Here is a 144,179-nt window from a genome sequence, read left to right as displayed (position 1 = left end):
GGCTGCTGATTAGGGAGAGATGTCTAGTGTAGTGTAGCCTGGCCAGCGCAGGGTGGGGAGGAGAAGGAGGAGGAGGAGGAGGTAAAAGGGGGAAATGGTGTTGGGATGCTTGAGGGGGGTTGTATATTATAGGTCTGGAGACGTGTGTGCATCTTAAAAAAGAATTTAGACAGCCTGATCGGGCCTAGCAGGCAGCCAAGGGACATTTTAGATTGGATGTTACATGTGTTGCAGATAAATGATTTTTTTCTTTCTCTAAAAAATACTACAATTTTAGTTCACCTGGCTGAATTAACATTTATAGTGCTATGCAAATGGTTTCAGTATGTTCTTAATTTGACAGTCATTAAACAAAACAAAACAAAAAAACATGTAAACGGTACCAAACTCGATATAGCAAACCACATCTTTTCATATTTTAAATTGTTGATGCTTATAGGTACAGCGTTATGAGATGAACTTTGGACTGATGACCGGTGTTTTGACGTGAGGGACAGAGGAGCTTTTAAAAGGGCCCTGCTTCAGAAGGACTAATGACTACTAGAGGATGCCTCAAACCTCCCCAGATCCATCAGAGAAACTAATTACCAGAGCCAATTAAAGAGAGAGAGAAGGAAAAAGAAGATGGCAACAGAGCAAAAGTAGATGGGGTAAAAACTCTACTGCCTCTTTCAGCTGCTAGCTTTTTATGTAATTATAGCTTATTTATTATGGGCAACATAAAACATTTTAGTAACAATGTTTTGGACTTAAAAAAAAGCCAGTAGACACTACGCACTAACTACAAGATATTAAGTTGAAACTGAAAAAATTAGAAAGTAACTTGGGGATTTGTTTGGGATGTTGCTGATAAAAAAAATAAAAATAAAATAAATAAATACTTTAAAGGGCCCATGTTACGCTATTTTCTGATCTGTTATAATGCTGTTTCCTCATCACAAACATCTCTGGAGTATTATTTTGTTTCATTCACACATGTTTAACACACAAATACTTCATATTTAGGCGTAGGTTTTTCTCTGAAAAAGAAAACACTCTTGTGAAGTTATGTGGTAATACAGGAAGTCCTCCACTGTGTTTTTAAACTCCGTACACCTTCACTAGAATCATTTGGATAATTTCAGCCCTGTAACTGTCAATCTCTTCTGAACAAAAGATTAAAAAGAGCTCTTAACTTGAAAACCACTACTATGTGACATCACAAGGTCAAACAGAGCATTCTGAGCTTTGGAAATGTAGACAGACTAATAATAAAGAGTAACTCAAACATGTGTGAATGAAACGACACAGCACTGAGTATGTTTTTGAGGAGAGAACAGCATTTTACATGGCTTAAAGCTCACAACAGTCAGTTTTGCCTAATTGAGTAAGTCTCAGTGTTTGTCAGAATTAGTCATCTCACCTAAAATGTCCTTTATTACTTGGGTCCTGTCCTCCTTTAGCTGAACTCTGGGGTACCTTATTAGGAGACTGTCCGCTCTTTGCCTCAGACTGTGGCAGAGGTGAAGACTCTCACATAATCATGAAGTGCAGATGCCATCACACTTATCACAAATTATACATGAGTTTTAGTGGTGGCCGTGCTGTAGACCACTGCAAGATCTTTAAAGTGGTCCACACTCCTCCACTTATTGTTAGAGAAAGGTGTGTGCTCTTAAGAACTCATTATGTATCTGTGGAGCAATAATGGCTACTCTTATGTTTTGTTACTCTTTTGTCACATCAAAATCAAAGTTTCTTAGATCTCCTGAAGTGTATTACTGGTGGCATACATAAACTGTTTCTTAGATTTATGAACATGCACTAACAGACATTACCTTGACCTTATGGAGCAGTAATGGGGAATAAAACTCGAAGTCAAGGGTGCTGCGGAGGGGTGTCTTTGCTTCACACATACCTCTTCTCCCACTGATTACACTGAGGGCAGGGAGTAGGAGCACTTAACAGTTTATTTTGGACATGTCCTCAGACAGACGCATTGATTATATTGATTGGTGGGGGGAGGAGGGGGGGGGGGGCTTTTCACATGGAATTTTGGAGTGAGATATTCCCACAAAAGTAAAGAATATTGAAAACAATTACACTTAATGAAACGTGTGTTGTAGGCTACATTCTAAATGTTATATACAGAGGCATTTGCTCACGACTTTGGACATTGCCATTGACCTACACAGGGCAGCTTTTTGCTTACAAAGCCCACTTGCAAATATCAGCACCCTGACCAGGTCTAGCCCTCGCAGTAGTCGGGCAGTGTCTGAGCGATGTCTCCCTAGGGTGCTGATATTTTATAGTTTATGTCCATCAGTACTACAGCCTGGGGCACAGGGTGACAGTAAGTGCTCTCAACACGGGTGACACTGATTCATGAGAGCTATGACACACCAGGGGGTCTGGGTCACAACCATCGGACATTTAAACACCTAAAGACCCAGATAGGCTGCTGTATATTGTAAGCTCTTTGTTATGTCATATTATACAGTATTTGTTCTCTGCCTTTGCTCATTTAGTACATCTTACTTCTACAGGAAGTCACTGGTGCATGTTGGTCATAACACACATGGCTGTACCATGATATGGCCATCTCATATGTGCTCGGCTAGATTGGCTTGTGGAAGGGGCTCCAATCTAACATGGCATTTCAATTTCTCATCCCCCTCATGGCTGTGCTGTGCACTGCTGCACCTCTTCTACATATATATAGGCAGGATGCCTGTGAACCTCAGCCTTCTGGATGCGCATACTAAGCAATCAATGTGTCACCTCTCCCTGACAATCGTATTTTTTCATATATGGGAGCCACACTCATTTTTTCTTGTCAGTAGAAGGTGATTTGCTGTATTGTGATTCAGTTCTAAAACTTGGTGACGGAGTGTATGATAAGTGGCTACCTCCCTTCTGTCTCCACTTCTCGTCTGTTGCATCCAAAAAATAAAGAGGGGAGCACACCAGCCCCCACCTTGTACCCCAATGCACCCCCACTGCCCTGTCCCTCTCCAGTAGCCATCATAGTAGACGTGAGGCCAGCTGCTAAATTAGATAAGCGGACTGTAGCGCAGGCCTGATTAATAAAAGATGCAGTGCTCCCTGGAGAGGGCCCAGTGAGGGCCGCTCCACAGACCCACAGACAATGGCGTGTGCTCCCACACAATGAACAGGAAACGCAGAGAAGCAACCAATCAGAGAAATATCACATTTAAAGCACAACTGGCACTCTCAGGCATTATGCATGCAACATGGTGGTCACATTAAAAGTGGAAATGTATTCATTTACGTGGGACCATATTTGGGCTGAAATAACTCCCACAGAGCTGCTTTTTTTTTTTTTTTAAAGTCCAGTTGTATTTACCTTTTTATTCAGCATACAAATATCAATACACAACAGTGTTTACATTTAGTTATTAAAAGAAAATATATTCTGAATATCAAATCTTTCTTTCTGTTATGTATCAGCATTGTTTACAAGTGTACAGATTTTAATGGAAGGGATAATTTATCTTAAAGCTAATTCCATTTTTGTTTAGTGTAATTTGTACATTTTGGAAATAATTGAGTTCCACATGAAAATGTGTTTACTCATTAATTGCTGGCCATCTGTGATTCATTTGGCCATAAAGCCTGCTCAAAGCCAATCATAATTCAAATCATGCGTATTTCCTTTGTAAATGTAAGGGTGTAGTCCTGAGAGTGTAACATAAAGCAGGTGTATGCAGTGGCTTTAGTCCCAGGCGGAGGTGTGTGTTGAGTGTGCATGAGCATCCACAGCCACATGACAACAGCCCTGTGCTGCATGTTGCTGCTGTGTGATTGCAGTGTGGATCATGAACACTGGAGCATCTATCTTTAAATAACCTCCACCCCCTGTCGCTGCCGAACAATAGCCCGACACTTCTAATTTTCTGCAAGATAATGGTAGTCATATTGAGATGAAAAAGGTCATGGGTTGGCTTGTAAGATTCTGATTGGTTCGGAGCATCACGCTGTCCTGCGAGATAAAATGGAAAGTGATATTTCATTTATAGCACCATCCTTCTCGATGGGCATAGCAATTTTAGATGATGGTTACATGAGCAGGCCTACTTGTGCCATGATTAGAGAGCATCTCGCACTTACCAGTTAAACAACAAAATGGCCACACTAACGTCTCACATCAGCATCCTTTATTTGCAGCCTTTATGTGATGAGAAGCATGTGCTGAATATGGCGCCATGTGCGGCGTGAATATTTAGTTATTCTTTTTATGCCTTTCACCACTGAAGATTGATGGCTTTTTGTTTATGCATATGTATAGGCTGTGCATATGCAGCTCTGACCTTCAGCTGTTCACATATGCATTGAGCTAGTCGCTGCTGTTAGTCTGTGCGCTACAATATTGGGAACACACAAAGAGTTTTCATTTTGTGTGTTGTGCACTTGGTTTTGTTACAAGTGTTAGTTGTATGTCTTAACACAGTAATTGTTTGCATATACATAAAACATTTTAACAAAACACTCTGCATCTTCAGATTGTTGGTCTTGGAAAATTTCTATGTGGGATGTTTTTGTCAATTGATGGAGACAGTACATGTATATCTAGATGTATAATATGTGTGTATAAACCCAAACAGAAGAAAGGAGCAGCAGCGTAGGCAGTGGGAGGGGCTAGATGTGGTTGAGGAGTCTGCCCTTTCAGGTCAGTGCGTGGTCATGTGACAGGCTGGCCAAGCCCCCTGAGCCCCATGACAAACAGCGCTGGCGGCCCGAGGTGTGTGTCAGGGGTGTTTTTCCACAAACTATTCTATAAAAGTGTAACTGGGCTGTATTTGCCCTTTCCTCCTGCTATGCGTTCAGCCAACAGGCCCCCAAAGATCTCTTAAAAAATGCTGATCCAGAGAGGGCTAGGCTAGGGCCCTTGTAATCCTTCTAGCTGTGCTCTGCTACAGTCAGCTGCTAGCCAGTGTTCCCCCTCTGCACATTCCTACACTGTCTCATCCCCATGCACGTGATGTGAGTGACAAAGTGCTGGGATGCAAAGGGGCTTGTTTGGGCCTCAAGCTAATTACTGCACATTAGAGCATGACTAAATAAATCTTAAGTGGTGCTAATTGGCTGGCATTGTAAACAATAACTGTGCGATTTGCCCAGGGGCACTTAGGGTAGCAAGGGGCTGGGGCACTGGGGACTGGGAGCTTTGGCAGGGTTCCAGCAGTAGGATCATAGCACCATCCGTCAGCATGCTGTGTCTTCATGTTTGAGTCACACCCCACTTGGCACTGCTGAGGGATTCACCATATGCCCCACACCCACTGCACCATCCTATTTCTGACATGTTCCCCGCAGCTCGTACCAGAGCAGAATAAGCTACACATGACAAGTACAATCACACTGGTGCCCGCTGTGGAGACGTCATACATCACTGCGTTAATAAACATGAATTAATAATGCTTCAATTAGACAGACTAGTTCTGACATTTGCTTATACAATACGCATGCAATTTTATTAGATGGTAAAATACAATGGAAATATAACTGTTAATCTCTAAAAAGCTACTTTTTAAATGCAATTTACTACAATAGAACTTTAACTCATGGGGTCACAAGCCAGTTTACTTGGTCCCAGAATTCAAATGGCCTGCCACTTTCAAGCTTAAAATGTGAATTAAGGGCAGCCATCACAAGTAAATTTCTACACTGAGATGAATAAAGTATCGGGGCCACAGCAGTTCAGTTGGAAGAGTGTTTGTCCACTGATTCGAAGGTTGGTGGGGCAAATCCAGCTCCCACAGATGAATGCTGTCTTTGTGTCCTTGGGCAAGACACTTGACCTCCCACACTCCCACACACAGTGTTTACATACATTGGTGTGTGAATGTGTGAATGAATGGGTGAGTGGTTCCTTGTTGTAAAGTGCTTTGAGTACCTTGAATGTAGAAAAATGTGACCATACTCTATTATGGTACTTCTTTTTTCGGCTTCAAAAAATTTTCAAATTTCTATATTCGAAAAGTTGTGTGTTTACAAATAATACTCACTGAAAAATGGGTACATTGATCCTTTTGGCTAAATATGAATTTTGTAAAAATACAGGTTTGCAAAGAGGGATGGAATAAATAGTTAGTAACCTAAATGAAAATATGTCCATAGACATTAGCTAAGGCTGCAAGCTATGTTGTGTCCCATAGTGCACTGACTGCCAAGTGGAAGTGTCTGTGTATTTAATGTCATGTTTGTTACTTTTGTAGGCTGCAGTAGACAGGCTGTGGTGACAGAGGGCTTTTGAAGAGCCTGCCTCCCAGACTCTCCGTGGCCCAAAGGTGTGTGTGCATGTGCATGCAGACGAGCCAACACAACACAGTGAACAGGGCCAAACACAAAGCGCTTCACTCTGCCAGTGCACTCACCAATGAGGAGAGGGACATGGACCAAACAAGTCTGGGGCTAACGCAACAAATTCACTTAACTTTCTAAACACTATTTGTCAAACATTATGTGACTGCATTTCCAACCAGTTCTTTTTCAGATTGGGAGAATGCTAATGCTCTTTTCCCTCCACAAAAAAAAAAAGCGAGGCTGTGCAATCGTATTTAATCTACGCTGTGCAATATTAAATAGTTGTTCATTTTTTGTTCAATATTAAACTCTCCTAATCAAATGTATGTTTTGGTATGTTTTTCTTTTTCCATCACCAAGTTGTTGAAAGTGGAAAGGAATGGTACAACATTTAATATTAAGTTTAAGAGAGAATCTTTCATATCATAACTGACATTAAGTTGTGACAACCCTCTGCTATTAAAAAGCAATGAAGCAATAATCAAACCTAATAAAAAATTAGAAATGAACCACATAGATAGCGTAAGCTGATCGTGTGCTAATCTAATTACTATTACTATCAATAAATCACAACACTGTGATACTTTATAAGTTATTAAATTTTTTTGAAAATCATCCTAAATTATTCTTTATTATTTAAAGGAAAACATTTGCCATTTTACAATTGAACTGATTTATTAATTGCAATAAATTCACTCAAATGTGTGTGTAACAGTGATTTGCATGTTCACCATCTGCCAGTGTTGGATGCTTGCGTCTCGACTGGCTCATTTGTACTGTCACTCTCCTGCAGTGTTTTACTACTTTCCCAGGGGACATGTGTGCTTTTGTTAGCTTTTCTGTGAACGCACACAGGCTAATTGGTTGATTAGTTCAGGTTGGCTGCTCTGTTAATTGAATTGTAATTTAGATTTGATGTCTCTAATGAAGATCCTAATTTACTGTTTGGCACCCATCCAAGGCTTTATTTTTGCGAGTGGGGAATCAAATAGGGAACCAGGAGATCACTTATGTGAGTCTGGCGTAGAATGTATATGAAACAGATCTGGTAGTATTAAAAATAGTGAAAATTTTCAACACAAAATGTAAAACATAACTTTTAATTCATAAGCGTAAATATGTTTTCCTTTGTTATTAAATGTGTACAATTTAACTTTTCTGGTGGAGAGTCCATTACCCGCTTGGGACTATGAAAACATTATTGCTTTGCTCTAAATACTTATGTCCATGGAGACAAGCAGGTCATGCCACCAGATTATGCTACCAGGCCAAGTTACAGGTCAGATCAGTGGAGAGGCTACTCACAGTAAGAATGCATGTTTTTCCAATATTTTTAAACACCTGTAACTTACTTACTAAGATAGAATAGAAGTTTACGGTCATATTGTGGAACATTCCTGGTAAACCACATCTTCAGAAGAGACCAGAAGTTTGCAGCTCCTGCACCAGAAAAGTCACATAACACACCTTTGACTCAGTAATAAAGCACTGTCATAAAACCCTAGAGACCAGTGATGCTCAATCTCCATCACAGTTCATTCTTGTCGAATGGACTAAATAAGGACAATCAGGAAGTGGGTCTTATCCAAGGTTAAACCATTGCTGTAAATATTTGTTTACTCAAAATTGTAAAAGACTCAGAAGTTTTATCAAAATAAGCCCAACTGCCTCTATCAGTCTATGTTAATTAGTGTACCACATGCCAATTAACCAAGAGCGGTGATCAGTCAGCAATGAGCAATGATCAGAATCCCTCATATGAGATGAGCACAAACAAAATAGTAAAACATTTTTTTGGGGAGGGCTTAGCCTCAATGTTTCATTGAGGTTATTACAGTGTAGAACAGATGGCAGTAATATTATACTAAAGAGGTCATAAGACATTTCTCCGAGGCTGCAAAAATTATGTGCACTGTAAATTATTTCTTTTTAGTGTGGCAATACCAATACTTTTCTGTATATAAGACTGAGCGTGAACTTCATGATAAAGGTATCTGTTGTCATGATGTCAGTCTCTTCTCTATATGCTGATGACCAGTTTCTTTGAATTCTGTATTCGGTGAGGCTTTGTTCCAAGTCAGGTTCAACATTTCAAGGTTTCCCTTGAAGGTGTTTTCTAAATAAGTATTGTATCCACATTGGAGTCCATCTTGGGGGGAAAAAAATCAATGAAAACTTGATTTCCTTTAACATGAGGGGGTGGTCCCATCTAACTCCACCTCCAGCAGCATGGAGCCTGACTTTGAACACTTATTGTTCTTAAATGAACATATATACTGAATCCATAAAATAAGAGGATTTATTCCATTGCAATCATCTTCCAACATTCCCAGAATCCATTCATGTGAACAAACTGCATTGTTTTGTAGGTAAACGTATCCATATCACAGTATGTCCTGAGTGTAGATTGAGGCATATTCCTGTTTGGATTCCTCTTCTTGAAAAATATGCATTTTTTGAAGGCCAAACTTTCCTCCAGATGACAGGGCTTTTCATGACAGGTGCATTGGTTAGTGGGTCTAAACAAAACACAAACAACAAATACAGAAAATAAGTTATGTAGTTTTGTATTTACTGCATTTCATTTTATTTCTTGCCTTACCTCTGAGTAGCCCCATGCAGTCTACAAACATGCCACAATGCACATGGATGCCACTTAGCATACTTGGCCTATTAGCTCAGGCAGAAGCAGCTTCAGTCGTGGGAATTCTTTTTGCTGCGTACATATTCAAACCGCTCCACTATTTGTCATTTAGCACACGTTTAAGTCGCTATCATTAACCTTCCTGCACCCTCCCACCCTTAATGAGAAAGCAATTACCACAGGCTGGTCCCTAGTCCCTGTGGCCTGGCAGCGCGTCCGAAGCCTTCCTACCTGCTTTTAGCCTTGGTCTGTGCTCAGATTCCTTCTCCTCCTTGTACCTCTTCTGCCTTTCACTGTGGCTGCAGACTCTCTCTCTTTCTCCATCCTTTGCAGTTTCTCTCGTTCGCTCCTCCCATTGCTAAGCTTCAGGCAGCTCAGGGTTTTAGACGAATCACTCTCACAATGGCTGATCAATACAGCTATTGATCCACTGGCAAAATGTTTATAAAATCATTCTGGGCAGCTGCGGTGCAGCGTAGAGGGAGGCGGGGTGACGAAAGGACCAGAATGCCACACCATTTGCCTACGAGTGAGCCTGCCCCATCCTGATTGGTGTGCCTTTTGCCCGTCTTGCCAGGAAGAAGGCTGGCACACTGTGTATTGTCATTGTTGCTCAATATGCTACAGCCCTCCCTGCTCTGCAGTGCAAACTTTTAAGACCACCAAGGAACAGCAGGCGGCTTCACCTCTCTGCTGCCTGCTGATGAATGCTTGGCCGAGAAATGAATTAGCATAAATTACTAACGGGAAGGCTCTCGGCCTAATGATCTCCAGTGGTTGATTTTCCTAGCTCTTATCTCCACAGTGTATCTTACCTTTCTGCACTCAGCCCTGCTCTTGCTGATCTTGAGGAACCTGCTCTGCAACGAATAGGGCATTTTAAAATGCACAACCAGACACCAGACTCAACGTGCTAAATACTGCACTGTATACATGTAGCTTGATACCACAAGCAAATACATAAAGGCTGGTATATGGATGAGCACCTACATGATGCACCTGGTCTTACTGTCACAGGAACTTCCCTCATTCCCAGTTCAATACTACTGTAAATACAGCATGTGTACAATTGTAGTTTGGGGAATTTCTGACAACATTTAGTCATCTTGTTCTTCAGTTGCAAAACTGTCAGATTGGCCAACTATAATACAATCCATGCAGACAACAGACACAAGTTCTGTGAGCTTCATGAGTGGGAGGAGTCTTTAGTGATGTTTCTGCACACAGAGCGGATAATGGCAATGTGGTGTAACTTTTTCCTGACTGACAACTGTTACTGAAGCAGATGAACATCTGTGAGCCATAAGGCTGTGCTGCCTCAGTGACCCAGAGGCCTTAGTCCTCTAGAGCTGGCACCAACCCACTGCATGCTCCTCTTTTTTTGTTTTGGACAATGACTTTGGCTTCAAAGTATTTTTTCTTTTTTTCTTTTTACTGATGTCTCAATTTCAGTAAAGCGCCCACAAACAACCACATGTTTTTGGATGAGACATTTGCAGAGAAAGCGTTAACCAGACAGAAGCTGAGTAGCAGTAATTTACTCTCACACTTTCAGAAGTGGCTGCAGCCCATTCATTACCAGAGCTTGTAGTAATGAAGTTAAATCCCTCATCATGTTGTGTCTGTGGTCTGTGAGCGGCGTGTGGCTGCTCACCCTTCTCTCTTCTCCAGATGTTCTTCCACGCCTGTCTCTTTTCTCTAGCATAAAACATGACAAGCCATATCCTCTCATACTCTTCTTTCTTCAACTTTTTTCTTTGTATTTTTGACTGAATATCTATTTTTCATATTTGTGCCTTTTTTTTTCTTCTTAGTACAGAGCACATTTTGGCACAGGCTTAGCTGTAAAGTGTGTATTTTGGGAAGACATTTTGTTCTCACTCTAATGTCATTCTGTCAACTTGCTATGTGGCAGTGTCAAGGCATCTACTAAATGAGGCATAGAAGAAAATGACCATTAAGGTCCCATGCTAATGTATACAGAACTATGCCAAAGTCCTATGGTGGAGTTTTACAAAAGGCTTTTACAGTGAAATATATATGAATGAAGAAGAAACTTCCAAGGCACTGATCTTATGTAAAAGAATAGCACCCACACTTGTATTGTAGTTCAGGGATAAATTCTCTTTGCATTCAGTCATTAGAGGTACTAAATCTGCCACATTTGTTCTTGTTGCTTAAGTTCATGACTTTGAATGAAAATACTCCTGGTTACATGACCTTTCCCAAGATAATAAAAATAATTTTCTGTAACTTATCAATGCGCTCTTAGTTAATATAATTTTTACCCTCAGTATAACTTTTGCTCAGTGTCATATGCTTCTGTCACCTATGATGGAACTTCTTTGACTGTGCCTGATGCTTTACAAATGGAAAGATTCAAAGAGATCCTGTATCTTTTTCTGTTATGCTTTGCCCTGCCTCTGTTGTAGTACAGCGTTACAGAGCACCAGTTAATGCCGCTACAGCTGGATTGGCCTCCTTTTCCTTGCTTGCTTTTTATTGATTTCAGGCAGACATAGAGACAGACAGAAAGAAAGGGCCTTTTCAGGAAGAAGTTAAATGGTCAAGTAGCGGGTGGAGGGTGGCTTTCACCACTTTATTGACGAGGTGGAAAAATGTCACTATTATAGAGGCCCTTGCAGCAGATAGCGAGCTGATTGGATGAGTGCCCCCAGGTCAGAGTGGAGCACGTTCCTTCTGCAGCCAAACGAGAGCAAATAAAAGGGCAGAGGAATCCGCTTGAACTGGAGGTGAGCCTGCACTCCACAGGCCTGGCTCTGGGCTACACTTCTCAGGGCGCCCGAGTCAGAGAGCGCTGGATTGGACTCAGGGCTGATCTCTGTAGCACTCCGTCGTCTCACTAAACTTTGGTTTGAAAGTGTAGATCTGAGTGATTATACTGCCTCAGGGACAGCTGCCGTGTCAAATAAAAACTGGATAGTCTGAAATCAGAAGGTAAGAAATATCACCACTGAGTAATGTCTTCTAACTTTTAGATCTATCTTTACATAAAATGAATGCCATTGCAAAGACTCTGTAAACCAGTGTTTGTATGTGTTCTGTGTTAATTGAAAGACCCCTTTCAATGCGTTTTTTCAACTAACTTCAATCCCCCCACCAATGCACTGTCTATGTGATTGGTTTCAAAGAGGCTCCCAGGCACAGATCAGCAGTCATGCTTCTGTCAGTTTTCCCTGGGTAGCTATAGTTGCACCTTTAGTCAATACATAATGACACAAATTATGTTGTTATGATCCAAAAGCCTTGATAATAGTTGGGATATTACAATATGGTCAAGGTATCCAACTGTTTTCTCAAATAAAAGGAAAAGCAAAATCCTACATCTTTTTCAGGCACTTCTTGCCAGTTTCAAAGTTCATCTTGGAGGCCCTCAGAGGCACCTCCTCTGCTGTTCATCCCTCTAATAATTAAACAGCATATCATTAGTTTGGCTCCTCCTTACCTCTCTAGACAGGACTATGGAAAGGTCAGCATGTCACAGAGACAGAGAGGTGCTTAATCAGAGGTGAAATGGTTTCGTTTCCAAATTGATTCCAGTTCAGATCAGACAAGAGTATCTTCTGTTAAGCCACTTAAAGACTGGAGCGGACGATGGCAGGCACTTTTAAGAGGGCTTTTATAACGAGACATTAACAAATAAAACCATTCTGGGGACATCTGGACCAGGGCCCAAAGACTATTGGCCTCTGAGAACAGTTTCTGTCTGTAGACCCATCTCCACTCTGTGTTTATGTCTCCTAATGGCCTCCCTGCATCACACATGCACTCACAATATATTCATGTAAACACTGAGGAACATTTTATCTATACAGATACATAAGAACAGCAACATTTCTATCTGAATATTGACATAAAAACTGAAATAAATATTGTGTCTTTTACCTCAAAATTAACCCAATTCTATTTAAAGAGTGTACCCTGAAGGCTTGTCCCTTCACACTCTTCTAAACGCTGTTTTTACAGAGCACTTGTCACAGCCACGTATACAGAAGATAGAAACATCTGAGCTGGCCCACACCCACACACACATGCACACTGAACATTCACCAACTCCCTTATGCTGAATGCATAATATATGTAATGAAATAATGTTTCCAGTGGGGATGGCTGTGGCTGGGGGATGGAGATGTGTAGTGAATATCAATGTGGCTCCCCTCAGACTCCCTGGTTCAATTGGTTCGATGGTGGGGGGTAAATGAACATGTGGGAGTGCAAGAAGCTTTATCCCTTTGCCCAAAGCTACTGTGAAGTTCACACACAGAGGAGGGGCTCACTGCCCACTCACTCATTAGGAACATTGGATTCACAGACAGTCATGTTGCATCACATCAAGTTCACCAGCTTCTATGTCCAACGTGGGCTAGGATCAAACTCAGGATCGAAGGAGACATTCTGGGACATCTGCTATGTTAGGTGCTCACCTGTGGTGTTTACCATCATGATGCATACAGTCATGTCATCTCTTTGCCACTAAAGACACTGTGAAGTTGAACTTTTCTTGGACAATGAGATGAAATGACTGGAGAGACAGATTCCCCCTGTGTCTCACCTCTCCTGACTCTTGACAGAGTGAGATGCTGTGTCTCTGTCAGCTGCTCTTTGATGTTTTAAACATTACCATCCATAATGTTTTCAGCATCAGAATTAATTGCTTTGCTTCTGTGTCCTGCTCTCTTCATCCTCAGCTGAAGTCTGCATAAATCAAGGCTAACTACCTTTGTGCTGAGATTTTAAGGTCAGGAATTTTAGGGTGAGACCAAACTTGTATGTGTCTAAGAAAATGTGTGTAAGTCCTATGCATTATAATGGAATAACCCTGTGTTAGATTGAACTCTCAAAGAATCTACTGTTTGTAGATTCCTACCCCATATCATACAGGCTTTACAAAATTATTCATTAGATGTGCTGTAAATATTAATAATTAAATGTTTCCTTTTTATTATGATATAACAGAAAATGAATAGCAAAATGTGTGAACTTGTGCCCACAAAACTTTCACCAAGTTTGCCCACAAAATTCCAATGAATTAGTTAGGTAATTTTACAAGAAAAATAGTAACTGTTGTGTATGAGATAGTTTTCATTGCATGATTCAGAAAGTTTTGAACAAGTTTGTGTGATAATGTCGGAGTGCTTTTCTAACCTCCAGATGTTGAGTTATCTGTAATTCCCAGCTGTGTCCGGAGAGGTGCAATGAGCTGGAAACTGTGTGTCCTGTTAAACTCATCAGACTCAGGGAAAAGTCATTAGTGCCTTCAGATTGTTCTCTGCTTAGCAACTTCATCCAAAATAACTACTAATCACTAATTTCTTTTCCTTTTCAAAACGAGTCACACTCTTATTGGAGCATCTCCTCTTGGGTGACAGCAGCTCTGAGCACTCTCGCTGGCCCCACAAGTGAAGACTGGGTGAGGAATGTGTGAAGCATCCAAGGAAACATGAATGACTCTTTTCCCACAAGTATGAAAAAACAGAGGCCAGGGCTATGGAATCTTTGTGACGCAAGAGCTGAGAGGGACGGACACTGCACGCTTGGGACTGTTGTTAAAATGGTGCGCCAGTCTCAACCTGATGAGCAAGCATTTGAATTTAAAAGTGCTTTGTGTAACATTTCTGGTAAGGGGGCGGGTCCTCTAACTCCATGTACCCAGGAAGATGTTACTACTTTTGCTGTAATTTTCCACAGAATGGCATTAAACCTATCTATTAAAATAAGCATGCAGATCAAGCCAGCAGGTCAAGATACAGATCTGATACAGATTCAACACAGAGTTCAACAGTTGAGCAAGAAAAACACCTGAATAAATGCAAGGTACAGAAGGTCATACTATGGAACATTTAGTTTTCTAAAGTTTCCCATGTGTATGGTATACGTAACACAAACAGTTTCAGAAATGGGGCAGTAGATTGATTTCAATCATAATCACAATTTTTACCCAGTGTTGTCCTGTTATTAAAAATGTTAAGTGTAGAGTAAGTTGCTGCCTTAAAAGCAACTTACTCTAGTTGCAGCTTTATAATATGCACTGAAGACAGAATAGTGAACTAAAACAGAGTCTTATTTCTTATTATTAAGTCTGTAGAGAAGTTTTCAGTGGTAGTCATCTGGACATTGTTTTTACGATCAAGACATTTTGACCCGTTTCAATAGAAAATGACTTCTGGATGGGAGTTGAAACGTCTTGATCGCAAAAACAATGTCCAGATGACCACAGCTGAAACCGTCTTTACTGTGAACCACTTCTGGATGAATGAGGGATTACACTGTCTCATAAAATAGGGAAGAATAGCACAGAAGAGGCCTCAAGAGTCCTTCGGAGAGACCTAGCTGATTACTACTCTGCCAATGCCTCTGTAATCCCTCATACATTATGCCACAAGGTTGAAAGAAATTCCCAAATACCAAAACAGAGCAAACTTCAATAAGCCTTTTCTTTTCTCTTCCTCATCTAATTACAGCTGGCCCATAATCGCTGTTATATTCATCATAGTGCTCAGTATTTATAGGCTCTGTTTTGATCATGGTAATAATGTCAGTGGTGAATCCCTGGAAGCCCAACAGGAGAGGCACACATCAGAGCATGGAGAGAGACAGCAGGAGAGATGGGGCCTTAGTTCTTGGATGCAGAAATTATTTTGATATTGAGAACTGCAACAACAAGGCAGCTTCCCTTTACATTTGAAAGTCTGTGCTGTACATTATTTTTGGTATCTTATTATTATCTTACTAATTGATTTTATAACATTATATTCATTTAATGTTTCCTTTATTTAGGGGGAAGCCTACAGCCCCCCTTGCATTTGCTCCCAGTGTATATTTAACACCCACATGTGAGGCCGGAGCCTGGGGAATGGAAAAGAAAACAAAACTGGCCTCTCTCCTGGCCCTTCTGAGCTGCCCTACTATAAATACCTCTGTGTGGTGCACCAGGCGCTGCACCAGTGGCATGGGAACCACTCTCCCTCTGAGGGTCTACCCGGGACACTTGAGTTCACTTTGGGAAGGTCTGGCCCTGGCTACAGCTTTGTGACCTAAATAGTGGATGGCTAGTAGTGTTTTGGATACATTTCTAAGAACGACCCATTTTCAGTAATGGGAAGCATTATAATGTATTTATATTTTGTATTTATAATGTAGTCCATGGATTTTAGGAAAAGTAACTATTACCACACAATGAGATTAACTCTACCTGAATAAAATTACTCGAAATTAGTATTCTACATGGGTATTTTTGGTACATGTATTTAGTTACTTCGATACACTGTCCCTGGTCGACATCACTACTGTGTCACACTAATTAATCAGGCACAGCCACTGAAGTGACTGTGAATATTTTTTCATCAGCGTATTGTAAACAAGTTACTGTATTGTCATTCAATTATTAAAAGCAGTAAAGAAAGTCTGAGCCTTATCAAAAGCCTCTCTTGTAGTCAGTTCTCATGTGGTCTTCACCTGCAGGTGATCCACAGAGAGAGTGAAAGCTCCATGTTGGAGTTTATGCAACACTGAGAGGTGTCAATAAACTGCACTGCTGCTTGTTATGACCAGCTAAATATAAAGAGAGAAGATATATATAAGATATATATATTTTTAGGGTGATTGGTTTACATTGCGTTTATGGTGGTTTGGTATACAAATATGGAGGAATCTGCTTTTCAAACATGAGAAAAAAACAGTTCCCCCTTTCTTGGCTGTGGCGAGGCGTTTGTTAGTTACTCCCCTAAAAATTGATTTAGACTTTTCAAAGGTTTGTTCTTCACAGTGCTGTCTCTGTTTCGATGCACGACAGGCTCGGCTCATATTTTCAGAGTTTGAGGTAATAGTTTTAACTGACAGACTAAACATCTCTCCCCCAACTGTTCCACTTCTACACAGTAAATAGTTTTATGTGCAATACAGAGGCACTCTCCCAGCTGTGACTGACATGCCATAATGATTCTTTCTGGAGGATTTGTGGGGCACTAGGGAATTGTTCAGCTTCAGCTTTGTTCAGATTTTATTAAAATAATTATTGAACTAATAGCTAATCAGGGTTTGCTGGTACCTATTTCAGTATCTCACAGAATAATACATTGAAGCATTTATTGCTGCATTTATTTATATATATATATATATATATATATATATATATATATATATATATTTATATATATTTATTTATATTTATTTATTTATTTATTTATTTATTTATTTATTTATTTATTTATTAAGAAGAAAAAAAAAAGTTAGTGTTTTAAAATAACTCACAGTGGCAGTGCTTAAAGCTCTGCCCCTAGACCTAAACTCAGACCAGCAGATGTTCGGCATGTTAGCAATGATATGGATCCACACTAAAAGAATTGCATTGCGCCTACTGTTGTTTTGCATAAGAAATGTACTTGTACATTGTTTATTGAATTTGTTGCTTTCTGGGGCACTGTTATAATGCCACTCAACTACACATGATTTGAGTTCTCTTGTATCTACAGATTCAATGTTTTGGTTTCTTCCTCCCACACTTCTCCTCACTCAATTTCTCTGTCTCTCTGCTCTCTCTCCATCCTGCAGGCTGCTTGTTATTTCTACCTACAAGGTCCTGTAATGAAGTTTGACATAAGCACAGGGATTAAATATGCGGTGGAGGGGAGAGAGAGAGAAAGGAGCTCTGTTACACACTCAAGGCCAGCACTAAAATGGAACCAGATTGTGACACTTGGAGGGGGAGAAGTTTGGGAGAAGTGCCGAGACTGAAGCGAAAGCAAGAACAGGAGGAGCTCTTGGACAGACAGATGAGGCCTGGGCCAGAAATGCGCAAAAAAAAAAAAAAGATCAATAATCATAAGAAAAATAAATGTTCTTTAAAAACGCCAGTATTGTAGTGAAAAGAAGAACAACATTCAAAGTAAAATATACTTAAATAATTTAGGGGGGCTAAATTAAAAGGCATACCATTTTGAGAAGCTATTCTGCATAAATAGTTAATTTCACTTTAGAATTAATCTGTAAACTAAAGATATTAAGTCACCACCATATATTTAACACTGCCAATATAGGCAAAAGGTTTCATATTGACATGTGTGCAATATTGTGATCTTAAATTGAACTACTGAATAAATACTGTTGGTGGAACTGCTCTAACAAGTAAAGCCAACCAGAGCAATTACCTCCCATTGACAGTTGCAAAGTAGAAGAAATGGTGTGGGTTATAATGAAGAAGGAGAGAGCATTGCTAATGCTATCACTCAATCACCAAATATATGGCTCAGATGAGCCCTTGGTGCACCAAGCGTGTCGATAGGATTTTCTTCTGTTCTGAACTCTGAGAGGTCTCACGTGGAACTTTGCATTCTTAAATAACTCCAGCAAAATGCTTTAATCTTAATGAGTCTGAACAGCAAATCTCTCATCTGCAGCCAAAAGGATTAGGAATGCATAAAAAAGAGTGCCGTTCCACTTTGATGAATTGTGTTTAGAAAATCCCTGGGCATGAAGTTCCCCAAATGAACAAAGCACAAGGCAAGAACGGACACTTTTAAACAACAGAACTTATCAAAAGGAAACACAACATGCATTTAAGAGAAAATACAAAAGCACACAAGATCCAACTTCTCGCTCAAATGATAAAAATGACAAACTCCTCTCTACAATCCACTTAGCTACTCTGGGAATCAGAGCAGCAGCTTTGCACAAATGACTTTTATTGTGTTTTACGGCTTCATCAGGAGTGTGTGTATTTATTCGGCGTGATGCATTTTGCTTTTGTTAGGGATAAGTAAATGAATTCATAATTTTTGCCTCTTGGTGGAAGCTTATGAAATGGGTGATGAAGACAGGGGTTGATGAACTGAAACAGATATGTGCTGAGAGGAGTCCAGGGCTCAGAGAAAAGCTGCTTCCAGCATTCTCTGCTGCACTGAGTGTAATTGGCTAAACATGCACAAGTTTTCCTCCAGCCTGAGCCTTGTGTTACTTAACTATGCCATTTCACAGAGCTGTTTGTTTGTATTTGATTAATACATTATTGATAATATGTTAATGTAATCTGAATCAAAGCAGCAGAGCATTTACTTGATTAATTATTGCTCTGTGGTGTAATTTCCCCAATCAGCCTCTCTGAGTGTTAGGGGTTAGAGCACAAGCCTCTGGCTAGTTCTGACTGCTCAGACTACAAAGAAGATCATTGCACTGGGACCTGCGTAGGGTTCCCCCCTACGACCCACCTCCTCCTCTCTCCTCCGAGTGCCCCAGGCCTCCACCAAACTACACCAGGCTAATTTTCACTCTCTTTATTTTACCTTTCGCACCAAATCATTGTTTGCTTTGCGTTTGTTTAAAGGACTCAAGACACAGGAATACAGAAGCAGAACAGTCCATTATAATGAGAAACAACATGATGTCTAGAAGTCTTTAAAATAATGGAAGGTGTTAACTGTGTGCAATAGTTTTAATGTACAATATTCTCTCTCTAGCTGACATGTCTCTGTAGCAGAGACATTCATGTCTGCTGTGCTCTGACTGATGCTAAATATTAGCATGCACTTGACCCATATTGATTAGCAGTAGGATGGATCCTGAGTCTAAACATCTGCTCACCACAGTGCGCCTGTGAATGACAGATAACATCTGGGAAGTCCAGCGCTATCACAAGAACAATGTTGCTATCTGGCCCGCCCCTGGATCCACTCCTCTCCCAGGCCTGTTCCCCTTGTCCTGCTCATAAGCACATCCCTCACATTGATTTCCCATTAACCCCTTCCAGACTGAGGAGCTGCCCACCCAGACATACACACACATAGATTGATTAACAACATAATGACATGAAAATGGCTGCAGGTCTGAGACCCCTGGGCCCAGCCCTCTTCTTTTATCATAATAGCACCTCTACTTGTCTGCTCTCTCCTCTCCTTGTCCCAACCTCTATCCATCCTGTGTGTCCACTCTGCTCTCAGTTACATGCCAGGATTCACATGCAATTGAGCCTGGCCCCTCATACTCAGGCCTACAGTACTCAATGTTCTCATCAGCTTTCACAAAGCTGTGATAGAACGTATGTGTGCATTTGCAGGTATGTAATGCTGTTGTCACAGAGCAGTCATGTTCATTTACAACATATTTCTATATGTAGTGCCATTACACACATACGCTTTATGCTAATATTTAACACATCCTTTCAAACTTATTAGCTGTGATGGCAGTTGTAGTTAAAAATATTTTCTGTATGGATGCCCATGTTACTGCACGTCGGTTTATACTCTCCTCTGTAGCGTACCTGCCTGTGTATTCAAATAGTTGCCTAAAAGGATGCATGGTATCTTTGTGCTGTGGACTTCCCCTGCAGCTTCAGAGGCACAGATAAAGGAAAAGTGTTTGTTGGTTGTGTTTGTGCATCGTATTGGAGACAGTTAGAAAAAAGGCCTTCCTTTTAGTGTGGCGTGCCTCCATCAGTCCCAGTCTCTGAAGTACAAAGAGCCCAGAGGAAGGAGCTTCACAGCTGTTTCTAAACTATAAGAACAGCAAAGGTCAACAAAGTAATATAGTGGATTTTTGTAATGCATTTTCATCTTTCTGTGTTCCATCGTGAGGCAGTAGACTGTGCCCTGCCTCAGTTGTATGGCTGCATTTAAATGAATAATGGAGAATATTGGTGAAAGCATAACCGCATTGTATTCTTTGATAAACTCTGGAAAATGCATGCTACAAGCTAAGAAAGGGCATGGTTAAGGGCACGATTGCCTTGCAAATCTACCATGGCAAAGTTTTGGTGGATGCAGTGGAGAAGAGGAGTGCTAATGGTGACATGTCGTAAGGAAGAGCAGTGGGGTTGGGAGCATGTTACAGTGTTATCTGTGGAGCAGAAGCCTTTGTTTACAAGGCAAAGAGGTATAGATTTCCTCTTGGTGTCAGTGCCTTTTTTTAGGGCTCCGAGAGAAGGGACAATAGCAAACTAATCCACTGCTGAGTCGGGATTAATATTCAAACTGCAAAATTAATTCACAGCCAGAAAGCAAATTCTGAATGTGTCAAAATGCTCAAACAAATAAAGAACAAAACGGCCCGGCTCTTTGACCAACAATCCTTCAGTCTCCACATTCAACTCTGATTTTTTCTGGTTTCTTCATCCTCTCCTCAGCATTCTGTTTGATTTGGAAATTAATCTTCATAATAATTTTCTATAGAGAAGTGAGAGCTGGGGGAAGCAGTGTGTTGTTTTTGGCTATTCTCCTCTCCAAGTATGGGATTGAAGAGCTGAATTTAAATATTTATTATTGAAAATAATAGAGATTATAATAATAAACCCCCTCAAACCCTTGGCTATAAGATTTAAGGATAGGAGTATCTCACATCAAAAAGGCCCTGAGAAGTCGACTACTAGTCTCATATCTGGAAAATACAAATGTTTTTTTGCTCAAAGCTTGCAAAAATGTAGTCAATTTTTGGTTGATTTGACTAAATATGCTTAAGAAAACACAAATCCTAGGTTATATCATTTGACTTGTGTCAGGAGTTGTTGTTGCAATTGTAAAAAGGTGACACTGTCTGTAAGACACAGGTGTACAACTCTAGTTCCAACATCATTTCACTTGATTGAAGAGGATGTTTGAAACATCCTGGTTTGCATTTGAAACAACTGACACCTTGCCATTTTGACAGATATTTATTTTCGTAAAGAAACATGAGATGTGAGGATTTGATAGACAGTGAGGCTAGTAATACTTTTGTTGAAATGAAACGCTGTGCTGGTGCTCTCCATTTGGGTTTTAGCTGACAGCATTACTGACCTGATTCAAAAGAAAAATGAATCATTTGCGATAGTGTGTGTTTGTTGTGGTAATAGTTAGGGCTGTGTGAAATGTCTTTAGTTGCCACTCAGTGTGCATGTACAGTGTGAAAATGCTACTATAAAGTAACAATTTAAAGAGGGGATATTTTGCTTCCAGGGGGTATTAACTGCTAACATATAACATAATTAGATTAGCCTTTAATCAAATTCAAAATACTATATTCAGTTTCATTTTTGACACTCTGAGTCCCTGCTACCATGCTCCCCACACTCATAACATTCCTCCAATTCCTGCAATTCCTCCAATGAAACTACTGCACATTACATCAGGTTTGTGAAGTTGTAGTGTATTGCTTTGGATCCTGCTTTTGTATATTGATGAACAATGTCCATGAAGGAATGAAGGAGCATGGGTTACATTGGCTTATGGGCTAAGCTTTGGACTGCTCGTACTGCTCACCATAAAGGGGGTTTGAATAATACCTGGGAGAGATTATTCAAACATGCAAGATGACATATAAAACCACTTCAGGCATGCTTTTGTTAACATTATAACATGGTAGAAAACTCTAAAAAGTCAATTTTGCATAATATCCCCTGTTTAAATGAATATATTTCATTTTGAGCTATTATTCAGTTTATATCCAGTCATGGGTGCATTTAGTGGAGCAGTAATCCCTCGCCACCAGGAGGTAGTGGCCTGTTGTATGGACGTCTCAAAGAGCATTGTCCTTTTAGAGATGGTTCAGAGGCTAAAGCCAGTGATAAAATCTGTTCTGAATCTCTGTAAACTTCATCTTTTATACATGGCTACATAATGTGAAAGGTCATTTTGTCTTAATCCTCAAATCTGTTGCACCCAGGCCCGTTGCCACATTTTTATGAAGTTAAAGGAATAATCGTAGAGTCCATTTTGAAGACCATCCTTATTATCTCCTCCAAGCTCCAATCAGAAGATATCATTATGAGTGGCCTATGAATGCGGAGCTAGAGTGATTATTTCGGCTTCCTAATCGCGTCCAATCAGATCCCTGAATCAGCTGGACGGTACTCCTGGTGTGAGCCTTTATTATGTCCAGTGATGAATCATCCAGGCTGGTCTTATCCCTCTTAGACACACAGAGCCATGTTGACCTTTTTACCCAGGGAAAATGGGAAACCTCACCTTCATCAGCACCACGCTCACCTAATTTCACTGCTGCTCACATAGAGCCTTATGCAGTCAAACATTGCTTTATGATATAGACAGAAGCCTATTCGTAGCTATCCACATGTACTCTACCTGCTGCAATGGATGGCTATTAACATTCAGTACAACTTCTCACCTCATATAACAGTTCAGTTAACTAAATGTTATTAGTCCTCAATAACAATAAATATATCTATTGTTCATTTAATTACGGCTAATTTTCATGCTCAGAAATTCATTGGAAAAGTGTAGGCTTGCCTCTACAGATCTGACCTGTACCTTGGCCTAGCAGTGTGACCTGCTTGTCTAGATAAATATGTTTAATGCCATACTGTGTAACATCCTAAGCATAGCCATAACATTGAATGAATTAGAGATGTGGACCTTCCACCAGAAAAAACTACATGGTGCACCTTAATTAAACACATAACAAAATAAATGACAATCAACAATCATTGCCCATGTGAATAGAGGGAAATTAGCAAGACATCTCTATTTAACAAATTTATGCTTCAAGAAATGCACATCCAAAATACATTGAGTGCATTTTTCAAAATAAACTCTTTTGACATACTTTATTCACAAATGATATTTTAAACTTTATAAATAGCGAATAGATCCAGTGGTAAAACTATATCTGAGGTGGTAGTAGTAGTTTTTTTTTTTTTTTTTTTTTTTACTAGCAGGCTTTCCTTTTTATGTAAGATTTGAATTCTTAGGCCTCTGCTTATTGCAACACCCTGGTTTCATCTAAGGCAGATCTATCTTGTTGTTTAAGTTCTACTATATTTCACACTTCTACACTCGAAAAGGTACAGTTTGTTCACAGTTGCACTGTGCAATTTTCCTCCATCTTTCTGTGAATTAATACAGGTCTAAAGGGTTATCCATTTAAATCCAAGAGAGTTATTAGGAATCCTTTGTTGGTGAGTGAAAGTGTGTCAGACACAGGCAGATGAAGGTGAAATATTCATTCCTTGACTGCAGATGATATTTGACTGTTATTGTTTGTTTTGTTTGGTATTCTGCTCCTCATTTGTGCAGTGCTACACTTTTGCGGGTAGGTCTAACAAACACACACATCAACTTTAACAAAGGTGGACCCTGTTGCTGTAGCTTTAATTAGACGGAAATTGTAAACAGGCGCATGCCTCTCTTTCACGGATTATCCATAGTTTATGAGTGAGTGTTTGAAGTTCTGAAGGGCTCTGAATCAGCACTGCTCGAATGCTGCACTTATAGGACATTGTTGTCTTCAATTATTTTCAGTTATATTCCTGTCTGTAAGAGGCAGCGGATCATCTATTATTTAAAGCTGCAATGGTTGCTGTTTATCTGGGATTTTGAAAAAACTATGTTATCTTTTCACATTTTTTTGATTAAGTGGAACAAAGTGTAATAAAAAGCAGTTTCAAATAGGTGTCTGTCTGTGCAGTGCAGAGTGCTCATCTGCCATTATTGTGATTTAATGTGAACGGTGCCAAGCAACTGCCGAGAGAGAAGATCTAAGGAGCGTCAGGACTCCTCTAGTATGTACATAAAGGCTTTACACACACGTGAACTCAGCCTGCGCATACAGCTGACAAATAATAACAATGCCTTTTATTCATATGTTCTAATACCGAATGGTATAAACAAATATTTCAATTTGAATAGTTATTCGTAAAGCAATTATGAATTATAACCCTAAGACTACACATATATTAAACTTCAAGTTTAGTATTCTCATACAATTTGCTTATTTATTTAATTTAAACATGTTTCAAGTTTTTATTTTATTTCTTTCAGTCATGTGTATAGATTAATTTACATCAAGATATTTATATTTTTAATGACAGTATTATGACAAATATTGCCTATTTTCTCCTAATTTGTTTTGCTGTAGATTACCCTGCAGTCACCCCAGTCTATTTATTTGTTTTAAAACAGAAATTACAACAAGCACAAAAATACAGACAATTAACAGTAATCAGTACATGTTAAGTGGCTGGCTTAGCTTTGAACAAGCTGTTTCATAACCCCCCCCCTTATATTTTGGAAGATGACCTTGATGGCTTATGGCACACCAGTCTGGCTGGCCACAGCCAGTGTCCAGCCTGTCTGACTGTCCTGTAATGAAGTTGTCAGTATTGCCTTTCTGTCACTCAGCTATTACTGAGAGAGATATGGAGCCATTAATAGAGGCTGAATGAACAAGTGCTTGCAGTACTTTACTGCATTCAGAATGTACTGGCCTATAAGCAATGTAAAACAAAAATATACACAAGTATAGGTGATTGTCTACCATTACAGCTTTGATCCTGTATCCATATGCCCTAACCTTAATGACTATCTAAAACAGTGTACTCATGTGTTGATAAGTGATCAGATTAGACAGACAGGGAAAGGTCAGGCTGCTTACACACATGCTTAAGTGGCAATGTTTCTCCCATGGCCTATTGGGCTCTGTGACACAGGTCAGAGAGGAGGAAATCCCCAAAGCCATCCAGCTGCTGCCATCAGAGACTCTTGGCATTCTTCTGTCTTCTAACTATTTAGTTGTCAGTGATTTGGTTAAGTGGAATTGACTTTTATCTGCGGTGTGCTGTGGGGCTGCCACTGGCAATTCAGAATCCCCTTTCCTCAGCTCTGTCTAAGCCTGGTGTCACATCCAGCACATTGCTATTGGCAGCTGAGCCAGTCCTAATCAATAGCCCGGTCAGGGATGGCCCGCGGCTCTGCTGTGGGTGGGCTATTGATCCGAACACTCACTCCCACAGGTCGCTCCCACAAACCTGTAAGTCGTGCCCTTTAAAGCACTGAGACAACAAATTAACAGCATCTGCTGCCACTGGTCCCCGCTACTGTACACATCATTTGAGGACTCATCTTAGATCACAAACATAAACAATCAATATGTACAATTATTTTGAATCTTTGAGAGCTGAAGAATTAAAACATGCAATTCTGGAGAACCTGAAACACTGTTTTCACATGTAAGACCTGTGGACAAAGAGCACAAGTTCAGTTATTTTTGTAGCAAATTTAAATGTTGCTCCCAGAGCTCCTAATCACCACCACAGTAAGAACTCTTGGGAACAATTAAACATGGGTTTAAACCACAGAGGTAAAAATAATCATGCGCAGTTTCCAAATAGAAGAGGCTTCAAAAGAGCGTTTGAGCTATCACAAACGCCTGCTGCTTGTGTGCGCCTCTTCTGAACCAAATTTCAGTCACGCTGGAATTATTGGAACATATGACAAGTGCATTTGTCTGTCTCCACCAGGCCCATGAGGAATTCAAAGTTCTTTCTTACACGTTTTAACTGGAATTGACAGCAAATAAATATGTATTGTCTAAGAGACTTTGTTGTCACATACGAGTGATCCTCTGCATAGCAGTCAATTAAATATGTCAATACAGGAATATGTCTTGTTCTGCTCACAAAGAATTAAGTTTTTCCTTCTGCATTTCCAGTAACAATGGAAACTATTCACAGCAAATGATTTGGTATTAAATGTAATTTTGAGTCATAAGAGGCTATACTTACTTACAAAAAAATAAAAAGGTGGATTAATTTTGCTGTCTCCAAACAGCTAATTATTTCTGAGATGTTGATGGAAGTCATTCTGCTTTGGTTTGTTTCCTTTGAGAGACATTCATTATGTTGTATTTTGGTTGGGATACTGAAATAGTAGCTTCTCTTTCATGATGAATAAAACTGTCACTCTTTAATGTCTTCCAAACTTGTTTCTAACCAGTTTATTTTTGTGCTTTCTTTCAGGTGATGGCTCTATGCTGACTGGCTCTCCTTGTGACCTGGGAGTCCCTTTATCCCAAACCATATAGCTTTGGAAATCCTGGAATTACCTGGAGTTCTAGGAAAATATCACCAAAACATTTCTGGTGCCCAGGCACCACATTAATAGCTTTATTCTACTTAATTATCTTCTGTGAATACAAAGACGTCAAAAGTCTGGACATTAGCAATAGCCACTGTTGTTCACCATGGCTTTGACCAACCTGCTGTGACCCAGAGGGCGTGACCTTTCAGCCTGAGGACTTCAAACACACAGTGTCAGAGAGGCTTCTGTGCCGTGGACTCAGCCCAAAACCCTATCATCAGGTAAGTTTGTGAAGTCTCCACTGCTCCTGCTGTCTGTGCCAAATGCTCTGTAATGCCATCCACACTTTGAACACAGATAGCTCAACCTGTGAGTTAGAGTAAAGATATATATGCTTCTTGAATTGGTACTTTTAAGATGTGCTCAGATGGTTCTTTTTCAGATTGACACTGACCTAAAGAACATAAACCACCTTTACACTTTGTATGTCTTCTCCTACCTTACCTTTTCTTTAATATGCACACACACACACACACACACACACACAAACACATAAACACACAAACACACACATACACACACATATATATGTAAGCACATGTTAAGTCCAGTAATCACATTATACATTTACAGCATAACCAGTTTATGATAAACATGTAGCTGTTTATGATTGCAACTGAGAGCATTTTCTCAGAGGTCTTGTTCAACTGCAAAAGAGTATGGTGTTTTATATGTAAAGGCTGGTTTTGTGCTCTTGTGCTGTTACCTGATAGACAGTAAAATAGATATTTTTGTATAGCAAATAATATATAACACAATACTAGCAAAAAAAGAATATTGGTGAAATCTGTAAAAAATGAAGGACTTCACAGATGTGAGATGTATTGATTTCATTGTGGATGTAATTAAGAGTGTGATCTGAAATCTGTGAGTTGAAGATGCCCTAGGTCAGCTGGTCTGCAATAGCACAGCAGTATGCAGTGGAGTGTGAAGAGGAGTGGGCAGGTCTGGCTGCACAGCTCCCCTCCCTGGCCTTCAGGGCTTTGACACTAGACCTTATTTTTCATGTGGGCGGCATTCTGGGCTGGTCCCTTTGTGCGCGCACCCCCCTGTTCTGAGAGAGACATGCATGATTTCATACATGAAAGATATATGTAATTGGACAGCGTGGCCTATGCAATACATTTACAATTCTAAACAGCCCAAACCCAGCACCCTCCTGAGGAAATGCATTTGTACATATAAAAACATAAGATCAGAAAGAGAGGAAGACAAAACGCAGGTTATCATTCTTGTTAGACATTATATTTCTCCTGTGAGTATTCTAGGTTCATAAACCATGCTAGGTGTAATATTCATAATTTTATGTATTCTGTGAGTGTATTTACCATCTGCATTTAAATGACTTAAATCTCTTTTGAGTCAAAATGAATCCAAACATCAAATAATAGTTAATACGATAATACATTTGTCTTTGTTGCAATCCCTAAAAATAACATTTCTGAAATAATTGTTAGCACTATACAATAGTATTTTCACCATTTGCCATGATCTTTCTCACCATCATCAACTGTGAACAGCTACACTTTACTGAAGCATGAGATGTACAAAATAAACTCACTGGCTAACATAAGAATAATGCTGCTGATCCAGTGTCCCTTTTCTCAACTGCCACAAATAGGAGATCACATCACTGTCATTTGACCAGTGGGAGCGTGTGACCTTTTACCATTCGAGGCCTATTTTTAATGTTGATATCTTTTTGAAACAGAGAAACACATTCTGGATGAAAGATTATATTTTTCCTGTAGTATTACATTGTGGTATAAATTGCTCTGTTCCTTACCTTAAACATACTGGGATTTGTGTGTGGACTTTACAGGCTATATTGTAACCCACATTCAGTGTTTCCTATAGGAGTCTATACCATTAACAAAATAAAAAGCAAAGAAAAATAGAAATCCACAAGCTTCCATTTGCCTCCATTATTGACTTCGTGTAGTGGCTAACCCCCTCTGTGTTTTCAGCCAGGGAAGTGCCCGAACTAAACAAAACTACTATTTGTGTTTGAGGGATAGTTCACAACAGGAATGAGGTCAGTGGACTGGTGCACACATGTGGAAATTCATAAGCCAAGGGGATCACAGCTGGAGTGGGCCATAAGGCTCAAAAGTGCAGGTACTGTGAATGCAGGTGTAATTTTAAGTGCCTATACACAATGCACCTGTGATAAGCATTTTAACACAGTGATGCATTTTGCATTTATGTAATAATTCTATATTCAGTACCATTTCTATTGCTTTTTTACATTTGTATTTAATTCTATGCTTTTACTGGTCACTGCTGAGAGCCTGATTCTTGAAGCTTACCTACTTGAGCTTGTGGCAGACAGAGAAGGAAAAAACACCTGAGCACATTGGGAAAAACACTTTGGGGGAGCGTCTATATTCTGCCATAGGATGCTTTGACCAAGTGAAATGATTTCATGTTCACTGCAGTTACGCAAACTGGTGGTGCATAGGCTAATCCAGAAAGGTAAAAAAACACTGGAATATCTGTCAAATCCCTGTTGCCTTGTTTTGCTTTACTTTGAGGAGAAATCAAGCTGCTCTCAATGACAAGAGGTGTAATATAAGGCCTGGAATCTGTCGTGTTTTAATCCGGAATTATTCACAATTTACACAATGGCTTTACCATGACCCCTTTTTATGCTTTGGTTTGTCTGAATAATCGTAGTCAAAGCTAGCCTCTCGGAGTAGAAGTGACGTTAAGGCATCCAGAGGCTATGACGCAGGACTTGGATTTGACCGCTGGCTTTACTCTTAGACGCGACTTCTGTGTCATTTCCACCTGTCATCTTTCATCTCGTCGCGTTCTTTAACACGCGTCTTCTTCACGTGGACAAATTTATCTTAACACTGACCTAAAGAACATAAACCACCTTTTAGCTTTGTTTCATATGTTGTGCAGGACTGACTGACATTGCTGAGAACCACATACGGTTTGGGTTGTTTTATAGCCGCTCGTGTTGCAGCTGTCTGGAGTGGACAGTTGTCTCTCATTTTGGAAACCAACGCGCGAAAAAATAAAATAAAAATAAAACCAGGCTTGAGCCGGATTCGGAGACAACCACTCCTAGGATTTTCCTGATATTTCCGTTAAAATTAGTGGGCCTATGTAAAGTAAAATAAGGCCTGCTTGAAATTATAGGCCTACTGTAGGCTAATTAATTAGATATAGGCCTAAACACTTTAATGTTTGACAATTCAAAGGACACGACAGATAGACAGGCCTACATATTTATATCTGTATCAATTTAAGTATTCAAATTTCATGAATCCAAGCTCTCCTCAATAAAAAAATAAAAATAAAATAAATATTGTAGGCCTATTTAATTAGTTGTGTTGTCGGACCATAATAAAGTGTGTAAATCTAATTATGCTTGTTTATGTCTATAATCTTTCTCTGTGTAACTTTATTTTTTATTTTTTTTACTTTAAGAGAATGTTTTCCACAATATAGCTCCATTGCATAATTTCTCTGCGTGTATAATAATAATAATAATAATAATAATTATTATTATTATTATTATTATCATTATTATTATTATTATTATTATTATTATTATAACAATTTTTTTGTTTGTGCCAAAAATTAAAATGTGTCACCTTAATCCTCGTGCCATTCTTTTAGTCTATAGCCTTAGTTCCCTGGAACATCTTTTTTTATTCACTTGTCTCCAAAAAGGGCACAGTATATTTTTTTCTGCTTTTTTCAAATTGAGAGGGTCCAGTACATCTTTCAATATGATTGCATACATACTGATGCTTGATGATGTTGTGTTAACACGTCTATTTCCTTTCGATCAAAGTCAAAAGTGATTCCTGAATAATGCATAGGATCATTAATAAAGTACTGATAGCAGCAGAGGACTGATATGCGTCTTGTTTCTCATGTAAATGGGCAAAACTGACCAGACAGACGCTGTGCTCCGTTTACACAAATCTCAACAGCAGTAGCCTCCTACAAAAATCAGGTCGAGCTGTAGCAGCCGACATGTGCAGCCGGCTGCTCCATCCGCTTACACCGTCCACTGCAGGCACCTTATGACGATGAACTGACACCACACACAAAAGAAAAAAGAGCCATTGGTCCATGCGAATATTCATTTACTATTACATTTAAAACAGGTTTTCATTTTTTATTATATTTAATTAAACAACTGTGTTAAAATAAAACCTAAAAAAAAAATAGTTAAGTCTACTATACAAAAGGCAAGACATGATACATAGGCTAAGCATTAACAGAGAGAATTTAATCTGAATTACAGTTTGGTTGCTTTACAGGAAGCAAGCCTCATATTCACCCCCTCTGGTTTACAGAAGACACCTGTATTTTACATGAGAATATATGCAAAAATAATAACAACAACAACAACATCAACAACAACAATAATAATAACAATAACAATAATAAATAATAAAACATATATATTTTTATTCTAGCAAATAGCATAGACAAATTTAAAAAGTAACAATAACTTGATAAATTATCGAAACAACGCCCACACTTTTTTTTTTTTTTTTTTTTTTAAACGTATACAGATTAAATTGTAACCGAGTGGCTCTCACCTTCTGTTGATCTAGACTATAAATAGTCGTTTCTTTATCGAAGAACTACCGTGGCATTTTATTTATTTGTTTGTTGGTTTATATCCATATTTATGTTCGTATTGACAGCGCAGATTCTAACCCCTAAAATGTTTGGCAGCTTGATTTACCCATATGTACGGTATGGAAGTAGGAATTAGAGTATTACGTTCAACACGAGGGTTTTTCATCTACGAATCACTATCTACAACGAGTCTTGCTTTGTGAGTGCGTATAGGTACAGAAGCGCGTGTGCAGCTCATCCGCAGGCGCTGGTCTCTATAAAGCGGAGCTGCGCTGCTTGATCCCTGTGGTCACAGCCTGAACATAAGAGGGCGCTCCCATTGCACCTGGCTGCGCTGCCCTATCCACCCGAGACGCACAGGGAGCCGGACATCAGACTTTCAAGAGCGCTTCTACAGCTGCATCGACTTTCATTTATCACGCGTTCTGTCCATACATACTGCCAATGAGGGGAAAAACGCATTCTGAAAGCGTTCAGAGGCTAAAACATTTGCACGGTGCTCGTCTGTACGTTCATATGTTAACACGTTAGTTTTTTATAAATATAGGTCAGCCATAAATTCCAACAAAAGCATCTATAGACTGGAAAAGCCATCCATCAATCCGATGACTCTACAGAAAAAAGTGAAATGCTTTTTAATTGCCACATGCTGTGGTAGGCTAAATGTTTGTATCTGGTGTAGTATTTATTTGGTGGCATCTCCAAAAGACAGTCAGATGCTTTTTCATGTGTGTATACCGTAGACAGATGACGTACAGCCTGCTCCTTGTTTGTCTTGGTGCCTACAGTGTTCTAAAATAATAAGTCCATGCTGACCATAGACTTTCATAAAGGGGAGTGAATTCTCTCAATTGTGACTATTATCTTTAAATGCCTACTCTCTAATTTTCTACATTACATCTCCATATTTCCTCTAATTCGGTACGTGCACGTGCCCCATGCGCGAACACGACGTGGTTCTGTAGAGTTTAAATACATTAAAATTATTTTTGTCAGTTAACGTGACAGTGGTATTAAATCTGTGGGAGCAGCGGTTAAAACGATTGTTGCGCTTTGCCCCGCGCCCCAGTTCACCATTTTGTTCTGTGCGGGTCTAGTGATGGTCAAGCGCTTTTATGTGCCCCACATCCACTGAGCATTTTGCATTTAAGCCACTCTGCCTTTCTTTGTCATATCCACGGGCTGTCATAGCCACAGGTTGTGTTGAATTTGCAATGCCACTCGTCGATGTATGCCTATTGAGAGTGGCACGTGGACAGTTATCCTTCCCACAGAGAGGCGCAATTGAATGGTGCTAACACAAAAGCCCGGACCCTGTCAGTTCCCCCTTTTTCCTTTTCAGAGATGCACGAGCCCTAAAAGCACACGGGCCTCCGTCTGACTGCTCCTCGTTTTATGTAGCTCTGCCATGCGCAATATGGTCACTGATGGAGCAATGTCAATCAGGCCTTTGCATAAATTTGTAAACTGAAGTTTGCATTGTTGGGCTCTAGGCGACTGACTCACTCAAAGCTGCCTCGTACCAAGCCTCAAATTACACCAAACTCTTTTATTATCTGCGAGCCCCTTTAACTCCTCTCATACGCGAATTTAAACCTATTCATTTTTACAATCTCTTCTTCCCGAGAGAACAGACACGTCGCAAATCCTCGAGATTCCCGCGGTCTGTGTCTCACTGTGGCTGAGAGTGAGTTGGTGCCATCTCCGTGTCTTGTAGTGATATCTGGAGCTACACACAACCGTTCTACAGTAGGCTATCTCCTTCTACCAGGTAACAGTGAGTGCTTTTGCCAACGGGTGACAAGTGCGGAGGAAACGCAATGTGAGAAATGTGGAGCATTAAAAAAAATAGCCTATATATATTTCATGAGCTGATTTAAAGGATCTATGCAATTTTATCTGTGGAAACTGTGTGTCCTATGGGCTTTCCGTAACCTCTCATAACCTTAGAGTCAAAGGCCTAAGAAAAAAATGAGAATTAAACATAGTCTGTTCTGGTCACCCTTCCCTCTCAACGCATCACTACCTCACTACAGATTTACATAGACTAAAACAATACCAGAAAAAGGTGTTCTCGGGAAATCCATTATGAGCATTCAGAAAGTTGGAACATCATATTTGGTCAAATAAAAATGCACGTAGCCACTAAACTTGACATTAAGTGGATCAGGACTTGTTGGAGATTCATGCGAAGAAAAAGTACACACATATACTGAGGGATTGTCCACCACTCTTCAGAGGATCAACAATAAAAAATTATCATAACAATGAGCAGCAAAAGTCCAAAGGGTTGATTTTTGCAGTTCAGGTTTTATTCCGAGGAAACAGGGATGAATGCAAGTTACAACGAGTAAGGAAAGACGAGATGCTCAGTGCGTAAAGAAGGAGCGAATGTCAGTAAATGTACTGTGGTATTGATCAGAGAGCGTTCGGAAATTCCTCATCACCAAATCTCAAGAAAAATCAGCTACTGGCCATCTGGCCTTCTGGCATAACATCAGTGTACACAGTAAACGTGATGCATTAAAGACTTGGAAAAATAAACAAACAATAAATGAATATAATAATAGAGAAACATGTTCTATTTTATTCCTCTTATATACAGTAGTGCTTTAGTCTAATCAAAAGTCAACTGCTCTGGAGCTGTGCACGTGTACTACGTTGGCATTTGTTTTATTATCACAACGCAAAAAACACATGCACACACTGTTACGCCCAAAGAGCTTACAACAAGTATCATTCAAACTGAACTCTATATAAGATTCTGAAACACCTGACAGAAATAAGATAAAGCTTCGCGCCAGTCCGGGTCAATAAAAACTTGTTAGGCAGCATTTGTGCTCAACTATCCACAAATGATGAATTTATGCCTGTATACAAATATATAATTAAAATCAAAATGTTAATGATTAAAAATACACCCCAATGGGTCTATAACAATTGTCAGTATGTGCGAGGTGAAATTTGAGATCTGTTCTACAAATTTCAGTTTCAGTACAAGATACAATAATACAGGATCCATGTGTCACAAAGCGTGTCTTCCTATTAGGCAAACTATATTAATATTTTTATAAGGATTTTTTTTAGCAGCAACATCAAATTATTCGAGATTTAAATAACTTCTAAATAAGAGTTATACCTATAAATGCAATAACACGTAACAGCCTATTATTACGTTTACATTACGCTGTTATTTTCCTAAACGTCACTAATCTTGCGCATTTTAAGTTCCGATAATGTCAGTGTAGTAACTAAATGTAGAGTAAAGTCATTGTAACACCAAGTGCGAATTCACGGTAAATGTAGTAAAGCTGCTCTTAACGCACCCGACGCGCATGTTTATGTGATATAATGAGGAATCACAAATACATTGTTCCTCTATCGGGCACTAGATGCGCCTTTACTCGACTGTGAACTTTGTAAGTTGTCTAAACTACATCCTTTCGCAGTTGTCTGTCTCGATTAAAACACGTAAAAAGAGCCAAAAGTGATAGGATAAAACAAAGCCCAGAGGTTCATGAGCCGGAAGCGCTAGATAATTGCGTCCGTGTTTTATTTAAAAAAGTTAATTCGATGTAAAAAGCTCGCAAAATGTTGCAAAACGCGGGGTAAAGCGGTGCATGCAGCCTCGGACTTTGCCAGCTATGCCGCTTGCGCCACTATTAACTTGGACTGTCTTCCGTCTAATCAAACTCTTACTTTCCGCTCGTCTTAATTCCATACTTTCAATTCCTGATCATTACTTTGGTGTTTTTCAGCTTGTATCTATCCATCCCTCCTCCTCTTCGTTCCCCTCCCTCCCTCTCTCTCTCGAGCTCTCTCCTTTGCTGAATCTTATTGATCCAGAAGGCGGCTAATTAGCCCTTCCCTTCGTGCCTGTGTAATGAAGCACATGCGCACTGAATTAATCACAGCCATTTTTTGCAGGAAACTAATTAGCAGGAATAAAGATCCAAAGAGTTTTTTCTTTTCAATCATCAGATCTCACTTTCACCTCTTCCTAGCTCCCTCTAACACAAGACTCACCGCCTGCTTTGCATCCAAATTATTTTTATATTGCCTTTAACAACTAATACTCCGTTTTTACACTCCGCAACAACAATGATCTTTCTTTTGCCACCCTAAGCGCAAACTGACCAAAAGGGGACTGCATTGATGGGATCTTTAGCCAAACCATCACTATACTGGATTAAAACGCAAGGATCACAAAGCGGCAGCAAGAAATTGTAAGTTTCAACTTTGTGTTTGTCTCTTTTACTGTGTTTCTCCGATCCTATTCTTTTCGCTGTGGACTTATCTCTCCTGTCGGTCCGACTTTTAGCTACGTATACCGGAGCTGTCGATTCTCACGTTATGAGAAAAGACTCCCAATTTCAAGTAGATTTCATGCAAGTAGTTAGCTTTTATTCACGATTGTTATGTTTTATCGTTACCTGTGTTTACATCAGCGATCGTCCTCCTCTTCGTGAATGGAAGATAAGAACTGGGCAAGAGACAGCGATCCGCTCCAAGCACTTGATCGTACAAAAACACGATTTCTGACAAATATGTGCATTTCTTTGCATCGTAAAGGCTGTAACGGGGGGTTATGGGTGTCAAGAAGCATGTTTAGGGCACAGAATCGGTAGAAAAAGACAGTGTTACGCGAGCGAAAGGCAACGGTAGCTCCGCGTAAGCGCAGCCCAGGAAAGGAGCTCCAAGTCCAGCCTATGGGTCCATGCGTGTCCGGTGAAGACGAGCACACCTCGCGGTCTGTTTTAAGACATTTTCTACAGGGCAAATCCAGTGGGGCTTTCTGAAGGGATTCTTGCTTCTTATTCTTCTTCTTGATAAACACATTTTGCTGTTGTCCGATTCTGCCGAGCTCGTGCAATCCCTCCGCCCTGTCTCAGTTCCTCCAGCTACACTTTCTCCTTTATCGTAATCTGTCCGGCTTTTGGCCATGTTTTATTTTTCCTCCCTCATACTTTTAGCTACTGTTTTAAGTCGATTCTCGCTCATTCCCAGTCGAAGTCACATGCAAATTGATCGACATGTGTATAGGCTATGTGTGTGTGGGACGTGCGCGCGGGGGCTTGTGTTTACGCGAGTGAGAGTGTGTTGTGCGAATGGAGCCCCCGGTCTCGTCCATGGCACGAGCGGACTAGAAGTGCACCGAGAGCGGACGTAGATAGTACGGTACGGTGTGCCTGTCATGCTGCAGACATAGGCTACTAGGCTGCTCCTAGGATCACTTTTCCTCTAATACCGGGCTGTCCTCTTTACTCCGGACTGCCCGGGAAACGAGCACCAAAATTGAAAACAAAACGTGAACCTCAGCTTACACTGTATGTATGTAGTTACGGTTTCAAAAATGACTGCGTTTAACTATTGGAGAGTTCACCCATTCCCTGATATCAAACTAGTTTAACACAATAAAGCTTTTACGCGTAAAGGCCTTAACAAATAAAGACTTCCTACAGATTCAATGGTATAGTATGAAAAGTCACCCCTATAAAAACAAAAAGCGATTTTGCTTTGTATGTCTTTAGTGCTAATCGTAAATAATTATATATAGCTTAAAAATAGCTTCTTTCAATAATGAAGAGAATCCCAAGTTAGTCCTATATTTTTCTCAGAATGGAATGGAGCGAGTTGGGATTTTGCTAGTAAAGCAAGAGCAAGGCTACGAGTAGGCGCCTACCGTTTAGGGGGACTCAAGGAGTGTGTGTGTGAGAAAGAGAGTGTGAGAGTGTGTGTGGGGTGGGGGGTATGGGTCAGACAGCAAGAAACCGGGGGAACAGGGGTCATGGAGTGAGCGCACAGATAAAAAGGAAAGCAGAGGAAAACCCCTTGCAAACAGCCCAGGGACGGTGGTAGAGAGGAGAGGCTGGTTGTTGTGTGTGTGTTTTGGGAGCAGCACAAAGCACTTGTGGTTGTCAGCATCTGCACAGATTAAGACTTTGGTTTTAGTTTGGAGTGTGAAGAAATAGGCCTGATGGCTATAAAAGCTCGCCCAGGCAGCGGGTCCAATAGGCATTCACGTTTTATTTAAAGACGAGAATTGTGGAGGAGAGGACTGATATGGGGGGTTGGTTTAGAGGGGTCAGATAGCCAAGGGCCATGAGAAGAGCAGGCAGGGGAAGAGGGCACACAAACAGAGCCTCATATAAATCAAGAAAAGGAGATTATTTGTCTATTATTGAACTCTAATAAATGCATTCACATAAGTCAATAGAGTTTGAGATTTTTTTTAGTTGAGATGTCGGCACAGTGAACAGGACAGGTACTGTTTATGCCTCCCCCATCTGACAGTAACACTCCCCTCTCTCCTCCTCTTCTTCTACTCTCTGTGTATGTGTATGTCTACGGTTACAAAACAAAGACGAGCACAATAGTTTATTGTCATCTCATGTGTCTCATTCCTCTGTGTCTTGTCTCATTGTCATATTTGTGTTTAATTATAACTGTTCCTGCCAAAGCTATAGGAATGTCTTTTGGATGTTATCCATTTGATTTCTCTGACATGGTGTTTGGTGAAGATAACAACAGCACTGTGTTCTTGTCTGTAAGGATGGAGAAGTTCTCTATAGGCTTCAAAAATAATTGGAAGGCCTGGTTTAATTTTGAACTTAGTAAGGTATATTCACTCTAAAACTTATATTATTTTTTTATTTTATTTCGGTAGGCCTGACCTTGAAATGATTCTATATATGGAAATTGTATCCATGAAAAATAATTAAATAGTGACAGACTTTATTATTTCTGTGACAGCCACCATGCCGTAATGGCTATTTAGAGTGTGGCAGCTGTTATAGTTATTTATAGATGACAAAAAAAATACATTTAGGGTTTGAACTATTATACATATGCTTTCACTGATAGGTAGATACTGTATGCTCCAATGAAAAATCCAGTTTTGTTTTTAACATTGCATTGCCATTTTGAACAACATCGGCGTGAAGATGGTCGAGTAGGAAAAGCATCATAGACTTGTTTGATCATATGGGGGTTACCACAACCAGAAAAGGAGATAGCGCCTCTGGCTGTCATAACCCCTTCTCCTTATAACTCTCTGCCTCTCCCTGGCTTGCTGTTTTATACAGTGTGTGTGTGTGTGTGCATGTGTGTGTGCTGCATCGCTCCCTCCCCACCTCTCCGATGATGGGCACTGGTGCAGTAGGGAACACTGCCATGTCCCTGGTCTGAGAGAGCCCTCTTTGGGTGAACACTGTTCTCATGCTAAATACACACAATACATTATTTTTTTAATATGAGCTAAATCAATAAATGTCACATAATAACAGCAGCATATGTTATTATTGTTATTAAACATTGTTGATAATATTATAAATGATTTAAATGAAAGGCTGTTTATTCCTTGTGTGTTCATTGAAGTGATTTTGCTGATGAGTTCATGAGGTCACACTGAACTGGTTCTTCCAGTTGCTCGGTGGTGCTGTGGTGGTGTGTGCGGGTGGTAGCTCAGCTTGGTGGAAGGCCAGGTTAGTGTGTGGAGGAACAGGCAGCACACATGACTTTCATGCTCAGGTCGGTGCAGTGTTCACAGATGCTGGAGTCAGTCCATAATCTTTACAACTCTTGTGCTCACAGTTCCTCTCCTCATCCTCAGAAGCAGTCCACGTCTCCATCAGTGTCTCCCTTTTATCTTTACAAGTAAACTTGACTGCCATTTCTGTGGTTTGTTCTCTCACTATGTGATACCATGTTAACAATTATGGTTAAGTCAGTGCTGGAGAGATTTATGAGATGAGTCTCGCACTGCATCCATGACAAAAGCATTCTTTATGAAATACATTGTTTACCTTTATGCATTTTTTTTTTAAATCAGTTTGTACATTTTGTGAGCTAAGATTGAGATAATTATTAGGAATATATTAATATACGTTTAACTGCTACTGAGTTTTATTTTGACAAAACACAATATACAAGTTGAATGCTGTTCCTCATAGTAAAAAGCAATATTGTGGTTACGATCAGGATATAATATTAGTTGTATGTCCTTGAGATGACGAACTATAACAAATGCTCAATATTTAGTATAGCAGAAAGGTGACAGCGCTGAAGACTGAACAAGGTGGTCTTTGAAATATTAGCGTATCGTAGAATACATAGGTGACCAGGCTGTGCGGGGTCATAACAGATGTAGTATGGTGGGTAGTGTATGGTTTTGGGCAGTGTCAGCCTGTTCACTACTCTGGGATTGGCTGAGCCATGATACTGCGTGTGTGCAGAGTACATACGTCCACACACACGTACACATGACAGGATGACAGTGACTACGCCGAGGGCTGCTAAATTAAACAGAGCTGAACCTCGGCTAAAGCCCACCCCTCTCTGGACCATGGAGGCCAGCATTCCACCCTCCTCACTGGTGCTTATCATCACAAAGGACAGAATGCATAAAACATGGAGGACGCTTAGACACAAGCGGGCCAGGTCGCCTTTCTCTCCCTGTGCACGCTGAGACCCGAACAATACGTGGGCCCCTCTGGCCTGTGACTCTGACGACACACATGCACACGTCTTTTTATCCTTCCTTACTTCTTTGTCATGCTCTTCCTCTTCCTCTATGTTACTGTGCTCTGTGGACTGATAACTGCCCTAGCATTGTTTATCTGTGTCTGTGAAATCCGTATTGTGTTACTCCAGTGGAAGTGTGCGGTGGCTGCTGCTGTGTGGAGTGTGAGGTTTCAATACTAACAGTACAGAAACAGCCCTGTGATATGTGCTTTACATGTGTAATTTTTGCAGCTTTTGACAATAGTGAATTTATAATCTAATTGTGTATTTTTATTACATTTACAGCATGCAATTTTGGACCAGATATTTTTACAGTGTACCAAATCAGTATACTTTGTCAAGTGTTTAGTCAAGTTTATTTTTTATGGACAATAGCTTTTTAAGGGACATTGCTTTACATAATTGTCCCTTGCAGTTTTTCCTAAAGTCCTTTAAAATGCTTGATTAGATTGCACAGTTGAGTGAAATTTAACATAAACACCCTCCATATATGTTCTATGTCATGCAAGTATTTTTTCACTATACTGTTACAATCTATTTGTTAATGTTTTATAATCAAAACAGAAATATCTGCCTACTTTTTCCTATCACCAATAATGCGGATGAGGAAAGTATAGTACGTGCATGTTCTGGACTCCAGTAGTTATTTTTCACTTAATCTCTGTGTATTCCACATCTTATCTTTTTATAGAAAGGAGAAAAGAACAGAGAGCATGTCCCTGCAAAAAAAAAAAAAAAAAAAAAAAAAGTGATTCATTTGCAAATGTGAGGTAGCTGGTGCTCCCACATTCTCGTTGCAAGAGTGGACAGAGAGGGGAGGCGCACATAACACAAGCGACAGTGTAGTTCAGAGAATAGTGAGAAAAAGATAAGGGGTAAACCAGTGCTTGTCAGGAAAAGGCCACTGCTCAATTTATTCATTTACACAAGTTACCACAGCTCTACTCACTCGTTACATGCCACAACATAGTGCTTCCTTCGCCTATGTTCTCATCAGGTGGGCCAGTGTTTTCCCTGTTCTTCCCTAGAGACGGCGCTGACAGTAGTGAAGGGGTTAAGAAGCAGGGATAGCCCTCTTTTGTCTCAGCGGCCCTCTGTGCCATTGTTGTGCTGGAATTGAGCTTGGTGCACCTCACTTGACCACAGCAAAGCAATAAAATGGCCTCTAAGTGCTAGAGCCTCCGTAGTCCTCTGATGTCAGCCCTCGCACAGCTTCTGCCCGTGCTGCTTTAGCTGGCTCTACACTGTCTTTGGACACAACAAAACACTACTAAAGTACACTCTTTTGTTTTTTTTTGTTTTTTTTTACATTTAAACATATTGTGCAGTAATTTATTGATAATTGTTCTGATGTTAACTATAATAAGAATATGTTGTTGGATAATAAGTTGTTGCTAATTTATTGTCTGATTTTTGAAACATTTATGTGTAGCTGTATTTAGTATAAAATGATGACAATATGCAGTCCTAAAAAAACTGAAAATCTGAAAATCATCACATTTGTATAAAAAATATTTTTTAAAATATAAAAAATTAATTTCCTGAAAATGTTGTAGTCCGAGCATTGCTTTGAATTTTAAATTAGCATATTATTCAGTCCTATGCTGTCTTTCAAATTATTCTCATATATGCTCATATATCAAATTTTCTTCACCATTATATTTTTCAGTAAAAAAATGACAATACATAGTGTTGGGGGATGGGGAAGCTGATGGCATAGATGATTGTTTATAGCTACTCCCACCTTTGCAGACATTGTAATTAAAAAAAAAGATATAGTGCATGTCCGTCTGTCTCCATCCCATCTTGTCAAATAAGCATCTAGCCTCCGCAGCGAGCATGTCTGTGGATTTATGAAAGCGCTCCCATTGGCTGAATTATAATTGGCACCGTCTTGAGTGTAAACCATTTTGGCCAGGTGTCATACAGACTACAATGCACCAGGCTGCAATTAAAGCTACATTTCCGATAACCACAATATTACTACATGATTCCAGAGGGCGGTTCTTCCTCCTTATATGACGTAAGCTCACCTTAGCGTAGCTCTTATAGTTCATCTAAAAAACAAACCTCGCTTTCCTCTCCGGGTTTCACTGTACCTAAAACAAACGCTCTTTCCTCATTTTCCCTGTGTTAAATGAACAAACATTTGGACCTCAGTGGCTCATAATAAATTTATTAGAGAGAGGCATACTCCCACACAGCGCCTCCAAAAAGCAGACATGTACTACAGATTGTGTGTTTAGCCTGGGGAGGTGAATAGCTATCCTTGCTGTCTGCTTAAATGTATACGTTTTCAGTTAGATAAATATATTCTGTTCAGCATAATTTCTGTAGCTGCCTCATATTTGTTTTAGTTTTTTAGTTTTTTTTAAATTAACCTCAGCATCCAGTATATATATATTTTTTACTACCCTTTAAGAATAAGCTTACCACGTGTTTTATTTACCATGCTTGCCGCTGTCTTATATTGCAGTATTTGGATATCGTATCCAGCAAATGTTGTGTTGTATTTTGCTGTGTCGTGGCAGAGGTCTGGTGGTGTCCGGGGGGGAGGGGCAGATCCCAGGGGAGTGACACCGGGCTAGACGGCCGTGACAGACCGGTGACCCTGGCTTTGTGACGTCAGCAGCCTCGTCTGGTCACCATGACATTCATTTTTTCCTGCCGTTTAATGAAAGAAGATGGGGGCACGCCTGGTTCATATTAGTTTATGGTGATCTGAATACAAATGCCCATATATGTTTTCTGTCTGTGTGTCTGGGATTGAAAACAGTGGTGGTGTAGAAGGTGGATGACAATACGGCATGCAATAATTTGGGTTCATGTGATGTCACTGTATTCTACAGAGCTTAGAATTTAAACTGATGTTGTAGGTAAGAAATCAGTCAACAATTTGCTATATACTGTCCAAATCATTAAAATGCTTTGACCTGGTTTACCATTAACATCTGTAATTACTGTTTCTCTCCACATGAAACAAAACATCGGTGGAGTTTTTGTTAGCATATTTTTTTCTTTCTATACTACAGGTGATTGTGATCGAACACCATCAAATTCTACAGCGTAAACACAAACTATTGTTATGCTGCAGAAATATGTTATTTCATGTGTAGTGTATCTAGGTCACACAATATGCCATTTCCACCATTGTTACTCAGGTAGTCACAAATAGCAGTGGCAGTTCTTGATGTTTGAAACAGTACAAAAAACTAACCTTGACCACATATTGGATGTCAACCTGATGTATATGCTTAAACTGTAATATGCTCTTCTTTATATTTGATTATTCTGGTTCTTGATACATTTTATATATTCACCTACAACTGGCATCCTCTGTCCAGTCTATCCTGCCTCAACATGTATGACATTTAGTAACCATAACAGGAGGTGGACTTTTTTTTTTGGAGCCAGGTGTCTTTCTCATGTTGGAGCATGCCCTAATGGGAAACAACAGGCCACAAGGCAGGTGAGAGACTTAATGTTAGGATATAGTTTCCAATCTACTGCCATATTTGAGACCTTTTTAAGAAAATATTGTAGACTGTGTTTCTTGGATTAGCACAGGAAGTATAGCTGGTATGGAGCGTTTCTGTTTCCTATCCAGCAGCACTAGGAGAAGGGGGGCCGGCCTCACACACTATAGACAGAGAGAGAGTATGTGGTTTTGGAGCAGAGCGAGGTGGTGCTGTGGTGGTCAGGGCAGAGGGGCTGTGAGAGATAGATACCATTCTCATCACTTCCTTCCCTTCTTTGCTAATCTGTCAAAACAGCAGAATGAGATGTACAATTGCCAACTGATTGTTTATATAGAACTTGAATGTGATACAGCTTTTTACTGCACTACTGCACAAATGGTAAATGCACTAGTACATGCCACTATAGGACCCTTATTCATAATTTGGCTAAACAAGGAGAGGGACACCTGTACTTTCTATCCTGTTCTATGTCAGGCTTGTGTGGTGCAAAGTCGAATGTACTTTCATATGACAAGCTGCATGGGGTGCTAACAGGAAGCCTGGCTGCTCTATTGCACAATTTGTAAGAAAAAAGAAGTGAGAAGTATTCTGGTGTGAGTCGGTGTAATGCATGCCAGCCTGCCTGTTGTGGGCACAGCTCAGGCAGAGGGAGGGGCACACACACATAAGTGGACCCCTGAGACCTCCTGGAGGGGTAGAGGTGTGGCCAACGTCTGTTTTGGGCATGGCTTGTGTCAATGTGTTTAGTGTTTGCCTGTGAGGGCATTTATATGCAAATGTAAAACAACCTATTGGGGTTGCTAATTACAGCAGGGCTTTGTGTGTGCCAGGCTGAGTTCAAGCGCACCAGGGCTGGACTTTCCCTGCTTGTTTACTCATTGTCTTTCCTTATTACCCCTCATTGACACTCCCCTTTTGTGTGGCTGTGCGTTTGCCAGCATGCTGACTCCGCCCCCTGTACTGGAGTTAATGTAGTAGATTAAAGAGGCTGCACTGGCCCTGTTTACTTCCTCTTTCATCTGGTGGCACAGCTCGCCTTTTACCCATCCCTCTGGTGCTCTGTCTAGCCACACCATTCAGGAAGCCTTCAGCCCCTCTTTCCTATGACTAATGCTCAGCTAATTACTTTGGGTGATAAAAATGCATTTAGGTCAGATTCTAATGCAATGCAAATTTATGAGCATGTAGAAGCAAATATTAACTTGTAGAGTCAGTGATAGTCATTGGGGACAAAGGTGCATCTCCCATAACGATTAAATGTACAGATTTTATGTGTGTTTGCTGACAATGTCAGTGTCTCTGCTCTCTGGTGCTAGAAAACAAACAGCAGTGACAACAGAAAGAAGCCAAGCACTTGGGACTGTCCCAGGTTACTTTTATTTTATGTTCACCATGTACTATTTTTAAAAAGTACAGGAATGCCCTACTATGTTACGAATGAACAAACACAATACAATAATATGAATTAGTACATAAATCGCTAATTAATAGTAATTCCTGTGGTATTTGTCACACCTAATATGACTGTGGTTTGGCACCGCTAATTGTGTGCATTTCCTTTCTAATTCTATTCTGCGGACTAGTATTTCTGGGCATGTGTCTGTGAGCCTGCCTTATCAGACAGGCTCTTTTTCTGTTCAGAAATCTGCTCTGTATACACAGCCATATCAGACTGGCCCTGCTGCATTCCTCTTAAATTGTCTCAAGCTAAAACAAAGGCAGAAGGAGACAGGAGTAAACAGCAGCACACACTTTTATGTTGTACCATCCTTATAACTTCCTTACATATTTTATTCATTGACACACATTATTATTTTTCAGAGTAGGACTTGGGGTGAGCCTGCTTGGATCAAAGGCCATGTGTTGGGGCCGGGGCACCTCATAGCAAACAGCTGTCCCTTGCTGTCTCTTACTCTGGTCTGACAGCAGCTAGAAATATGAGGCCTCCCTGGACCTCTGCTCTGGGACAGCACACCCAAACTCAGCAAAGCTTTTGTCCCTGCTCTCTCTCTCTCTCTCTTTCTTTCTCTCTCTCTCTCTCTCTCTCTCTCTCTCTCTCTCTCTCTCTCTCTCTGTTTTGCTCATCCATTCATACAAAGGGCGAAAGCGAGCGTTTGTCTATGCCCATTCGCTCATTCAAGCACAAAAACACATTTTCACATACACTTCCAAGACCAGTCTTCCAAAGCTGCTACATTACTACATGCTTGATTTTGCGTTATTGTCTGTCTGCGTCTCTTTTATTAGTTGTTTAGTCAATTTGGCACAATTTGTCTGTCAATCCTACTTCCACGCTCCCGTCCTGTTCCCTGGCCTAAACATTGTGCTATAGTTTCTGTCTACACTGACAGTAGCAGCGTTTTCTCTCTCTCTCTCTCTTAACCACAGTCACAGCCACATTTCTGGGATTTCTGGCCCTCTGCTACTCCAGACCTGACAGAGTTGAGAAAGGCATTCATCTCGGTAATCCGGGCTCCCTCCATCAGGAATGCTAATACGTGTGATTGTGTGACCCACTGAAGCCCAGCAACATCTGCAGCAGCCTATGGCGAGCCCCCGGCCTCCCACAGCCTCCCACCCTGCCCCCTGCCTTTGAGCGCTCACTCGCTGCCATTATTTCATTGTTTCACTTGATGCCTGGGACTGGCCAGTGCAGTTTAACCCTGTACTGCTCGGACGGTGCGCTTCACAGTCCTGAACACAGGGCCAGAGGGAGGCAGAGGAGGGTGTGTGTCTCTGTGAGTCCGTGTGTGCGTGTGTGTGTGTGATAGCCCTTTCCCAGGAAGCCCATCTGGACACCCCTGCACAACTCCCACTGTTTACTTATACATTCCAATACTAGTCAGTGGGCATTTTTGCACAATAAAACGCAGCACATTTTCTCACAACTTGTCACGGAAACTATACTGAATTTTACTTACTGAATTTCAGCACTCTGTTCTTTAGACACTATTTCAAATACAGAACTGATCTATTATCAAAAGGTATTTACTTGGTAAAAATGTGTATTATGTGTCTGGTTTGCATTATAAGTGTGAGCTCAATCCTACACAGACAATGGACTAATACGGTTATTGTTAAAATATATTTAGTCAATATGTTTTGAAATCTATACAGGCATAGTTTGAATGATTTGTATTTAATCAGTATGAATGATCTCTGTGATCTTATGTACAGTTCAATTCATGCTTTAGCATAAATTACTAGACAGGATCTATTTATAATAAACAATCACAGCAATCACATTGTTCTATGAGAGCAAATGTACTGTTTGAGGGATTCAGTATTTGAACGGTAACTAATAAGTTGAAGAAGCCGTTTTGTGCTTTGAACTCTGTGCTGAGTTCTTTCCCTGTTAAAAACATTTGAGCAGAATATTGGTCGTATGGGAATAAGTGGGTCTGTTCCCATGATGGCTCATTGAAGTCTGTGGTGGAAGGACAGCCAGCCTTTTTCAAACTTTTACCATAACAGGATTCATTTGTAACAACTTGCTGCTGTAGATCTGTCCCACTATCTGCTATGTACACTTCTTTACATTGTAGAGACTGTGTGATCTGCCTGAGTGAAATAAGTGGAGATTAGCTGCTGCCTGTTCTCTTGTTTATAGACATGTTTCAGGGTTTCAAGGCAGTTTAAAAGGAATGGGCTGTGCGGAGCCAAATTGGATCTGGGTATGTAAATACTGCTCTGATGTTTAATGAGAAACAAAGTTAGCTAATTATAGCAGCTCGGAGAAACATGAGGAGGACAGTGGGAATGTTTCCATCACTCCCCAGCTCTATAGATTACTGCCTAATTGCCTCAATCGAATCAGGCGGAGACATTAGCCAGCGAGCAGAGGGAGCAGAGAAACATGGGGATAGGCCTGATTACACCTATCTTTGGGTGGCTCTTTAGATTATCCTACAGGGGACAAGCACACCAGCATCTTGTCAAAGCAAAGCTCTGTGTCTACTGTAAGACAGAGCCCTCCCCCAGTGCAGTTATGAAGGTAGAGAGGAGCAGGATAGCAGGGTGCTGTTCTCTGCCACGCCAGCCAGCTGCACAAGTGATTCATACTCTCTGCGGAAGTGTTTAAAACTATAATTACGTGTAATTCTGACACATGTTTATGCTTGATTTTACCAGACAGCCTCTCCACTAATGACAAAGTAGCACATACATCCTCCCCAAACATTTGTGTTCTAACCTTTATTGGCATGTTGTCAACGTCAAAGTGGAAAATATTCCACAATTCTATCTTTGGGTGGATGTTTTGACATAAATCACTTGGTCAAACAGTTAACGTTAATAGAACTATGTTTCTGAGACAGTCTCTGAGCATTGCAGGGCAGCCCCCCCTCTGTTTATTTCTGTCTCCCTGGAAGTGATGAGGAAGGAGGAAGCGGACTTGTTTACTTGTGTTAATTCCTCTAATTCCTGTTAATGAGACTGGAGGAATTAAAAGGCAGTTTAACCATTTGCTTTCAGCCAGACAAGAGAGTAGATGAAGCTCCACTTGATGTGTTTGTGGTGAGCACAGTGATATTAAGGTCAGCTGTCTGAAATGATCTCATGTTAAGGAATCAGCCAGTCAATAAAACCAGAGCATAACCACCACCACCACCACCACACTTAAGTTATGCAGCTATGGTGCCCTTTCTGCTCTACAGTGTATATTATATATAATTTTTATTTTGAAAACGACTACTCAATCTAGACTCTTCTGTGCTCAAACTTGTGCCCTAGTGAGATCTGTCATGGAGAAACTGCATGTCAGATCTTAAGTGTGGGTAACTCAGAGCTCAAGCATATTTCTTCTTTAAGTGTTCCTTTGGGAAAGTGGACACTGTAAACAGATAATGGCACTTATGCAGAAAGCACCGGAAGTGGGTGGGCTCACTCGCTCCAACTTTTAGCATGTGCTCCGGATTAAGACGTGTGAATGCTTGCAAAGCCTGTAGTTGTAAGATAAGCTGAGCATTGTGCTTAGGTGTATTTGCTTTACAGATATTGTGTCAACAGTTGGTCTCTAACATGACGTGCCAAAAAATTTGCTAGCGGGTCATTCAGAGATATAAATATATTGTTTTAGCTGGTCACAGATGAAGTGTTTCCCCTTTCCTACTTTAACACTAGTCTATGCTGTCTTCTCTCTTCCTCTTACACACGTGTTCCCATAATTTATGGCTGCTGGCTCCTTGATCAATTGATAGCAGGGAATCCTTTAGTAAATAGAGTTTTAGACACATTGCCAATAGACCTGGGCTATTGATTGGAGTGTAAATTAAAAACTTAATCAGGTCTCTGAGATAAGATTTATCTCCGCCCCAAGCAAATTACAGGGCTGACTTGGAGACATGGAGGCTGGCCACTGGGCAGAAGAGCACTGCCCCTTTGTGGGTGCCAAGTTGTGGGTCTGTCATTCTATGGTGGCCCCTGTTATGGCTATAGTAGATTACCCTTGACTGGATAATGTCTGCACAAACCTGTAGAATCTATTTATAATGCACATGTTCATTATTTTGTTCCTGTTCATCCTTGTCGATACAGATGCATTTCTTTCTATACATGTTTGATCACCCACTTCCACAGTGAAGAAATATGTCTTTCATTACAACAGCTTTTATATCTTCAATAAAATTCCCATCTCAGATACGATTAAATCATGCACATTTGTGTTATCTATATCATATATGTATTAGGACAATACCTGGGATTGCACATTGATTAGGATATGGATTGCTACTGTAATTGCTGGGGGAAGTGTTCTTTTCTCTTCGTCATGATTAACATTTGGAAATGGGTGTATGTTCAAAACTAACTTGCTTTTATCTTATAACAGTAATAACGATACTGTTGCTGTCTGGCCTTTTTACATTTTGAATAACAATGGTGAAATCTAGGATAGGTATCTTAGTGTGGATCTTTGAGTAAGTAATTAAAACATATTTTTTTCTTGTGATTAAGTCTGTTATTAGGCTCCTCTCAGGGATTACAGCACTTCCCATTATCTCTTATTATAGACCCAATATACCGCTGTGGAGCAGATGACATTGACCCAGAGAGAGACACATGGCTCAGAAGGAAAATGGAGAGCAGACAGTTCAAGAGGTCACAGGTCCATTAGCACACACTGTAAAAATAATAACACAGGCAAATGTGCAGCAACATTATAAACTGTATATGTGGAGATCGCTTTTGGTCCATCAGTGTTGTAGGTCCCCAAAAGATACAATATATAACCATAATGATGGCCAAGGTTCCTCTTTGTCTAGTTGTGGGGGAGGCTGAGACCATCAGTAATAGGCTTTTTGCCTGATAAGCCCAGAAAATACTCGTTTAGTTAGTGAAAGTGCAGTGGGATCCTGGCCTGATAAACCCGCTGTTTCCTTCTGTAATACCCAACAGCTAAAATCAATAGTTGGGATAATTCTCTCGCTAGTCGTCCACCCTCCTTTATCTGCAGCTTCTCTAACCACATACACGGAGGTGGTGGTTAAGAGGAACATGCCTCATTTACCACAGAAGTTAGGCGCACACAACTATTGTGTATAATCTGTGTATGTGTGTGTGTGTATATATATATATATATATATATATATATATGTGTGTGTGTGTCTGTGTGTTTTTGTTTGTTTGTGTGTGTGTACAATCTTTGAAGTCCCTCACTCCACCACAAAGCAGTAGTATACATGACGCACAGGTGGTCAGTTGGCCGGCGTTAGTGTTCAGGTCACCTGAGTGTAGATGTAGGAAGTATCTGTCAGCAGCAGTTCACTTCAGCTGTTACCCCACTCTCTCAACATCAGCTCTTAGCTCTGACACAGTGCTTCATTATTAGTCTTTAACATGCTGCTTTGGGGCTGCTTTGCGGATAGAACTACATCTGTGATAGTAATGCCAATATGCCTAAGCCAGCATTTATCATGTCCAAAAGTCCTGGTCCTACTCACAGCAGAGTGTCCTGCTGCAGCCTGTTATCACTGTGCTGGCAGCTTCTCTCAGAGTTGGCTGTGTATAATCTGTGTGGCCATCGCAGTCCTGCTGTAAAATACAGCCTCAGGTGTTAGTAGACAGGGTGGTTAGCCTGCGACACCGTTACCTAAAGTGCAGTGTATTAAAAAGCAGTCAGGGCCCTGGATCACAGTATATCACAAGGGAGAGGCAGCGATAAGACCAGGCTGTCTGCCTGCAGATCAATGAAGGTTACTGACATCATATCACAAAGTGAAAGCCAGTGCTGCACCCCTAGCTATTTATCAGCAGCAGAGGAGAGAGCAGTGCAGTCAGGACAGCAGTGTCCTCCTGTGTGGGCTTCAGCTGCTATTGGTGCTAAGCACAGGCTTTGCAAATGCATTTGGCATTATACTGAAAGAAACCCCACGTTTTGTGAGAAATGTCTCTTTTTTTAGAATGAACAATGCCAAGGACTGAGTCTGTTTTCTTTTTACTGAAACTGTTGTTCAAGTCTTGCCTTGGTATTTCTTAACATTGATTTGTGTTTGTAAAAGTACTTTCAAGAACCTTGATCATTTGTATTGAGCCATTTCTTTGAGATCACCTCGTGCATGCTGGACCTTGGTCACAACATTAATTTTTATTCTATATTTGACAGCCACCTGAGACAACTGAGGCTAATACATTTTAACTGTTCTCTCTGTGAAACAATATCAATTTCTCTGGACAAAGTATGTTTGTAGGCCAACGTTTATTTCTTTTCTCCTTTGCATTTGTCTACTATTGCACAGTGCACTGTGTCCTGTCCGACACTGATCATGCTTACAGGTGCTGTATGAGTTTCATTTATCAGCTGCCTGGGGCACAATGTGGAGGATTTCCCCCAATGGGTTAGTGTGTAACTGCTCTGTCAATACATGCTTGTCAAGCCTTTGAGAGTGTGGGGAAAAAGGCCCCTTACTGCAACACACTGAAGCCACTTATTGAGCAGCCAATAGCTATTTACCTTTGAATGGTGGCAGGCAGAGAAGGGGCTCAGGCTGCCCAGAGAAAGTGCTGCTCAGATCCCCCTGCCCCATGGAGCCCAGCCTGTATAAGTCCCAGACAAGAGGAGAAGCAGTGGAGCACTCAGCACACAGACAGCAGGCAGCAGGCTCCTGGTCTTTGCAGGTCCTGGCTCTGTGTCGGTAAAGCCCTGCTTCCTCTGTGGAATCTCACTGTTGACAGAGTGCATCTGGGGCCTGGGAGAGCTTCCAGCATACTGCCTGTTACATGTATATATACATACAAACACATGTTAATCTTTGACCAGGCAAAGATTAAAGAAAATGTCAGCATTTGATGGACAAATCATTAATACTTGTTCTTTTTTATATTTTTAATCATTATGAAACTTTGTTCCCTTAAAAAGCATGGACAAAGTTTATTGTTTTTGAAATGTTAAGTACTATACAAACTGATGAAACCTAACAATAAATCTGCCCTTTTACATCTTTCCTGTTTTCTTGTACTGTTGGACTGGACCAGTGGTGAAAGATGGCTTTTTAAAAACCCCTGCTCTCTGTTTTAGAGTTGTAAGCCTCCTGTCGGGACATGTCCCATACACCTGAGTCACTACAGCAGGAGTTAACCCTTACAGCATTAGCAGTAGTAACCCAATCCAATGATATACAAAGTAAATGCATAGTCCAGAGACCATCTCACATAACAGCACATTTCTAGCTCGAAAGCAGGTTTCCTTTCACACTCCACTTGTATTTGATGTATTTCAAACTGAGATGAGACATTAATTCTGAGCTAAGTAAGCCATATGAGAGCTTTGCAATCCGATTTCTCACTGTGCAGGACCAGCTGTCCAAACACAGCAGGAGGAAAAAGAGCTAGAAAAACACATTATATCAACATTTAACAACAGTTGCTCTGTAATCTGGTATTACTTCCACAAGCAAAGGAGTGGCCGGTGTCAGGCCAACGTGAACTCAGATACTGTTGTAGCAGAAAGAAGTTCCTTTGGAGTGGTGAGGCTGATCTGTGAAGCTCTACTGAGCGTCTTAAGCAGGGGCCTGGACTCCATCACTGCTGAGGTGCATGTGAACACGGCCTGTTTCAGTGCTCCAAAATAAATAGAGTAAAAGAGTAAGGGGCTGCAGAACTATAATCCACCAGCACTGTCTTCGTCTATTAAACTTCCTCCTCAGCCCCTCTGTCCTAGTAGTAGCCTGCTGTGTGCTAGCTGGTGCACGCTTGTGCATTGTTGCTCTGTGTTAGATGGCACATTATGAGGGGAATTCCTGTGAAAGAGCTGTCTCACAGAGAAGCGCTTGTCTTTGAGCCTGTCGTGGGTGGCATCCCAGCATTCTTCTTTGTGTGATTTTTGCCCACAATGACCCTGTGTATTTCACTTGTCTCTTCAGTACCACAGTATATCACTTGCTAATGACTCCCGGACACCCATATGGAGCAAAAGAGCTGTTCTGCTTCCCCTCACTAAATGAACGGTGAACATTTGGAAGTCAAAGTTGTGTGGGCCAGTTGTGTGGAGGATGAAGATCAGACAAGTAATAAAAGTGAAAATGAGAAGTCATGACTAGGCAAAAGCAAGAGCTGTTCACACAGTGGAGTACTCTGGCTCAGTGAATCCTCCTGCCAAAGCTGCAGCACAGTGCACCCTGTGTCCTCCTGTGTATGTGTGTGTGTGTGTGTGTGTTACTCAGGTGCGGTTAATGTTGGCACCAGATCTTCAGGCCCGCGGCAATAAACAACAGAGCAGGCAGGAGGCCAGATGCAACTCCACAAACTTTTAACCTCTCCCTGTGCTAATCCCTGGCCATGCTAGTAACTCTTTCTTTTTTTAACTCCTACTTTCACCTCTGTTCTTTCTTCTCCTCCCACTGCCTTCTTTCCTCCTCTTTTAGTCCCACTCTCCTTTTAAGTGAAGGCACTGTGCTGACCTCTAAATAAAGGCTGGAACACTACAGCTGTTACCGACTTCAAACAGCCAATAGCTCAGAGCTGGAGTCTGTGCGGGTGCTAGAAATAATGCGGCTATTAAAACAAACTTAGAACCATCTTTGCTCTCAAGGCCTTCTCTGTTGAAGTTGACCATACCAAACCAGGCCTGAGACTACAGGACAGATAGGTCTCTGCAGTTAACCCTACCCCAGCCCAATAAGAGAAGGAATGAGCTGGGGCATTGCTGACTGGATACCTAAATCTGCATAGTTCATGTTTTTAATATGATCTTCTTAATCAGAATAAACAAAGCAGTGTGGCCTCACATTGACGTCAGTTACTTCATTTGCTTAGACTTAACTTATGCAAAGTCTCATGCAAAAAAACTCCCAAAACGTACACATGGGAATTAGTTCAGTGATCACTGTGGCACTAAAAAGGCTCTTATCCATTCTGTAAAGCATGATCAATATATACTACTGCCTCCTGCAACACTGCATTCTTGTCAAGAGCAGTTGCGTTTGAATGTTGCTGTGAGCATGATTTTTAGGCATGTGGTTTGTACTTTGTTTGTCCCTGCTGGAAAATAATTACAAGTTGTCGGGGTTGTCATTATGAGCTTGAGTGTCCAACCTTCTCCTCAAATTCAAGGTTGCAATATGTTAATTACATGTCTGATGTTAATGATGTCACTGTGCAGGCAAGTTTGTTCTCAGGCTTGTGGACAGAGGGCTTTACTGAAGGCTATTCTTGTTGAACCTTTAGTACATAAGATCCTCGCAGAAATGATAGGTACCGAACACAGAAATGATAGGTATTTGTAAGGTGTGACAATAAAAATACCGCACTGTATGTGAAGTGCACTTGTACATAAACTTAACATGTTATCTTTTCTTTGCACGTAATGGACACAATAGTTTAACACAAAGTCAAATGGCAGAATACATTCCAGGCGCCAATGAGTGAATGAACAAGTGTATGGATATAGAATTTCTTCAGAGGCAGAGGAGAGACTATAGACTGACGTGTCTACAAGCTCAGAGAATGTTGAGTGCAAATCTCTGTCGACAAGCTATGCCCCTGCTCTGCTCCACCTGGGGAATGCGTTACCTAATGGGCCACAAAAGTGCCTGGAGACTCCAGCTCTTATCACTGATATTAGATGACCCTGCAAAAACAGGAATCCATCATGAGGAATAAGAGCTGTGCAGAAAAGTAGGATTGAAGTCTTTTCTCATTTTTTTGTGGACAGAAGGAAAGAATGGTCTGTAACGCTATCTTGTTCACAGTTACAAGAATCCTGCTTGCAGAGGCGATTGGTTTCAAGTTTCTAATATGTATATAAAGTTTCACTGCACAATGGCTCTTTTGTCTGGAGCAAACTGAACACTCCCCCTCCTTCTTTTCCTCCCTTCTCTTGTAAAAAAATGCATTCATGTGCTTGTGTGGCTCTGAGGACTCAGGTTTCTGCTATCTTTGTGTGCCATGTCGTCACTCACTCCCTCAAGCTGAAATGTGCCTCTTGCACAGGCAGGCACGCTGCCAGGGCTGCTTCCAGCCATGGATTAGGGAGAATCCAGGAAACAAGCAACTCCTGACAAAACAGCAGCCTGACAGGTAACAGAGGAGGCAGACAATAATGACAGAGCTTTTTGTTTTCTGGACACTGTGAGCCGGCTGTGTAAGTGCCTGATCTGAAACCTCTGCCTTCTAATTACAATAGTGGGCCCCATTAGAGTAGAGATCTACTCTGAGGATTATTTTCCTTTTTGTACTGTATATTTGTGGGGGCAGGTTCCCCTCTGTATCAGTAGTTACAGGACAGAGCCCTACTACTTTACACACATTTCAGTGGCTCAGGTCTAGTGCACTTCCTCCTCTGCTCCTGCTGTCTGCTCAATGCAGTGCCTCCTGTGCTGACTCTGAAGATGTGTATGGGTTCTGACAGTGTTGTCACGGTGATGACTCTGTGACGTGGCTTGTGTTGCGTTGAGTTGACAGTGACTTTTGGCGTGGCGTCTGTAGAGGTGCGTTAGGTGGTGCCTCTGTAGTACTAGCCACTAGAAGTGTGTCACCAGGTTGATGGAACAAATCCAAAAGATTTGCTGAAGTAGTTTACAGGATAACACATGGCAATACCTTGGCACATAAAGGCATCATTGAAACTGTGTGTGATATAAACCTCAGTGAATGCTATATTGGCAGAAATGTCTTAAACATAAAATGTGGGTCAATATAAAAACATCATCAAATGCTTTCAACCTCTAGGCACAGCAGCACTGATCGAGCTGTCAACATTAGATAGATCCTGCCTCTTTAAGCTGCTGGCTCTTCTAATAGATTCTTAAGAACTGGCTTTAGTGCATGTTAAACCAGGATTACCCAATCAATTATGGCTAGAACAAACAAGGATTACTTAAAACACTACATTTTTCTTGTTGATAGGGTAAAAGCTGGGCAAATGGAAAATGCAATGCAGTTGTTGATAGTGGTCACAATGCGGTCATGATCAGTCCATAGGCACCAGAGCGGCTGGAGCCCTATCTTCAACAATGCTAGCCTTTCATTACTATGATTGTACTTTTTAACCTCCATTTTTATATTCATTTGCATAATTTCCAGGTATCAGGTCTGTGTACCCATTGATGACATAAATGAACAAATCCTTCATTATGAGTCGTTGGGTGTGGAGGTTTGGGGGCGGATCTGCCTAAAACTCACATACTCGCCCTCTCCCTGAACTCTTCTTTTGTTTACATTTAAATCACAATCAACAGCTGTAACTTCCCTCACAATGCTGTGCAAGTAAAGACATATATTCTTGCCAAACCAGATCCCTGCACTCATGTGTCTCTGTGTTTACACATTTGCTCTTGGCTGCTGGAACTGCCACACACCCCTAAAATACCACTAAGTCATACATAACCCTAGTGTTACAGTGTACTGACTGGTATATGCTTTCTTACTGGAATTCCTATAAGCTGTGTGAAGACAAAAGTAAGTATAGCACATAAGAATGAACATATGGGATAATGCACCATGTTAACCTCTGCACTGCCAATGCCTCAGGGGTCAACTGGAATTGGTCTGGAGAAAGTTTCAGTATTTTACCATCCCTGGCTGCACATAAACAAATATGTATCTTTCTCACATTCATTTTCCAAGTTGTCAGTCAGAATTGAGACTAGCAAAGAACTGTCTGCTGTGGAAATGGGTCGCCAGGCTGCTGAAAAAACAACATCTGTCTTTGTAGGAATCTACTGCTGAAATACTGTGCACCCAAACCAGTTTGTTAAATGTGTAATGAGCTATTGCTAAAAGAGGCATATTCACACAAGACACTTTAGGATTTTTGTGCTCTCTTCACATGAAATTGATGTATTGTTTTGTCCATACAAAGAAATGTACCAGATGGACTGATACAAATACAAAAGGTAAAACCAGGAGCCTTCCCATTCTCAAAAAAGTGTTTGTCCCATTTTGAAATGAATCCGACTTAATTAGGAAGCAGAGAGAGTACACAGAAAGCATTCCTTAATTAGCTTAGGCTGGCTGCTGTAACCAGATCCACTGCATTAATGACAACACAGCCCCTGTGAAAAGCATCATTGTTCTCAAGATAATTGTCCTTTTAGTTAACGCGGCTCGGGAAGGGCTCTCCTTGTTAGAGGAGCTGGCTGGGACCAAGGACAGGCACGGTAGGCGGGGAGGGAGTAACAGGACTCATCCTGGCACTGTGCCCACTGTGACAAGCACACTTGTCCCTCTGCTCAAGTCCCCTTGGTATGCAGCAGAATGAGTTGTCCCTAAGGTGTGGCACTAGGGGGCTGGCCATTAATTATAAAGGCTGACTTTAATGAAGGAGGGGCAATCAATAAGATAAAGCTGATGTATGCAAATAGCATGCTGATTATGCCACTTGATAGCCTGTCATATTGTTACTCTAAGAGAGCACAAAGTCAGTTTGTTGGTGGAGGAACAAAAAGTTATAGTTCTGCTTTTGTATGTTTTTAAATTTTAAAAAAGAAAAAAGTTAATGCATTTAGTAGGTGTTTATTTGGGTCTCGCTTTAGACCTGCAGCAGTTCATTAGTTAATCAGACTGTGTTTCAGATGTTATCATAGTTGTGTTATATTTCATGGTAAGAAAAAGAAGACAGTGACAGACAGGGTTCTAGGAAATGGTATGGCCTGGACTGGAACTTGAGTGCAGTGTGTAGCTCTAGGTCTGAGGTGTAGGGCTGTAGTGGCATTGCTGTTAGGGCTGATAAGGCCTATAAGGGAAAGGAAGAGAAGCTTGTTCACCTGCTTGGATCTGTGCCCGTGCACTGAGATCTTCATTGTATGCAGCCAGCTGGAGCTGTTGGAAACTTTATACCTGCCTTTAAGCAGAGAGGGAGGGCAGCCAAGAATTAACTGCTGCCTCATCCTGGCAGCCGCCAAAGATGCTGTCTGCCTTCATTCATGTGTGAGAGGAAAGACAGTGGGGGCTGGCAATGTATGGCGAAAAGAACATGTTTATTTTTTTGGGTTGAATTGTACACTGTTGCTATCTGATCATTTTCATTCTGGGTAAAGTCTATACTTGGTGTAATGTCCTGTTATTTGAATGATTTTGATGTCTCAGTTGCGCATCTGGCTTGTAATAGAATTTTACATAGTTGTGGTCAAGTCAACAAAGAGGTGCTGGTTGACATATAGACATAAGATAGATGTTTGGTATAACATGCATCTCGTAGTGAAAACCAACCTCAGCAGTGGAGGACAGTCCAAGTAGAGACCCAGAAACAGGTGGTGACCCTGTGCAACCTCAGAGTATGTTATTGACCAAAGTCCAGCAGCTGAATTGATTACTTTATTGTATTGCCATGAACCTCAGTGGCCGGAGACCTCTGCCTGACCCTGGCCGGACAGAGCATCACAGTGACCCTCACCTTAGCTGAAGAGTTATGTGGCTTTGACCTGTTCCCTAATGGTTAGGTCCTGACCCACTCAGCCCTGGCCTGAGTACAGGGCTAACATGAGCCTGTGCATCTTTGCCTTTGGTGTCACGGGAGGTAATTTAGAGGCTGGGGGTAGGCCAGGGTCCTAGGGGCCATGCTGCTTTTGCTCTGACCGAGCAACTTCCTTTGACCTACCAGTGTTTACTGTGTCAGCAAAAAGTACACATTTATCTTCTCCAAATTCCATAGATTATTGGCGAGGCCTGCATCTTTAGTAGAATACTTTCATTGCCAACCATCCAAAGATGATGTGTAGTCATATCAGTGGTATGAATAAATATTACATTTGAGTAACACAACTGTATAATTTATTTGAGACTTTGAGGAACCATTGTAACTCATTTTGGATTTAAGTGATGTTTGTGTGACTATGTGACAGGGTACAGACTATTTCCTGTTCTGACATTTCCTTTTTCCAGATAGCTGACCAAAAGAATATTTTGTGGCAGCTTTTTCCTGTGCCCATCATGCTTTGTAATCACTTCTGATGTATGAACAAACCCATTACCTGTTCTTTATTACACGTTTTTGGCAATAGAAGATAAAGGCTTAATCGTCAGACAGAGACTAGACTTAAGGAGTGTTCTATACATACCTGGTGAAGAGGGGAATGTATATGGCTCCACCCACACAACTGCCAGCTTCTTTCTAATAGTCACTAATCATACACTCATGAGCTAGGCAAACAGATGTTCTCCTAAAGACCGTATGTTAGGCCTCACAACTTTGGGACAAACAAAAATTTTGTCTGAACCCATATCTCAGTGACCAATCCCCATCAAATCACACGGTCCCAATTAACACCAGAGACCAGCTGCATTGATTGGAAGTGGCGGGTTATTGGTCGAGTGGGCTTGAAGAACATTGATCAACCAGAGTAAACCATGAGAAAATGTTGATCTGCACAATAGCTAAGAATGAAGCTTTAACATTTATTGTATAGATGTCATAGCTAGAATGTGTTAATTATTATTCGTGTTTATCCAGATTGGGCGTGCCAGATTCATAGTGGCGGTCTATCCAGCTCCTGTGGTTGAAGGTGCATAATAGACACGCGCCACGCCAAAAGTCTACTCATTGGGGGCCTATGCTTAAGAAGGGGTTATTTTCTCCTTTCATTTAATCCCCTCCAGCTCACACGGGCACAGACGCTCACTGCCTCGTAGACAGTCAAAGGGCAAACCACTGCCCCACCTCCTGTAGGTGCACCTGGCATCTGGGAGTCCACTCGGATTACATCTTCCCAATTACTGACTATGTACTAATTAGTAACCTTCTCATTTTACACCGGCCCTCGTGCTGTTAAAATATGAACGCATCTGTCAAGGTTAGTTCCTCAGGTTTTTATTTGAGAAGTGCTGGTCAAGATAACATGATAGAGATTTTTCTATGTATATATTGGCTATATGTAAATTGCTGACATGTAAATAGCTCATACTGAACAGCTGTGTAAAGGCAAACCCTAACATGTGCGCACATTGTAGGAAACGCACACTAGGGATCATTTAAGCTGTCATCTTGTAATTTGTAGTGGCACTCAACTTGAACTTTGAGGGTGAGTCAGTTAGGCCCGCTGTGTTTCTCACCTCTCTGAAAGCTTGTTTTCCTGTGTGTATGTTCTGAACACTGCACAAACATGGATGACTTCAGTTTGTATGTTTTGCTGCCGAGTGTGTGTGTTTTTATTAGGCTTATGCTTGCAGCCTTATGGCTTCAGTCCCACTTGGCACGTGTAATGATTCTGTGTTCACATAGCCGTCTAAGTGAAAACTCACTGCTCCATAGTGATAATTCATTCACAATATTGCACTATATTTAGTCCCATGCACATTGAGCCTTATACTTTGGCACCTGCATGTCACAGACAGTAAAATGCCGATGATTCATTTTAGTGGTCAATGGAAAATATTATTTTCTAAATGTAATAGGTCCTGTCAAAAAGCTCACAATATCCAGTTCTTGGGCTTCTTTGACTGCTTTTTATTGCTTCAGTCAGTCTTCTGTGTCCTCTCCCTCCAGCTCAGCATTTGTAGCATTCTCATCTGTATCCTGATTATCTTGATGGGTTTTTTTTTTGTTCTTTGTAGATATTGGCCTTCACTAAGTGTGTATTTTTCATTCTTGCAGTGTTCTGGGTAAGGACTGAAGCCTGGTGTAAGGATTATGTTCACACACATTAACCTCATGTTAGCAGTGCCTCCAATCACATGCTGCATAATACAGCATGTACGTTCTCCAAAAGACACAAGCTTCTTAGAAATTCAAACCCTTGACTTATCTGCCAAAAACGTCATCACATATTCATTCAATAGAGCATATGTGTTTTTGCTAAATACTATGTAATAGGCTTATTTGTCCAGGGAAGTTGATATGATGTTCACAAATCAGTGTTGCTGCCTCTCCTGTCTCAGAGCAGATGTGGCAGCCATGTCATTGGGTCTGTGAGGCTAAAATATGAGTCAGATGGTAATGTTGTTCACTGATGTCAGGCCTTTTTGTGGCTGGTTCCTCTAGATGTCGGTATGATCTGAACTCTGACAGCCTGTGTCATCTTTAATGCCTCACTCTTCTGCTGCAGCTGAGTAAGGCTGATTTATAACTACCAGGTGCTACAGTATGCAAGGATGAGAGAAGACTGTTGTGGCTATTTCATTACAGGATGAACAATGTCTACAGTGTGTGCGCAGACAACTGGACTAGCTTCTGTCCACTGTAACTGCTCAAGAATGCAACAGCTAACCTAACCACGTCAGATCTTCTCATTAGCTCATCAATATGTGGTATATTTATTTTTTAACATTACATAACCATGGTACATGATGTACATAGTTTTTATTTTTCATGTGTTCCTGTTTAGTGGTGCCCTCAGATAAAGGTATATGCAACAAGTGCAGATGTTTTTTAAGACTCTCGATTAGCTGTCAGAGAAAGTGCAGTAATCTTTTAGTCAACATCTATCTCCTTATTTCTGGATGTTCTCCAACAGCAGGGGTCTCAGAACACTCTGTCAGTGTTATAGAGCCCCAAAAAGCCTTTTGAAATTCTTGTACGCTCCAGTGCTGAGCTATCTTTCAGCAGTGCCCTCCAGGCCGACTTGTTATATGTTTAACAAGTTTTCTTTTTGTTTTTTCAGTTTCCTCTGTTGACAGTTCCCCATCACAGCTTTAGTCAGCAAGAATGCACTGCACCTACCTGGGTTTACCTAAGAATTTACTCTGTACACTGGAGGCTAACTTTTCTTAACTGAATGAATCATCTCTAAGTGATCTGTTTTTTGTATGTAATTTCCACTCATTCATAGTTGTAGCTGCATATACAAAAAGTTATTCAATTAACTAGTGAGTAAAATAAGATCCTATTTATAACTTAGTCAGGTTTTATAATGGAGGTTGGAATAAGAAGAGAGAGAGAGAGAGAGAGAGAGAAAATGTCATGCTTTTTGAACACTTTGCCAAAACTTAAAGGGCTCATGAAAAGTATTTATGTTCCCAAAGAATTTCCACTTTTTCTTTCTAAACCTTTGTCATTAATGACTTTAGCAAATGTGAAGTGGTGAGTGAATGTGTAGTGTTCAAAGGAACCCTCTAATTATTTATCCAGGATATCCTACTCTAGCATTAGTGAGCCAGTGTGTAGTGGCTTTTGAAAGCTTTTCTGCTGAGATTTTAGAATGGCTTCAGCAGGACTGCCTATAATCCTTGTTCAGTTTGGAGTTCATAGTGTTGTCATGATACAAAAATTTCAAGCTCTATTTCTGTATTAAGAAAAAGGTCAGATTTGACAATAAAAGACAATTTTTTGAATACAATTGAATGTAATTTCCCACCCAAAATAAATGTCTTCATAATGCTCATGTGGTCAGAACCATTCTAAAAAATATATTCAGTAAGGATTTATGTTTTTTTCCTCACAACATCGATACCTCCTGTTCAAATTTGTATCAAGTTTTGAAACTTGTATTGATAGTATTCAAGTATGTATATTTTTTAACACCTGTGGTCAGTGGTATGTGCATGTCTTTATATATGCTTAATTTGTTTTTTTGTTTTGTTTTATTTGTTCAGTTAAAAAAGACAAAGTTCCTATTAGCTTCCTGGCTGATGTTGGTCCAGACAGCTTTCACCCACATCACTCAGGTTTCGCAGTCATTTGACCTTCACATAGCTTCTAAAGGGGATCTTATCACCCTACTCAGGTTCAGACGTTTAACCCAACACTGGGCTTAACCCGGAGCCGTGTGCCACTGCCACTACATCAGGCCCTAATGCTCCTCTCTTACATACCACTGTCACTGAACAGGCCGCTACCTCATTTCTACTGGCACTATCTCTGCCCTGATGATAACATATGGATTGGTTGTTTCTTGTTGTGTGTTTTTCTGTTTTTCTGCATGTGTATCTCTTTAAGAACAGTTTTAGAGGTGTATATTTGTCTAATTCCAGGTGCTGGTAAAGTCTGTGTTTTACCAGGTGCAGCACTGGGTCATTACAGAGGTATTTGTTTTCCAGATTACACAGAAAGACCTAGTATTGCAGTCATCCATGTTCACTGTCTAGATATGGTCCTGCTATTTATTCTGTGATTTTTTTTGGACAATATTTTACATTCAGAATAGATTTTGTGGTATAAATCTGCTCTTGGGTTTTGTGTCAGTAGCATAAATTATTTTCAATATTATCTTTTATTGTCTAGATTTACTTCAGCAATATATCTTACTTCAAAATTTGTTATTGTGGCAGGCCTATTTAAGGGTTATTATTTTTAGTCATCTCTCAGGTGCTAAGGCTATCTGTCGTGTTATCATAAATTTAATGTAAATCTAATCACAATTGCAGTGCTTGCAAATTAATATATAATTTTCATTTAATCATTTAGAGCTAAGTCATATTGGACCTCTCGCACCGTAGCTCCGAGGTTGACCTGATATTTGCTTTCTAAAGTTATGCATTATGCTGATCATTTTGAGAATAATCCAGATAAAATGGGTCCTTGCATGTTGCGGTTGCGCTGTGGCTTGCAGGAAGAATTATTGGGAACAAATTGAAAGTGCGTGTGCTAGCTGTACAGTTGACGTTCTCTCTGCTACATTTACTTAAAGCGGTGATAATAAACTGTTTTATCATTGGCCTGCTGATCAATATTGTGGCTTTTTAAGATTTAATATTTCAATGGTATTGATCATTTTAACAAGTGCACATGTGGTTGGCCTTGACTTGACTGCTGTTTGAAAGTGTGCCTGTCTATATATTTTCTATAGCATGTTTTTCAAGTTCAATGTATGCTTGCTGAATACTTTATAGTTTGATTTGAATTTCTTTTCCATCTAATTTAGTTACAAATCAAATTAAATTGACTCATTAAGTGTATTACTTTTACACATAGATTTTAAAAACATTTGATAATTAAACGCATTTTTTGTAGCTTCGATGGTTCGCCATATCCTTCCTTCTGCCTGTGCTCTGCTAATGCTAAACCTTACCACTTGCACTGTTTATCTTTGAATATCTCTCCTCTTCACATCCCCCAAAGAAATGATGGTCTCAATCTTGTTTTCTGATTGATTAGTACCAGGGCAGCCCTTATACAAAGTACCAAGTGTTCTCACTGCATTTCTGCATTTCTCCACACTATGGGAAAGTTCACACTGGATGGGAAATATGTCAAGTTCCATGTCAGACTGTTGCAAATCAGTTAATACCCATATCTGTTGGTCTAAAATTGAACAGAAATGGCGGATGTGTGTCTAAGTAATCAGATCAGTATCTTCTTAAGTCTTGTGTGAACTTTGTGGCTCTGAGATGAATTGGCCTTTAACCTTACTTTCTTTATACCAACATTTTTTAAAAATTCTACTTTAAGCGGTTATGGGGATGTATTTTATGCTCTCAAACACAAGCCATATATTTCAGAACAGTTTAAATTGGGGTTGCATGTTCTGAGATAAAGATACTATATTCAATAACTATGATTTGTTTGTGATAACAATATTTCTTGAATTACTTTAATATATTTTTTTTTACACAGTGCATTTAGAATTTAAAACTAAAATGCACATGCTTCAATTTACTAGTCAAACATTAAAGACTTAACAGAGACTATATTAAGCCATAATATTTAAGGGAAAAAAGCAATAAATGAATTTAGATACTTGAAAAGCCCATATTACTCTATTTTGTGATCTATGTTATAAGGTTGTTGCCTCATCAAAAACATATCTAGAGTTGTATTTTGTTTCATTTCATTTTAACACACAAATCCTGCATTTTCAGGCTGTGTTTTCTTACAAAAAACACTCATTCCACCTTGCAGTGTCATGTGATAGGACATGAAGTGTTCCACTGTGTTTTTAAACTCCATGCACATTCACTAGAATAAGATGGATAATTTCAGCCCTGCATGACATCACAAGGTGCAACAGAGCATTTTGAACTTTAGCGATGTAGAGAGACTAATAAACCATAATTATATAATTGCTCAAACATGTATGAATGAAACAAAACACAACTCCTGGTATATTTTTGAGGAGATATCAACATTATATTACTGCTTAAACTCACAAGAATCAATTTTGTGTAATTTTTTATAATATAAAACCAGCTGTTTTTGTCATATGTTGCAGTATATTTACTTTCTTGCAATTTAGGTTATTGCATTAGCCAGTATTGCAGTATCAGTATTTTAGCAGTATATTGTGCAGCCTTCATAAGAAAATACCTTTATGGTAATTGAAATGGCTGTAGTTCTTTTTTCTCCTGGCATTTAGCAGAAACCTGGGCACTCCTCTGGCTTATAATATCACTCATATAAATTGCAGCGTGACATTTAGGCTCCATTGTCAAAACTGTTGTGAGAAGATATAGAAATAGATAATGTTGTGATCTCCCTTTCTCTCTATGAATGTTTGAGTGAAATGATGCCAGCCCCCCCATGCTGGCTGTTAATTGGCGGGAGACTGGGAGCGTCCTGCTGCGTCTTCACTGCTTGCCTTTGCTTTGCCACCCCGCCAGGTTCTTCGCCAACACAAGGCACAACCCTGTAATTAACCTACAGCTAATTAACTTCTTCTAATTACACCAGCATGCTGTTTCCATTGCACCCCTCGGAAAGTGAGTATAGTCAATCCCAGAGGAGGCTGCAATCTCACCAGTTTATCAGTTTATCTGTGTACTTAGAATGCACAGTTTTGCCCTGATGTTTTCTTCCCTATCCAAATCACTTTTCGTCCGTTATGCAACACCAAAATGGATTAGCAGAATTAGATGGTGTTGCATAAAGGGTAAAATCATTTTCAAGGTTCTATTTCAAGTCTATTAACAAAAGAGCCAATTGATAGTGAGTACAAACAAATCAATTTCAGCTCTGGCCATTGTTGCTTGTGCGAAATGGTTACTAAATTGAACGCTGTAAAACATAAACAATCAGTGTTTTGTCTTTCGGGCATTTGAGTTTGTATTCTAATCAACCAGGATTGTTTTAGACGTTGCCAGTTTTGCTTTTCCTCCTGGGCAATTTTATTTAGTATTTAGAAATCTGATCTTCCCTCCATCCCTTTGGTTTGCAGCACAGATATAAAGAAGCCTCAGTTGAGCTATGTTTGTGCAACTTTGTTTTATTAATTTCCTGGGTTTTACCCTCAAGAAACAAGATATATCTGCAAAAGAAAGTCCAAATTCTTTGCACAAAAACCTCAATGATTAAAAGCTGATATTTTTTTTGCTTATTTAAAAATGTGGGCCACAGTTTTTTAATGTCCTATTTAAAAACAGAGAAGATAGCTTATCTTGACTTTTTGCCATTGGCAGTGATTGATATGAATCAAATGCAGAGGACAAATTTTGCAGTTGGTGGGTTTTGGTGGGTTGGTGGCTTTATTTGGGCCAGTAACATTTAATACAGGGGGAGGCAACTAAACTTAATATTGTTGTAATGCAGTTTTTTGAGTTCTTGGACCTAATCAATGAATATGATCAGTTTCAACATTTGTTTATGTTCATGGCAAAGTACAATGTCATCAAAAATCATCAAAAAACTGGCTCTTGCACTCCATCTGTGGTGATGACATTCCATTCTAAATTCCGAAATGCACCAATATGGACACAATAAAGAAAACCTGATCAGATCTTACAAATTTGTGCAGGATATGAATGATTTTGGACTTAATATCCAGTAGAAATAGCATCTTTGTAGTGACTGTGCCTTTTTACTCACACACTTGTAAACACCCAGACCAGTCCCCACCCTCTCTCTCTCTTTCTCTTTCTCTCTCTCCGTCTCAGAGTCAACACAGCCATGGCTATTTCTGTTGCACAGACTGATAGCTCCTACTGAAGATCATTGATTTTACGGGAAGCCCTGTTTACAGGCTGAGTGCCATCGACCTGAGGTGACTTTTGCCTCCTGCTGCTCAAGCACTACTGTAGCTCCTGTACGTCTGCATTAGCACAATAGGTAAAGATGATATATGCAATCATCAACAGCACTGCTCTTTTTACTTAGATTCAATTACAAACTTGAATTGTGTCAATGTTTACAATGCTCCATAGAGACAGGTGAGAAGAGCAAGACATTACTAAACTATGTTGTCTTCACGTAAATTAAGATTCCCTTTTGTGCATTTATATTTAATTTGTATTTGTATACAGTTTAGAAAAATAATATAGACATATGCTTATTTGTGGAATAAAAGTGGCATGTAAAATTTATGTCAGTGAAGTTTTCACTTAAAAAATTAATCATATGTGTGGTGTATTGTTGGTATTGTTTTGATCTTAGCAGGATTAAACCAAATCTCTTTTCTCTGTCCCGGACATGGATAATGTAATGGATAGATGTTAAACTTTTAATGGCTATGTTTGTTTTTGTTAATAATAAAAATAAATAATAATGCATTAGTGTTAGATCATACTTTTCCAGATGTTGCTTTCCAATTTCATACATTATTCATTAATTTCATACTTGATGGTAAGAGGTTATTGGAGCCATAGCTGCCCTGGGGTAGACTGAGGGTAGCAAGACCAGTCTGCACCATCAGTTCTCCGAGCACCACCAATCACACAGCACATCCATACTATTACTATTATTTATCCAAATAAGATATTGTTTATTTTGTCTAATTGCATCATTGACTTATGCTAATGAGAACAACAAATGCTTGCCTTTATTGAGAGGTAATTGTAACAAAACTCTAAGATAAACCCGGGCCGTACTCCGCCTCAGGACTACAATGGTTCTCCCATCAATGAGCATGTCCCTAGTGCAACATCAAAAGCCTTCTCCTGCTTTATCAATAAGAACCCTTCCTTCCCACATCTTCCTGTAACTTGCTTAGCGTTCACACCATTGATTTTCCAATAAGCACCCTGTACCCTGCGGTGGCTGGCCTGGCTCTGTGATGTCTCCCAGACCAAACACAGATGAGCAACATCACTGAGGGACACTATAAACTAAGGCCGCCTGTATTGTTAAGGGGCCTCGAGGCATATTAAGAATTACATTTTTTTTCTTTTTTTGAGTGTTATTCTCTGACTGCTGATGTAGTAAGGGGAAGGCAAAGATCCACATCATATCTAGTGCTTAGTTAGTTTGTGGTGTAATAAAGCTGTAATCATCCCCAAAAGAGAGTGGGTCCTCATAAGGTCTGACCAAACCCTATAGGGATGTGATCAAACTTGCTTGTAATCAAATTATTACTGTATTTCATTTTGATCTCTAGCCCTACTAATCAACATCTCTTACAGGTATGAATTGTATCTGCTGTTTGGTAGTTTTGTTAAAGGGGCACTATGTAACTTTTCTGGTGGAGAGTTAGTCATCTGCTGGTCTTCTGGGTATTTTTGCTTTGTCTGGAATCTTCACCAGAATTGCATTACACTTATGGATCTTGTATTTATTAAAATAATGTGACTTAATGCACTTAATGCGAGTGGGATTGCTTCTCTGAAAATCACCTGCTTGTTTCCAAGGAGGTAGATAAGTTTTATGCCATATTGTTGAACATTCCAGGTAAAGGAGTAACATCTCCATGGAGACTAACAGGTGGCAGATCCTCCACCTGTAAAGTTACATAGTTTCAAAGTACTAATAAATTATACTACTGTCATTGGGGATTTGTCAGTCTGCGCGTAGTCTATTGTTATTGTTTTCTCATGTTGTTCAGACTGGATTTGCCAACATATTACCTTAGCAGTATAATAACACGGTTGCTTTATTTAAAATAGCTCTTTCTTCACTTTCTATAGCATCTCCTTGTCTGCGTCCTGTACTAGCTCAGTCTTTTCAGGGTATTAAAGCTCTAAACAGGTGTGACTGAGCCAGGCAGACCTTGGAGAGGCAAACAGTGTTATATCAGCGGGCCCATCTGCGACTTGCCGACTCCAGACAATCCCATTGCTCATCAGTAACCGCTGCAGGTTATTGAATTACACCATCTTGATTTTAAAGGGCAATCCTGTTTTCTGTAAGCAGTGGACACGGCGCTCTGAGCTCCAGTCTGCAGGCATTATGTGATCCTGTCTGCCACTAATTGTTGTAGGTATATTTTATAGGGAGAAGCGCAAAGGGATAGGGGTAGGAGGGTGCGAAAAGAGAAACTTTTCAGGTCATGTGTGAGAAGAAATGTTAATGACTTTTTGCATGTGGGCCCAGTGTGTCAGGCCTGGTCGGGGCAGGCACTGGAATCTAGAGGAGGAGTCGATGCTACAGATTACATGAGCAAGGTGTCAGGCAGTACTGCGCTTAGACAGTATAGTACACTTCAAATCAAAATCAAAGCTTGCTAGGACAAACCTAAACAAAATCTAAAGCTGTTAAATTTTTCATTTGACTGCTTTCACTTTTTATTTTTTATTTACTTTTTATTTATTTATTTTGTGACACTTTATAATAACTACAACTTTAATAGCCATAATAAAGCATGAACAAAGTCTCAGTTCTTATTGATTTTTATTGATTGGTTTATTAAGAATGATTCAGGCTTAGCAACTACTTAATGCCCTAACCCTAACTCCTGCCCCCTTAATTAAATAGTTACTGAGCCTGAATCATTTTAATATAACTTTTTTTTCTTCTATAATCCTTTTTTTGACACTATAGTCATTCAAATCTTTCTCATTCATGTGACCTAAACAATCAAAGCTGCATTGCTGCATACATGTGCAGCATATTTACAATTTGCGATTTTATATTTCTTCAACAATAGTGTTTTGGTCATCAGTAGAGTGAAATTTCAGTAGTTTAGCAGTCCACAATGATTTATTTATTTTCCATTACAACATAAGGTTGAGTAATCCTTATGAGCTGCAGTGTTGAAAGAGCTCTTCATCAGACATTCATGAAGAAGCATGCAGACATTATCAATCTCCCCTCTGCCTCACAGCTTAATATGTGACGGTGTGTGGGGGTAGACTCTATTCTGATCACAGCTGAAATTTGCATCTCTAAGTAAATAAGTAAATAAATCAAGTGGGTGCAGTGAATGTGCTAATCAGCTGAAACATGGCAGCAAGCGTGGTGCCGGGAAACTTTGCTCATGTAATATTCAGCACTAGCAGGTTAAAGGGCAGGCCGGAGTTATTGGTTTCAGCCCGATTGCCCCCTTTAATCAATGCTGGCTGCATCCCTTTAATAAAATTATTAGCTCAGCAGTATCTGGTGCTATCATTTTATCTCTTCTGCGCTCTAAATTGCTGCCTGTGTTGGGCCTCTCAGATGCTCGGGGCATGGCCAGGCTCCCGAATGCTCAGCTCCCATTTATTATTTCAGAGGCTAAAAGATGGCTGGAGCATTTGAGTGTGGAGGTTATTGGATGTCGGATACACAGCTGTAGCAAGGTACCCACTAAGCTCATGTATTTTAGGCACTGTAAAAATTCTTGTATGGTTTGTCTCATCTTTTCTTGATAGTTACATTTACTCTAACTGTATGCACTCAAGTTTAAAAAAAGCAATAGTATGAGGGTTTCATGTTTTTGTTGGTTATGTAAAAGTACCACACACTGATGGGTGGTTTTTCAGTGTCTAATTATCTCTCAACGAATCTATTTGATCCATTAAGTTAGCCTGTTTCTCTCTCTTTCTGACTGCGAGTTAATTAAAAACGGATGTAGGATCTGCAGAATATAAGATTAGGGGTGTTGTTTGGAAGGTGAAGATAAAAGATGGTACCTTCTTGATATGGCAGGCAGATGAATCATGGACGGCTTATTAGTGCTTGTCTCAGGTATTGTGTTTAAGTGCCTAATCTACTGTAATGAGCGCCATGTCATTTTTCCAATTATATCTCATACTTTTGTCTTTCACCCTATGTGCCATGCATCTAGGTTGAATCTTTTAATGCTTTTATACTGGTCTTTTTATTTTCCATTATAGGCATAATAATCACCATATCATCTATTTCTCTCCCTGTCATTATCTGTGTGTATTTTTACTTAATGTCTCCAAACAATAATCATAAATACAGTGTAATAATGCATTTTTTAACTTTGTGTCTTCACAGGCCTGGATGCGATGAACGCCTCATGTAGGCATCAGCATGGACAGCTGTGAGTCTCCCGTAGTTTCTGGGACAGACAATGGGCTTGGCTCCTCCCAGCAGCAGAAACCACCACAGCCCTGGAACGATCACTCTAGCTCACAGGTCCCTTGTACCAACCAGGCCCCTTCCCTGGACCCTCTGTCCATCCCCAGTCCATATCCTTCTCTTGGCCAAAACTCCAGTGCACCTCATGACGGGGTGAGAGAGCAGCCAAAACAGACATCACCACTCACCCAGCTGGACAGCTCTGCCACAGGCCAGCTGGGCTCTAGAAGAGAGGGCCTCGAGGAGGAGGAGGAGCAGGAAGGAGTGAGCTGTGGAGAGGAGGAAGACTTAGAGGACTTGGATGAAATGGAGATTGATAGCTGTTTTCCAAGTCTTCAGCCTTTTCCTGGGGTTACCATGGCTCCAAGGGGAGGAGGGGGCATACCCTCTCTGCTGCGTCACCAGGCCAGAAGACATCAGGGAACCCCTGAGAGTGGAAGTGAAGGGGAGGAGGAAGAGGAAGAGGAGAGTAGTGATGTGGAGAACTTGGCCGGAGAGATAGTCTACCAGCCAGATGGCTCAGCCTACATAGTAGAGAGCCTGAGTCAGTTGATCCAAAGTGGTGGGGGTATGGTACCGGGCCTACTCCCCACAAACTCTCTCAGCAGTGGGGGGAAAGCAGGGGAACCTGCAGGGACAGTCTACCCTCAGATCATCAATACGTTTCACATAGCCTCATCATTTGGGAAGTGGTTTGGTAACTCAGACCAAGGATTCCCCAATACCTCAACTATGGCAGGCCTCAGCCCTGTTCTGCACAGTTTTCGTGTTTTTGATGTGCGGCACAAAAGCAACAAGGATTACCTAAACAGTGATGGGTCTGCCAAGAAGTCATGTGTATCCAAAGATGTTCCCAACAACGTGGATTTCTCCAAATTTGATGGGTTGGCCCTCTATGGCAAGGGCAAACCCATTCTCATGTGTTTTCTCTGCAAGCTGTCCTTTGGCTATGCACGCTCCTTTGCCACACATGCTGTTCATGATCATCGCATGACACTGTGTGAAGAGGAGCGGCGGCTGCTGGGGGACAAGCATGCATCTGCCATTATCCAGGGCATAGGGAAGGATAAGGAACCCCTCATTAGTTTCCTGGAACCAAAAAATAAAAGTACTCCTCTGCCACCTAGCCTGCTCCCCATTAACTCTGGTCAGAGCTTCTATGGGACCTTTAGTGGTGTCCATTTGGAGCCTGGCAGCAGCAGTGCAGGTAGCGAGGGTGTCCTGAACAAAGACTCTGAATCTGGCCTTGAGCAACAGCAGCAACCACAAACAGCACTCAACTCCGTCCTCTCACTCGGCGGATTCAGTGTTCCCAAAACATCCACTCTTACCTTATCCCCAGGCTCTGCCAAAGACTCCAGTTCCCTACAGGTAGGGAGAACAGAAGAGTCTGGGGGGAAAGAGTTGGCATGCAAAGGTGAGGATGGGGAAAAGGAACAACACGAAAGTAGGGCCCACCTCCTGAGTCGGACTGGAGGCTCAGAAGAGGTTGAGGATCTGTTATTTAGAGAAGAGGAAGAGGAGGTAGGCTGTGGTGGTAACAGTAGCAGCGGTGAAGCAGGGGAACCAGCTGTCTCAAACCAAAGCATTTCCAAATCTCCTTTATTAATGCCTAGTAGCGCTCTCCAGCCTTCTGCCTGCACCTCTGCAGTCAGTTCCACACTCAGCAGCAAAGCCCTTGCTTCCACTTCCTCTTCTGTCAAGGACGAGGGCTCAGCTGCAGATGGTGAAGGGAGGACCTCGGAGCTCCCTCTGAGCTTTAACTGCCAAGGGTCCTCTGGCTCTATGGCAATGGTGACAAATGCCGTCAGACGAAGTGAGGACGACACTGCTGGCACTCCCTCCTCACCTCTGTCCTCCAATGCTGCTGCTGATGAAAGTGCCAATCAAGATAGTGCCACAGCTCCAGAACCAAATGATTGCCCGGCAGAGGGAGAGGAGGAGAATGGCTCTCTTCTGCTTCATCACCACATGCACCACCATCACCACCACCTCCATGCCTCGTCTCACAGCCACACCCACCCTCTCACAGGGGGCGCCTGTGATCTCTCTGCCCTCAGTGAGTGTTCACAGAACCATGGGAGTGGAGTCGGCGGAAGCAGCGGGGTAGAGTGCCCCAAATGTGACACAGTTCTTGGCTCATCGCGGTCTTTGGGTGGTCACATGACAATGATGCACTCACGAAACTCATGTAAGACACTAAAATGTCCCAAATGTAACTGGCATTACAAGTACCAGCAGACGTTGGAGGCCCACATGAAAGAGAAGCACCCTGATTCTGGAGGCTCCTGCATGTACTGCAGCAGTGGTCAGAGTCACCCACGCCTGGCCCGAGGGGAGAGCTATACCTGTGGGTACAAGCCCTTTCGCTGTGAGGTAAGACATTGCTGTACCTGCACTCTCTTTTGTTCTTTACACCTCCATTTTGTGTTTGTTTAATTGAACCTTTATTTTACCACACAAAACATTAAGAACAAGTTCTTACTCATATCTCCTTTAACAGTTTGTTAAAATCTTTCATCAGGTTTGTAACTACTCTACCACCACAAAGGGCAACCTCAGTATCCACATGCAGTCAGACAAGCATCTGAACAACATGCAGTCACTACAGAATGGAGGCTCCATTGGCTCTGCACAGGAACAGGTGTTCGGGCATGCCCCAGGAAGTGTGGTGGCTGTGCCGTCTGTGACACAGGCTAGCAGCCATCACCCTCCTCACCACCACCCCACTCAGTCCTCCAGTCACATGGGAGGGCAGTGTGGTGCCCCTTCACCTACCAAGTTGAAGAACAAGCCTACGTGGAGGTGCGAGGTGTGCGACTATGAGACCAATGTGGCACGGAACCTTCGTATCCATATGACAAGTGAGAAGCACATGCACAACATGATGCTTCTCCAGCAGAACGTCACACAGATGCAACATGGCCGCCTTGGTCTTGGAGCTATGCCATCGCCGTCTGAGGCTGAACTCTACCAGTACTACCTAAGCCAAAACATGAGCCTTCCACCGGGACTCAAGATAGACCCTGCTGGAGCAGAGGCACAGTTTCTGATGGGAGGCTTTCACCTGGACCCAAATATGGCTGCTTTGGCTCCTGCACTTGGTAAGAAATAAGTAACAAGTAATAAGTATAAATGCATTATAATAATAACGAGAAAGATTAATGTACTGTATGTAAACGATAAGTCTACAATGATGAGGATGCAGAACGCAAACATGTATTGTGGGCAGTTTTGATAAACATTTTACACAGAAGGCCAGAATGACAAATGTGCATAGCAATAAACTACTGTAGGGTCATCCCTCATTATAGACCTACATAGTGGAAATATTAGAGGGCAGACCACATTTGTGGTCATCACACAGTAAAGTAAATCTCTAAATGATTCTGGGGTTTAATTATATTTCTTAGAGAAAGTTGTAAGAACTGCATTTGACAGCAATAATTTTAGTATTTTGATGGTATTTAACCCAAATTCCCAGTCTGCTATTTAAAGATACGTTTTGTTTGTTCTTTTTTGTACTGTGAACAAACATGAACATAAACAAGCATCCAGTTGTACCATCATTTCACCATTCTTTTGTTATCTGAAGACTAGATGTTACATTTGTACACTTGTTTCCAAATATATAATGTATAACATGTGCATAATTTTAATATAGTAGAATATAGCACTTTGTAATTTTGTCCAGTAGGAGGAGATATTCCTATGGATGTCCGATTGGGTGGAGGGCAGTTGGTGTCCGAGGAGCTGATGACTTTGGGAGAGAGTCTGTCCCAGACCAGCGATCCCTCCCTGAAGCTTTTTCAGTGTGCTGTGTGCAACCGCTTCACCACCGATAATCTGGAGGTGCTGGGCCTGCACATGGGAGCTGAGCGCAGCCTGCCAGAGGAGGAGTGGAGGGCTGTGGTGGGAGACTCACACCAGTGCAAGTTGTGCCACTACACCACCCAGCTCAAGGCCAACTTTCAGCTGCACTGTAAGACAGACAAGCATGTTCAGAAGTACCAGCTGGTGGCACACATTAAAGAAGGAGGCAAAGGCAATGAGTGGCGCCTCAAGTGTGTGGCCATTGGAAATCCAGTTCACTTGAAGTGCAATGCCTGTGACTACTACACCAACAGTCTGGAGAAGCTGAGGATGCACACTGTCAACTCCCGACATGAAGCTAGCCTCAAACTTTACAAGGTTAGTGTAAAAACACTGTCTCTTTGGCTTTTATTCACTGCCACACCCTGTTCATGGCCAATAATGTGTAAATCTTGCAATTAAAAAATGAAATGCATTTTTACATTTATTTTTCTCTTATCAAACCGTGCACAGTGCGCATGTGCTAGTGATAGTGAGTGACTGTTGTTACTGTTAGCTGATTGTAACTCTTAGCTCATACTGAAGATAGTGGTAGGTGAAGCTGGTTTGCTTGTGATGGCGGAACCAGTAGGAGACGAATAAAGAAGTGTGAGGAGACAGAGGTTTGGTGCTAATACTCCTCGGAGCGGGAAAGGCTGAATCGTTCTCGACAGCTGTATTGATTTTTGCTGGACTTGGAGCTTCACCTTCTCCTCTAATCATTCCATAATAGCCAATGGATGAACACTCACCGAACAAATGGCCATAAATCTAACAGGCCTGATTCCACTTAGGTATCTATCCTATGTGTCTGTGGCTTTAGCCACTCTACACTTAACCTAATCTGGCATAGCTGTGCACACCAGCACATTGACCCACAGACACAGTAATAAAACATAGCCCTTCTATTATACATACTCTGCTATTAGGAAATAATTATAGCTGCAAGCATTCCCTCCTGGCATTGCATACTGTCATTGAGTCTTTGGCCGACAGATTTCTCCCACCATATCTGTATGAATACGGATATGTTTACTACAGTGCATTACTCCTTGTTAAATAAACTAAAAACATTTACATGTATGAACACCAAACAAATTAAACAATTGGATTGTGTCATTTTAGACCAAATTAGTCCCACTTCAAAATGCACAGGATAGCTTTAAAGACAAGAGGATATTTAATTAAAGCCAAGAGGATATTTATTTGAGTAATGTGCTGCCGTAATTACAGTGTTTTCTCCAGACTGGAGCTGGGCTGAAGTGATTCATTTAAACTCACTTAAAAAGGCTATTTGAAAGTCATCCAACAATATGAGTAGTTCTGCTCTCTAGTGGCATCTTTGCACTTGGGTTTTATGCAGCAATTTTTTTTTATTGTGTGAAAACTGACTGGACGCAGGAGCTTCTAGAGAATGTTTCAGTGTTAAGATAAATAGATCAGTATACAGTGTGTGTGAATAGTCAATTACTAGCAGCAAGTAGCAAGAGTATAGTATTAAACTCTTGGCCTGAGGAGCTGTACTGATCATAGCCCACATTCCAATGACAGTACCACCAGCCTGAAATAGACAGGCTCTGACACTCTCTTACTGCTCCTCACACCTATCAAAGCGCTTATTGGTCTCCCAGGGTAAATACACCGTAGACAGTAGCCCATTTACGTTTTATGATCTGTGCGTACCACTGTAAGCTGTAAGCCCAAAATGCAGAAGACACACTCTTTTTGAAGACAGCAGACATATGTCACACTGCTGCTCAGGCAGAGGGGATTAAATATGTACAACACATCCAGGCATGATCATTTTTTATGACTTAAGCCTCTTAAGATGGCTCCATATTTCTTAAAACCAATTGATCTTGTGACTAAGAGCGTGTTCATTTGTCCAGAAGTTACCTGCTCACTCAACCTCAGAACAGTAAGGCCTTTATGCCCTCTGCCGCAGAGGCAGGCTTCAAAAACAAAGATGTGCAGTGGCTGACAAGAATTATGTCAGCCTTTTATGACTCTCAAATGTGATTAGCGGACAACAAATATATGTTTGGGATGTCTCTTGGCTGTGCAGACTCCCCACTTGACATAGTTAGAGTCTGTGCACTGTGTTGGATTTACAATCCTGGTAAAGATACTGACAGCAAGAAGCCCACAGTGGGCCACAAGACCATAAACAAACTTTGAATATTATGCAAAGTACAAAAACAGGAAAAATCATCATTAAAGTGTTACTCCCCAAAGAAATCTGAAACAAATAGCACCATTTGAACCTTTTTCAGGGGAAAATAAATCATTGAGTCAGCAAACGCTGCGTCTGATGTGGGAGATGCTAGGGACACTTCACCCAAATCAAACTGGTTTGCATTAAATAGAGCCTTTGTGTGCACAGCTCCATATAAATTGGAGTCTGTAATTACAGGAATTAAAAAGGAAGGTTTAAACTGAGGGCTACGCTGGATGGGATAATTTGAGAGTCTGTGGTATGTGGTCCATATTAGGGCTTTCTAAAAATATCACCCCAACTACCCCGCATGCTGGAATGTTCCGAAAGACTACTGAAGATCCAGCGAGGCGTCCCGGCGGCATGAACCTCTGTAACCTATGCCTTCTCCCATTTACTGTGAAATACACAGTTTTAACTTCCAAACACAGTAGAATAATGACATGTCTTGGGGCTCACCTGGACACAGGTATGATTGCTGCTCAATTCAGGCTGCTAGGTGGTGTTCCCTTCTCACCTCACTGGCTGTGTCTGCTGTATCTGTGAAAACAGAAAAGCCATTCTAATTTAATATAGGTACAGCATGTACATAGTTGATTGTTACGTAGATAGCATATTGTGTAAACAGTAGCTTTTTGTCTGCCTATGCTGCTGAGATGAGTGGAACTAGTCCAACAGGCCTGTTATATGCAGACATAATGGGTGGGGTTTAGGCCCAGCCACAGGCCTCCGCTTCCAGTCAGGGGTTAGGCAAAGGGGAGGAGCTCAGCCTTGGGGTTAGCTGGCTACCTTCCTCGTCTCAGGGGCCGGTGCAATCGGCGGTAATTGAGATTGATTGGATGTTATTTTTCCTCTTGCAAATGTAGTCCATTAGCTTGGCACATGCATAATCAGTTTAGAGCACAGTTAGCCGAATGTAATCATGTTCCTCGGTGTCTGCTAGCACAAAATCCACTCCAGATGCCGCTTGGCAATGGAAGGAGAGGAAGAAAGTGCCGTCACTATCAGACAGAGAATCTTTAACCGAGAAAGTCCTCACACCCTAGAGCTGCACACACAAACTTTTCACATGTTGGCCGCATGCGGTGTCTTCATCTCTCTCAACACATTTGATCGCATGTGGTTTTATCTATCCTGAATCCTGACATACACAGGGTCATTACATTTCAGATAGACTTGCACTATTTTCCCCTTCAGTGCAATCCAAAAGAATCAGTTAACATGGAAGAACAAAAAAACTCGTCCACACCACAGAGAGAATAATCACAATGAAACCTAATCGAGGTGGAAGGGCTGTGATGTGAATGAGAGGATTAGTGGTTACATTAAAACACATTAGGGTATTTCACTGATGATGCTATTCAGCAAAACAACCCGCTTCTCAGATACAGAAATGCTTGCCCCATTGACCTCTTCCCATTAATGACTATAAGTACCAGGATTGACTCCATTGCTCTTGGACAATGTACACTGGTGCACTAAGGGCTGGGTCAGAATCACTATGTATCATGCTGCAATTATTTTATTCAAATCAGATGAGCCTTTACCCATTTTCAGATGATATATGTTTTATGCCTTTTATACAATAAATAAGGTATAATCAATGGATCCTAATTGTCTCTTTTGGACAGTAAACTTTGAGAAGTTGAACAGGAAATGCTATCTTAAAATAAAAATCTGTTAATACGTGGAGGCAGAACAAATTGATGGTGATAATTCATGATAGTAACGGGGGGAATGGGGGGAATATGGATCAGCACACATAACAAGAGTGTGTGCATGCTTTTTTATTGGAAGTTAGATATACAGATTTTAATTATAAAAGACTATTTCCGGCTGATTGCATGTTGTTTTAGTTACATTTGGCATCATATCATACCTGATTTTTGGGAACTGAGGTTGTAAAATTATGCCAGGTAAAAAGGAGGTCCAGCGGGCGCCAGACTCCCTATCAGACATGTTTAAGAAGTGGACAGGGATGGAGGCTGCAGCAGCAGAATGAGAAGGGGCGACAGGAGGGTTGGGTGAATAGATACTCTGCTAATTATCATGGCTGGCCTATGATTGTTCAGTAATAGTGCTCAGTGGGAAAGGTTGCAGCAATTCCAGGAAGGGCTGAGCTCTGATTTACTGGTACTACCGCTCTAATAAAGCGCTTGCAGCACATCCTGAGAGACAGCCCATTCTCCCCTCTCACATGCACCAGCGTGTTAATGCACATACACGCAGAACAGAGCAGGCTTGCCTCTCAAGTGCCACATGACAGCAGGCATCTGAACTCCATCAATTACATCATTTATTAATCGCCGTTTATACACATTTTGATCAAAACTTTCACTTTGCATGTGTTCAAAAACTGACATCACTCATAAGAAGAGCTCAGTCTCCATAGGCCTCTGTAACACCTACTCAGCTGTGTCACCTAATCCAGCTTTCCTTTGTGGTGCAGAATTTGCCTGTGGGAAGTTGTACGCTCTAACCCATGTCAAACACATTAGAGCTACATACAGTGGTGAGTGGAAGAAAGAATAGCATGTAACAATACAGAGAGGAGGTCTGTGAGGGGGCAGAGGGGTTCACTGTTTGGCAGTGTGCAAGAATTTCACAATTTTCTGCCTTCTACCTCTGGAGAAGACTGAGGGAAGATCCCAAGGCTCTGACCTGTATCACAGCTGCTGCAGCATTGAGGGTTGGTTTTTACATGTGTCACAAAGTGACACTAAGAGGAATAAAGAGGCATTGGGTATTTGTACATTTGAGAATAATGTAGTGGTTTAATGCTTACAGTGGTCACAAGGCAGTGCTTTTGTCTCTGTCCATGCACAGATAAGTCAAAGAATAAGTTATACCTGTCTATTTCAATGTGGTGACTCCAGACAGAGAAGCAACCAGTGTGTTCAATAGTAAAGATACTATTGTTGTCTAAACATACCAGTGAACTAACATTATGTTTTAGAATACAATTCTCTTAACTTTTAACTACTATTCCAATATGCATTTGGCTTTCAAACTTCAGGAAAATGAGCCTTCGTGTAGGTTCCAGATCACCTGAACACAAAGTCATTATATTAACTCACTAATACCTAGGTGTAAAAACCAAAAATCATCTCATGATGAACTACAGAATACTAGACATTCACTGTTGGGTTTCTCATCTGATATCTCTACATTCTATAGGTCGGTGAAGGTTAAATGAGTTATTGGAGGCTGGAAAAATAAATACAAATTGTGTTCAAATTTGTGGTGTGGATTTTCTGTTAGGATATTTCTGATAATAATGCAATGTAATCAATACAGTCCTTCAGTCCTTGTCTGGTGTTTGTAGTTATAACATTGTGGAATCTACTACTACAACTGCTGGGGGGAAGTTATCTTCTATTTGGTGATTCTGCAAACTTGACTTGAGAATATCTGTGCTGGGGACTGTTTTGTGAGCCACATGTTTTATGTGATGTCTATAGACTATTAGAGGCCTCTTCTTTAGTGGTGCAGCAGAATAGCCCTTTCAGAGCACTATGTTCATCCGTGTTTTGCCTAATTGCTATGTGCTGGAGTCTGGGCTAGAACTGGGAGTTATAAATCTATCAGCATTGTGCAGACAATGTTTTCTCCAGATGTAGCTGAGAAAGGTTTCATCCTTTTGTAATTAAGTGGAGCAGCCCAGGGTGTCATGTGTTTTTATTGGAGCCTCTGGAAAAGATCATTTTGCACCTTGTTTTCTCATCATAGTTTTTATTGAATACAAAGACTAGTTAAGATGGAAAGATTACAATATAAAAGGAGCAGAGACGTGAACGTCTTGTTTAAATGATTGTATGGAAATGACTTGGCAGTGATGTAAGAGACATTGATGAGGGAGTGTGGGTTGGAGCCGCAAAGGGGACCGAGGCAAAGTCTTGGAAACAAAGCAATTACATAGTAGCTTAGATGAAGAATATGGGGAGAAAAGTTCCTTTTTAACCCGAGGAATGTTCCCAAATGTTATCTTTCCCACGGGTACTGTCTTCTACACCTGTGTTCTACTTTAAACTCGCTGCAGGAGCTGAGCGAGGGGGAGGAAGCTGGAGGAAAGTGATAGTGAGTGTGTGTGAGAGAGACAGCTTTAAGAGTTAGGGACAAGAATGCTCTTGAGCTTTTCAAGGGCACAGATACTTTATGGCCTGTGCATTCCTCCATGACAAACTGATGCCCAGAATAGACAGAGTGGTCCTCACCTTCACCTCTGCTGCTCCTTTATGTGGCAACCTCAGGGTTACTCCATCTGAAGACTTTTTACAAGGCTGAGCTGCTGAAAGCAAACCATTGAAGTTTTGGCTCTTGTTCTCCATAAGCACTTCCACACATTTGTGGCTTATGAAGTTCTTTTTCAATCCCATGTTCATTTACAAAGACCCTGAGCCTCACAGATCCCCTCAGATGCACAAAAAGCATTTCTTTTCCTCACTGCCTTGTCTTAGCTCAGAAAACATTTTTTATGTCACCACATTCAGTCAGAACTGTCCTTAAAATTAAGCACCACTGAATAATTCAAATTTAGCGTATCTGCTTCAGATGACCAATCTCTCTCACTAGACAGGAATTTCCTTAATTTATGCCGGTTAGGTTGGAACAGTCATGTTGAAATAATTTGAACCATAAGCGCTGTCTGTGGGGCTACTGTTTAAACACAAACTTGGGGAGCTGTTAAAAGTTGAACAAGGATTTGAGAGATCTAGAATGCAAATAATTATTCAAATGATCAATGTATTAATTTGCAAGGCAAGAGAGGGATAGAGAGAGAGAAAGCATCTTAATAAATGGAGTGCTATTTTTACTGGTGTCACTGGGGTGTGTAGTCATTTTGCATTTGTAGATACAGTGCAAATCTGAAAATCTTTTGCTTCCTTTATCGTCTAGGCACACATGTATAGTTTTGATTAAACATTTTATCTTGTGCAAAACTTTAAACTTTGACCATAAAAAGTACTAATAATGAAAACTTATCTTAAAATATATTTGAATGTTTTAACATGATGAAGCCATCTACACGAAGTAATGGGTTTATATACAAAAATCAAAGTCCATCTGCCATCTCTGATCAGAAACAACAGCCATCAGGCCAGGGTTACCAAGGCAGAACCGGAAAAGCCATTAACTGCCAATCATTGCATCGATCGACAAGCCCGTCCACCAGCAGCCCCCTTCACCCCCTCGCCCCTCCTCTGCCCACAGACACACACTTCCACTGCTCTTACTGTACACTGGCGGACTACTTGCACTGACAACTTACATTAAGCGACACACATCATTACACAGCAGTCGGTGGAGTCCATCTTCAACCTGTTTTTGTTATGGTATGTCAGTATGTAAATCACTGACAAGCTCCTTTTGTGAAAATACATATAGTAATTAAAAGCTAAAGAAAATGTTTGTAATTATGTAAAATATGCATGATACTGAGAGGTAGATGTTCACAGAAGACAGTAACTTAGAATTTGGTAGAATTGTGGAGCAAAGGTCACAGCTGGTGGATGTTATTGTATAGATCCAAGAATCTTGAACTAGTCTCATGGAAGAGTTTCAAGTAAAATATGGTATCAGTTAAAACATATTGAATTGCATTATGTGATTTACCAACTATCCCTACAGAGAAAAGAACATGTACATATTGGTGCTTTTCCTACTGAGTTTGGAATTGGGTTGAACAATTTCGAAAAAATATCTCACGTCTGTGAACGAACAAACTAATAAAAGAATCGCATGTATTTCAGAACATGCTTGAACAGATCTAAACTACAGAGTTAGCTGTTTTATGCAGAAAAAGACTGGATATTTTGTTGTTTGTGTAGGTGATTATGCTTGCAGTCTTTGCAATTTGCTAATTGTAATTTTGACTTGATTACTATTAATTTTGCAGCCCTAGTTTGAATCTATAAGTCCCTTCTTAAAGTTGCATTCAAACACGCTTTCCAGTCAATACAAGCCAAACCCCCATAGTGTAATGTAGTAGTTTTAAACAAATGCTTGTGTTGGTGTTTTCTGCTGTACTATCTGTCATGCCTAGTAAACGCTGAGTGTTTATTGTTGCACTTGGCTGCGCCCTCTGCATGGCCACACAATAGGCAGAGACACAGCAGCAGCAGATATGATAGATGCAGCCCGGGGTCTATAAGCTTTAGGTTTGTGGTGGCCTCATTCACACATCAGCACAGAGACACTCCACACCAGCCATTTTCACAGCTAAATATTTGTACGTCAGATTTCTAAACAGTGGAGCAGGAGCCCAGATCAAAGTGACACTTAAAATAAAACTGCCACTATTCACTACTTACACTTATCAAGGACAAAAAGCTACAACACCGAATGGCCATTTATACTTGAGCCCAGAGTTCATGTAGTTGTAATGCAGTAAGTAGAAGGTCGAAAGTTCCCAAACAGTAGTTAAAAGGTTATGAAAATATGTTATAGCTGCAACACTGATATTAGTATTTACACTTCCCTAAGGCCATTGTCTTTGAGATGGATTTTAAATGGTTGTTGTGAAGCCCAGGGGTTATATTAAAATATACCAGCTAAGAGAGGAGATAGGGTGTCGTGGTCGTGCTAGCAGTGGTCATCCCAACCAGGGAGCGAGCCAGTTAGACCAACCAAAGGCCAGCACAACAGGGATTTGGATATGGAATGTACATGCATTAACTATAGTGTATATTCAATGTTAAGTTTATACAAGGTGCATAAAGTCACAGTCAAAATGCCCATGTCTCCAAGTATTGACAGAGGGCACAGATTCCACGCCCACAAGTTACCCCTTGCCACTCATACGCTCAAGAAACATACAGTATATGGGTGTATATCTTGAACATTGCCATTTATGCTTCTATTGGGGCCACATGTAGTACTGTATGATTCTAACTTTATCTCTGGTCAACAATATAGAAGACAAAAGATGTGGCTGTGCACTAACCTCTGTGGGAGGCTATTGGGATCGAAATAGAATGCATTTTTATCGAAGCTTTCCCCATAGCTGTATAGGACAGGAGTCTCAGGGGCAAGCTACTGAGAATCTGACATAAAATACTGTGTAAAAGTTGATGAACAACAACAAAAAAGCCATTTGGTCTCAAACTTTAAGATCTAATAGAGTACAGGGGTAAGAACAGGAAGGAACTGTATGTAAAATCTAGAAGATAACTCAAAGCCATCCCATCAACAGCATAGTCTTTTGTCTATGCCTGCATTACTATGCAGACAGACAGTAGATTCCTCCTGCTGGGTGTGCGCGGTAGTGCAGGAGTGAACATCAGAGAGGTGGTGCTGAGTGAGGCCGGCTGACTGCAGGCTGTGGTCTGCAAGGCTCACTGAATTATTACTGATGGTTTCAGGGCCAACTGTCTGACCACATGACTGGGGAATATTAATCATTTATTTGATTGTCCGCATGTGCTGATTAATCAATTTGAGTCGGATCTCCAGGATTAACTACCCTATTATTCCCCTGTATGAACAGATAAGACTTTAAAATATCATATTCCATTCATCATTTATATTTTTAGGTCCCTGCTGATAAGGGTGAAATAAAAACTGAGGTGAGGCAGTAACACAACGGAACATTCACAGGATAGACGATGGAAAGGGGAAAAATCTTAACTGCACATTTAAATTTTTTAGAAGATTGGGTAATGAGCAGCTCTTCAAAAACGTTGAGAACAGAAGCCGTTTTAGAGCACAGAGAGACAGTGAGGGGGTGGAGACAGAGAAACAGGAAGTAGATGGGAAAGTGATATGTGCCTCCACCTGGAGTACTACAGTACACCACACAGGAGGAGGGGTCTGCTTTGGTTTGGGTAAGTCGTGCTCGAACTCTCATACAGCTGTGAGTAACTAACGCGACTATAGCTCTTTCCTGTTTACCTCAGCCACTATCTGCTCTCTATAAATCCTCAATCTGTCAACTGTTTAATGTGTTGTGTCATGTGGTAATGCCTTTGATTCCAACATGCCTCCGTTTGTAAATACAAGAGGCACTCAAAAGCCTGTGGTTTCTTTACAAGCATGGCGCCCCCGGCGCTTTGGTTGGGAATGCACTGAGAGAGAGAAGAGCGGAGAGCAAGTCAGAGGTGTTCTACGATACACTTCCCATTGCTCTTCTGCCAAACCCTGTCACCACGGTAGCACAGACCTTCATCAGAGCAAAGCTGTATTCTACTTAGCTTTTATTATGTTTAGTTTTTTTTTGTTTTGTTTTAGCACTACTCATTAGACAGATACTTCTGTAGAATTTAATGATGAATCAAAAATGTAATTTTACAGTTTTCACCACTGAAGAGACAGATATAGAATGTTACATCCATTTGAAAACAGTGGGCGTAAAATAGTTGCTGCAGGCTTGGCTCTTTGCTTCACCACCTCCCTAAACGTCTCTGGGAAATTAGAGCTCTCCTTTTGGACAGTGTTTAACATAAAGGTCAACAAATTGTTTAATTGGAAGAGTCATCTAAAGCATTAGACCCAAATCACAAGTTGTCCCAGGGAAAAAAGATTGAGCATAATTGTGTAACTTACATGTGCAAGTTTAACAGAAGAACACAACAAGCTCTTGTTGGGTGCTGCTCTGTTTCCGCTGTCCCCACACGGACAACCAGCACAGTGACCTCAGTGATGACACTGGCTAATGGCGTGAGCAGTTATTTTTGTAGCATCCAGTAAGCGCTCAGAGCCAGTCTTTGTGGGCCAGTGCAGAGCTTTTTGCCTTTATGACTGCAGCAATAAGCCTGCCCCAATTAGTCCAGGCTATGTTTGATTTTTAGTGATGACAACTATATTTCAGCTGCAATTACGTTGCGCTGGGAATGATGAAGGTTTAGGTTATTGATTGTTAATTGACCAGGTTGATCAATGAACACTTTTGTTCCATTTTTATAGAAAGTGGAGGTAGGTTTTTCTTTGCTAATGAGCACGCCCAACGGAATGACCCTGTTAGGAAATGTGTGTTGCGCAGCTCTATATGTATTAGTGATAGATTTGGTTTTTGCTGATGGGAAAGAGGGGGGCACGGCAAAGATCACCATTTTTCACCAGAAGTGCATTATTCCCTGTGGGCATAGGTCAGAGGCTACCAGGGTCTTAGGCTGAAAAAAATCCAAATTACCTTTCAATGACATTGGAAGCCCCTGTGCCTTTTGAATTTCCATTACATACACAGAAATAGCTCCTTTTTGTACATAAGGATAAATATTTCAGATTTTGGTGCTAAGTTCTTCTTGACCCTAAAGTGCGCTGCTATTCACATGCTCGACCTGATGGTATTTTTTGTGCCACTTGAAACCTCTCCGCTCTGTTGGAAGGTAAAGCATTTCATTTACTGCTGTATAAAAAGCTCAATGGGGAACACTGGTGGGATGGATTGTGCAGTGAATTGCTTGAAGAACCCTCAACCATAGTTTCATGTTCTATGCAAATGAGCTCATATATAGACCTGCTCGTTGTATTCAAATCCACTCAAACCTTCTTATTAATTTAGATTTTTTTTAGGACCTCTCAAAAAGCTGTTGCTCTTTCTCTCAGAGCTATTATGTTTATATACATAGCTATGTTAAATATTGACACCGGCTGAGCCCATCTTAGTCCTAATGAAATTCCAAAAGGCATAAAATATTTAAATTTTACATAACAAGAATACAGCTTAGTTAGAAATATGCATTGCTTCATTTTATGTAGCCTGAAGCAGTGACCAATTATATAGCAATAAAATATTTACAATACCAAACTGAGATTGCCAGGGGTGAAAACCTGATAATACATGCTTGTGGAGACTGTTCTCGGCTTTATATTTGAACCAAGGCCAAAATGTTAGCAGAAATATTAACTACCAATGGGATTGTCGTACTCCACACTTCCCATTAACAGTCCCATACAGTTGTTGCGACGGCCAGAATGGTGCCTGTCATGCATTCCTGAAATTTGCCTTGAATTCCCAGAGACATACACTTCTATTTGATTTATAGTCTAAACCTTCTCTGCTTGGTGTAACAAACTTGTAGATAGTCTTCTGGGAATGTTTTTCAGCACCACATTGTTGTCATATTAGACACAACTGACATTTAAACTGGAATTTTAGTTTTTATATTATAAGTAGATAGAAGGTGATTCAGTGACATTAGAACAGGCCATAATTTCCCCTTGTGAATAGTAGTATGCACAAACGGAGGCAAAGCATTGAGCATTTCATTGTGCAACTGTTTGAGACCAGAACTGCATTTCACTGGCTTTTATTTGAAGGCAATTTTGTAGGAAAAGTTGTATTTTATTTACACAGTAAGACATAAGACATAGCTATAGTGAAACATCTTCCTAATAAAGCCTTTATTGTCACTGTTGGTCAGAATGGAAGCCTGTTGACAGTGCAGCGTATGATAAAGTGAATGGCAAGGGCAGGTCCTGATTTGCCCCATTCAGCTCCAGATGGTACTCTGCCAGTGGATGTCATCAAGCAGTTGAACAGTTGTTTGGGTACCCCCATGGCTCCACCCTGCTCTCGCCTCCTGCAGGTTGTCTTATTGTACTGCAATTTTGGCAAGCTCCTCCCAGCATGGCTTTCATAAAAGCACCAGGAGGTTAAGCTGTTAATTAGCTACTGAAAGAGGAGGGCAACAGCTTGCTGTTAATTTGCTTTCCTCTTTTTTCTTGTTTTGGGTCTGACATCATTTCCTGCCTGTTTAGAGACATGGCTTTGTGTCACATAAGCAGGGGCCCGCTCATTAGGAAAGGGGAGATGTGTTTATCAGGCTGCCATTACAAGTGCACATTATGTATGTATGGTCATGCTTATCCAAATGTTCTTAATGAGAGAGAGCCAGGACAGCAGAGCAGGCTCCTGTGGGCATAGGCCCGGGCTCGTTATCACCACACAGGGCATTGATCTCTGCAGCGCCTGCACTGCCTGCTTCCCCTTCTCTCCTCTCTTTCAGAGAAAGGGCCGCACATGAATTATGTGGACACATTGATCAGCTGATTGAGAGCTATTGTTTTGAACCGAGGGTCATTATTGAAGGAGGGATTACCCGACTCTTGTTCCATGCATGCGTATGGGAGAGTGTATTACTCAACTCCTTGTCACAGCATTACTTGTGTTAGCTCACATCCGATTTGCAGCTGCTACACAAACGTGCCCCATACACACTTAAACTGCTGCAGCCTACACAATCAACATGGCCCAAATGACTGCCTGCATTGATTGCCTTCCCTCTGCAATTATGTTACCATTGTTTACTTTCGTGCATCTTACTTATTCAAAAGGAATTCAATAATTATTGCTTTATTTAATGTTAAAGTAAGTCAGAGTGGTGGGTGTGGAGCACCGGTAGCTGCATTGTCTTTAAGTATCTCTTTACGTCTTCCATGGCTGCTTTGTTACATGGGCCTGTGTTAAGTCTAGCTCTCTGAGGACTCACATAGTGATCTATCTTCACCCTGCTGCCCTCCATTACAGCTGAGGTCCGTTTGGTTTTTACCTCGCCTCCCAGAGACAAATATGCAGCCTGGTTTTATTCACCACTAGTGATGGATCATTACAACTCGAGGCACAGGAGGAAGCAACTTAGTGCATTACCGGCTTTGAGACGTCGCTACAGGATGCAGGGGAGGTGACAGGGATTAAGACAAGTAAAGGAGAAGAGACAGGGGGATCCTGAGCAGGAAGTCTGAAATGTCTGCTTAAAGTAAACAGTACCTTCTTCTTCCACATCTTTACTTTGAAGAAGATTGAGATGTGTGCTTGTTCATTGATACATAGCAGTCTCTATACCTCTGTGTTTGGAGGTGATGTGCATATTACTTGCAGACTGCACTGGCCTGAACTGCAGTAGCACACTGGATCCATTCACGGTGAAATAACCTGCTTGCGTTCCAGGAGAATCCCACGGCACAGATTTATGAGTGTCAAGTCCCCAACAAATGTGCGCACATGTTCGTATACCCTGCTGCTAGGAACAAAGAAGTCATTACATTGAAATATTTCCATTGTCTGCACTGTAACCCTAAACATGATCGTCACCAGTCCCTAAATTTACACTAATCCTGATTTATTATCAGGATGAGGAATTGAGCAACTGCATATGCTGTATTTATCACTTGACTTTTCCGTGGATTCAGTTATATTGAGATGAGATAGGACTCTAAAGTCACGCAAGGGTGTTTTCAGCTCCCTTTGGCTGCAGTGTGATTTTTCAACCCAAGAGCTAGATTACATTGTCTGCTTACAGAATGAAACAGTTACCTCATAGAGTATAATTGTTGCTATGACATCATGGAGTTTAAATAACCAAGGTGTTGCTTGCCTTTTTTAACAAATGTATAGCCAGGAATAGGTTTCTGTCTGATTTGAGTGAAAGATATTGAAGAAATGTGGATGTGAACAATGTTGGAAGTTCAGAGTCAAAATTCAGAATTACGTTTGCTTAATTTGTAAAAACTGCTGACCTAAATACAATATTAGTTCTTCTTTTGAGATATAATGATTTTGTGGTTCACTGGAAAGATCATTTACCCTTGAACTAGAAGATTTTCATTTTCACAGAGAAAGAATCAGAGCATTTATTCATATCATTATAAAGACATTTGTACAGCACTCTATTGCAATTTCTTTAAATGCTTTACTTTTGTAGTAACCACACAGCAATTTAATGGTAGAAAATTGCCACTGATCATAATGCTGTGTGGCTGTTCAGTTGTTTCTGATCTACTTGATGTCTATTTTTGTAGGTTGTTGTTGCATGTATAATAACTCAGTATATTATATGCCTCTATTGGGAGCCATTCTTTTGGATTGCTGTCTCCCATCCACCCTTCCAGTAATATACCCACCTCCATCCTGCTCTCGATGGGCTCTCAGCGACCACAGTGTTTGGTGTTAAAGGTGCACTTTTACTTTGCATTTAAGTGGATGGAAATGCAGATGTATGCAGAACTGTGGGTGGCTACTGTTAGTGATAGGAGCAGGTACAGCCCACTCAGAGGTCGAAGGGCGCAGTGGAGTTTGGAGAGAGGGGCCGGGGTGGTGCCCACACTGTCCTAGTGCCTCTTTACCTGAAAAAGACTCAAGGCAATGCGGCAGCCTCCACAGAGAGTGCACCAATGATTTAAAGGCTTTGCTATGATGACTCTGTGGAGTTAAACCAGGGCACCGCTGTTGTACTTAGGTACAAACCAAGTAAATATAATGAGGCTTTATTTGATCCACAACAGCAAACTTTGACCAGTCAACTTTTAGCTCTATTTTAGGGTGTTTGTGACCTGCAGTTTAAACTAACTCAATGATTTGGTGTTTGAGTTTGTAATTACATAATGTGTCATTTCTGATCCAGTTATATTACCAAGATTTGCTCTACCTTTATTTTACTGCATGCCTTCTCAGGACTTTTTTACATATTTACACTTGTATATTTACTCTTATATTTATACTTAATTGCCTTGAAGTGTAACAAAGTCATGTCTCTCATGCTTTGAGAATCCACAGCAGTTTATATTGTATATCTATTAAATCCAATAACACACGATATGACGCCTTCTCATGCGAACGGCGCGTCTTCCATGGTCAATTGCTGCTGAGCACATCAGTATATCCTGCAGTGTATACTAAGCAGTCACGCGTTTGTACTTGCTCAGCTGAATCCACTATACATCTGTTATCAATTCCCAGGCCTCAGTGGTATTGAACCCATGCCACAGTACCCTGGGCCTGCTCCTGCCCCCCTCAGCCCCACAGCTCCCCTCCTGTTGGGGCCTCCGTAGGGCGCTACAAACCCCTCAGCCATGCCGACCAAAATCCTCTCCTGGTCCAACATGATTTTTTCATTAAGCTGCCAAATTCCTGCACTCCAGTTGGATGTGATTTATCAACCGGGGGCTTCATTGCAAATTCATATGAAACAGACCCAGGTTCTGTCCCAGTCCTTATTATATTTCAAAGTGTACACAGCATTTATCGGTGTGTAAAAGTGGAGGATGCAAATGTGAGGATCTTTTTGGCATATTTTTAAGTTTTTACATGAAATGCTGAAAGATGTATTAAGCTGCAGTTTATTTAACACAATACGTAGTGTAAGAAAGTATATATTTTTTCTTATTATTTTGATATGTTGATGATATTTTCTGTTCCAAAAAAATGTGCTGTTCAAAGTACTGATATACCCATTTTTACTAGTTGTGTCCCAATAACAACCAGTAGGTCATATAATATATTATTTCAAATTAAATATTTGAATGGATTTACGTATTATTTGTTAATTAATGTTTTCAGTAACAGATAATACTGAACATGTTTTAAATACAATACCGTATATAAATTTTTTCTTGCGTATCCGTTTATCCTACATAGTCTTTCTTCCAGTTGTCCGACCAGGCTTTTTCTGTCATTTTATTTAATATTACCTCCACTTATCTTGTCTCTGTCCTGTTTTACTGAGGCAGAATTAGCCCCTGCTGTCCAGGTTGTGTCCAGTGCACACCAGTGAAAGTGCTGCTTTACAGGTGTGGCTGTTTGACATTGCAGAGCGAGTCTTCACGCAGTGGGGTGGGCCAGCTGTAGCCCTGTAGAGACTGCACTCTTGGCCAGGTTTATAGTGAATTATGGGCAATTGTAGGGCAGCCGGTCTCAAGTTCACTCCTATATAAACCTTGTGCTTTTTATGAGAAACAATAAAACTCCCAGGACTTTTTTTCCTACCTCCAGAAACCGGCTTTGAAGTTCCTCTCAGGTGCTATCATTTTTTAAAACTTGTCTTCTGGTAGATTTTTGAAGTAGGAGGAGCCTTCTTATTTTAATTTGAAACATGTGTCCTGACTAAAAGCAGTTTGCATGATGGATTTGGTGTTGTCTATAACTGAATCTGCCTCTCAAGCATCTTAGCTTACCTCAGATGTAAAAGGGGCCATGGAGGAAGAGGAGGAGGGCTCTAACAATATCCAGCAGCAGCACCTATTCATGACATCATGCATGGCTTCAAATGAGGAGAGAGACGAGAGCACGCACAGACACCCAACCTTTTAAAATCACCTAATAACTCTATTACACCGAGCAAAGGGGCTCACAAAACCGCAGAAAAAAAATCCTATTCTTTTTCTGCAAGCACTGTCTTAATGCACATTTTAGGTGTAGAAGTGAGAAATATGAAACCAAGGAGAAGGAAATACAATAGTCTTGGAAGCCCCAAAGCAATATTACAATATTGCCTGAAAATTAAACATGGGTAGAAATGGACACGAGCATTTCAGAGTGGTATAATATTATTATGCCTTTTTTCATGGTCTTGTCAACACCTGATTTTGACTTAATGCAGTTAAAGGTCTAACATTACCTTTGCTTTTACCAGCTTTCTTGGTAACTAGCACTCTAGAAAATGGTACAGTTCTTTAGATGACGTGTGACGTGTTTCATGCTAATTTGGCATTTTTAATAAAGGGTAAAATTAACATTGTAGCTATAGTTCATAAATGCATTTCACATTTTTGATGCTCAGACAACATATATCATATTTGTTGTAAAATGTTAACCTTATCAGAATCATTACAATCAACGTATACAATAAACTGCATTGACCGCCTGCTGTTGTATTTGTAACCACATTCAAATCAAACAACAATGAAAAAAACTTAAAAGACCCTGCAAACTTCTTGTGATTGACATTGATTACATGTGCTTCTTTCTCAGCTCAACCTGGAGTGAGTTCCTGGCAGACATGACACCGCAAGGCATGCTGGGAGTGGGTCCTTTGTATTGTGCACATGCAGAAACAATCAGAGTGATGCTTTAGGATAATGGTCAATACTTGTAGTACGCACTGGCCTTAGCCATATTGTGTTGGACTTGCATCATTGATTGAGCCATGCAGGAGGTAATTAGACTGGATCTGTGTGGTGTGACAAGAGCTTGTGGTGGTATGCTGTCACTGCTGGGTGTGTACCATGTTGTGATGCGGTGCGGGGCACGCTGGTGGGCCTGGAACACGCCTGTCCAAGTGTATTTAGAAGGAGCGCAGGGCTTGACAGGTCAATACCACTGCTGATTTCCTGTCCTCAGAAGGTTGTCCTCCTGTTGTGGAATGTTCCAGTTTGTCTTTCAGAGCGCTCAGTCCCCCACCTGCGCCACCATCCAAGGCCTGGCTTCCTCCACTAGAGAAAGAGAGAGAGTCGGGATTTAACGCGCTCTGATCAATATTTAGCATCCCATGCGTGAAACAGGCAGATGTTTGGAGTTTCCTTTTTAGAGACGGGAGGCTTGTGTTGAGTGAAGGGGATCAATGCTGCCTTTCCGTCTGAGAGGCTGGGCCCGGGGCTTCTGAAGGGGGCTGGTGGTGTTCCCATTCAGCCTCTGGGCCTTGGAGGTTTGCGTGGCCTCTCTTGGCCTGTTAGCCCACTGATACACACATTCGCACAGACAAAGTGGCCAGTTCAAACAGTTGTCCTGAAGTGAAGAGGTCTGGATGTTAAACAACAGCCCTGTGATTGGGAATTGATTTGTTCATTTGCCAACTGTGTGAGTGAAAGTGAGCCAGTGGTGCCTAGCCAGCTATCTGCCATCTACAATAACCTGGTTTTATGTGTGTCCTCTTCTCTCTCTCCCTCCTGCAGCACCTCCAGCAGCATGAGAACGCAGTGGAAGGTGATGCGTGCTACTACCACTGTGTGCTGTGTAACTACTCAACTAAGGCCAAGCTCAACCTGATCCAGCATGTGCGCTCCATGAAGCACCAGCGCAGTGAGAGCCTGAGGAAACTGCAGCGGCTCCAGAAAGGGCTGCCTGAGGAGGAGGACGACCTATCTTCAATCTTCACCATCCGCAAATGCCCCTCATCAGACACAGGTCAGGACCCTCCACTGCACATGTCTAATATTACATTGTACAAGCCTTTTTCTATCGATACACTTCTTCACATTCATTCACAACACATAAGTAAGAGCAGAAACTATAATTGGTAACACTTCAGAATAGCATTTCATGTGTAAAATGAATAATGCAAACTTTTTATTTATATCAAAGTGAAATTCATGCTTATTCTAAATTAGATTTGTATTTGAACAAACAATTATGTTTGTGTGGTAATAATAAATATGAAATTGTTAAATTCCTCACTACATATGTTTTATAGTTTATTCTTTACTATTATAATTGCATATTGATTTGGCATGGTTCACTAACCATTACTACTCCCTACCTTCTTCATTCACCTTGGCCTGATGAATTACTGTTTTGAAGAAATTATGTAGTTATTCTTAAGTTTTACCATATTATATGTAGAGTTTTGATTTATTTTTTTCTCAGGGACAATACAATCCATTGTTTGTTGATTTGTTTGTGAAACGCAGAGCTTTTCTTAATCGTTCTTATTTAATGGGGTTTAATAGCTGATTAAGGCACATTGAGATAAACAGGAGGAGGAGCTGAACAATAGTAGCAGCTGTTACAACAAACAAGAACACCAAAAACAGACCTTGCAAAACATCGGTGCAAAGAGTGACAAAGTGTCTGGAATGCTCATTTATTATGGGCTGATTAGGAAGACTGAACTGTGGTCAATTAACACTCTTTCTAAGCAGAGATTTGGTTTTCTAATCACTTTAACTCCGGTGCCCTGACAAAGGGGCTCTATTGTGCTCCCTATGAGCGGGAGCCATTACTCTCTCACACACATACTCACTGTCTGTGTTGTGGCTGAAAAAAGAGGGCCAGCCTGTGAAGACGCTTTGTTCCAAGGAGGCAGGGATAATGAAGCCAGCAGCCGGGAAATTGCGCAAAAGGCAGTAGCAGATCTGAAGCAAATCATTAGAGAACATATTTAGCTGAGCAATTAGGGACAATTAAGCTTTCTGTTCGCTGCACTGCAAATATGTTAACGACCAGAGTGCACTGGACATGCTAACATGTAGAATGCAAGAGGCAAGCTCTTTAGGTTTAAATGCTCTCAGATAGTTCTGTCTATTAACTGTAACACAGTGGGTTTAGCTGATTTTCACTTGAGTGTCTATCAATATCTTGCTTATTTAATATTTGCTGAATCTTTGTGGGGCACTTTTTATAATACAATTAGCATCTTTTATTATACACCATTTCCACAAAACGAGGATTCTTTTTTGTACTTAGACCCTTCTCTTTTTTATTTCGTAAATCAGTAATGACTGGATATAATGATTACACCAAGTACCAATTACCTAGGATTTTTAGTTGATCAAATTTTGGCTTCATGAGAGGAGGGGAAAAAAATGCTATTGCATGTTTGTAATTGCAAATCATATTTATGTTGTACTTAAGCTGTTTAGCTATATAATCTATGTTCATTCATAGCTTTCAAAAATTATTGCTAAATTGCAAGTTTATTGACTAGTTCTGTTTTGTTCTGTTTTTTCTGCAACAGCCAATAAACTTAACTATATAAGTCCAATGAGGTTCATTTGGTCTTCCGATAATTTATGTTATTAGGTTCTATTTTCAGACCAGAGTTTGTTTTCATACCTGACAGTTTCGACTGCTCACTAGCAGTCTTCCAACACACCTGAGTAACCATACAGAAAACTCAGGCAATTACTCATCCACCCAAAAGATAAAACAGAACTGGTGCATAAATGTAATGTCATATACGAAATACCCCATATGTGCTGCAATAAAATATACACTGGGGAAACAGGGAGGGCGTTCAGTACACGAAAAAAGGAACATAGGTCAGAATGCAAAAAGAAAACAACGAAGGCATGCACATGAGCAACAAACCACAAAGCAGAACAAGAACAACTCAAATCTGATCACTGTAAAAGAGAGAACCATATTTTGGGCTGGGATTCAGCAAACATCATTGGGACATAGTTACTGGATTAAACAGGCAAAATACAGAAACGTGTCCATGGGACTATATACCGGGGCGAGGGGGCTTTTTTACTCTCACACACCTGGGATACTGTCCTGAGGAATTCAGACTGCAGAGGGCGCTGTCATCCTGTCTCCACTGGTAGGAAGATAGCACCAAAATCTGTATAAATCAGCTGATCAGACACGTCACGGCATCACGTGACCACTCTGAAGAAGACCATTAGTGAGCAGTCGAAAATGTCCGGTATGAAAACAAACTCTTGATCTGAAAAAGAAAACCTCATAACATTAACTGTGTAATAATTGCATAAATTGCTGACTTTAGCCTCCATATCTTTAGCTTCAACTGCCTTAGCTCCTGTTGTCCTTCTCCGACTGGACCATTCCCACGCGTTGTAACATTTAATTTCCTCTTGACTAGCTCTTCTGTGGCACATGGCTCTTTTTTGTGGTTGAGCCACAGTTGCGAAAGTGGTGGAACTTTCCCTGGCTTGTTAAAACAAAGTTGCCCCTGGATTTCTGGGTCACCTCCGCAGTAATTCCCTGGCCTGCTTCTGTTCTCTAAATCCTACTGCCGTTATAGGTGCCGGCGCTGGGAATTCCCCAAACAAACTCACCTAAATAGCATTATACATAGAGATTTTTTTGCATTTGGTTGTGGTAGTCAACCAAAGACATTACATATTCACCTTTTTCTTGTTTTCCATGCAACTATCCCTAAAGCTGGTGTTCCTTCTGATGACATAGCATTCCCATTCTGTAGGGACTGGTGCCACATATAAATCCTTTGTGGCTGAATGTCCAAGGAGAGCAAGGGCAGCAGAAAACACAGGGTTCTTTCCAATTAGACTAACACAGGCATGAAAAGGCCATGTATTGTTTTAATTTTTGCTCAGAGTGAAAATATGCTGTTCGGGCATATACTGTATGAGTGTAGCTCCGCCCCTATTTCTTTTCCTTTAACCATGACATGTCTATGGGGAGACTAAGGAATCTTCAGAGTGACTGCACTTTCAATAAAGACCACTGATGTTTTTAGCTGTCCTGGTTATGTAAAAGAGCATATTGGGTTTACTGTATACACTAACAATTGTTCATTATATAAAGGTCTGTGTGTTCTTGTTTTAAAGTCAAAACACAGAAATAGACATGTTGATATAGAGGTTAAGAGGGCCTGAGTATTAGACAGAAAAAGGATATAGGAGGGTGTGTTTTAAGTTTAGGAGAACTTGTGTGACACTGAGTGTACAATGGCCCTATTCTGTGTGAATGATGTGCACCAGGGCATATAGCTCAGTGACACATTGGGGTTTCTAATTTCTTCACACATAATCGACCTAACTTACTTTTGCAGTTGGGCTGAACAGAATGAGATCATGTCGTCTAAAGGGCAAAGTTAAATTTCATTCCGAGCTTGGTCTCTGTCGTCAAAGTTGATTCTGCAAGAGAGACATTGTTAGGAAGTTATAAATAAGTCAAGTGTGTGCCTGGTGGTAGCATAGCATGTGTGGTTATGGATATGTAGGAGTCAAGATGGAGCAGAAAGTGATCTGACAGTGTGGATTAGCTCCTGCTGTAAATCTGCCTCAGTCACAGATGGCAGGCCCTTGATCGCTGGGCTGTGACGCTTTGGCTCTCATCGTGAGGAAATCCCTGTCTGCTGAGAAGGCTGGAGAAGGGGGCTTGGCAGAGACTGACTGGCATTGTACTGGAGAACAACATCTGGGCACTTAACAGTGGCTTCATACAGCATGATGGGAATGCTTGACAAGATCATGGTCAAAATAAGACCCATATTTTTTATAATAGTTTTGTGAAACTGGGCAGGACCATGGTACATTTTATGATAATATAAATGCACATGCACTTTGAGGGTCACGCCTTTTAACAAGCTCTTTTCCAACACAGGAGTTTTTTTTGCGCAACCCCCTTCTCGCTCTCATGTATAATTCTTGAGATACACCAAAATGATCTGTGATGTGAGAAAATGCATTTGTAAATTGAATACAGAAGAGCCATTTATATTGTAATGTGCAACAGATCAGTGCTATGATAGTGGTGATCCACATTCAGTTGGTCTAACAACAGTAATGTAATTATAATTCTGCAGATCTTTTCAGACCCTGCCCCCCTGTTTAGTAGAGGATTGGGGTTCCAGCTGCACTGTATGTCCAGTGGCTAGGCTCAGACCCTTTAAGATATTAGGACAGATAAATGCAGATGTGAGCCAGGCCACACTCTGCTGACATGCAGGGGCCAAGTTTTGAGCATTTTCTTCCTACAGGCATGCGCTAAACAGACAGCAGCAATTTCTGGAATGTTCTCTTTATTCATGCTTGTTAAAATGCAAAGTTAACCTTTTTAGAAACAGGATATTGTAGCTCCTAACCAGCAGACCACTTCTACATGCCACATTATGGCCAGTCTGCAGACACTGCAGCAATGCACTTTTAATAAAGGCTCTTATTGCCTCAGTGATGCAAAGTGGATATGAACATCAGGACTGGGCCCACAGTCCAGTAAGGCCGCAGTCGCCCACCTCTAATCCCACCCAAAGGCCATCTAGACTGCATAGGAAATTGTTTGCTGTCCACAGAACGTGCCAGGAAATTCATAAATACATGATTTTTCATTTTGAAAATATTACAGAAGACGAGACATTTATTAAAAAGACACAATGATGGCTTTATAGTTTTTCCAATGGTATTCATATTATTCTTGTGCCCATCTTTTTACTGGACAACATAAATACATTGTTTTTGCTGTTAAATTCTAATATTAGATAGACCACAAGTCTATGTTTACCAATAAGTTGCAGCCTGTTAAATATACCCCACCTATGTTTCATGTATAGCTACTATAGCTGACGTAAAAAGCCCCCAAACAGGAGGTGAATGCAAAAATAAAGTACCTCAACTGAAAGAAAAATACTAAACTTGAGCCTGTAGTCTGATTCAGTGTGCTTTCTGACACACAGGTGTAAATATGTGTCCTGTTTTATTCTGCAGACTCACATGGCTGTAAAGCAGTGCACACATAGGTGTCCACTGCAGTGTGAAGCAGGCAGTGTGTGAGTGCGAGAGGCTCCCCCTGTCATCGAGCCCATTTCCACAGCACAGACTGGCAGCGCATTATAATATTAGTTTCCCCCTCTCTTGTCATTACCAGACACTCTCCTTGAAAGCTGATCCAAAAGATAGACAGTCCATCAGGAGACAGTCATCTCATTTGTACTTACTAAACGTGTTAATGAGTTCTATTCTGGGGCCCGCAGCTTTGGCTGCTGGATATTGGAGTGGAGGTGGCGAGCGAGCGGCGATGTGAGGTGCCGGATTGCAGGCTGAGGGCGAGCGAATGTCACAGAGAGAGAGTGACCACAGCCGCCACAGGGGCTGTCAGTCAATGCTCAAGGCGGGAAGCTTGTGGTTACATGCTGACAGAGACAGGGAGCACAGAATATATTAGGTGACAAAGACATAATGGGTTTGATGGGTTTAATTATAGCAGTGGTCATGTCAGTAGGTACTATACATAAGACACAGAGTTACTCCTCATTTTATTCAGATGCACAATGTTACAATATGTGATGATAAAATATAAAAATGATAGTTGTGCTGCTTAAATCAATAGGAAATGTAACTGTAGCAACTAGTTGACTGTTTATTAGGTATTTTTGTTTCTTGTTTAGTGTTTAGTCTCTATGTGTATGTCTGGCACACAGGGAGCTGGAATTATGTTGCATTTTGCATGGTACTTTTTTGAATCCCACTAATACAAACATTATGATACCCATGTTATACTGCAATATTGATTGTAGTGCAAGTGCTTGCCAGGTAGGAAGTAGAACCGATAAATTGGTAAACACTTACATTGCTTCATTTGTTGCTGTATTTTGGTATTGGGTTGTGCTTGCTGTCAGAATTAGGCAGCCCAGTTTTACCATCAGAGAAGATGCAGGGGTAATGTTTGGGGAACTAGCGAGTAGCAGTTTTGTTTAGACATATCTAATAAGGCTGTTTTTGCCCCCCAGAGAGAGCTGCTGGATCAAAGGCCATGATCTGTGCTATGGATGAGTTCATATACTAGTATGTCCCACTCAGCAAAACTGAGCCAGAGACTGAAGGAGGCCCGTCCCAGAAGCAGGGTGCCCTCACTCTCCAAAGGCATTATTAGAATAAAGGCAGATGAAACAAAGACTACTGAGTACTGAAATACACATGTAGTGAATCATTATCCAGCACACATAGACAGTGTAAGTGGATGCTGCCCTGTTCTGTCAAGTTACATCTGAGCAACAAATACAGATATGCACAGTCTCACACACTGAAACACACTTAACACAAATGCGTGTCCACATTCTGAGTGCATTAGCAAAAAGAGTTCCCCTCCAGTGCCTCAATCACATCAGCTAAAAGTAGCCAGGCAGATGGCAGCAATAAGAGAAGTGCAGAAATAATTCAATAGTGAACCTCTCTAACCTTTACCTGTGGGCGTGAGCGCAGCCATTGATTCAGCCTGTGCTTGACAGTACACTATACACTACCTGAGGAGGGGTGAGGAGAAATGGACAAATTTGGTGAAAAATACAAAAGGAGAATGAGTGGGAGGGAGACTGGACTCTGATAGTCGTGATCATGTTGGTGGGTGACATTTTAATAGGAACATGCACAGATGGAAAATTTGTGGTATAAAGTATTTAACTCTTTCTTTATAATTCCAGTTTATAATACATGTTAATTCATGAAACTACAATATGATAAAATTCAGGTAGGAACACGTTCTATATTACTAACTATAATTACAATTTTACGCACCAAATTAAGTAATTTCAATTCAGTCTATACTTCAAAAAAGTAAACTTACAGTTAAATGTCTATTAACTTTACTTTAGAAAGTTTGGTTTTATTAAGCTGGTCACATGCTAGGGGAATGGTGATCTATTAGAGAATGTGAGTGAAAGTGAATTAGGGATTTCATTGTTTGATTTATCTTGTCATAATAATCCTAATACTCAAATTGAAATTGTGACATCACTAGTCATCACAGATAAAATGTACTAAAATCATCATTAATGTGTTACTAAAACTACATCCAGTGATTGCAAGCCTCCACATTAAAAACGATAGGGCCGGACTTTGGCTAAGTGGCCTTTTTGTCAAACATATGCTGAATATTTTTGCAGTTCTTGGAAAGGCTGAACTTGTGCAGTGTGAGGGACAGAGGCAGCTCTCAGTGGATGTGTCTGATGTCACAAGTTGATGCCAGCCAAACAGACTGCACCCGGGGCCTGAACAGATTTAACATGGTGTGGTGAACATGGCAGGCAGAATGAGGAAAAATGGTCTGTGTTTTGTCATGATAATCTGGTGAGAAAAATCTAATTGGGTGGGGGAAAGTGAATAGCAATGGCGTCTTTGTTTAAGGGCCCTGTGCAGTCACTTTGCAGGACCTTTTGTGCATGGGCCATAATAGCATTAGCAATAGCATTAGCTTCTTGTGCTCTTGTTGTTGCTCTGTCTTTTCTTTGGCTCTGTGCAGTCAGCTCCTGTCCGTTCCAGTCTGTCTACGCGTTTCACCTTCGTGCTCAATCAAGACTGTTCCAGGGACTGAGAAACATGCCCCCCACTATGAACCGACTATAACGTTCCCTTAAAACAACAATTATCCTTTATTTTTTATATTTATTTTGGGGATGATACTTTACTTAGCCTAATAATACTGATTACAATTTGGTATTCACAGTAGTATGTCCTCTATGTATTTCTGTAGTTTGGAGACCTGCTTTTATGAATCACACTTCTATCACATTATCCTGAAGACATCAAATCTGATCATGCTTTCTTGCGACAAATTGTACTCTTTTTTTTCTATGCTGCTGTATGAAGGATTTCCATTATGTTGTATTAGCAATTTCCATACATACAAAATATCCATACAGTGACTTGAATGTCATAACCTTAATCGCAGAGCAGGTTAAATAAATGAGTTTTTCTCTGTAATAGGACCAAGGTTACAATCTAGCACTTCCTCCGTCTTCCCCTCTGTTCAATTTGAATAACGACCAACCTCTGTATATTTAGTGGCCTGTTAATGGCTGTGTGCTTTCTGAAGGTTTAATCACTCGTGTTTAAACTGGGCCCAAGTTACAAACCTAGCAGCAATCTTGTGTGCATTAAAGTGTCCTTTTTTTGTTTCAAAGGTCATTCATAACTGGGCAGCGTTGTTGATGTACAGTGAACGATATTGATTGATTAATGCATTAAGTGCTCACAATCCATTAGGTTCTGTGAAAGGGACTGAGGGAACAGACTCGCCTGCCTCTCACTTTATATTTTCACCCCGTTGTTTAAAGGCCACATTTTTTCCCCTGTTGCCACACATTCAGGGACAAAAGCCAGAATTTCCGCCAAGTAATTCATTCAAAAGAACATTGCTTATCATAAGTGTCACTTGAATAACTCTCTAAAGTAAGACAGGGAGTTGTTTTTATGCTTTAGCCCAAACTGACCTACAAAGAAGAAGTTGTCTATTATTCTCACAGATACAATAACTTTGCTCACCTAATAAGGGTGATTTTATAAACTCAGTTCTCCAGATCAAACTAAAATGAGTTATAATAATTACAAAAAGTTAACTCTTTTGTTGTTGTTTTATACTAGGTTGCAGCTATGTAATATTTTTTAATTGGCATTTTTATATCAAGTAGACAAGACAATAAGGAAGACAATGGACACAATAGTAAATGTAATGTGTTGTATTTACCTCTTTATATGCTGGATGCCCCTACTTTTTTATCATGGTTTGGGAGTGATACAAATAGCACTTGTGGCTGGATGTCTCTTCTGTATTTTAACTGCATTACTGCATTGTAACTATATAGCTTAATTAGAAAATATTTTTTTAATATTTGGTTTTGCATTCACACACAGTCCCACCCTTTTTATGAATAAGGTTTGTACAGGTTGCATTGCTTTGCTACATATGAAAATTCAGGCTTAGATAAAATACTTTTGGATGAGTCATTTTCCGATGTTTGTTTCTCCACAGAACAACAGGTTGCTGTGTGAGTGACACAGAAAAGCCTAAGTAGTGGATGTTGTGAAGGGGCATTGGCAGTCAGTCATTACCTCAGGAACATGGGCTGCATTAGACATTCATAAGAGAGGAGCTGTATCTGTGCACCTTTCATCTCCACTGGGCCTGCTCCATTACCATCTTTTATCTTTGTGCTGATGGCTGCTCTTGATAATGGGGCTGCCGAGAAATCCCCAAAACGACACACTCTCACACTGCTGCTGCTTTCTTCAAGACAAGTACTGTACACTATATTCAGTCCATTGTTTCAGGTCGCATTGGTATAATAGATGTATTCCTTTGAATGAACTGGCTTTCTCTGTCCAATTCTACACATGGTTTATTAAGACATTGCTCGAGTACTTCTATTATTTTGTGGATTCAGTACACAAAGTGAAATATTTGTTATCAACATTTTAAAATATGTATTTACTTATTTTTAAAGACTGCTAATTTCACTCAAAAATAGTTAACTATATTGAAGATTTTACTAGAAATAATGACTAGTTTGACAACACCTATATTTCATTAAATGGATTTCAATTTTAGATGGATTATTGTTTATTAGTATTTAGAACTCTATTCTGCTGCTACTTTTCAACTTTTTCCACTTGACTGTAAAACTATGATAAATATTTACTACAGTTACTATCCTACCAAACCAAGTAATATTAGAGAAACATAAACCCTTGCCATATACATTTTAAGTTTGATTCAGAATGGCTTATTTTTTTCATTGTGTATCATCTGTACATCGGTGCTTCACCTTCATCTGAACAGCAAAATTCTCTTTTTAACAATATATTTTTTTGAATATTAACACATGCCTGCATCCTTTCACAATAACACTGCCCTTCCTATGCCTTTGCTAACTGTTAGGCTACAAATAATTCTGTAAAGTAAAGCTATATTAAAACAATGACATTATTCAAATGGATGTCCCCATGAAAATGCAATAATGGTATTCCACGCAAAGCCTCATTCAAAACGTAGCTCTGGGCACACAAACACAAGTGTATAATGCTATAGTAATTCATGCTAGCCCAATGTTTCTCAGACATTGGAGTAATTATGAAAAATATTCCTCCTATTTCCTACATAGCAGCAGCAGAGCAAATCTCATTTCCAAGGCAAAGCAGAGAGGAACACACTGAATAATCATTGTGTTTAATGCTCTGGTCATAATCCTGGCTTTTATGATGGTTTTCTAATGATTTTCTAATGATGTTAAATATTAGTCCAGAGTACAGCCATAATTTGAACACAGCAGTTGTTTTTTTCATGCCTGTATCAGCACACCCGATTGCAACTACAATGAATATTGCGCTGGGAATGAGATTTAAGAGCCATCCCTTTTGGTGTTTTATTTTGCTGTCTCCCCATCTGCCATAAATCCTCATTGGCGTGTTCTTGAAGCCTGCGCCCTTGCTGCCTTCCCCAGGTGGGAATACAATTAGGTGCAGGGGCCATTTCATTCAGTGCCACTGTCTGTCCACTGCAGTCATTCGTAAAAATCGCCCGAGCTGTCCCAGTGGAGACAACAGTGGGCTCATGGGAAATCTAAAAACAAGGCAGAAGGAGAAGGAGAAGGGGAAGGAGGAGAAAATGGTGGACAGATGAGCTCAAAGATGGGGAAAATCTCCAGAATTGCTGTCAGAGAAGATACGAGCTCAGGCCCTGATGAGTGACAACACTGGGCAAAATATGTATCGGAGACAAAGGCTTTGTCTCCTTCCTGTGCCTTTTCAATGAATTACACCTCGCCGCCCCCTACCCCCAGCTTTTTAATTAAATGGCTGCGGCTCCATCTCTCTATCCGGAGCTCCCCATTACAGAGGCTAGATAAGGGATTGCTATCTGTAGCATGTTAAGAAAGGCTTCTGGGCAGCCAAGCCTCATGAAATTTGTCACAAGATCTCATTTTCCTCATTGCCAGACGTGATGCTTATAATTGATGTGGAGGCAGCAGTAATTTATTGGCCGTCTGCAATTATCATCCCCTTCTAGCAGGGGGATGTGACTGCAATTTCTAAGTGTGTATGCTTATGTTGTTTGTGTGTCCGAGGGGCTGCTGGTGTGGCTGTGCTGTGACATTGTATCATGGAAATGGAGACAAGGACTAAGCTAAGAGTACATGTGTGTTTGCAGATGACAGACGTGCTATCATAAAGAATAGATGGCCTGTTCTGTGTTGGGGTATTGTGGAGGTGTCGAGGCGGTCAGGGTGCCAGCTGGACTTTCACACAGAGCGGGGCAGGGGGTGAAAGGGCAGAGGCCTGGGACTTATGTGTGTGTGTGTGTGTGTGTGTATGTGCATGCGTGCTCGCATGTGGGACATCTGTGTGTGTGGGATGGGTGAGAGCAAGGGAGGGGTCAGAGGGGAGGGCCAGGGGGTCCCTTTGTCCAGACCACAGCACCTCCTCATTTCTTCATGTTTTGTTTGTATAAAAAAATTAACCATAGTTCTGTGGTAAAAACAAAAAAAAAAGTTTGCTTGGACATTTTAACATTTTTATTTTATATATTTTTTAAGTTTTATGTGTGATAAATGACTATTCAGTACGTTTCTCTCTCTTTAATTAAGAATATTTTTTCATTTGAATTTTCAGTCTTTCAAATGTATTTTTGTTATGTGCTACAGATCTCTGAAGTGGTTAATAGTCATAATACAATAAGTACTGGCTGCTTGTTGGCAGAGGGACATACGTAAGTGACAGTCATGTTGAAGAGAACATCATTTTATTTCAGCAGTCCTCTTCTTGTCATGAGTGTGATATACAGCTTAGGTAATGCATAAGTTTTTTTTTCCTGTTGCACAGCAGGATGCCCCATAGTCAGAGTCAATTGCTGTCAGGGCCTGGTGTGGTTGAGGATGAGGAGTGTCACTGCAAGTCCATCTGAGCATGCTCAGTTTGTCTGCAGAAGAGAACCTGTTTGTTTTGTCTACCTGCACGCCTGTTGTGTGCAGTTGCCAAATTAGACTTTCAAATCAAGTTGCCAGTGGGAGACCAAGACTCGAGTTTTCTCCTTCCCTTTAATAATCATCCCTGTTTACTCTTCAGGGAGTCATCTTTATATATTTTTTTCTTAAATGTGCCCTCTAAACACGGTGAGTGTCTTTAATAAAGCAAGCAGGCAGCGCGTCATTTCAACATGTGAATTGCACAGGAGAGAATTGAGAAATTGAAGCAATAGAGGAACACCGAAAAGGGAGGGGGCGAGGGGAGCAGCCGTCGCTGCATCCTTCATGCTATTATCTTTATAGCATAGCCAAACATGCTTCAGGCAATCAGCATGAAATTGTTAATTGCCCAGCCCACTTGTACATTGCTCAGGGGACAGAGGCCTCCAGGAGGTCCCATATAGGCACTAAGCGCTGTCCAACAGAGTGGCTGTGTTCACTCACTGCACACACTACATTTGAGTCCTCTATGACCTTCACTGCATTGTCAGCATTAGGTCATAAATAATGCAACTAATAAAGGATTTTTGCTGCAAAATTGTTATCAATAGTGTTATACTGGTCAGAACTATTGTGAAGTTAAAATGGTCTTTGTTACTTGTATAATCCTTTAGACTTGGCTTTTAATATTCTGAGGAATCTGACCCAGAGTGCAAGCAAAAAGAATTATTCTCAATTTGTGATATTTGCTCCTGTCTTTTGAAATGCATGCAACTGGATGATCAAATGATTCATAAAGCTCCCAAATATCCTTGAAAGTGATTTCTCATAAACCCATTGGCTAATATAGATTCATCCCTGGTACTTGAGGAGTTAAAACGCAAAGCAGTTTTGTGTTGGGGAAGTTGGAACGCCTTGTCTGTCTGAAAATCCTTGTCGGTATGAATATTGATGTGCACAGTATGTCTCTGCAGCTTATATGTTAATGCAACCTATTTAGTGTTGTTGTAAATGAGTATGAGTAGTCTTAGCTCAGGTGTACTGCTCATCATGTGATGTTTCCCTAATGTTATGGAGGGAGTGCAGATAAGATGTACAATCTATGCAAGAATAACATTTGCATCATAGAGCTAATATCCTTGCCAATTCGTGCCCATATTAGTGTGCTCCACTTGTGTTTTTTATACTAGGTGTGCTAAATGTAAATGCTGCACAAGTTGGGAGGGAACAACATTATAGGGAAAAAACTGCAAACTATTTGAATTATTGCATTACTGTGAGAAGTCAATTGTAAATATTTACTCATTTAATCAATCACATCCTCACCAGGCCATATCAGAACAACCTCTTTCTTATACACTGATCTGCTATTAAGCAAATGAAGATCTAGGGCCTAGTAAATCCTATCTGCACTCATAGCATAGTGTTTGAGCAGACACTGTGTTTGAAGCTGCTTATTACTCATTATTATATGACATAGACTTCCTAAATGCCATCTTTATGAAGTAGGAAATCAGAAAAATTGTGATTTCTTACAGTGTGACTTATTAAAATGGATGACAAACTGTACATGTACACTTTTGCATGGCCTCAGTTTGTGCAGTAGGTGTATTACATGGGTTGAATTCCCTTTTAAATACAGTTGCCTGGCTGCATAGCATGGCTGTGTTTACTCTGAGCACCATAGAGCGTTTTACTACATTGACTAGGCCCCATACAGCAGTGTTTACTTCTACACTTAATCACAGCTCAATCAGTCGACTGTGTAACAACCTCCACCTAAATAACCGTCAGGAAATCCCTTAATAAAGTTTTATTTGACATGGGGGTCTTTGTCCCAGCCCCTCTCACCCTGCTAAAGACAGGGTAACCCAAATGGGGAGGGCAGATACGGGGAATGGCAACTGCCTGACAGCAATTGATTGCATTAATTGATATGCCAATATGTAAGCTTGTTACATCCACCATTGCTAAGGATGATGGCTAACAGGTCCAGCTGATCAATGGAACCAATAAAGGCTTCATCCATTAATGAGCAATGTGGTAATTAATGTTATCCCTAAACCAATTACCTCAGGCAGTGCATCTGCTGAAAAACGCAGCAAATAGTCCACGCAGGTTATCTCTGCTCGAGGCTCGGACTTGTAATTTGTACTTGCAGCTCTTACCTCTATGTAAAGAGGTAAGAGCTGCATGATTTGTAAAATGTTTCTGTGGTGAAATCAAATTTGAAAAGCGATTTTGGACAGCATAAAGTGGATTTTTCCCCCCCTCAAAAAACAACACACTTAGGCCTGTCATAATAATTACTTGTTGTTCAATATATGATAACTGGAACAATATATTTTGGGGGTCAGTATTTATTGTGGGTGCATTTCTTTGCAATAGTATGAAGGTTTCTGTTATTGTTGTTGTAATACAATAAGATTTGAGTTGTGGAGGGTTGAATACCTCAATTGGTAAAATATTCATTCATTGTATTTTATTTAATGTATTTGTTGCAGCTCAAGCCTTTAAACGTTACTGTCTATTTAAAAATGATTTACTGGGATTATCCTGCTTTGTGTCAGTGGTGTCAAGTAGATTCAGTAATAACATTTATCGCAATATATCTCTGTAGCAGTATATCGTGCTTCAAAATGTGTTATGCTGACAGGCCTAAGCACACCAAAACAGTTTCTTCTACTCGCATACTTCAAATGGTCGCTTTAGATAGACATTGGCCACTGTACCAGAAAGTTTTAACTATGATCCAGGCTTCCGTTACAAATCCTCTGTTTCAAATCATTCTTAATCTAGTGCTGGTTTTTTTTTTCTTTGTATGTGTTAACCTTGAGGACAAAATGTTTGGACAATTTGTTAAAAGCATGAGGAATCGGTAGTTCTTTTTGCTGGAATTATATGACCTTATATTCATGACTTAAAAACTTCCTTCCACTGGCTGACATCAAATAATAAGGCTTTAACCAGTCTGTTGGGCAATAACTTTTCACCGATACTCTAGTTACACCTCTAATTACTCACATGTACTTTCTGTGGAATGGAGAATGTCTGAAGTCGAAGTTGCAGCCACAAAAGCCCGATTGTCTTGGCAGTGGCAACAAAGAGCCAGCCACATTGTCTGTACTGGAATAATAGCAGCTCTATCAATCAATAGCTTTGTTTCACTGTTTTAAAGAAGGACTCACTTAGGATTCATAACCTTATTTGCAGTTTGGTTTTTCCACTCATCTTACCTTAATACAAAGTGGAGTGTAGCTTTGAAGATTCGAGGAAAGTATAAAAGTAATGTTAAAGTTGCTTAATATGCAGACCACGCATATCGCACATATTTTCATCTGTATCAATGTGTTCAGGGTGTAGTGGTCAGATTAATTACTCATGCGATAACCTATATGGTACAAAAGGAGGGCAGGCTTTCCCTTTTGTGGAATGAAAAAATAAATAGCTAGCCCGATTCTTATAGTATTCCTATTCCAGTGGTCTAAACAAAACAAACTGAGCTAACTGTGAAATGATGACTTATTAGTTAGGACAAGGCCTTTACACCAAAAGTTTATGTAATGAGCGCAGCAGAAGTGCAGAGAGGCCCATCCGTCTCCCTGCCTATTATCCTGAGCCCTAATGGGGAATTACAGCTGGGCAGGCTAAATAAACAGTAAGTAAGTTGTCTTGGATAGGGGAACGTCAATGCCTGCAACTTGCTCAAGCCTTTGCTCTGAATGGTTCTGTATTGACCCCTGAGGACCCCCTGAGAATTCCCTAATTGAAAATTAATATTGAATCAATGCTGCGGGCCATTTGCATATTGATTATAAACATCCAGGAAGGCACCAAGTATGTCTGGGATCAATAGGGCCCTTCTGCAGCCGGCCGAGTGCACTACATCACATGGCAGGGCTGCTCCGGAGGTTAATGACTGCTGCTTGTTAAGGAGCTCTTGTCAGGTGGAATCCAGCCAGCAGCACTGCAGCAGGTGAAGCACACAGGCTACACACAAGGAGGACACGAGCGCAAACAGGGAGTTAGCCAGTCCTAATCCAAACAATTAGCACTGTTAGCTCATTTAGCAAGAGATGGAAGTGTATGTGTTCTTTTATCGTGTTTATGTTTACTGTACTGTCCAGTATAAAGCAGGACCATATAAGAGCCCAGCCATCTGCTTTCGTGCAGTTGTGTATATGAGAGGATAAGGAAGGGAGGATGATCAAAGATAACAGCAACCATTTCCTTCCCCTCAAGCTAGAGAAAACAATATTGGGTAGATCAAAAAGTCCTTTTTAATTTGAAATGAAAATTTCACAGCATTACATGACAAAAGAGGCAAGAATCCTGTGCTTTAGAAAACTGATTAGGATTCAGCCCATGCCTTTCTCCCCTCCCAACTTTCCATAATAGTTTCCACATGTTGAGGAGAGATAGCAGAGACAGTGGAGTGAAAAGGTTAGATGTAAATAAATGTGTGCAGTGCCTGCTGCCTGTAACCTCGGCACCCGCTTAAAGTGTGGACTTGTTTAAAACCAGGTGATTCTCCATCTCCTTATGGGACAGTAGTAAATGCACACCTTCCCTTTAACACATGCTGTGTGTTAAAGGCAGGTGCTGAATTAATGTCTGCACATTGTGCCCACTTTCCCACCTTGGGCCCACATCACATGCACTGGAGCAGGCTCTGAGAGCAGCAGTGAGGACTGGCCCAGAAAGCCAGGCTGCATCTGATTGCTTCATTACTGGCCCTTTCATTGACTTGGTTGCACTGAACTGATGAACTGAGGCAATGGACAAGAGCACATAATAGGAAGAAATGAATTCTTATCACAGCCTTCTCTGGAGGCCGTGGTCCTGGCCAGAGCCAACAGAAGCCCAGGCAGAGCAGAAAGGAGGGGGGGAGCTGGGCCTTTATGAGCCTGAAGTACATGCAGACTGGGGCTGTGATGCACTGTTACACACTGGATTATTTCTCCTGAGACTGAGCAGGGATCCTGTGAGAGATGCTTTATTGCAGACAGCCTGTTTTTAAATATTAGTCTGGTGATTAGTGTATGTTTTCTCCTTGTAACTGGCAGTTTTTCAATTGTTTATTCGACACGTTCTCCAGAGGCAGACCTCTGCTAGTTAAAGTCCCTGCTTAAGGCTCACATCGCAGCACCCAAACAGCGACCACTGAGATGAATAATTAATATTGTACCTTATTTGGCTCTGGCCCCTCACTCCAGAAGCTCTCACTAATGAGTGAGAAGATTCTTCTGCTGCAAGGACAATAACGACACCATTATAAAAACAAGTGCAACACTAACAGCCATCGCCATGCATAAGAATGGCATCATGCGCTAGCACCAATTTAGCAGCAGCAGCCTGGTCTCTATGGACCAGGCTTTGTTAATCCCGGGCCACGCTGGAGTGAGGATACTCCACAACAAGCTCTCACGCTTCATTCTTCTGCCTCTGTGCAGCACTGCATTAACAAACAGCAATTACTCACCTTTATAATGTTAATGTTACAATGTTAATTATGACTAATATGTTATTTTTTAACATGCCGTCACACTACATGTGTGTTTATTTGGACCCGATATTCACTCATGCTGCTTTGTGATAGCTGGTCCCAGTGAGTCAGTGTGTTTAATTTAGAGATAATCTAGCGATTTATTCACTGTTGCCATCTTTAGACATCAGACACACCACTAATATAGCATAGGTCATATCAGTCAGCTGTTGTTTCTTTAAAAAAAAAAAAAAAAACCTAATGCAATGATATAACTCCTGCTTTTCTTCAATTTGAGGTGAAACTGAAACCCTAAAGCCTTTTTGGAACTCACCCAAATTAAGAGAGCCCGGATATACCACTGAGATTATGAAAGGATAACTTTTAATCTCAGTAAATGGTTGTTGAGTCAGTGCATTGCATCCTATCATCTGGCTCCCAGTCTATTTTGTAATTAAGGCTGCAAGGTGTGCACAAAATAAATATATAATTCTGTTGAAATTAAGTGATAATAAATTAGAACATTACAAGAAGTGAATAAAGCAAGAACTAATTGCACGAGATGAGTCTTTTTCAGTAGGCTTCCCAGAGAAAATTTCATTATATGCATCACAAACCATAATGCCAGATGGAATCCAGTTTTCGCACATGCAAATTAGGAAATATTTTGTGTTAGGTAGCTGCCCTGAAGGTATTTTTGGATAGAGGTGGTTTTAATTTCAAACATTCACAGAGAAGTCAATGAACACTTGTTGTTTAAAATGCCTGTAATCATCTCTCCTATGTACATTATTTCATATATTATTTTAAACAACGTATTTTATTAGTTTTGCCCTTTGTTATTTCTCAGTACAATCTAATGCTTTAGCACAAATAAACTTAAATGCATCTCCAATAATTGCTCGGTGAAGTTGGTAGATTATTTTGTACATAATTACAGTGGAAAACAACCCATACCTATTAAGCTTGTAATGGCAGTAATACTAAAAGCAATTACCATTACTTTGCTGCTCGCACTGAAAATAAAGATTTCTCTAAATGAAAAGGATCTTGTGAGTGGGACTAATTGTAAGAGGTCTTGCACAGACATCTGCTTGTACATCGTTTGTTAGGGCTAAATGAAGAAGCCTGCTACTTAAATGTGTGTTTTAGGTTACTTTGCTGCCACAGAGTCTGATAGCTCTACAGCAGCTGGGAAAAATGCTAGACAGGCTTTTAAGAAATGCCAACAACAAGGAAATATATTTTATCCATGTACAAAAATAAGTGGCTAACCTAAAAGCATAATAGTTGTTGGTAATGGTGTAGCTACAGTCTCAAACTTCCAAGACTGAATCTGTTTTTTGTTTTTTTTAAACAATGAAAGTTAAAATTTGCAAAATTATTAAATTCAATGAAAATGTGTGTTTGTTTGTATTCTGTGGAGTTTGATATTTTCACAGTGTGGATCTCACCGTACAATATTTATTGCGATATTGTGAATATGCTACTTTTTCCTTTTAAAATGACCTGACAAGCCTTTGATTCTGTCATAATCTGAAGAATTACGACTTAAAAGCGCTTATAACATTTATTTCTTCATGAAGTCTGCACTGAAATGGAGCAAATATCATTGCATATATAGTTCCGTCTGGTTTTAGCTGATGCTGCACTTAAACAATTAATTTAAGTAAAGAAACTTGCAATTCAATATATTTTGATGACCCACTATATTATTGTGAGACTTTTGAAGATAAAATATCAGGATATTTTGGTTATTGTTACATCGCTACTAGTTCATATCTCAAATATTTTTTTCTTTTTACATTTTTAATATTAGTGTCCGGTGCTGTGTTTTTCTTGGGTCTTGCAGCTATTAGCTGTTAGTGATTCCTTGCTAACAAGCAACATGATGTATCTCAAGCTTCCTAAACACATAGATTCTCTTTTTTCCAATATTGCCCATCTGAGTGAGAAACTTTATATTGGGAAAACGGGGGTTACAATTTTTTATTTTTTAAAAAAAGGAAAAGAAAGGTACAGAAGCAACCAGCAGTTTTCCTATTAAGAAGAAATGTCAAGCGCAGTGGTGAGGCAATAGTCTGTGTGCATCCCTTTGTTGTCCTCCCTGACATTGAAGGCTAATTTTTCATGGTTATTTGAACTGGAAAATGAAAGAGAGGTTTGCGATTATTTCCTATAAATGACAACACAATCGCATTACGCTTCAGTACAAACACAGAGAGGATATTGCCTTTTCATATTTCATGTGAAAGTAATGGATGGGCTATGCAAAGAGGAAGAGAAACAAAGACAAATGGTGAAAGAAGCCCGGTCTATTTGATTTGTATTAGGAATTGAACGCAGAAAACGTGGAGGCGGAGCTTTTTCAATAACCACTCCTGTAGTTGTTTTCAAGAGTCGGAGCATTGTAATGATTGGATTCGTTAGCAATTAGCTGTTAGTAACCTGTGAACTGATAAAGGAGACCTGAGGAGTGGACTGTGCATTTGAGACACTTCAGGTTTCCAGTTTTTACAGCCTAGTATGAAATGATTTAGTATCAAACAGAGTAAAACCGTGAAGGTATTGTATATATTTTGGGATGAAAATTCTCCTGATTAGAACAGTAAGTAGAAAAAGTAACAAGAGACGTTCATCAAACTGGAGCCGGAAATGTATATCCTAAGACAGGCTGTGAGCTAACCCCTTGACTGTTTGGCACTGGGCAGAACTGTTAACCTCGGAAGTAACAGACAATTATGCATGTTTTAATCTGAGCTGCAGTCAGTTATGATGTATTCACTTTAACCCTAACCTCGTGATATGGGTTTGCTTTATACATTTAATTTTTTTTTTTTGAGAAAGTGTTAGCACAGATATCCACAGACTATTTGAATGTGCTCTGCGGTATGATGTAAGAAGTCTACTAGTCTAAACTACCCAGCACCTTTTTCCTGAGCTTAACATGTTGTTAAAGTCGAGACCACACAAGTCGATACCATGCTATATTTTGTATTTTAAGTAAAATTGATTAGCACAATTGGTATTCATAACCTTGCCAGATTCTGTTTTATCTCGCTGTACGGTTTCATAAACAAACAGGTGGTCAGAGCTCGAGTGGTGCGTGGAGAGGGGTAGGAAAGCCATAGACGAGGATAGCAAACCAGTCTAAAGGAGTATGCTTGTGTATTTGTGTACTTCACCTCTCCAAAGACTCAAGTAGCGTTTGGAAAGCCTCTGCCGATAGAACTCATGCAAATGGAAGCCAAGTGGGAGCCAAGCGCCGGGCTGTGCACACGCGCCGAGGTGGGCCCTACGTACGTCCATCCATGGCAACATTGATTTTCTGAGCTAATACCTCCACTGAACAGTCCACAGGCAGATGGATGCACTACAAAGATATGCAAATGGCACATTCAATAAATCGACAGGCCGAGATCTTTTTCAGACAGTCCACTGTATACTGGTCTGCAGCGCCTAAAAGGAGAGATAAACAGATAAGTACCTGTTAATGGTCACACACATGCACCACCAGTGAGGAGACACGAGTAAACACGGGTGCACCTGTCTGCTCCTCAGGAAAACTTCAATCTATTATTTCACTTTTTTTGTGTTTCTTTATAAGAGTCATAGTTTAAATATGACAAACTATGTTTTCAATTCCCAAGCATTTGTGAAGAAATGTTGTTTGTAATATAAGTCTTACAGAAAAGTGTGGCTATATTCATATTGGGTGCAGAGCTTATTAGTCAGATATGAAACAAAAGCTGCCGGGTGTGTGTCATATATAATGGATGTGGGCTGTCTTGTTAAGCCCAGCAGGCTGGATGTGGCTGTGTCTCTGTGGGGAGAGGCTGTGAAGCTCTGCGTACCTGGTAATTAAAGAGAGTTTGTGGCAAAAGCCAAACATCAGGAGAGACGAGCTATGAACAAAAGAGTTGTGACAGTTTCAGGTTATGTGATTTTCATGTCCCTTTTTGCCAAATGAAAAATCAATACATTTTCCGGGTTATACATATTCAGAGTGTCCAGTGTGCTTCCGCCCTGATGGAGCCTGGGCCGGTGTGGGTGGGCAGGGGGAGGGGGGCAGTGTTAGGGAGAGTCGCCTGTCCTCCTGTCACAACTGTACCATCGCATTTTCCAACTCACTGGTGAATATTTCCGAGCTGATGTGATTGCCCTCTATGACAGTGGAGATGCATTTTTTCCAGACAGCCCTCAGCCAAGCCCGTCAACCCACCTCATTTCTGTTTGGTCTTTCTCAATAGGATCTGAGGAGGAAGATGCTTTAATAAAAGGAGGGTGATTTAAGAGGAGGCTGGCGTAGAAGATGATAAGCATAAATGCATAGCGGGGGATGGAGTGATCTTTTGTGCAGGACAATATCCCTGGGGCAGAGTAGATGGGAGAACAGCGTCCAGTGATGTTTCTGCCCTCTATCCAGGCTTTTAGCCCACTATCCTAGCTGGGAAAAGTGCAGCCTGCATCTTCCATTGTGGGCATAATACGTGTTAGCCTGCTGGACTAGTCTAATGTGTGTGTTGTTGAGTGTGCGTGTCAGCCAGGGCAGGAGACTGAGCAGTCCCTGAATGCTCACTCCCTGCGTAGCCACATTAACCTAGATCTCCCACTCTCATCACTCAAGACCCACACAAAGACTACAAGTAGAGCAAAGCAAGTGTTTTATTCTCTTTATTTGTAATGTATCTAAACATGCCATTATCACAAGAACTATTTCTAATTAGTAACATTTCCCAAGAGATAACACATTTGGGAGAAATTTAATCAGCAGTGCTCTGAAGCAGTTATCTACTAAGTATCAAAAGTCAAACAATGTCCTTGTAAAACATTTATTTCTTTGTGCTGCCTTTTGTGTCTCATGCTGTGACCTGAATGGTCCCACTTCCTCCAAATGACCAGTCAAATTAAGTATAGGCTCTATGGGGTCTATGAGGGGACTGTGTACCGATGAGCACGGCGTTGCTGTGGAGGAGGGGCTGCTTGCTTCGAGGTGCTGTGTGAGCTATCGCTGCTGTTTGTGATTAACTTGCCATTTAAAGTTTTTTTAGTTATTAGCTGTGCCCTAAACCCCCGCCCCTTCCTCCATCTGCTGCACCTCTGCCTGTCTCAGCCCCCTCCCTCTGCCTATCCCACACTGCTTTTGCCGACTTTGCCTACTTGCCCTTAGCCCCATGGAGACACAAAGTATTCATTCATTTTAGGATCCCGAGGTCACGGCAGGGCCAGCAGGGAGAGGCCAGCATGTCCGCTCCGTAGACAGGTCAGGAATCTAACATGTAACTTCGATTAGCAGTGCTAGTGAAGGTGGCTCACTTACTTATTTTTGCTCTTTCGCTTTTTATTACAAAAGGCAAGAGAGTGAAATTACATAATAAAAATAATAGATGGTTTTAGTAAGGTGTGGGAAAATGCTATTAAAAACGATTTAATTATTAATATTAGATGATTCGTTGCTACTGTCTTGTACATGTCTTGAAACTTAAGTTTTACTGTATTCTACACTATTTTTGGGATATATTTTGTACCTAATGTACTATTATTTGTTCTTAACTTTTTACAAAAACAACATCCATAACTGCACAGTACTGTATATATCTATGTAAGACATTTGAAATTATTACCACATGTTAACCCACACTTTAAGTGCAGTGGCCGGTATAGCTCTATTGCGGTTTATTGGTTGTTCATTGGCTAAAGTCCCTCTTGTCTCTGGCTCCACTGTGGCCATGTTTTTCTCAGTTTTGTGGTTTTATTAGAGGTAGCTCACGAGGACATGGCAGGGAGGGGTAGCTTGTGAATATGTGCGGTGTTGGGGGCTATTAAGTGAGGGGGTGGGATAGTTGCCGGGGAGGGGGGCTGGTCATCTTGCATATGGGGCAGAGAGGTGCAGATATGAGCAGGGGATAATGCTTGAAAGCCCCCCAGCGTGAGTCCTGTGTCTCATTGTCCCGTGGTACACTCCTGTCACTTTCATTTTGCACCCTCTAGTCCGGAGTCAGGCCAACTTTGATATGTGGAAGGGGTGCAAGACATGATGGGAGGGGCAGATTTTGAAAAAAAAAAAAAAAAAAAAAGCAGATAGAAGTCTGTGAAGTGTGAAATAAGATTGCTTTTTATCCGACAGTGAGAGGAAGCCGGGGTAGAAGTAGAGGGGCACCGTTGTGTGATTTCCAGTTGACACCTGGTTAAAATGATAACAACAGCTTTAATAATCATAATGAGGGTAATGAGAGCTTAGGCACACAGCCCTATAGCACACAGCTGAGGAGAGGCAGGCACTTGAGCAGGAAGAGAGGGAGTCAGTACTGTCCACATGCCCTGGACTTCTGGATAGACAAGATCATGTTGTTTAATATAGTATCATATAGGGCATGCAGCCTGTCACTGCACTTTGAGGAGCATGGGAGCCTTTCTCAGGTAGGATGACTTAAATTCGTTTTTACTTTTTTTTTTTTTTTTGTGAGAAACGCAGTTATCATCATAGCTTGTATTCTGCTGAGGCCGGAGCACGGAGGAGGAGCCTGACCTTGTGAAAGATATCTAGAGTGACTATTATTACTTGCTCCTCTCTACAGTCTGGGAAAGGCAGTACTGGAAAGTGCAGTGGTTACCATCAATTATTTATCAGGCCGTTTGTGCTTGTCAGTCTGATTAGCATTAGTGTAATCACTGCTCTTCAGGGGAAACGCCGGGCCGCTCTCTCTTCTCCTCATCTGAAGGTAATCTCGCCGTTTTCAGTCTCTCATCTTCACCGGACGCCTCTTGCATAGCATCTGCTTTTGTCATCTGCACATATTTCTTTCTCTCTACCCCCCTCTCCTCTTCCCCTGGCGTGTTTCTGTCTGTTGCTGCTCCGGCCCCCTTCCCTCCTCACCTCATTAATGCGTGTGAGGACTCGCTATTCCCAGCTTGTATAGAGTGACACCTATGGGTGGTATGATGTATCTGCACTCTCGCAGCGCTCAGAAGGGGATGCACTGTGTCTGTCTGTGGGAGCAGTGAGTGAGTGGCAGTGCAGAGCTGAAATGTAGCCCGCTCCAGAACAGATGAGGCTAATCTCTGTGTCGACAGCGGGTTTACCCAGCTTGCATGATTAGATTAATGGAACTGTTTCATATCATTGTATTAGGATGGTTAATGAAGACAATTAATTAGAAGACAACCTTCAGGCTATTGTCCTTTACATTTGGGTTAGGAAATGTCCCCGCTGTGATAGCTCTGAGTGCTTCTTCTCATCTGCTCCAGAGTTAATCTACAGCGAGGTTTGAAGCATCTCCTCCATTCACATCCTTACTCTTAGGCCACTCATGACCTTTCATTAATTATGCCCAGTCCTGCTTTAATCATTCTGTAATGCTGCTGAAGATGAGATGAGAAATAGACAAAGCGATTTGCCACTTTAAGACGTAATGCATCTCTGTGAATTAAACCTTTGAATCGCTGCATAAATTATGGATTGTATTTGTAGATCTGTGTGCTCAAAGTGTCACTGGTTGATTTAACGTCTAAATAAAATACACATTGGAAAGACGGTGCATATAGGAGAGGAGGGTGTGAGTAAACCCAGATAGCATTCGAATGTTAGCTGCCTATCACAGTCATATCTGAGCACAAAAGACATCGTGTGCTTTAAAACGTGCTGTGTTAAGGCGTAGGTGGGGAATTAGTCTCACTACAAGTGTCACATAACTAAGAAGTGACACCCTGCCCCATTTTAAAGGTGAAAAAATTTACCTAGGGATTATTTTGTAATCTGAGCACCTATGCAGCTGTACAGACTCCTAATGCTTGGAGTTGGGGGGAGATTTATGAAGGCGAGAGTTAGATGGGATTTGGGGACGTGGCTACAGATCTCTGCTTTCTGCTCGTGTTTAAGATCTGCTCCACAAGCGCCGGATGGAATTTATGTGTTGCCTTGGAAACATACCAGAAACACAGTTAAAAATAAAAAAAGAATCCACTGTATTTATGTGGGTGAAATCCAGAGAACATTACAGTTTTTGACTTGAAGCCAGTCGGCCTTTTTACTTTCTACTTTTAGTGTGACATGAGATTGTTGGATCTGAATGAGTATATCAAGCCGTTTAATATGCAGTCACTTTTCAGATTTTTTCGTACCAGCCCAATATTAAAGGCACTGTCAGATAAGCCATTTTAGTCCATGTAGTATATTTATTTTGGCTAGAGCCTTGTTTACTATTTTGCATTTTTACTATTTACAGTGAATATTACACTGTTGACATCCCAGTGTTCCTAATTTGCCTTATAGTGTATTTAGCAATGATCTGTAATAATAGAATAGTTGTTACTTTATATAATATTTTAAGTGTGTGTATTTAGTTTTACATAACCTCCTTCATGGCATCTACTTTTGTACACTTTTAAATATATTTTTATCCTAACCTAATATTAAACTAAACATATGATACATAGTATGCAACATAAGGAAGTACATATGTTGTAGCCCGGTGTGTAGTTTAGCCTGCTTCTATATTTCATAAGTGACAGGATAAACAGTAAGGATAATGTAGTATCATAAAAGGTGGTTTTGGCTGTGGCTGTGCATGTGGGGAACTCAGATTGACTGTGCGATGACTACAGGGCTGAATTCTTGAACAGGATATTTCAGTAGCCGTTGTAGCATTGTCAATATATCAATAACGGCCTGAGCGTGAAAGTGTTTTCAAAAGAGCATTTAAGTACATTTGCGGAGAATTAGCTGACTTGTGTAATAACTGATAGGAGCCTATTGACCGCAGCCTAGTTTACTGTTGTCAAATCAATGCCATCAGATGCGAGTCCCCACTACCTTTTAAACAAACTTAACAGGCAGAGGAGATGTTCAGGGGGCACTGGAGAGGAATAAACAAGATTGATGCCCTTTTTATTATCTGTTTTGCTATCTTTTCCTCCTGTGTGTTAGTTACAAATAGTGTTATCGAATATCCATTGTTTGGACTTCGATGCGGCTAAATGGCCTGATATATTGAGCGGAGGCTTTTAGGGCGGTTACAAGGGATTTCGGGCTTCGACTTGGCATAAGAGTAAAATGAATGGCGCTCGGGCAGACCTTTAAATATTTATGCTTTTGCGTGAATGCTAGGATGGAAGGGGTGAAATGAGTCTTGTATTGGTAAGTAACCTAGCAGATTGCAAGGGACAGTAATGTATGTGTATATTTGTATTCAGGAGAAGAGGGAGGTGGACTGTCTACTAAAAGGTCTTTTGCTGAAAAATAACACTCATGGAATTATTTTCCTATACCACTTTGTCTTCTTATTTATTTAACAAAATAAATAAATACAAATGTAAAATTAACACAATTTTGGTGTTCTTGTTAAATAACCTCTCAGACAGCACAGAACATGCATAGGCAGAAATCAGGTTTGGACCTTTGTGTCTGCTAGGCTTGCAACTGTGTGTCAGCAAATGTAATTGTGTGCAGCTCCTATAGAAAAAAAATTGCTACCGTCCCTTTAAGTGCTTCCACCAATTCTGATGGCGTGGTGATTTACATATCCCATCCTCCCTCCCCCTTCAGGAGAACTGAGCGAGGATGTGGAGGCTGCTAGTGAGACCACCACAGACCAGGAGGACCAAACCAAAGAGAGAGAAAGTGGGGGGGACAAGGAGCTCACCAAAGGGACAGGTAAGGCCCATTTTCAACACTCACTCTTTGGGGAGTCTCTTCACGGTAAGCACATGGACAATCAAACATAGGCCATTTGTCAAAACTACATTACACGTTTGAATATTATTTTGGGGTATGCTGCATAGTATTACAGATTGGCAGGCTTTTTCATGTATCATTCATTCACAGTAGTCAAGAGGCCTGTGTTTTGTTTTTTTTTTGTTTTGTTTTTTTTTTTTTTGGTTGAAACTTTTTTTTTTTCTTTCTTTTTAAGTTTTATGGCATGACCATGATGCTGATTCTCCCTGTATCACTCAGTATACTCTATCAGGTAAAGAGAGAGTTGGTATTCCTGTTAAAGGGGTTGGCTAAGAAAAACAGGGGCGGGTTTAAGCATGAGCAATGTCCAGGGAACCAATCAGATTTTGAGACTTTCTAAAACATATATGTGCTATTCAAAAAAGCAAGAAGTAAAGTTGTTTAAAACTTTGTCTAATTTAACTAAGTAGATGTGAAATAATTTTAAATAGACCATTTATAACAGTGAGGTAATTTTGTGCATTCTGTCTATGCTTTGTAATGCTGGTACAGTGATGATAATAACTAAAACAACAAACATAAATCTGCATACAACTTGATGCACTGAGGCAGTATTCAATATCAAAGGTTAATGGTACAGATTCTAAACATGAGATATTTTTTAGGATTTAGTCAGATTCTAACTATTCAGCTGTTGTGTGGCTGCAAATATAGTTTCATGCACAGTTTGCTTTGGTGCGTTGCTGTTATAAAAACAAAGCTTGCAGTTAGACATGTCTGATTCAATAGAAGTGATTTCTGCTAATAATGACACTGAACAGTAACAGGCCTAGATAGATGCTTTTCACTTGTCTAACTTCTTGTGTTACTGCAGGATGTTTTGATTTACACTAGTCAGGTTAAAAGCTGGAAAACAATTTAGACCTTTTGCATACCTAAGTTTTTTATAAAGTGCAGGGGAAAAACTTCATCACAGTGTTTGAAGCTGTGCCTTTGTAAAATGTCTTTGATATCCGAACTTCTATTTTAAATGAGGCTGAGTTGTTTGTGCTCTTTGAAAGGGCGACACTCTTCTTTGATGGAAGAAATAATGATATGCATGCCTGACTGAATATGGCTAAAAGTATGTTTTAGCACATCAAAATAAAGCACTTTAAAAAGCATTAAAATGAGCTGGCCGATTAATAATTCACTCATACCTGTGGTGCACAGGAAGACGACTCCTCGCATTAGGATTCCTCCTTTTTGAAAGGCATGCAATTTGATACAAGCATATTCAGTTCCTTTCCTCCCCTCTGTCAGTCGCTAATCACCAAATAAGTGTGTTTCTGTGTTTCCACAAAGGAAATATGTGCTGCATATGAAAAATTTACAGCTTCCCAGCAGCTTATTAGAAACGCTTAGTTAAAAATAGCATGTGCATTAGGGAGCAGGTCTGAGGTTGTGTTTGATGTCAGTGAAAAGGTGCTGTGGAGGTTGGGCTGCTGGGTTCAAGGCTGTGCTGTCAGCGAAAGCTCGACAGCTGGAGTTTAATGGAAGGTCCTCTCTGCAGTAAACTTTTTCCCATTCATAATAACAATGGTCTCAAAAATTGAATAAAAATCACTATGTAAATATGCCACAAGACAATGTAGTGGTGAGTGGACCCCTCATTTGGTTGTGTTTGACATACAGTTAGAGCATGTTGGAGCAGTGTACATCCGTGGACCTGTTATGTGTGAGTGGTGCACAGTCTGAAGGGGAGATGTCTCTAAAGTCCATCATTAGAAGTACTGAAGTATTTTTCACATGGTTGTCATGTTAGTGTTGGAACAGAGCACAACATTGTTCTTTTACAAATGACAGTCACTGTCAGCAGACGGCACGAGAGAACAAGAAGAAAAGGCTGCCTCCCTTTTAAAGCCACTGTCAATCTTGTTTTTTCTTTCTTGTTCTGCTCCTCCTCACTATTCATTAAAATCATTTAGAGCTACATCACAAGTCTTTGTAAAATGCATATGTATTTGGCATGTCATCTCCTGAAAGATGCCTTCATTATACCTGGCTTTTTATTTATCCAGAGAATAATAGCTACATATATGTGTGTGTGTAATTTTAACATTATAAAAGTCACATACCTCCATGCGAAGACATGTATGTTTTCAGACTATTTCTAAGGTTTTTAAAGGAAGTGTTAAATGTATATAACCTGAAGATAAAAATACAATTTTGTGTGTAAAAAGCCAGATCATTTCTCATATTAGTAATTCAAAGGGTCATTTTAATGCTGTCTATTAAATATGTATGAACAGAGAGCATAAGCCCCTGCTCATAAGTTCTTCACCTCGCTGAGACAGCACAGGCACAAGAGCAGCACTGGAGCGGACCAGCCTTCATTAAAACAGCTTGTATTTATGCAGCAGATTAGTGTACGGAGGGTCTGTGGAGAAAGGGAGTGCTAAGAATGGAACCTCTTTGGATTAGTAAGCCACGCGTAGGTCTGATAATTATGGAGAGAAAACCTGCATTGTTCAGGGCCAAGTTTGGCCCGGGTGTGTGGATCTCTTGGATAGGACAGTGGTGCTGTGTGCTGAGGAGAAGTGAGAGGGCAGCATGCTGCCACCGTTTCATTTAGTCTGCTTAATAAACATGCTGATTAGCATCCCCTAGATGGAGCACAGTGGCATTACAATTCCCTCACTTTTAACTGCTCTCCACTGTGTTGTAAGCAGGCACACTGATATGTAGGGTGAAGTTAAAGCTTTAGTCTGTGAGGCACTACCTTTGTGGTTTCTTTTAGTGATTTGCTGTTTAAATGCATGTAAATTTTCAAATATGAAGATACAGCATCCCTCACACGACATAGCACAACAGTACTGTGAGGGTTTTATTTCCATATCACGTCCTTGTAGTGCTTGTCATTTCTCAAATTCTAATTCCTTTTGTCTTTGAAGATAATGGCTCATAAATTGTCCTTGTTGTGAGCCAGTTCCTGAAAGCTCATGTTTATGAGTTTTGCCTAGAGGTGTTTATTGGATAAGACACTGTGTCTCCTGCAAAGGTGAACACCATTGTCCTGTTGTTCTGTCATCTCAAAAATAATCTTCTTCTGACAAATAGCAAACAACACTTTTTTATCGGTAGAGGTAGTCACAAAGTAGGATCCACGATACCTAGTTCTCAAATGCACTAAACGCTATAAGAAAAAAAAAGTTATAAATTAAGTTGATAAAAATCTGTTTACATAATTGAAATTAAAACATTTTTTGTCAGCCTGTCAAATCTGCCAAGCATTGTGAATGCTTATACTGATAATAATTCCTTTAATGATACTGTCTGGCTCTGAGGGGAAAGACAAGGTGCCAAAGTCCAATTCACTTACGGGACACAGCGGCACAAATGCCTCTGGTTTACGGAAAAGGGCCATGAATTAATAATTGCCCAAATGAGTCGTAAACACTTGGCTCAATTTGTGCTCACTTGGTATGGATGAAGATTTGACTGTAATCATATGCTTTGGACAGGATTGCAGGCTTCTGTAGAAATTCGTTCCTATGTAAACTTATTCATGTAACTTCACAATTCAATTTAAACACACCACAATAATCCACAGATTTTATAAAAAAAAAAAAAAATATAATATATATATATATATATATATATATATATATATATATATATATATATATATATATAAATATATTTATTTATTTATTTAATATTTACTTGATTTTATAATACTTACTCAGACTATTGTGGAATGAATGTGACCAGACTTGTGTCAGTCGTTTTTGTTTCAATAATGAGGTGTTCTAAATTGGAGCGCCTGAAAGGTATCAGTACTATGCATTATTTTCAATATTATGCCAATTCTATTCTATTAAGCAGGACTTGGTTGCATGTTGTGATTGCATACAGGATTTAAAGAGAGCAGATCAGAGTCAGATTTGTGGAGCCCTAATTTACTGTGACATGGACTAGAACAGAGTAAGCTTTCTTCACCCCCTCCTCTGTCTCTTACACACCACACTCTAGCTGCTCCTGCAGTTAAGTATAGTTTAACAGAAAAACAAACCTTTTTGGACTTTGTGGTGCTATATAATAGTTTTGATAGCACAAAGGCTAAATATGATGCATTTTTATTCTGAAATAATACTCATCCCTTCACTTGATAATATTTCTAGTTTGACAGTAGTGCATAGTATTACTGTAGATTTTTGTTCATGTATAGTTTGTATTATTGCAGAAGTGCCCTGGGTTGGAGTTCTTCTAGTGAATGTTTTTGTACTAGTGGACAGAGGTGATGGTGTGGAGTGGTGAGACAGTGCAGTGACTGAGAGGTTAATGTCAGAGAATGGGAGGTTCCTTTTGCTTAACATTGCCTCTGTTTATTGGCGGATATGTTTAATGGGATTGAGTGTGACTGGACCTAATAGGGCCTCCGTGGCTGATCCCTGTGTCTCTGTCCACAGCCTGGTTTCCCACTGGGTAATCAGTTCAAATGGCCCACTGCTGATTGGAGGTGACGTTTTAATGTCTCCAGCAGGAACATGGTCAGCCCTTCTTAACCTGACCCCCTACCACTGCCCCTTTTCGCGCTACATTGCCCTCTGTTCTCAATTTGCCCTTTTAGGACTGTACAAATCAGGCCAAATGTAACTCTTTATGGTCTTGTTAGAGCTCAGGCAGGACATCTCCTTAAGTTTCATTGTGACTTCTCTTGGTCAGGGACAAAATATAGATTCATATGTATTTTTTGTATTTCTTTTCAATGATTTAATTTGCTATTAGATTTACATTTACAGAAATTTAGAACTATTGTTAAAAAGATAGACTGTTCTTTTTGACATAAGTCTTATAAATATAGAATTCGTAACCCTCTCTCTCCCATTTGTTTTTCATTCATTTTATTTATATAGATACCTGTATTTACATTAAAAAAACCTACCAAAATGTACCTATAATACGTTGACTAGTACCAAAAAACAAAAAGACATTCACCTTTGACACTACACAATCTTAACTGTGTTTAAGTGTGTAGCTAGCTTAGCAGTACCATCAATATAAGTCTCACGTTTAAGAACTCAACTAAAACTATGTTATTGTAGCATGAAACCCAAAACTGCCCCCTGAGGTAGACTAATATTATCATTAGAAGTCTTCTGAGTTGTATGAGAGAAGCTCCAAAGCCTCGTGTGATCCTCAGCCTAGTTTTGCAGCACACATTTTGTCCTATTAAACACACTTTTATATCACATTTAAAGTAGACATTACAAAGCTCGTTTTCCACAGTGTTATTGATTGAGCTGCTCCCATGCTGTCACTGTTGATCTTTGCCAATGTCTTTGTGCATGTGTTCTAGCTGTGTCCGGCCCTTTTGAGCGGCGCCAGTCAGAGTCCCCGGTCCTCTCCAAAAGGCCCTCTTCTCAGCCCGAGACCTCTGAGAGCCCCTTCTCCATCAAGCGTCCCAGGACAGCCGAGAAGAGCACTTCGGAGCAGGTGAGGAATCAAGGAGAGACATACATAATTAAACCAATGACTTCTGAGATCAAACCCTTTTGATTAGCTGATTCTTGCTAAAGGTTATCTTATCCTCATTTACCAAGGTCTCATTAGAAATCTCAAAACTTTAAAGTAAAAAATACTGCTAATTATTTCTAGTTAGGCTCCCTGCTTTTAATATTAAGTAGAGATTTATGTCTTATTTATATTTTTTAGCTGTGAAGCTTCTAATTGTGTAAGGTAGAAAATGAAGATGGTATTTGACAGATGAGAGCACTTTGAAGTGGGTGCCAGGACTTGTCGGTTCACACTAACACACACGTCTGTGATCATAGGGATATGTCCGCTCGGGTTAGAAGGGCCGCTCCCCCTCTCCCATCTATAGCTGCTCTTTAGTGCACCCAGGGCACATGCACATTGAGGTTAGAAATTAGATCAGATACTGTTCATTTTATAGGAATTTTCTGGTAAAATACAACTAAACTACAGTATATTGTTTAATTGTGCATGCATATAACCACATGACCGTGATAACAGTGGCAACAGATGTAGTGATCATGCAGTACTGTTGAATCAAGTGCAGAGGTATCAGCCAATGGGATAGTGCTGTGTACAAAAATGACTGTTCACAAAACTAAGGCATTTATTCGTTTCCCATTTTAATTTAAATCTTTTTCCCTCAGATGTACCAGTGCCCCTACTGTAAATTCACCAACACAGACTTGAACCGTCTGAGGATGCACGTGATGACGCAGCACTCAGTCCAGCCCATGCTGCGCTGCCCCCTGTGCCAGGACATGCTCAACAATAAGGTCCACCTGCAGTTCCACCTCACTCACCTGCACAGCGTGGCCCCCGACTGTGTGGACAAGCTCGTATCCACAGTAAGTCCTACCAGTGCCACTCTCATCAGCCCTTTGAAAGCATGTTATGATTCTTTATGCTTGTGTTGGTCTTTATAACTGTACATTATTCATTCAGGTTTTACATGTGATAAAGAATTTCTTTTATGTAAAAAAAAAAAGTTCTTCATAGTCAACAGTCAAGAATTGTTTCCCAAAATTATGCTTCTACAAAGACTAACCCTCACATAAATATAGCACCATATTACTGAAATCATTTATTTAGTATCCAATTTGACATATGCTCCTATTATTCATAAATAAGCAGGATTATTTGTTCTAGATTATAAATTTTGCTTTTATATATATATATATATATATATATAAATATGTTTATTTTTTTTATTATTATTTTTTTTGTCCAATATATTTTCTGTAATTTGCTTCCTGTAGAATCTATTAAAAGGGTCAGACCAGCGACCACTATGGGGGCCTATGAAGATGACTCACTCAGTTTTAATCAGGACTCCCCAGCAGACAGCTCACTAAGCTATTAAAGTCCTTGTGATTCCTGCCAGACACCCTTTAAATTGCAAACATTCTTTTCTTTATCAAACAAAGAATGTTGTTAATTGTAAAATGGCTGTAGGCAATCCCATTGGCTCAGCAGAGATGATTGTGCCTTTTAAGATATTTTTTTCTTTTCATTGTCTTAATGTGCCCATCATCAGAGGCTTCTTTCACCTCTCTTGTAATCACAGTCATTAAAGAGGTGAACTCTGTTTTGTGTTTTAAATGGTTTGAAGATGAGCAAGTCTTATCCTCTTGTTCATGTATTAATACACTTGACATTACTTTCATGTCTCAGATCAGCAGACTTCTAATCAAAACAGAATTACAATTAGGGAAAACTAATTGTGACAAGGTTTTTAAAAATCTTTATTAAACACTTCTATCTGAATTAAAATAGATAGTCATAAATGCCCATTTTTCCAATCAAAGTTCTGCCAACTTAAATTATGTGCACACGCCTGCTAGACCATACAACCTAAGATTTATATCAACTGCAGTGCACCCAGCGAGAGACGCTCACTGCTCTTTGAAGGGAAATAACATTTTATTTGCCCTGTTTTCTTGTAAATCACTGAGCAAATCTTTGCTCTGGTCTGTGCCGTGAAACTAAATGGCTTGCTGGACAATCACAGAATAAAACATTGGTCTATCTGCTGCCCGGCCATCTCCCAGCTCCATCTAGTGAGTAAATGGCACACACATTAGTATGGTAGATGGCAATATTTATTTCTTTTATAGAGGTTGTAATATACTGAAGTACTATGAGGAGACCGCGATAGAGGAGAGGTAATATAAACTGTATTAGACCAGCACCTTTTATAATGGAGGATGTAGATAGAGGCTGTATTGTTCTTTTCTATGTCACACTGCCATTATATACTGTAAGATGGTTTGCAAAAGCCTTTAATCTTAGGTGAATCACTTGCTACTATCTATGCTTTTAGTTAACTCCATTGAATTATCTTTGTTTCCTTTTAATTTTTTATTTTTTTTCAAATGGAGATGATCCAAATATTTTGCCTCATTAATTCTGAGTCTGTCTGGGTGATGGCCATTTTGAACTGTTTGCCAATTAGTCAGTCCAAATTAAAAGTGACCTTGGGATCTGCTGCCTGCTCCTCTAATTGGCAAATGAGGCAGTTGTCCAGAAACACCCCACTTTTTAATGACCTTTTTTGTTTGTTTTTGTAAATGTTGAGCACCTTATTATCTCACAATGTAATAATATAAGTGTTTTTGTTTGTGCACTAATATTTAAAGAATTGGTACAAATCAGGGTATTGCACGACCATGCTTTTACATTTGTGATATGACCACATTTAACCTCAAATTGGCAATATTTTGAGTCCACCCTTTATTTTTCTAAATTAAAATATATATATATACTTTGTCTTTATTCCACAAGATGGGTAACACTAGGATTCTTTTGTGCTTTGTCTTTTAAGGTGACAGCTTCGGAAGCATTGCCAGCCAGCATGTTCATACCTGTACCAAGTCCTGACAGAGAGTCCCAGAGCACCCCACACGCAACAACCAACTCCAACTGTGAAGAAATGAAAAAGCAAATTGGTTAGTATTATGGTTCGCAAATGCATTGATTTGACTGATGATGATTCATATATTATTTCTATTTATCTATAGAATGTAGTATGCCTTAATATTATGTCTAATGATGATGATATTAAGGCATAATACCTTCTTGTTTCATTTTTCACAGAAACCTCAGATCTGGATATTGAGAAGAGTACGTCTCTATCAGCAGAAATAACCGAAGCACGAAAGTCACCCCCAGAGGACCAGCAATCAGAGAAAGATGATGCTACTGGATTCTTGTGCTGGAAGAAAGGCTGCAACCAAGTGTTCAAATCCTCCAACTCGCTTCAAATTCACTTTAATGAAGTCCACAACAAAAGACCCCAACTGCCTGTCTCAGATCGCCATGTCTACAAGTATCGCTGTAACCAGTGCAGCCTTGCATTCAAAACTGTGGAAAAACTGCAGCTCCATTCTCAGTACCATGTTATTCGAGCAGCCACCATGTGCTGCCTATGTCAAAGGAGCTTTAGGACACTACAAGCCTTAAAGAAACATCTAGAAACCAGTCATCTTGAACTGAGCGAAGCAGATATACAGCAGCTCTATGGAGGTCTACTTATGAATGGAGATCTTATGGTTATGAGTGAACTAGCTCTTGGAGAGGACCCGAGCATGCTGGGAGAAGATGACAAAGATGGAGAGGAAAGTGATCCAGAGGAAAAACAAAGTCCAACAGGAAGTGACACAGGCTCACTGCAGGAGGATTCTGGATCTGAACCTAAACGTGCTTTACCCTTTAGAAAAGGTCCCAACTTTACCATGGAGAAGTTTTTGGATCCATCTCGACCTTTCAAGTGCACTGTTTGCAAAGAGTCTTTTACACAGAAAAACATCCTTCTAGTTCACTACAACTCAGTCTCCCACCTGCACAAGGTCAAGAGAGCTCTCCAGGAGTCCACCACAGGCCAGCCTGAGCCCACTAGCAGCCCTGACAACAAACCATTCAAGTGCAGCACCTGTAATGTGGCATACAGTCAGAGCTCCACTCTGGAGATACATATGCGCTCAGTCCTGCATCAGACCAAGGCTAGAGCAGCTAAGCTGGAAGCAGCAGGAGGTAGCACTGCATCTGCTAGTAACTTAACCAGTGGAGGGTCTAACAACAGCACTTCAACACCAAGTCCAAGCCCCGCAAGCAACTCAACATCAGCCTCCACCAACCACACATCCACCACTCATGCTGCCCACAGTGCACATGGAGGAAACCATGTTAGCCAGGCTCATGTCCTTGAAAGTCTAGGGAACTCTTCTGTGAGCAGTCACTCTTCCCTTTCTGACAACCATGAAGTGAAAAAGTCTAAATTATCTGATCTGATGTCTGTCAAAGGCCAGCAGCAGCAGTTACAGCAACAGCAGCAGCAACTGGCTCAGGCTCAAGCCCAAGCTCAAGCCCAGCTCCAACAAGAGCTCCAGCAGCAGGCAGCACTGCTCCAGTCCCAACTCTTTAACCCAGCACTACTACAGCACTTCCCTATGACAACTGATGCACTTCTACCACTGCAGCAGCAACAGCTTTTATTCCCCTTCTATATCCCTGGAGCTGAATTCCAACTGAACCCTGAGATAAGTCTTGCAAACTCGGCCCTTGGCCTGGCAGGATCCTCTACTAGCTCTCTGTTGGAGGATCTGAAGAACTCTGCTCAACAGAGCTGTCTACAACAGCAACTCATGCACCATCACCTCCAACAGCAACAGCAGTCTCAGCAGCAGGCTCAGGGGCAAATGGCGCTACTACAACAGAGTGCATCTCTCCTCCAGCAAGTTGAGGGCAAGCAGAAAGCATCCAGCTCTCAGAATGACAAAGACAGAGACACTCAGAAAGATAAGGACACCTCAGAGAAGAAAGAAGAGCATGCGAACAAAGACTCTGTAGACAGCAAGATGAAAGACAAAAAAGACATTCAGAACATAGCACTGAACATGAACCATGACACAGGCATGCTACCACCAAGGATTGCCTCAGATGCTCGTGGAAATGCCACCAAAGCTCTTCTTGAAAACTTTGGTTTTGAGTTAGTAATCCAGTACAATGAGAATAAACAGAAAGTCCAGAAGAAGCCAGTAGGCACTACAGGACCAAGTGGCCCCGGTGGGATTATAAGAGTGGTGGACCCTGTGGAGGGCCTGGAGAAACTGGAATGTGAAGCTTGTGGGAAGCTCTTTTCAAACATCCTTATTCTAAAGAGCCATCAGGAACACATCCATCAGTCCTTCTTCCCTTTTCGATCACTGGAAAGATTTGCTAAAGAGTACAGAGAACATTATGACAAACTGTATCCACTGAGACCTTCTACACCGGAACCCACAGCTGCACCCGTCCCTCCTCCTCCGCCTCCACCACCACCCCCTCCCCAAAGAGCCCCCACCCCAAACATTCCTGTCAGTGCAGCCTCACTCACCCCGCCCACTGTGCCTCCAGTCCAGCCACCTGTCCAAATGGCACAGATCCCAATGCCAATGGACTTGCCCCTGTTCTCTCCCCTAATGATGCAACCAATGTCCCTGCAGTCCTTGCCCACTCAGCTGCAGCCACAGTTACCCTCTGTGGAGCCAAGCCTTGCTTCAGACCTAGCCCAGCTTTATCAGCAGCAATTGACTCCAGCTATGTTACAGGCACAACAAAACAAAAGGCCAAGAACACGTATCACAGATGATCAACTTAGAGTCCTACGACAGTATTTTGACATTAACAATTCACCAAATGAGGACCAGATAAAAGAAATGGCCGACAAGTCTGGCCTGCCACAAAAAGTAATAAAGCACTGGTTCAGAAATACCCTCTTCAAAGAGAGACAGCGTAACAAAGATTCTCCATATAACTTTAATAATCCACCTACCACAACTCTTGAAGATACAAAAGTTGACTCAAAACCACCTTCTCCTGAGCCCATGAAACAAGAATATTATGGGAGTAAGAGATCTTCCAGAACAAGGTTCACTGACTACCAGCTGAGAGTCCTCCAAGACTTTTTTGATGCCAATGCGTATCCAAAAGATGATGAATTTGAACAACTTTCCAACCTCCTGAGCCTTCCCACACGTGTCATTGTGGTGTGGTTCCAAAATGCCCGTCAAAAGGCCAGAAAAAATTATGAAAATCAAGGAGAGGGTGCAAAAGAGGGTGAAAGGCGTGAACTAACAAATGATCGCTACATCCGCACCTCCAACCTAAACTACCAATGCAAGAAATGCAGTTTGGTATTCCAACGAATTTTTGATTTGATAAAACACCAGAAAAAGTTATGTTACAAAGATGAGGATGAGGATGGACAGTATGACAGTCATAATGAAGATTCTATGGAACTTTCACATGATTGTTACACCCCTTCTGGGTCATCCTGCCATACCCCAATGCCCTCCTCCTCAAGTCTATGCCCACTCCCTCCTAATAATTCAGCTTTCTCCCAGCTTGCATCCAGTGAAAAAGAAGCAACATCACCAGCAACCTCCTCAAATCTATTTGATGAAAAACCTAAACAATTACCAGAAATCTCATCTGACCCTAGAGAAAATCAAACCACTATCAAGCAAGAAGTTGTCCACCAGCCCCAACCTGAGGCACAGCACAGAACTCAAAGAGATGAGAAGATTCAAAGTCTCTCCAAATCTTTGAAGCGCTCATCTCCATCATTTTCACAACAACAAGCACAGTGCGGCCCTTCAGGCTCTCAGACTAGCCAGGCCCCCTCCCAGAGTTCTCACATGGGAGTCAACCCTCACCTCTCCTCTGCTTCACAACAGCTGGCCCAGCACATTATCCCATACCAGTGTGAGCAGTGCAAGATCGCCTTCCCCTCGTTTGAGCACTGGCAGGAACACCAGCAGTTACACTTTCTCTCTGTACAAAACCAGTTCATCCACCCTCAGTTCCTTGATCGCCCAATCGACATGCCTTTCATGTTATTTGATCCCAGCAATCCTCTCTTGGCAAGCCAGCTTCTCTCAGGGGCAATGCCACAGATCCCTAGCAGCTCTGCCACCTCGCCCTCCACCCCCACTTCCACCATGAATTCTCTCAAGAGGAAGTTAGAGGAGAAAGCAGGTACTAGCCCTGGTGAGAATGACAGCACAAACAGTGGGGAAGAGCCACAGAGAGACAAAAGGCTTCGAACCACTATCACACCTGAGCAGCTAGAAATCCTTTATCAAAAGTATTTATTGGACTCTAATCCTACCCGGAAGATGCTTGACCACATTGCTCATGAGGTGGGATTAAAGAAGAGAGTGGTGCAAGTGTGGTTTCAGAATACAAGAGCAAGAGAAAGAAAAGGGCAGTTTAGAGCAGTAGGGCCCGCCCAAGCTCACCGCAGGTGCCCCTTCTGCAGAGCTCTGTTCAAGGCAAAGACTGCTCTGGAAGCACACATTCGGTCTCGACACTGGCACGAAGCCAAAAGGGCAGGCTATAATCTGGCTCTTTCTGCTATGTTACCTGACCAAGACGGAATGCCTAAAATGGATGCATTAGATCCATCATCCTTTTCGCACATGCTCTCTGCTAGCAGTGATGTACAAAGTGCATCCATGTCACCAGTGAACAAGGGCTTGGATCTGTCTCCAAGGGCTTTGCTCAGCCCCTCGTCTATTAAAGTGGAAGGAATGGAAGATTATGAGAATGCCACTATGTCCTCTGTCAACCTAAACTTTGATCAGAGCAAACTTGATAATGACGACTGTTCCTCTGTGAACACAGCTATCACTGACACAACAACTGGTGATGAGGCTAATGCAGATAATGACAGTGCTGATGCCAAGCACAGCCAGAGTAGTAGTGATTACCTGTCTAAGTCTGGGGGCACAGTTCCTCTCCTTGAAAATGATGATCACATGTCCTCTGGGTTGGTTAGTCCTGCAAGCTATTATGCTAAAGACTATGAGAATGAAAACATGATTGACCACAGTGAGACATCCAGTCTGGCTGATCCCTGCTCCCCCAGCCCTGGAGCCTCTGGCAGCAGAAGCCTAGACGGTTCTGACCGTCCGGGCCAAAAGCGCTTCCGAACCCAAATGACAAACCTCCAGCTTAAAGTGTTGAAGTCTTGCTTTAATGACTATAGGACGCCTACTATGCTGGAGTGTGAGGTGCTTGGCAATGACATTGGACTTCCAAAGAGAGTGGTTCAGGTGTGGTTTCAAAATGCTCGTGCCAAGGAGAAAAAAGCAAAACTCAACATGGCAAAGCATTTTGGGATAAATCAAACGTCTTATGAGGGCCCCAAGACAGAGTGCACCTTGTGCGGTGTCAAGTACAGTGCTCGCCTCTCTGTTCGTGACCACATCTTTTCCCAGCAACATATTGCTAAAGTCAAAGACACTATCGGCAGTCAGATCGACAAAGAAAAGGAATATTTTGACCCAGCTACTGTCCGCCAACTTATGGCCCAACAAGAGATGGACCGTATTAAAAAAGCCAATGAAGTTTTAGGACTGGCTCAGCAGCAGGCCATGCAGCAGCAGGGGATGTTTGATAATCCTGCTATGCAAGCGCTGAATCTCCAGTCTGCTTATCCAAATCTACAAGGCATTCCACCTGTCCTGTTGCCTGGGGTTGGAAGCCCCTCTCTTTCCAGCTTTAATTCATCTAATTCAGGTATATTTTCAGTTCAGGTATATTTTCAGTTCAGTTCTTATTTTACATGAATACAAATATGTAATAAATTAATTCGTTAAAATAAAAATGCTAAAATATTTGCACTAGTGTTATTTGATAAGACCTATTGGATAAGAATCAGACATCTTAAATTCAACACCAAGTCCAAACTTGTAGGCTCATAATCAAACTGATACATACATGTTTTATTATTATTATTATTTTTATTTTCTAATGTTACTCATATCCATTACTAACTGTTGTCTGTTTGTGTTTTTACATGTGTTTCAGCTTTAACTCCTCCTAAACCTTCGAACCTTCTGAATATGCCTGGTGCCAGTGTTCCCTCGCCAAGTCTCCCAACGTCTGGATTGCCTAACAAGCTCCCCTCGTCTACGTCCTTGACCTCGTCCAGCCCCGCCCAGACCAGCACATCAGTGTCTCACTCCAGCTCTACTACCACCTCTTCTTCCTCTTCCACTCAGTCCATGTCCCGGGCCGACCATCCCAAAGAGCGTGATGCTGAGAGGCAAAGAGAAAAGGAGAAGCCCAAGGAGAAACCCGAAAAGCCGCAGACTCCTTCATCCACTGGAAGTACCCCCGCCCCTTCCACCTCCGCAGCCAGCGCCAAAAAGGACAAACCGGACACTGCTGTTCCTGCCACCTCTATGCCCACCCCTGGTATGGAGTATGTGGTAGACCCCGCACAGCTTCAGGCCCTTCAGGCTGCCCTTGCCACTGACCCCACAGCTCTTCTCACTAACCAGTTCCTGCCCTACTTCATGCCTGGTTTTTCCCCTTACTACACACCACAGATCCCCTGGAGCCCTCCAAGGGGGCTACCTACAACCAATGTATGGTATGGAGAGCTTGTTCCCCTATAACCCATCACTGTCCCAAGCCCTGATGGGCCTGTCCCCAGGGTCCCTGCTGCAGCACTACCAGCAATATCAGCAGAGCCTGCAGGAAGCACTCCAGCAGCAGCAGCGGCAGCTTCAGCAGATCCAGCAACCCAAGACAAGCCAAATCCCAAACAATTCTCAGATCGTGGGCAAAGATTCAACTAAAGAGCCAGTGAAAAGTGAAGAGCAAAAGAGTGGTGAGCCCCAAAACACTTCCTCGTCTGCTTCTCATAACAAAGCCCCTTCTGAGCAGAATGAGGTGGATGGCAAAGCCGTGGAACCCCATCTAGATCAATTCATTGTCCCTAAAGCCCAGTATAAACTTGCGTGCCGAAAATGTCAAGCAGTGTTCAGTAAAGAAGAAGCTGCTGTTGCCCACATAAAGTCAAACTGTTTTTTTGGTCAAGCTGTTTCAAACCTGCAGGAGATGTTGCTGCGTGTCCCTGGTGGCACAGGCTCAGGGGTTGGAAGTCTCTACGACTGCCTGGCTTGTGAAACTACATTGGACGGGGAGAAAGCTCTCAGTCAACACCTGGAATCGGCATTGCACAAACACAGAACAATCAAGCGATCGGTCAGAAATGCCAAAGAGCACGTTACTAGTTTATTACCTCACTCTTCAGCCTGCTTCCCCAGTCCTAACACCGCATCTACCTCGCAGTCTGCCACTCACCCAATCAGCAGCCCCCCTCCCACCACATCGGCCGCCATGTCCACCTCTCCTGTGTCCTCTTCGCTGTGCTCTTCTTCCTCATCTACCAGCCCAGTCAACACCACAGCCACTGGAAAAGCCTGGCCCCAGGCCCCTTTCAACAGAGCTTTAGCTGGAAAGCCCAACGCCAGTCCCTCCTCTTCATCATTCCCCCCAGTGTCCTCACCTTCAACGGTTACCTCAAGTTCATTGAGCACCTCAGGAGTTCAGACCTCGATACCAACAGACGTCTTTAGTGACGAGTCGGACTCTGACAGCAGTCAGAAGTCACTGGACAGGCTGGGTCGGCCGGCAGAGGAGCCGCAGCAGCCCACCTTTGTCAAAGACAGTAATAGTTGTAGTAGTACTCTCACTAGTGTAGGAACAGACTCCATCAGATTGTAAAAGAGCTTTCAGTGATGGACAATATTTAAAGAAAAATTAAAAAGACAAAAAAAATCTCAAATGGGAAAAACATAAAAAGCAGCAATGTTAAAATACATTTAAGTATACAAACAACAAACAATTTCAGAAAAAGATGTGTAAAGACTAACTGCAATTCCAAAGCTTGTAACCAAAAATGTAAATGTTAGTGGATTGTTTTCCCATATCAACATGCTGGTTTTCATTTTTGTTCTTTTAATTGTTTTGTTAAAACCAACTATACATGCATCCTAATACATGAGAATAGAAAAGATTGCTGCAGTTATGTTTTGGGTGTTGGTTAAAAGGTGTACATTATGTAGTGGACTGCCTCAAAGTCAACAAATTGCCCAAGAACCCCTTTGGAAGAATCTGAGTGCCGTTGTCCCTTTGTTTTGTTCTAAGTTCTCTGTAATAGCACAGTCACCAAAAGCCAGTATGTACTGTATGGGAGAATAGTCTATCAGTTATCTTGCTATTTAAGCATTCAGATACCAATGGCTTGCAAAGTGAATAATGTAATGTCTATTTTATTCTCAGGTCAAGAGCTCACAGCTGTTTTTTCAGTTACAGTAATTCATGTTTTACATGTTTTGTTTTGAACCGCCATTAAGCATAAGTTTTATTTCAAAATATTTTACAAGAAGGCATTGTTTTACGGGCATTCAAATTGGGTAAATAATGTGCTGTTTTCCACAATAAGAATCTTTTTAATGGGTGAAATTGCAATTGTACCCAAGGACACCAGTGCTGACATGACAGATAGGAAGAATGAAACCTCCTTCTGTATTTATGGTAGACTATGGTGTTACGCAGTGTTGCATTGGGAATGAATTTTAAAATAATGCTAGGATGAAAAAAAAAATTGTACATTTAGCTTTTGTATTGTCCGAATTAAGGACATTTGATTTGATGTTGTCTTGGTCATTCCAATAGACTAGATTATCAACAATTAATTTATATGTGTTATTTTCTTGGGAAAGTGTCACCCAATGCCCCTCCTGACAAGACAGGACATTCTTCTATTATTTAAATTCTTTAGTTGGTTGGGACTGGTCCAGCCTAAAGATCCTGGGTGAAATCTAATATATTATTTAATTTAATGTGTTACCTTTGTGCACTTATCACTATTTGACTCTCACTTGCTCCTCTCTGGCACTTAGTTCTTCATCTGCGTTTGTGGAGTACACTACAAAGCAGCTTTTCTTCTTAATGTAGTGTGGCTACAGTATTTGTTTTCATTTGGACATTTTTGTTGTCATAAATGAAAATGAAAAGAATACTAATAATAATTCTCACGCTTTAAGACAAAAGAGAATCCAAAGACTAAACACTTTCACCATTGGTGCATAAAGATAAGAGGCTCCTTTATACTTGAGGATTTGTTGCTGTTTTAGAGGAGAGAAAATAACGTTTAAAGATAAAGAAGTACGCATTAGAGTTGCCGTTCGGTGGCTTTTTTACGTAAATACCAAAAACCAAAAAGGGCCCATGTCCTTGCATTGTGGAGTAGCACCGTTACAGAGCCATTGCAGTTTGTAAGATAGAGGTTATTAATCTTTCTTTGACTTTTTGTCACATTCAAATGTCCATTTTTTTAAAGAAAATGTATAAGGTCTGGTCTTCAAGGACAAACATTTGCTGCTAATGTAGAATTTTGAAAGAAAAAAAGAATACCTAGATGCATGCTCATTTTGCTTTTGGCTAAGCTTTAACTAAAACAATAAACCAATTTCTTGCCTCTGCAACACCTTTTTTTCTTGTTGCAAAAACGGAACTTTGAAGACTGTGAATATATGTTCCAAAGGACATTTTGACTTTTTTTTAACCGACCAATGTTTAAAGCCAATGATCTATACAGTTTGTAAAGAACAGTGCATTCCAAATATCACTATGGATTTTTTTTCTTAAGCAAGGACTGAACCTGTTTCATTGCTTTTAACTGTCACACTCTTTTACTTTTCTCATGTTTAAAGTGACTGTAAACTGTTGTGTAAATTCTTTGCATCACCTCCATTTGTCATTGTGCTGGCATGGAAACATGGCTGATCCCCCTCCATCCAGTTGAGGTTGTCACTCACTTGAACAGCAAGTAAATAGTGGTTACCAAAAATGTATATAATACATCTGGTACTGAGGCATCTCTAGGTTTAGTCTCATTCTGTTACTCTCCATGTTACTGATCTCAGAAGGAAAGGCTGCTGTGTGCTTGTCCACTTCCCTCTCTCACCTCCGTATCACACAGGCCACTGGTTCTTAAAGGGACGTCTTCATTCCAAAGCATTATTTCTGGAAAAGGTTCTTTGAAGATGTCCCTGGGAACATTTAAGGCTACTTTTCATGTCCAAAGAAGTCACAAACTCCATCTTACTGCAATGGAAATATAGTAGTGGTGTACCTATTTTTTTCCTCTTCCAGAGCCCTTAACCCCCCTTAACCTATTATTGATAAATCTATGAATAAAAAAAGTTTTTATTTTTAAAACCGAGACATATTTAAAAATGTGAAGAACTACTTTTTTGGCCATTCTTGTATAGCTGATATGATTCTCCTGACGGCACAATCTCCAAAGTCTTTATGTAACAAGCAATGTGATTGGGTGTTCCAGCATGCTGTGAAAGTCACTATAGATTAGGTCTACAAGCTTTCTTGAATTTCCAGTCCAATAATATATTATTACTGTAATTAAATCCCTTGTGTGTGTGGATTTCCTTTGTTTTATGTTATTTTATATGAATTATTTTATTTCTGTATGTTACTTTTATATTATAAATTAACACTAGCTTTAATTTGAATTGCTTTAAACTAAATCAGACCTGGCCACTTTATGGTGTGATTAGTTCTTCATAGTGATTGTCAATAGTTTCCAATGTGTAATCTTTTGGGCTCTTATGTGGCAGTGTCCACTTGACATGAACTATGTGTGAGGTTGTATGCTACCGTGCATGTTTTTTTATTTCTTTATTTTAGTGTATGTTACACACCAAAACAAGATGAACCACAAAGTTAATATTCCAAAACTCATTTGTAACCGTAGGAGAATGAGGAGACTGAAGCACTGAGCATTTTGATTTGAAAATATGAATGTGGCCAAAGCTTTATGCAGTTTGAAACAAAACTTACAATTCATTTAAAACCTGTGCCCTATTTGACATGCATAAATGTATATTGAAACATGGCACAAACGTACATTGGGATACTTGATGTTAGTGAATATTGGGAGGATAAGGCAAGCTATTTGCTGTAGATGCCATCATTTTGCCCACTGTGAAAATGTATACAGATATAAATATATTTAAAACAAGACAACAACGTTTTTGAGATTAAAAAGTGAATGAAAAGTGACTAAAAGGAAGAAGTGCAAAGGACCCTGGGAAGTTTTTGGGAGATACAGGAGGACACTCTGAGCTGATAAAACAGCTCGCCTACAGCTTTAAAAACCACCTTCTTGTTTCGGGAATGGACTCTTTAACCAATGGCAGAGATGAACTGTATGCCTGGCTGCCTCTTCCCTCTTTCTGCTTGTGCTCTTTTGACGTTGGACACGCTCCAGATGTTACCGAACATGGGGCGTATCTTTTTTCATTCACGTTTACCTGTTTGCTCAGTCCTACCGGCAGCTCGTCCTCACTCCGTTCATTGCTTCACCCACACAAAGAGTATTAGGCCCAGTGAGGGAGTGAGGGCCGGCATCTCCAAGCTGTCACACTTTTAAAGGGGGGCAGTTACACTTAAAAAGCGTATTAACCAAAATGTAACAACAACCAAACTAACAACCAAACAACCATTTTTAGCTCCAAAACTTCAAAGACAAACTGTTACATGGAGCTGTCTGTTCCTTTTGTGACTTCTGGTGCCACAATGTTTTTTATGCTTTGTTGATTTGTTTTGTTTATTTTATTTTTCTTGAATTTCTCCTCCTCCTTCGAGCCTCATAAGCATGGCTCTGTGGCTCCAGGCAGCCCACCCGAGGGTAGAAAAAAAACAGCCTTGCAATGTACAAAAAAGAGCAAGTTAAACCAAAAATGTTCTTGATGTCTTTTCTATACTGTAGTCTTGTTAGCTTTTTTGTTACTGTATATGATGAAGATTTCCAAACTGTACCAAATGACATGGAAACTAACATTACAGACCACATGGAACTTCAGACTTTTAAAGAAACTTTTGTCACAGAACCTTGTTGTCCTAGTTAAGTTGATTGTAGATGGTAATTGAATATACTCCTTTGAAAATATTTCATCAAGTATGTTTCTTGCTCATTGTGATACATTAAAAAATATGAGCATAATCTATGGTGGCCCATGACTGTTCATTTTACATCTGTAACACTACATCTCTATATATGTGTTATTATCATTTTATTTATCTGTTAGCATGGAACAATGTTATTATGCTAGTGATAAACTATATGTAAGTATTAGGACTTTCCAATTTTCCAACAATATAGTAATTAAGTAGGTAAAGTCATTCCCCTAATATACTTATACTTATTTTCTTCAATTCATAATTGGCACTATTCAGAATAATATTTATTTTTGGCCTGTGATATGATTGTATTTGAACTTTTAGTTTTTCACACATGTATGCTAATATTACCATGTAATTGTGGTGCATATAAAATACATTTGTATATTTGGTTGATATTAATCATAACCCTTCTCAGTTATCTGTGACACCACTGCACAGAGTACAGGGTCCCAAAATACTGTAAAACTCAAAGCAGATAAAAAACAAAACAAAAAAAACAATGAGAGTCATTGTCCATGTTGAGCCAATTAGTGCACAGGGGCACATTCAGGATGAATTAAAATAGGCCTAATTCAATATTAAAAGGCCAGGGCTGTTTCCTCCACAGGTCTGCTCCAGATGGCACACACAGAGACAGGCGAGCCCAAAGTGCACACTGTGAAATCAGTTTAGCTCACAAGTCAAACACAGCAACCAAAAGCCACTATGTTAGCCTCTAGGTGCTATCCACACCTTACTAACCTGAACTGGCTTTGTTCTATAACAGCATATATATGTATGTATGTGTGTGTGTATATATGTATATGTATATATATATATGTGTGTGTGTGTGTGTGTGTAATATATATATATTACATACATATATATATATATATAGAGAGAGAGAGAGAGAGAGAGAGAGAGAGAGACAGACAGACAGACAGACAGAGAGAGATCTTCAAAATCAATACCCTAATAATAGTATAGTAATAATACTGGAATAAACTAGAACAGGGTAATGTCCCACGCCCACACCTGCACATCTTTGTCCTCATATCTTGTCTCAGTATGAATGTCAAAGGCAAATTACAGCACTGCCTTCAGAAGGGGTCAAACTAATTCAATCTAATCCGTCAGTTAAAGTGATGGTCGTGCCAGAATAAAAAAAGAAAAAAAAAGAAATAGAGAGCGATGTGGGAGGAATTCTTATGGAAGTAACACTTGCATTTGAATTAAGGCCTAATGTTAAAAGATTTGAAGTCACCAATGAATCTGGACAGCTTGTTTCAAACCACAAAGGATCCTGTCTTCTTTTTTCTAAGTGTTGTATGACAAGAATGCAACCCACTTTATTAATGGCAGAACTGTATGTAAGATTTCAGTTAAATCTTTTGGCCACTGCAAGATTTAATAGCGAGAAAATGACAAGGCTATAGAAAATGGACAGAGACATGTTGCCATATTCAACATGAATACATCTACTACTACTACTACTCTTTTACTACTTCTAGTACATCATTAATCATGCACTAGTTTCAGTAATACAACAAACGTGACCTTATAAGTACATATTTGCAATACTTCCCACCTCTGGGCATAGCAGGATCTGGGTTGTACACAGGGCTTCTCTTGACAGTGGGATCAGGTGTCTGCTTCCTCACATCTCCTTCTGGTTCTGTTTAAGGAAATGAAGTCCATGAGTGGAGCTGTGCAAGACTGGCTCTGCAGGGCCCTGTCGGCGGCAGCATTAGGCCGCTCCTCAGCACCAGTAATTGAATAATAACAGGCCTCCCTCCCACACGTTCTTAATGAAGAGAGTCTGTGTGGGGAATGTATTTGTCCCTGTCTATCCCCCACTTGCCCTCCTCTCTGCTCCTCTTCCCTCCTAATAAATCATTTGTGCAGGCCGAAATACAGGATCATTTGACTTTACATCAAAGTGCTTCTTCCTCTGGTGTCATTCCTGTAACCTCAATGTGCTGATGTATTAAGAAGGCTGGGGCTGGAGTGTTTTTGCCAAAGTGCTGTTGATAGTGCCGTGAGAGAGCGAGGTGCACTACATGAGAGATCAATTATCACACCTCATTTTGTTCTCATATGCAAAATCATAATGGTCAGAGCATGTCAGGCTGGAACCATCGCCTTGTCTATCCTCTCTGCACTAAATGTGTTTCACAGACCGGTCGCTCACTGCTAAATGCCTTGAACAGTTGGGAGAGGCCGGTGGGAAAGGGCCAGAGTTTGCCTTGATCTGTCTGCAAATGTCCCTCTGTGGAGTAGCTCACGAGTGATATAACAACAGCATAAAGCTAGCACTCAGCATGATGTCTAACAGCACCTGTAAACGCATTCACATTGTAGAGTTTGGACAATGGAAGATAACTATATATATGATTTTGTGTTTGTGTGAAGAAAAGTAAACATTGCAAAAAAGAAGGTCTCAGACAGAATTGTGTAAGAGTGATTCATAAATTGTGGTACAGTTTTCAGTGCCAGTATATTTTTCTTCTTATGAAGAAAAATTACGTTATGTTCATTTTACTATAGCACACTTGAATTCCCCTTTTCATGGCTGGGATGACATGGACCTGGTTTGGTCCATCTTTGACATTTTTTGACATTTTTTGCATTAAAACAGGATGGTTCAGTGCTAGATTCCTGATTTTGACTATTAGTTAGCATTAACCAAAACAGAGGTTGATATTAAGTTTTCCAGGATCAAATAGTCTAAACTCCAGGTCTGGAAGCATTGCTTTGAGGGACCACATTTCCCGTATCCAAACTTAATACAATAATTGCTTTGAGACTTGTTCATATTAATATTTCTGTGACTGTTGCATGTCTTTGAGGCCTAACTAGAATCAGTTGGCATGTATTGCTGGAGGAGTGCCTGTCAGCCCGGGCCCTGACCCTGACTGGCTGCTA

General features: G+C 40.7%; 1 protein-coding gene across 1 annotated transcript; it reads left to right on the top strand.

Annotated features, from left to right (window-relative positions):
* Nucleotides 1–35,339: 35,339 nt before the first annotated feature.
* Nucleotides 35,340–140,019, top strand: zfhx3b (zinc finger homeobox 3b). Its single transcript, XM_055154461.1, is given in 12 exon segments — nt 35,340–35,648; nt 70,813–73,272; nt 73,421–74,000; nt 74,591–75,087; nt 93,569–93,800; nt 120,804–120,911; nt 126,274–126,410; nt 127,097–127,297; nt 129,274–129,397; nt 129,546–135,011; nt 135,303–135,829; nt 135,831–140,019. Coding segments are annotated over 11 exon segments (11,475 nt in total). The 5' UTR covers nt 35,340–35,648; nt 70,813–70,848; the 3' UTR covers nt 137,010–140,019.
* The last annotated feature ends 4,160 nt before the right edge of the window (nt 140,020–144,179 follow it).

Source organism: Boleophthalmus pectinirostris, unplaced genomic scaffold (genome assembly GCF_026225935.1).
Source record: "Boleophthalmus pectinirostris isolate CB_2022bp ecotype Guang Dong unplaced genomic scaffold, ASM2622593v1 HiC_scaffold_19, whole genome shotgun sequence".
NCBI lineage: Eukaryota > Metazoa > Chordata > Actinopteri > Gobiiformes > Gobiidae > Boleophthalmus > Boleophthalmus pectinirostris.
The sequence above is the reverse complement of the archived record's forward strand: the minus strand, read 5'-3'. Positions and strand labels throughout refer to the sequence as shown.